The sequence below is a fragment of the Mytilus californianus genome, unplaced genomic scaffold, assembly GCF_021869535.1.
Source record: "Mytilus californianus isolate M0D057914Y unplaced genomic scaffold, xbMytCali1.0.p SCAF_4, whole genome shotgun sequence".
Classification (NCBI taxonomy): domain Eukaryota; kingdom Metazoa; phylum Mollusca; class Bivalvia; order Mytilida; family Mytilidae; genus Mytilus; species Mytilus californianus.
In genome coordinates, this window is record NW_026262690.1 from 90,732,580 (window position 1) to 90,841,935 (window position 109,356).

A 109,356-nucleotide genomic window follows, 5' to 3' on the forward strand; every position below is an offset into this window, starting at 1 on the left:
TTGTCAAAGAATTTAAGGAAACAACATAATTTAGATATATTCAAGATCAATTGTTTTAATTATTTAACCTTACAATATGAAAATACCGATAGACCAAACTCCTTTTATGTGATTTCCGTTCCCCATCAACCCAACACGGGATATACACATCAATAACATCGTAGGTAAAGCAAATAAATCATTAGGCTTCCTGGGAAGAAATAACAATAAATTCCCGGAAAAAAGGAAAATAAAGCATACCAAGTTATTGCAAGACCAAATGTAGTAAATGCCAGAAGTGTTTCGGATCCATAATACCAAAGCAGGAAAATCTCATAAAAAAAGATAGAAATAGTGCAAAGACGATAAGCATTAATTCAGTACAGAACCTGTATGATGTATCAATCACTGCCATACTTTAGGAAATAAAAAGTCTGTTTCATAAAGCACTATGTTATAAATACTATAACATCATGAAATAACCATAAATATGCCAGATAATGTAGAACATCAAAACTGGGCAACCAATGTATCAATTCAGAAATCTAGCATCAACCAACTCGCACAAATACAGATTGTTTCCTGTATCGTCAAAGGATTGGAACAGCTTACCAACAAAACTTTTAAATATCGATGATGCAGAAGCATTCGAGAATAGCCTCACAATGCGTCACATTTTATCTATTAGAGTAGTCTACAAAAAAAAAAACCAATCATAATTTAAATCTACACATGTACATCACTTTATTGAATGGTTGATTTGGTACCTGCGTGATGGATACTACTCTGTATATTTCATCAATGTAGTAGTAGACCAGAATTAAATGTATTTATCAAATGTAAAATTGAATTGTTCTGTCTAAGCCGTAAGCGGTTACGTGGATAAACTTCCAATTGATTAACCTGTTAATACGTCAACAAATTTCACACAGACACAATACGTGAAAAAAGATTTCGGGGGGGGGGGGGGGGGGGGGGGCATGGTCGCAATACTTCCGATGAATAAGAAGTGTGGAACTGTAGTTCATTGAAAGGATGCCCAATCTATAAATAAAACCCAATAGTCAAATAAATTAACTTAGTAAAAAACTTAGAGAAATGATTTTTCCATGTGGTCGCCATGTGCTTCTGTATTTCAGTCAGCATACGTTAAAAAATAATTCATAATTGACGTCCATTTAAGACGAAACACCTCACTTGCGTTAGTAAAACCACCAAATATAATTTCGAAGGTTTAAATAATTCTAAATACTTCCTGACAATATTAAAAATTTTCAATTTCTTTTGGTTTTATATTTTAGCTGAATTGTCTTCTGCCTTCCTATTTGGATCCAAATTGAAAAAGGCTCGTGACGTCAGATTTTAAGGTTCAGTAACCACCAATGAGATTCGTTATACCTAAACTCACTAATAACCAAACAAATATATATGGTACAGCGCACCGTGATAACTGAATTTACGTACAGGACTTAAATTCTATTAAATACACGAAAGGAACACTTAATTAAACAGGCGAGAAATCTAAAATAGAAGTATCATGGTATTGCCGTTGTGGTCAATATGGTTAAAATGGCAAATCTTTTGTAGTTTGTTGCGTGAACCCCTAAGGGTTCACGCATATTAATTAGTTAGAAATATAGTCTATGGAGGAATATTCGGAAGCTAAATTATTCTTCATTCGGAACACTTATTCATCTTATCTGTATCAGCCTCCTGCAATTAAGAGCACTTTCATACGGGGGTGTCTGAGATATTTAAAACGTCGCAATAAAGAAATTGTTACAAATCGCTTATTCTCTTATCTGATATTTAAGGAATTACTGTAATATTTTTTCTGTCTATGAAGAAATAACATCAAAAATGTGGTGCACACTGAATAACCCGCGTAGCGGATTATTTTAAAGTGTGCACCACATTTTTTTTGTTATTTCGAATAGACAGAAAAAAATATTACAGTCATCACTTATAATTTAATTCTTAATTCCATTTTAAACCGGAGTAAATCATGAAAAAACGTTGATGACATCAAGATCACATGACAAAATTATGTCTATGAGCTGATAAACAAAACAACGTCAGCCAATCGGAAGACGCATTACATCCAAAATTAAATTATATGATAATAAACTAAATGTATCTATAGATCACTTTCAAACATGTATGTTAAAGCTATATTTATGCATCGTAAGTGTTACTTGAGCAAAGTTGACAGTTGCAACGTTTGATAAACAAGTCACGGAAAGTTAAATGGTCAAGATTTAACGACATATGGGATCGAACATCAGTGCCAGATATTAATGGTAAAATAAATGTGGTTTCTACATAATGAGTTCTAGTAGGCATTGGGATTTGTTGATTTGTAACAATAAATTTTATGCACATGTCATTTTGACAAATCAGATAAACAAAAATGTCCTTTTCAAAAACTGAAAATAAAACAAATAAAATAAAGACTGTTTGTTAATATTCCCAGGAAATAATCATATTCTTAATAATAAAGAATATATTATATACTTTTTTAAATAAGGAAATAGATTTAACAATTGTATGTTAATCTTTCATGAGGTCTTTAAAAAATATGTTATGCAAAAGAAAAAAATACAAATACACAAAACAATTAACTCTAGATTTTTACACTGAATAAGCATACAATGGATTCTGTAAACATGGAAAGTTAGAAAAAGAGTGTATTTGATCTTGCGTTCGGGTATTTGTTTAAGCAATTATATATCAATATAAGAATTAAGATTGAAAATACATAATATACTAAGACCAACATTCTTTTCATAAATATATCTGAATTTATGAAATTGTGTTTTAAAATTAAAATTATTATGAAATGCGGTTCCTTCAACCAACATACGTAATAAATCTCAAGACTTTAAACTGTTTTTGCTAACTAAATAAATGTTTGTTGCCTATAATTCATAATTTTATCAGTGTTTCGGTATTTTTTGCTTAAAATTGTTTAAGCATGGGTCCCTTTTCAAAAGTCTCCCAACTACTACCTCGCAAGGTATTCTTGTTGGCATGCGTTTATATGCTTTTTTGATCTCGTGTGACTCAATTTTATTAATGAAATCTTTTGTATCTCGAATGTAAAAGTTAAGCCTCTTCAATAATGGTTTTATAATTAGATCAAGAAATCTCTCAATGCGTCCCGTGGGAGAGTTACACTTATTGATAATTGGTCGATAAGGAACATTTAATGTCTCCTACTATCTGACCAGTTCGCAATGCCTCATTAATTATGTCTAGATTTATTTTATGAATTTTTGAAAGAAGGTACATGTGTCCATGTTTTGAATCATTATCATTCTATAAGAAAGTATACGTCTGGGAATCCATTTCCTTTTATGCCCCCTACGTAGCGGTGGGGGCATTACGTTTTACCCTTAACTGAGTTGGTTTCCGTTCTCTAACTTAAGTTTGCCTCAAACAAATGTTATGAAACTTATACACAATGCTTATTACCACAAAATACAGATCAAGTTCGAAATTGGTGGCGTCACTTCAACCGTTCTAGAGTTATGCCCCTTTTCAAATGAAAATTGCTGAATTTTTCATTTCCGTTCTCTAACTTTAGTTTTCCTCACCCAAATGGTATGAGACTTATACACAATGCTTATTACCACAAAACACAGATCAAGTAAGAACTTTGGTTGTGTAACGTTTACTGTTCTAGAGTTATGCCCCTTACAAACATAAAAGTTTCCGTTCTCTTACTTAAGTTTGCCTCAACCATATATTATGAAACTTATACACAATACCTATTACCACAAAAGTCAGATCAACTACAAATTTGGGTAGTGTCACTTTTACCGTTCTTCAGTTATGTCCCTTTAAAACTTTATATGATATGCAAGCAGGGGCATCATGTGTGTCCCATGGACACATTCCCTTTTTATTTTCATCTCACTTTATAATTAACACCACTCTCATATTGTCAAGATTTACAATAATTTAAAAAGAAAATATCATCCTCCACACACATGGCCATGAAAGCACTGAGATATAATTTTTAATTTAGTTAAATAGCATAAAAAAGTTCTAAGGTTCACGTATTGTCTTTTTTTTTTTAAAAAGCAACTTGTTAAGTTTATTCGATAATTTTCTAGACAATGGGCGATTTAGAATTGACATATTGAATTTGAATAGACTCCTTCTCATGTTGCTTTCTTAAGGTTCCAACTTCTTCAGGCAAAATTGACCTAATAAGTATGATTGATTTGGCTATTGTTTTATGTTCCTTTGTTCATATAATTTCTCATGTATTCAAGTATGTAAATATGCTTGGCGCTCACATTTTTAGGTTGAACGTTCCTGATAAAGATGCACCAAATTTATAAAGCGTTATTTTTATTGATCATTTGATGTTGTTTTTTTTTGTGTTGTTGGTTGCTGTCACATTGACACATACGCTACTTTGCAATATAGAATCACATGCCAAACACATCCGTTCAAGTTTTTTTTTTATGGTTATATCTTTAACTAAGCATTAAAGTATCAAAGTTGCCTTTTGATGAACTTATTAATCTAGTGTTACTACAATCTTGTTTTTATTGCTGTTATACCCTAAACAGTTTGGGAATTTTGAAGGATTTATAAAGAAAAGATAATTTCTACTTGAAACAGGACTATGTTTGAGCATTGCAAAGAAAAAAAACAGATGAAAGACAAACAGTCCATTGAACACTTTTGAATAACATGAACTCAAAATGTGGTTACTGTCTATGGTTTAAATGGGGGTATATAAATACGGTCATCCTTACATTGAACTCTTCGATAACAGACAATAAAACTAGTCAGTTTGGATTGTGAAGGATGTATAAAGACGCACCCGCGTTCCGTCTTTATGGGGACATTGAATCTCACCTTCATGCCTTGCAGGTCCTACATATTGGATTACATCTAAATGTGTTAGTGTCCTGAATAAGCATGACATATTATCCACTGTAAGCAAACAGCAACCAATCGTCCAATCAATGTGGTTGACGTTACAAATCCAGGCTTATTGTTTATTTCTATGAAGAGTCCCAAAGGTTTGTCAATATCGTCCGTACTTTGATATGTTCTTAAAAAGAAATTAAAACGTAATTTCCTATATATTTCCAATGTAAATTTTGCCCTCTGCTGGAAGCCTTTTCCAATTATAAAGGTAACTACACTTCTTTCAGACCTTCACAGGAACAGCCCTGTCAAGTTATCTTTCAATACAATGGTTTATTGGTTCTTCAGAAGAAGCTATATATATAAACATGGGATAAATGAACTCTCTGTTTGACCCTTTATGGCAATAATGGACTTTTCTTCAAGACCAAAGTAGCAACACCTGTTAGTAACTTCTAAAGAATACTTCTGCATTGTTTGTTTTTATTGCGGTTCATATGTTCTACAGAAGAAAAGCAAAGTGTATGTTCTTATAGTGTTTCAATGTAACAATTGACAAACGTTTGCAGCCATTATGAAATTCTGATTTTAATCAAAGAAGTTAGAACACTTTATAGCCTGAAGAGAAACGCATCTGACAAATTTGAATTATATTGGTTCTATAGATCTTGAGAAGAAGACCTTTGAAAAACGGACAGATTGGATCCCCCTTTTTACCTCTTAAAGCTATATTTGACTTTAATCAGGACCAAAGTAACAGCTCTTAGTGATTACGTTCTAAAACGTTTTTGCCAGTTTTATTTTCATTTCACTACATTTGTTTATTGAAAAACATAGCAAAATGTAATAATCCATAGAGTTTCAATACAAACTTTGACCTCCGCTGGAAGCAGTTTTGAATTTTCAATCCACACCAAAATCACAACACTGGTTAAGAACCTTCAGACGTTCATATTTGCTTAGGTTTGTTTCCATTAGTTTAGCCGAGAAGTTTCCACGGTTTTTTCAGCACAACAAATATTAGAAAGACAAAGGCGGCCATTTTTGTTGACGAATCGGCTCCAAACAAGCAATACTTGGAAAGAACTTTGCTCTTCAACTTCGTACTTTATTTGGCCTTTTTAACTTTTTTTATTCGAGGGTCACAGAATAATCCTTAGTAGACAAAACGCTCGTCTGGCGTACAAAATTTCAATCCTGGTATCTATAATGAGTTTATTTATTAGGAATATCTCAACCAGGTTTGGTTTATTCTGTTCATTATTCTCAAGAAGAAGATCACACTGTAAGGGCTAATAGAATTTGTTAAATCTCAAACTATACGTAAATTAAAGTACAAAAAAAATGTACATTTTAAAGTCCAATATGGATATAGGCCTTAAGGGAACTTTATAATTATTTACACCCCAGTTCTATTGTTATACTTCATAGTTTCTATTTCTGAAACATGTGTAAATTGAATAGATCTATTGTTATGAATAACAATGGATTTTGACCACAGGGTGTGACGAGCGGGGTTTCTGGAAACCCCTGCTTCTACACCCCGCAAACAAAGTCCATTGTTATTCGTAACAATAGAAATTGATTATTTTTTAAATAGCATGAACATAAGAAATTACTAATAGTGTTCACTACAAATTGTTTCATGATATTAAAAAAAAAAACATTTTAGGAAATTCCAATAAGCATCTATATATATTCCAATAAGCATCTTATACATGGAATACAAAAGTAATCCTTTAAATACTCTTTTGCTTGAAGGTAATTTTTTTTATCCCAGTCATATGTCTCTATTCTAAAGCATTGATCTTTAAAAAAAAATAGGGATTCTCACCCCCGGATCCCCCCCCCCCCCCCCCCAGTTACCCAGTGGCCGATCCGGGGTTGTGGGTTCCGCGGGTTGGACCCGACTTTTATTTAAAATATCAATGCATTTGAATGGGTGGACCCCACCCCCCCCCCCCCCCTTTTTCTCTTGAGTTGGGAACCCCCGGGATCAGCCCCTGATTGCCCCCAAAAAGGGAGTTCCTCTATATTAAATAGTGTATGTTGAGCGTGTCTGATAGTCGGGTTTTTAATGCAGACACACCTATCCCTTAGTATGTTCGAATATGAATATTTGTTTATTCTCGAGAAGAGGGGAAGGGGGCTTTCGTTTTTGATAAAATCGTAAGATATAAAATACAGTTATGATTACCTTAATTAAACTGATACAGGTAAGTACTTTCGGTTATAATATTGTCTTTGTCTTTAGTCTCTTATATCAAATCCAACGCTTTCCACAAAATGTCGTCCGTCTTATACCCGTCCATATTGACAACTGTATATTACATATGTAAGCGTACTTTCATTCCGACGTGTATTCATTCCGGGTAACTGTTTTTCACTAGAGAATATTGGATGTAAATAGTTTGAAAGCGTCGATCTTGATATCGTTGTTTTGTTGATATTAGACCGGTTTATTGTTTACATAAATAAATGGGTTAAAATTAAAATGATTTTCAAGGAACCAGTTTAATTAATCTGAGTCAATCTAATAAATAATATTGATGATAATGGGGAGGATGTTTTTATAACTCAAAATACTTTATCAATGATCAGGACATTTAACATGATATAAACCAAATTTAAAGAGCAGATTTGTTCTTACATAAAGTTTCAATTATAGAAGCATCCTTTGATATTGACAGAAGATATGATTTTATATCCAAGTCGACCGAAACGCAAATATACAGAAAAACTTCGGCAATCCAGTAAAAATAAATATTACAATTAGTGACAATTTAAAAGCATATGATTTGATAGATTTGCATAGAAAAATTATTTAAATCTTATTCGTTAATAAGCATTATTGTGTTTATATTGTGCGTTCAAAATGAGTACTAATCACTTCATCAATGAATGGATCTAAAGCACTGGTGTAATTAATCCCGGTATAAAATAACTAGTGCAATCATTCCGGTACAAAATCACTAGTGTAATCATTCCTTGTTTAAAAACACTAGTGTGAACATTCCTTGGATGAAAACTCTCCACTTTTTACATAAATCAACTATGCAAGTTTCAAATACACTAAAAACTATAAAGCCACATTTTATATATATTTCCCCTTCAAAAAAAACCTTTTTAGAACCTTATAATGACTGGTGGATGATTTATACTGGACCCGGATAGAAAAACCTAGTGATTTTTCGTTGGTGGATAAAAATCACTGGGGATTTTCTTCCGCCGGATAAAGTACACTGGCGGAATCAAACCACTGTTACATGCCAGGAGTATGATGTATTTTTTGTTTGTAATAAAAATACACGAAACAGTCAACCTTGACCTGCTGATCCATATTAGCTTATGGATTTAACGGGAATATGCAAAACAGCTTGACATTTGTAAAATATACTCACTTGTCAAATTTTGAATGAAGATAGCCAAAGAAAGGTTACTAGTGGGGTTTTATGTAATAAAAAAAAATATTTTTATAAATCATTGTTTGATATTGTCAATAAATATGCTATCGTTTTTTTTTCATTTGATAATCAATGTTAACAAATATAAGGTTTAGAATGGGGTGTAAGTTAGTTATACACCTCGGGATACGGCGTGTCTGGATAAGAAACCCCTCCGGCCTCCGGCCGACGGGGTTTCTTATCCAGACACACCTATCCCTCGGTGTATAACTATTACGTAAATCTGATATAACTAACAATTAGAATGAATTCCACAGTAGCATTATAATTTAAAATGAAAATCTTAATAGGCAATATTTCTTCACTGGCTTATAAGCATTGAAAAAGACTATATATACAATACTGATTGACACTTAATAATTAGTCTCACTGTCCGAAATTCGTTCATAATATTAAATATATCAATAAATATACACACAAGTCACGTTATGCACACAAGTGTATTTTTTTTATCAGATCAAGTGGTTAAAACAGTTTCTGTAAATCCTGTTTCCGTCATTTTTAGCTTACGATATTCCAAAATAGCGTTTGTAAACTTGTAACAGTTCAGCACTATGTAACATCAAGTCCTTTGTTTCTTTTGAAATAATTTTGTCAGTGTTCGATGTATCAAAGATCGGCCAATAAGCTGCTCTATCCCAAAACTGGGACATGAAAAATGGTGTAAGCGGTATTAGTTCTTTGTATTCTTCTGGAGCTGTTTTTAGCTTCTCTCTCCAGTCATTAAGAGGCAACGGTATTACGTTCATACCTTTGAAAATGTCACGAAAAGGAAATGTTTTAGAGTTAAACAAATGGTAGGCTTTGGGAAATCCATTTGTTTCGTTACAGATTCTGACGGCAATTTCTACCATTGCTTTCGCACAAAAGTCGACCGGTGTAAGGTCAAATGGAAAATCCATGTCGGGATAGTAACCTAATTTTCTCATGCCAATCAAAGTAGATGCAAAAAGATCGTTCTTGGGTCCTGAACCGGTAACTGAACATCCGGATATTCTTGCTGGTCTAAATATTGCTCCGCCAGGTAAATGATCTATTGCTTCCATTACAATTTTTTCGCTAGCCCATTTACTTTGACCATAGCCACCTTCAACTGTACAAGGATCGTCGAAAAATTCAGATTCGTAGCACATACGATGTTGGGAGTCTCCCGTTTTTGGTTCTGGAGGGAACAGAAATACGCTTAGTGAGGATGTCTGAAATATATATTTCTGAACTCCGGTCATGGCAAATTTAACAAATTCTTTGGTGCTGTCGACATTTGCAATTCTGTGATCTTCGTAATTAGTATTAAAATTCATCATTGCAGCATTCATGAATACTACGTCAATAGCATTGCAAAGTGCGTTGTATATATCAGGTGCAATTCCAAGCTTCTCCTGGGAAAGATCAGATATTACTACTGCCACTCTTGTAGAGTAACTGAATTTCCATAAATTATACCGCCGCAAATTTTCTATGATCCTTCCAAGACCACGAGCTTCTGTCGTTTCTCTAACCATGCAGCATATATGTGCATTTGTCTGCTCCAGAAGCTGAGACAGTAAGTAAGCCCCGAGAAACCCTGTAACGCCAGATATTAGTATGTTTCTTGGATATTTGAAATTACATTTAGCTGTACACGGAGAAAAATACTGGAATTGAACGGACCCTTTTTTACCAACACGTGCTAGATCATCCAAAGCTATCTGGGCATCTTTTAAAATCAAATCCCTCAGGTCGTGTTTATCTTTAGTAGGACACTGTGACGACTTTCTTAGAACATCTTTCTTGCGTTTAATAACTTCTGCAAACTCCTCAACTGTATCGGCAGTACCTAGATCGGTGAACGATAATTTCACGCTGAGTTTTTCTTCCAGTATCCTTTGCAGAAGAACCAGTTGTAGAGAGTTGCCACCAAGTTCTGTGAACGAACTTTGTCGATGAAGAGTGTAAGCAAACGACTCTTCAAACTTAAGAAGATTACACCACAGCTTAGAAATAGCAAGCTGTGTTTCATTTAAGTGGCTTGATCCAACATACTGTTGCTGTTCATGCACGGACTCGTCCTTTTCTAAGAGTTTTCGGTCAATTTTTCCGTTAAGCGTCATTGGATAATCTATTACCTCTAACTTTTTAATATACGTTGGAATCATATATTTTGGCAGGACTTTTGTAAGATACTCTTTTAGTTCTGACGTGTAAACAAAAGTTGGTGAAACATAAGCCGCAATGCTCATTTCTTTGAGTTTTTGACATCTATGTACTACAACAACTGCAATGTCTATTTTAGGATGTTGAATAAGAACCTGCTCTATTTCACTGAGGTCTACTCTTTGGCCTCGAATTTTTACCATATCATCTAGACGACCTATATATGTTAATGTGCCGTCAGGATCCTGAAAGGCATGATCTCCGGTTTTGTACAGAAGCATCTCATCTAACAACGGATTCCTAATAAATTTATCTGTGTTGTAATGACTTGCATGTCCTATGTATCCTTTTGATAAGCCTAAACCACCAACGTATATTTCTCCTACAACATCAGGTGGGACAGGTTGTAGAAATTCGTCAAATAGATAGACACATGCGCCAGGAATTCCCTTTCCTATTGGAATGTCTCTGTTGACATCTTCATGTCCAAGCCCTTTGTTGAATTTGTAGTTTGTTGCACAAACTGTTGTTTCGGTTGGACCATATGCATTGAAGAATTGTATATCTTTACCAGATGACGTCCACTTGACTGCAGTATTTAAAGTGCAAGGCTCTCCAGCTGTTATGACTTTTTCCAAATACGGGAGGTCTGATGGTTTATAAACATTAAGAGCTGATGGTGGTAAAGTAATGGTATTGACTTTCAGTTTGTTCATAGAAACGACAAATTCTTGTCCTAATCGTTCGTTCTCCCGCAGAACTGCTAAAGTTGCACCGGAAAACAACGCCGTAAATATTTCCGATATAGTAGCATCGAATCCTATCGATGCAAACTGGGCTATAATATCGTTTTCTTTTAAACTCCACAGTTCTATTTGGGCCCTTGAAAGATTGAGAACTCCTGTTTTTGTAACTTGCACACCTTTTGGTCGGCCAGTGGAACCTGATGTATACATAATGTAACAAATGTCATCATCCAACGGTGCAAAAGATGATCTTCTCTTAGGTTCACGTTGGTTTCTTGCAACGGATTTGTCTTCTGCTTTGAATTCCACTATGACTATGTCTTCATCGCCAACAATACCTACTCTTGTTTCAATGTTTTTGATTTTTGTGAAGTCGGATCTTTCATATGTCTCGGTTGTCATAATTAGAATGTTAACATCTGCATCTTTCATTGTAAAACCCAATCGTTCAGGTGGGTAGTCTAAAGGCAATGGTAAAAATGCTTTGTCTGCGTGAACGGCGGCCATGACTGATATGACGTACGCCAAAGAGTTTGGTAGGTGCAATGCCACAATTTTGTTCCCGAATTGAGGAGAAAGGTCACGATCACTTATGAGTTTAGCTAACCTCTTTACCTCGTTGTAACATTGTTTGTACGTCATGCTGCATTGCGTAGATGTTAACGCGATGTTTCTTGGTGTAACCCTACATTGGGTTTCAAAAGCTGTAAAGGGTGATTCTGCTTTGGTTTCTGGATAAGTATAAACTGGATAAAGCTTTCGCATTTCTTCTGTAGAAACCATGGATACTTCTGACAGTTTTGCATCATTTCCAATTTCTACCATAGATTTCAAAAATGTAGGGAAATGCTTTAAGACGTCTTTAATGTGTTCAAAGTCTTGCGAAGGTCTTTCATTATAAAGCAAATGCATCTCGGTTCCAAAATTTTCGAAAAGGAGCAGGATGTTGCAGTCATGCAGAACTTTTTCTACGAATGCTCTCTCTGATGATTTTTTAATTAGACTTCCAAGTACAATATTATGATGCGGGACTTGTTTCCGACCTCTTAATTCTGGATATCGATAGAACATGTCCATCAAGAATGAGTGGGACGAGTGATGTTTCTGTAGTGATTCATGGCAAGAATGCAAAATAGAGGACAATTCATCGCGGATGTTGATTTTAAATAAACCAGGACAGATGTCGGAATACAAAGGAAGAACCGCATCTGGAATTTTATCCTTATCTGCTAAAATACCGACACATACAGTTTTGAGGCAACATATTCGGGCCATAAATGCCAGAAAAGCAGCTGAGAGGTAATCGTTAACATCCTCAAACGCAACTGGTAGTGGGATGTTGGGTAATTGCAGAACAGCTGTTTTGACGTTGATTTCAGTTGATACATCTATGATACCGGCAACTACATTCATACGTTGACGGAAAAAAGTTGTGGGTTCATAAACAGCCATTTTATTTCTCCAAAACTGTTCTTTCTTCTTAATGTGTACTAGTGCATCAGTATTTAAATTGACAGTTGTCAATTTTGCTCCTGTATATAGACTGTGGTCTTTGTAAGTGTTCTGAAGTGGATGAGTGCCATCTAAATATGCAAATGAAACGAAAAGTGGTTTATCAGATGTGCTAACGACTAGAGTATCGTCAACAATATCTAAAATACAACCAGGATCTCCAGATTTATAGATGTCACCACGAGCTGGTTCAACGTTGGTAACTAAAAGAAATTCCCCAGATGCTGTAACAATTTTTGGGCTAGAAAGCGCGTTATCATGGTTACCAAATTCAAGTGATCTCGCTATATTGTATATTTCTTGTGATTTAGAGTCAAATGATAGCACTCCTGCGTTTGGAGGAATAGCATATAGACCAAAATATGATCTCCCTACTTGTGGTTGTGTCTGTCGTTCGACCGTATCATTTCTTATATCTGAAAGCAGATTTATAAATGCCTGTTTAGCAGCTTCTTGGCATTTAAGGTTAAGGGTCAAAGCTGAATCGTTGTCAGCAACAGTAACTTCCTTAAACTGTAAAATGTCACCCGTATCTATTCCTACTTCGATCAAGTGCCAACTGATTCCATGTTTCAATTCACCGTTCATAATTGCCCAGCTTGTAGAGTGGACACCAGCATACGCTGGTAGTGGGGAATCGTGATAATTGATTGACATAACCCTTGGCAGTCCGAGAACATTTTCTTTTATTATCCGTGGATTTGAAATACTAAACAAATAATCAAATTCCGCATCCTTTAAAACTTCTTCCATGTTAGATCCTCTTTCCCAGTGACAAATGTTTCCATCTTCGCAGTATTTCCGAACGGCTGGAGTATTTGTAAATACGGTGATAACATTAAATCTTAGTTCAGCCAGGTTTTTCAAACAACATAGCAGGAGATTTCCTTCCCCAATGCAAACACAAGGAATAGGCTCAATTACACTGGAAGGTGGCATCATGAACTGAAAAGCAACAAAAAATATTGATTAAAAAAAAAACAAACACAAAAAATTTTTTTTTAAGTCTTATGCAAACAAAACTTGTTCATTTATTATGTACTATAGAACAATTTATACAACTTTTTTTTTAAACTTTTTGTCTTCATAACTGTTCGCCATCAGAATTGTGACATCATGATGATAAAATCTAGAGTTAAGAATATATCTGTTCCGAAAATCATGTTTGAGTAATATATCCAATTTTTTTTATTTTGGAAACTGTGTAGGGATTTCCCGATTTAGTTCTCATTAATTTGCAAATGATAAACATCGTTTTCGACAAGTCCAATCCGTAAACAATTCAGAGAAGAGCTATTTTTTTTCATTTTAAAGTTTATATTTATATAGATGAAAAGGGATACAGAAAACTGAAAATCCCAACTTCACTTACAAGTTTAGTAACTAAAATCGCCCTCTTCTAAGAATATGTACACATTCTTCATACAATCTGAAAAGTTGAAAATAGAAGATAAGTATTCATTATCACAATGATCCTGGTGGATTTTTTTTTGGTTGACCCTTACCTGAAGAAAAGTCTAAGATTATAAGAAAATTATAACGTGCTGTAAATCCAATGATTACCTATAGGCTAAAAAAGGGACGAAAAGTAAAAAAATAACTGTAAGCGTACACTGTAAAACGTACATTAACGTCCAACTGACCTTCACCCTTTTAAATGTCATCTATATGATTTGTTAGGTAGTTTCGTCTAGGGAAAACAATATATTTTAGAATAAAAAAGTATGTCAACAGGCCCTAATCTATTGAATGTATGGTCATTTGTTCTCGTCATGAATATGCTAGAAATATTTGCCACTGGACGTAGCTTTCAATCAATCAATCCTTTTAGTTATACATACTTGCAGTTATCATTTATATGAAAAATAATAGTTCATAGTTAGATGGATTCATTTGTGACTAAAAACCAAATTCGGGTGTCTTACAGTGACATTGTTACAGATTTCTTCCCAAAGTATCTGACTGGTGCAGGCAGAATATAGTATGAACATAACTGTACAAATTGGACATTTTCACATGTATTTACATTATGAATGCAAGAGTCCTCCGCTTTACGCAAAATTTATAACTTCAGTTGGGAAAATATTTAAGGTTTGCAAAGTCAGAATGTTTCATAACACTTGCTTTTTGAAAGATATCCGATAACAAAACAAATAAAAGAGACCGCTACCAACGACAACCACCGAATTATAGTCGTCCCAAGCAAATACAGAATGTGTAGTGGTAAAACATTTTCGGAGGCGCTCAACCCTCCCTGCACCTGGGACAGTGGTGCAACAGTAAAACAAACTGTGAAAATCAGTTTGAGATGAATTGACTCATCACAATGGTACGAAGCACAAACAACAACTAACATAAAGACAAAAGATACACAGTTAGTTTATTTACACAAGTATGCCATTCATATAATAAAGAGTCAAAAGCGAACAGAAATCTGCACTTAAATGGATTTATAAATTCTAGAATCAGCAATATTTTAGTTCAGCGATAAATCATACGACAGCTGTGTTAGAAAGTCAGTCACTATGCCAGTGTGAGAATATAGGTCAGTTAGAAGCAATAATGAAAGACCTACATTGGTATTTTTAAATATGTCCGATAACAGTAGTTTCTCGGTAAATTAGTACGGCATATTTCTCATCAATGTTTTTCACTTAGTCACAAGGTCCAGATCAGAATGTTTCCCTCTAGATTTCATTTTGGTTATATTTGTTGTTGAATTACTGTTTTCTGGACAAAAACCATACATCTTCATTTGTTCATGATACATATCTGTTCTTTCGATAGAAATATGGTTTTGGTTAAGAATTTCTTTCAGTCTTTTAAAAAAGATAATAATCAATTATTTGCCAAAAATCTTTGAAAATTGCAGTTACTGGCAATCTCTGATTATCAGCACGGTATTACCCGACGAGTAATACTACCATAGCAGGCGAGACTTACCCTGCATGGACACAGACCAAATAGATCTAAAGAACATTGCGATCTTCAATTAACAAATTGTCTCCCTTCTTCAGCGTTTCACATTTTGACCTCAAGCAGTACCGACAACTTGATTGAAACACAGAGACAGATATGGATTAAACGCTGATGAGATAAGCACTACCAGTATAGAAAATGAAATTCAGAGGTCAGCTTATAACCGAAAATGAAAAGGCACTCAAGCACTATCGTAAGCTTAAGGTCGTTCCGATTAAAGACTAGCACTCTCATTTTGTTGTCAGGCAAGATGGCCGTAGTGCCATAGAAACTAAAATTGAAAGAAAATTACTTTTATATTTTCTCAAGAGCTGCTTAATGCAGTAACATGACTGCAAGATTTTTCTTTCCTTTACTTGGAACAACTTTGTTTGCTAGTAAAAAAATCATAAACATTTTTCTAGAGAACCGCTTTGGCATTCAAGTCAAATTGTGATCGAAGATTCCTAAAGACTACTCGGTCCATCAAAATGTCAACCAGCAAGCCGCGTACTGACTGTTCGTTATGTAATGTGGTTTACACAAACTTATATCTAAGAAACAATAGTCTTTTTGGTTTGTTTTTTTTCTTTTTTGTTGTTTTTTGTTATTTCATCTATATATTATCTTCAGGATTAATTTTTTTGTTGCTTTTTCCTTCTTTAATTACATCGTCACATTATCTGTTACGTTTCAAATGAAGTCGGAAAGTACACCATCGTTTCTAGTTTGAATCGACCAAACTAGTTTGAAACCGGTTCAAACTTGTGAAAAGTATCATTTATTTATATTTGTCTTTGTCACAATTATTCAACAGTTATCAAATTAATAAATGTGTAAATAAAATAGAGGCGGAACCTCAAAAGGGATATTCAAACTCATAAGTCGATGACAGACTGACAACGACATGGCTATAACCATAAAAAAAAATCGTATAAAACAGAAAACGTGTCTCATTTGAAGTAATATTGAAAACAGAATCCAGTGTTTATTCTCAGGTTCTCTTGTGCTCAAATATGGCCATGAATTTCAACTTTATCAAATAATAGATAAAAGGCCACACTTTGGTTCTTCAATAGATCTATTTCAAAAGCCTTAATGCTGGGTAAAACAAATAATCTCATTGGAGTACATTATGTGCTCCCAAGTCGTGAGCACATTTTGGAGGGAAAAAACACGATGATTTTGTGGATTTTTGGGACCTAAAAGCTTTAGAACACCTTGGCCGCAACTTACAATCTACAGTGCTCTGTAGCAAAAATGTGCTTATGTGTATTTAAATTCTGCATCAGGGGGTTAGTGGCAAAATATATTTGTGCTAAAAATTTTGCATCATTTAGAAGTGATAATTTCATAACTATAATGTGTTGTACCAAAAATTTGTATTTATAGTTATATCACAACTATTTCTATGTAAATTTTGGAGAATTTTGGCCAGTTTAAAAGAAAAAAACCTTATTTTAGCCCTTCGTGAACATTCTAATTTCACACTAAGTTTGTGATTTTGTTGTAAGTTTTATTTTTACCATGCCTCACTTTCCTTAATATTAATTGTACTTTTTAAAAACAAAATTGTAAACGGGCTAAATATCTGTGTGTCTGATATGACCTTTCTTAAAATGTCCTTAATTTTTATGTGATTTGTAGGTATTCCTATACATTTCTGCTTTTTATGCTTTGGTTACCATTTGGTTTTTACGGTGTAAGTGATCTTAGATTCTCGATTTTTTACAACATCTTTAAATATTTTATATACTTTGTTGTTCGGTCTTTGGTTTTCTATGTTGTGTTTTGTGTACTATTGTTTGTCTAATGGTCTTTTTCTTTTTTAGCCATGGCGTTGTCAGTTTATTTTCGACTAATGAGTTTGAATGTCCCTTTGGTATCTTTCGCCTCTCTTTAAGACTGTCATTCTTTTTATGAAGCTTTATTTATATTTTTATATAACTTAAATTAGTCTGTAGTTTTGCGTTTGTCTGTGAGCTTACTGTTTTTTTTTTATTTTGCATCCTAACATGGTTTTTCCTTTTTTTCAGATAATAAATTTTTTTTTCCAATTTCTTTCCTTGTTCACCATAAAATCAATTAGTCGCTCATAAGCAGCGTGAGCAGGATCTGCTAACCCTTCCTTAGTACCTGAGATCACCTTCGGTTTTTTGGTGGGGATTATGTCTTTTCGTCGTTTTTCGTTTTTGCCATGATTTGTTGGTATCTCTTCGACTTCAGACTTCTGATTCTCCCTTTCGTATCTTCCGCCTCTTTTGTGTGTGTGTGTGCGTTTTTTTTTTTTTTTTTTTTTCTAACAAAAGCACACTTGCTCATCTTAACCTTTAATCCTCACGTTTAAAAAAATTAAAACTAAGAAAATTAAAAAGTCATATTATAGGAAGCTTAACTGAAAGTGATTATCGGCACACTCTTCATTGTTAAGGATAATTCAGCGAGTATCAAGATAAAGAACTGCAATTTTTGTCGAGCCTTCGACTTTTGTCGAAAAAGCGAGACATAGCGATCCTACATTCCGTCGGCGTCGTCGTCGTCGTCGTCGTAGTCGCTGGCGGCGTCCACAAATATTCACTCTGTGGTTAAAGTTTTTGAAATTTTAATAACTTTCTTAAACTATCCTGGATTTCTACTAAACTTGGACAGAAGCTTGTTTATGATCATAAGATAATATTCAAAAGTAAATTTTGTAAAAAAAAATTCCATTTTTTCTGTATTTTACTTATAAATGGACTTAGTTTTTCTGCCAGAAACATTACATTCACTCTGTGGTTAAAGTTTTTGAAATTTTAATAACTTTCTTAAACTATCCTGGATTTCTACCAAACTTGGAAAGAAGCTTGTTTATGATTAAAAGATAGTATCCAAAAGTAAATTTTGTAAAAAAAAAATTTCATTTTTTCCGTATTTTACTTATAAATGGACTTAGTTTTTCTGCCAGTTAACATTACATTCACTCTGTGGTTAAAGTTTTTAAAATTTTAGCAGCTTTCTTAAACTATCCTGGATTTGTACCAAACTTGGACAGAAGCTTGTTTATGATTAAAAGCTAGTATCTAGAAGGAAATTTTGTTAAAATTTTGTTCAATTTTTTCTGTATTTTACTTATAAATGGACTTAGTTTTTCTTCCAGTTAACATTACATACAGTCTGCAGTTTAAGTTTTTAAAACATTTATTAGATTCATAAACTATCCTGGATTTGTACCAAACTTGGACAGAAGCTACTTACAATCAAAAGATGGTATAGAAAGGAATATTTTTATTAATTTTTTTCCTCATTTTTGTTGAGCCTGCGATCAACAGCAAAAGAAGGCGAGACACTGGGTTCCGCGGAACCCTTACGAATTTTTAAGGGAAAAAATCAGTTGTTAAGGCAGAGAACGACAATTACAAATTAGCACAATTAATATTCTTTTTGAATGCTGAACTAAAAGTCACGTGGTCATCAGCACACTCTTCATTCTTAAGGACAAATCAGCAAATACCAAGATAAATAACTGCAATTTAAAACGAAAAAAAATCTTCAATTGTAATGACAGAGAACAACAATAAAAAGCACCTTTGATATATATGGTAATTTTCGAGTATTTCATTGGATAATTATCGGTAATAAATCCATTTGTATCCCTTTTTAATTGATTCTTTAATTCCATGAACATATTTTTCAATTATGTTGCTTTTTAGGAACTGTGAGCTTTAGCTATCACTTGGCGTCCGTCGTCGTCCGTCGTCGTCGTCGTCCGTCTGGTCTTAACTATTTCAAACATCTTCTCTTCGAAACTACTGAACCAATTCCAACCAAACTTAAGCTGAATGATTCTTAGGGTATTTAGAATAAAGTTTGTGTTTTGTTTTCTGTTTCGTCAAAAAACATGGCCACCATGGCTAAAAATAGAACATAGGGATAAAATGCAGTTTTTGACTTATATCTAAAAAAACAAAGGAGTTAGAACAAATCTGACAAGGGTAAAAGTGTTCATTAGGTGAAGTTCTATCGGCCCAGAAATTTTCAGATGAATCTGATAACCCATTGTTGGGTTGCTGCCACTGAATTGGTAATTTTAAGGAAATTTTGCAGTTTTTGGTTATTATCTTGAATAGTATTAATGATGAAGATAAACTGTAAACAGCAAATATGTTCAGCAAAGTAAGATCTACAAATAAGTTTATATGACCAAAATTGTCAATTGACCCCTTAAAGAGTTATTGCCCTTTAAGGACAATTTTACACAATTTGTTTTATCATGTTTTCAAACTTTAAAAAATCTTCTCCTCTGAAACCACTGAACAAATTCCAACCAAACTTAAGATGAATGATCCTTAGGGTATCTTAAATAAGGTTTGTGTTTTATTTTCTGTTCCGTCAAAAAACATGGCCACCATGGCTAAAAATAGAACCTAGGGGTAAAATGCAGTTTTGGCTTATATCTAAAAACCAAAGTAGTTAGAACAAATCTGACATGGGGTAAAAGTGTTCATTAGGTGAAGTTCTATCAGCCCTGAAATTTTCAGATGAATCTAATAACCCATTGTTGGGTTACTGCCACTAAATTGGTAATTTTAAGGACAGTTTGCAGTTTTTGGTTACTATCCTGAATAGTATTAATGATAAATATAAACTGTAAACAACAAATATGTTCAGCAAAGTAAGATCTACTAATAAGTTTATATGACCAAAATTGTCAATTAACCCCTTAAGGACTATTGCCCTTTGAGGACAATTTTACACAATTTGTTTATCATGTTTTCTAACTTTAAAAAATCTTCTCCTTTGAAACTGCTGAATCAATTTCAGCCAAACTTGGGCTGAATGAGTTTCAGAGTATCTAGTATAAATTTTGTATTTTAGTTTCTTGTACGTCAAGAAACATAGCCACTATGGGTAAAATGTATTTCTTTGCTTTTGGTTAAAATATGACAGATACAAAGAACATCTCAATGGAATTTTTAAGCCACTCATTAATATATATATTAAAAAGCAGAAATAATCGTTGATGAAAGATTTAAGCAAAAAATTACAGGTGAGCGATTCAGGCTCTTGAGAGCCTCTTGTTTAAAATAATTTGAAAGCTGCAAAAAACCTACCTACCCTGGCCTTCTAAATCATAGAACAAACCGGTGGTGGCTCTCTGGAAAATTTCGTCTTTCTGCCGACTTATCTCTGTCGAGTCCATTTAGGTTATTTGGTACACTGTGGTCAGATATTATCAAAAGATTACACTCGCAAACTTCTGACCCTAGATTAAAGACATGGTGACCAATTGGTTCAATAATAATAATAATATCCTTTTACGTTGTATTTGTCCAGAAAGAGAATCCGTGATCACTCAGATGCATCACTTATTTTGGTCTTTACTGTTCATCAGGCTTATTATGTAATTCTAGATTGTGAAATCTTTTCCGTGTATGATTGCACTTTAATGTTTCAATTGTTTTCATTCACTGATATGATATATATGTACACGAACGTATTTGATTGTACTTTTATTTTTTTCAAAACTTTGTTATTCACTGATATAATATATATGCACATCAACTTATTTGATTGTACTTTTAATTTTTCACAACTTTGTAATTCACTGATATTATATATATGCACATCAACGTATTTGATTGTACTTTTAATCGTTCAAAACGTTTGAAATTTCACTGAAATGATACTTGTTCACGAAAAACAATCATTCGACGTGTATTTAATATTAAGGGGGAAATGAGTTTTAAAACAAATATATCAGATTACAAAAAAAGACAGAATCAGAAGATTCCACGGGGGTATTCAAAAATTATAGGTCGAAAAAATGACAACGCTATATATATGGCAAACAAAAAGAAAGACGACGAAAGAAGAAACATGTCCACAAAATTTCGTGTGCGTTGGAAGTGTAATCGGACCCTGCTCCACTTGTGACACACGTCATGCTGCTTATGTTAATTATGAATTCGGTGATCAGTCTAGATCCAAACTCGGTAATGTCACAAAGAGGGCGGGGTTGTGATTACGATAGTTGGATTATATCCGCGGTCATAAGTGTCCCAGTTATACCATAGCGGTCAATCAGCTCGTGATGATGTCATTTCGAAGGGATGGCTTCAACTTTACCACTTGGAACCCTTGTTCCAATAGCTTCATTGTTAGCAGAACTTGAACCATCTATCAAGGAATTCATGATGGGAAGGGTAAGCTCGGGAATATCGTATCAACTGTGAGATATATACTCCAGGTGCTACAGGAATGTTGCTGCATAGGAATGGAAAGTTAACAATTGGAAGCTGAAATCATTACTTTTGTAGTAAGGTTTTGTTCTCAGTCGACCCTTATTGTCAATTTTTAAATTTTTGTTAAGATATGAGGCAGAAATAACTGTTTCGGGGTATCCTCTATTTCAAGTTTATTTTGGATATTGTTTGACACCATGAAGATGAAAAATATAAACAAAACATCCTAGTCAATACTTTAAAATGTTGTGATTCATTTATTATTAGATTTTTGAAAATCATATGTTATCATTGTTTCTACTGTACCACGACATGTGTTTAAGGAATTGTCATAAAAGTCATCAATCTTTAAAATATGCGGAGAACTCAGTTGGAGTGAAAAAGCTGTCATATCTATACTACTAAAATAACGAGGTCCAATTTGTTATCCGTCATGACGTAAAACCTACGTATCAAAGAATTCAACTTTATATATTATAACTAATATCGGACATTGCTGTAGATTAAAAATTACACCATTCCAGGCCTTTTTGTTTTCCACATAATTATAAACATTACCAATAATTAACAAGTTCCGGGTCGAATCCGATACCGATATCACTAGTATATGGAGTTTCCGGTTGTAATATGTATGTATGTTATGTATCTTCCTGCTTGAATAGTAGCACCATAATGGGTTATGGTGTTAAAATAGGACATTTAACACACTGACTCGGTACAGATTTAATGTGAGCATTTACCTACCCAGTTTCCCAGCCTGGCTATGACGAGTCTTACTACCAGAAAGTTAACCTTCCCCCAAAACAATAAGTACAATGCAATAAAACATACGAAATTACACTCACCTGATTCTCTCATCCTCAAAATATAAAAAATGCAAAATATAAGAAATGTGAGCATTTGCCTACCTAGTTTCCCAGCCTGGCCGTGACGGGTCTTACTACCAGAAAGTTAACCTTCCAACAAAACAATAAGTACAATGCAATAAAACATACGAACATACACTCACCTGATTCGCTCATCCTCAAAATATAAAAAAATGCGAAATATAAAAACAAGTAAGAAAAATGGGACGGGTTCAATCAAAAAGATTTTGAAAGCAGAGAAAACTGTGCATCTTATAATCAGCATGACTTTTATCAGATGACAATACGAATACTAAACATGCGTGCTAAAAATTAGGCGTAGATACTTTAATTCAGTCACGGACCCGCGATATCGAGGGTGTGTTCTAGTTGAGTTAATTTTTTCAAGGACTACAGATATTTTAAATTAAATTTCTCTCTTCGCTTATAATTCAAATTTCTAGCCCTTTGTTGATCTTTTTAATAAAGATAAATAAAGAAAGGGGGGATTGAGTATTAAAAATATTTTAATCACACAACGTGTAAATTTGCCAGTCCATGCCTAACTAAGATGTCCCTTCAGTTGCTGTTTTAAAGCATCGTCTTAACCCATCGGTGATCTCGTTTGCTTTCTGTAGATTCCGATCCATTAATATATTTTGTACGTGACTGCATGGGAAAATGGTTAGATGACCGACTGAAATATGTTTTCCTTTTCCTTTTTATTCGTTTATCTTCCAGTGATAATTTTCTATAAAAAAAGATTTTAATTGATTTATATATTTTTTCATATTAGTATAAAACATATCTCAGAACCATTATAAGCAACAAATATAAAATCGTCAACCAAATTCCAACAATGAAACGGTTTCCTGGCACACAATTTGTTGCATTTTGTGTGTTCTAGATATTTTAAGCCAAACAACTGAGTTTTAAATGCAGTTTATTTGATATTTTCAGGTTATTTTGCTTGACTTCAGTTGTAAATGCGAAACAGTGTAATACTAGACTTATTATTTTTTGTTAACCTGTTAAAACAGTTGTAAACAAACGCAGGTAATCCGTACTAAAATAGTTAAAAAATACGGATTTAATTCAGAAATGAGCTGTGTGACATGAGAGATGACTTCAAATTTCCATTTGTTAACTTTCCATTCTTATAAGATGCGGATGTCCCTTTCCACGTTTATGACTTTCACAAAATGCGACTTATCACATGATAATTTGAGTTCCACCGGTTTGACCTTGGGTTCTTGTCGCTGAGTATTAAGTTTTCTGTTTTGTGTTTTGTTGACTGTTTTTTTATCTTTTGGCGGGGCCTCGGTGGCCGAGTGGTCTAAGTAGTCGAACTACTGTACCACTAGCCAGTCAACACTGAGGTTGTAAGTTCGAATCCCGCACGTGGCAGGTGCACTCGACTCCTATCTTAATTGACTAGGATAGTCAGTTTTCCTACCGAAGGTCGGTGGTTCTCTCCGGACTCCGGTTTCCTCCACCAATAAAAACTGACCGCCACGAAATTGCACAAAAGTGTAGAATTTGGTGTTAAACACCAATCAATCAATCAATCAATTTATCTTTTGGTCATGATGTTCTTGGTCTTTCTAACACTATGGCATTTGATTTCTACCTGGTTCTCATTTTTTATACTGTAAATTCTATTTTAGTTGCATCCAATTTAAGAGAGGTGATAAAATAATATACAAAAGTACAAATGTATGCAAAGCCGGTCCTGTGAGTTTTCTGACCTTGTCTGATGTCCTGCGTGTTTCACCACATATATATATATACATTTCGCAAGTCATATTTTTATCATTAAGTATGGATGTATACGTGAAATCAGCTGGATTACACTTTAAAGAATTAACTGTTTCATCTATGTAATTAGTCATATAACCTATGTCGTGTTTAACACACATATATATAAAACGTCTGAATAATAGTCAACGATTTTTCCCACGAGGGCGCTGGATCGTTACGAGTCATTGAACGATACATGTACACAATAAATAAATTATATAAACGCCTAAAAAGTGTACACAACAACACCAATAACAAAAAAAGGAACTATAAATGTAATTTTTTATAAATATTTCGGATAACAGATATCCTTCATCAGTAAATATGATTGTGATGTTGAATGAATCATATATCAGTCTACTTGAATTAAACTATAACAATCTTGAAATTTATACAATAAAAAAGTCAAACCGAACATCAAGTAAGACGCTTGCACAATTCTAAATGTGTGTTAAACACGACATAGGTTATATGACTAATTACATAGATGAAACAGTTAATTCTTTAAAGTGTAATCCAGCTGATTTCACGTATACATCCATACTTAATGATAAAAATATGACTTGCGAAATGTATACATATATTCTGCATATAAAATAATTTAGAATGGAATGGAACACCAAAGTGGATGTCAGACATAAAAAAATAACCGCATGTATAAACCTGATAGTTGTTGTATTTCTAATGTTGCTATATCTTATTTCATATAGGGGCCTCGGTGGCCGAGTGGTCTAAGTAGTTACTACTGTAATCACTAGCCAGTCAACACTGAGGTTGTGAGTTCGAACCCCGCTCGTGCGGGTGCACTCGACTCCAATCTTAATTGACTAGGATTGTCAGTTTTCCTATCGAAGGTCGGTGGTTTTCTCCGGGCACTCCGGCTTCCTCCACCAATAAAAACTGGCCGCCACGAAATAGCCCAAAAGCGGTGCTTAAAAGTGGCGTTAAAACACCAAAAATCAATCAAATCAATCAAATCAATCTTATTTCATAACACCATTATCATGACGTAACTAATATGAATTCATATGCAGGCGAAATAGTTCTTTACTTGTTAATTAAATTTTAGATCTGGAAAAAATGTTTAGTGCATTTCGATGAAATTTTAAGTAGTTCTATTGAGTTTATTCCACTCACAAACTTAACATTCAGTTTAAGATCAGTACATCAATAAATTCTTTCAAAATAGCATTTATTACTAAAACGATAAATCATGGGCAGTATGGGTTTGATGATCTAACTCCCATTGACAATAGAATACCAGAATATAGTATATTCATGAACTTTGTAGGACTTTTTAGTTTACACAATAACCATTATCTAATTTGCACAAATATTCTTCTGGCAATTTCTTCAAACCAAGAACGTACCTAATACACTTTACTTAGGACCTTGGAGCACGTTTTATAATACTACGGAATTGAGATTCTTACTAAATTCGTCATTATCTCTATATTAAGGAACCATATGGCAGTTTCAGACCCATTCATTAAATAAGCGGACCAACTGAAAACACGTGACCAGCTATCAAAGTGGATTACAGTACATGGGAATGTAACATTACGATGGGATATAGTCCATCATTTTGACTATAGGTAAACTAGATCACTGATAAAAGTACTAAGTTAACTTTTTGGGTTCATAGATAAATTGTATAATTTTAAAAATTTAAAGCCAACAAATTTTGCAACTAGCGACATTATTTATTGATTTTATGTCCCCTTTTAATTTTGATAAATTCCTTTGTTAAAATTCCAAAAGACAACCAAAGACAAATTTTAGCGGTTGTATACCCTTATTTATATCGTAAAACGTGCAGATAATTAACATACTCAAACATATTTTACTACCGTCTTTTGGTGTGTATAAAATGCATTCATGCATAGTACTTATGCAGATTCTAGCTTTTGCACAATAAGTCACACAATTTATTGCACGTCTCAATGGATCCGAAATTTTAACTTTTTTATTTAATGAGAAATCTAATAAATCACATCAAATTAAAAAATCATAGGCAATACTAGCGGGTTATCTTACGTAATTTATATTGAAACATATGTTGTAATATTTCAACAGGATCATATTACAAAATATAAGTTACATAACTTCCGATGATATTTGATTAGTCAACTGCGCTAGGGTTATCGAATGTGCTCTAAAATACTAACTCGTTGCAATACGTGTAATCTTTGATAGCAAAGAAAGGATATGGGGTATCCATCCATGACACAAAATCAGTATGTGTACAGCAAAAAACACACAAAAAGCAAAGGACAGCGCTTTTATTGCTGTTCTCCATCTCGAAATCACAGTGAGGCCTTCAACACAGAGCAAACAAACTCTCACCTCACTGCAAGTTTAAGACGGCCCCTAACAGCGGTTGAGTTTGAATTTAGTTTGCAATTGCTTTCTAGGCGATTTTGTCCTATAAGCATTCACCTGGAACGCTTATGAATAGAAACAAAATTTACGAAAAATCAAAGACTTATAAATACGTGGGGACAGTCCACTTGAGTGGGACAAAAAGAGACGAAAAACAAAGAAAGGGAGACAGAGAAACAGAAAGAAAGAGAAGGAGAAAGAGAGAAAATTATATAAGTTCAATTTTGCCTTCGCGAGCTGGAACCTTAGTTTCGACAAATTTACAAACTAGCTGAAAGCGAATTTCAATAATTGGTGTATAAATATCTTACGGTGACTTTTTTTGTGAAAGCCTTTTTACGCTGTGTGGTTGTTTCGTCGTCGTTTTACTCTATATCCCATTCACATACATACACTTGTTCGAGCCTTAATACTTTAGAAACCAATGAGATTCAAGGCAACGAGAATAATTCGATTCATACCTAGTACTTTTAACCAAGTTCGCAATTCTTGTCTTACGATTATATTATAAAAATTCAGGAACCAGTAGACGTGGGATTAATGGTCCAAATATATTTTTCAATCATGAAAATGTTCATTCTTAAGAGGTTTTTAGTAAGTTATAATAAACAACAACATCAAATGCACCATTTATGTCAGAGTGGGGCTACTTTTATAAATGATCTCGATGCTGGTTGGTTCAATTGGTGGTGATACACCTATTTACTTTATGAGCAGTTGTTTTTTTTTTTGCTGTTTTTATTGTAGCGGAAATTTATATTTGTAGTAAGAGGATATGTAAGGTCCACTCTTTGCGGAAAGTTGGAAAATCCTGCAACTGTTAACTCTATATACTTCAAATTAGTTATTTCCGATGTGATTTATTTTCGCTTTCTATTGTATCAACCCTCCATTGTTGAACCATCTGTCTTGTTAAAAAGTAAAACCTAAAAAAAAGCCAATCTCTATGAACATCAGTGTAACAATAATACTGTAGTACAAACTATTTCCGAGAGAGTAAAATTGTTAACAATGAAAAATAAAAATGATAGAAGCAGGGTCAATATCCCCTCTATAATGTGTTTCACTCACAGGGTAAAAATCGGAAAATTAAAACTTATCGGAATTAGAATATTAAAGAGTCTATATAATTCATAAATAATTTTGAACAATTTTACAATCTCCATAAAATCATATATTTTTTTTCGCGCTGCATATTGCTTTTGAAGACCATTTTAATACAATATTGCAAATTTGACATGTTTTCTGGTAAAATTTTGAATCGGAGAACATCTTTCGTCAAAATAAATTAATTTGTGACTAAATGAAAGAACCTTAGTGAGCGCGCTCACATACCCCACATCCCCACATTGTCATTGGAGAAATAAAATAAGTGTAAGAAAAAAAAATTGTATCAGAAAAAAAAATTGAATCATAATTTCCTGTCAATGTGCACATCTACATAGTATGTCCTTATTATCTACACAGTTTCATGAAATTCTGTTGTGTGGTTTGAGAAGAGTTGCGATGACAAAAGGTTGCAGTAGTATATTGGGCAAATAAGTTCAAAGGGGCGCAACTCCTGGAAAAAAATTGAATCGTAATTTCCTGTCGATATGCACATCTACGTAGTATGTCCTTATTATCTGAAAAGGTTTCATGAAATTCTTTTGTGTGGTTTGAGAGGAGTTGCGATGACAAACTGTTGCAGTAGTACATTAAAGTAAATAAGTTCAAAGGGGCGTAACTCCTAGAAAAAGAATTGAATTCTAATTTCCTGTCGATATGCACAACTACATAGTATGTCCTTATTATCTAAAAAGTTTTCGTGAAATTCTGTTGTGTGGTTTGAGAGGAGTTGCGATGACAAGAAACAGGACTGACGGACTGACGGACGGACAGACGGACGGACTCGTTGCGTGGGGTATAAATACAATACAAAGCTTTATACTGCCAACAGAATTTTGGTTTTAAAGGTGTTTTGTTTGGCCTGGCTTGGGATCAAACCTACAACGGTTCGTGGTCGCGATGTGCATTCTACCATGAGATCAAATATAAGTTTCATCTGATTATTATGAAAGTTTGTCTCTTCCACTATGTTGTTGTGGTAAAATGTGTTTTGCGGGAATTTGAATTTTGGCAAGTTTTGGATTTGCAGGCGACCTATATTTGCGCGAATTGGTATATCGTTTGCGCGCGAATTTACCTGTAATTTACTTGGGTTTCTACCTGGAGTGTGTTTTAATCCTGAGAATAACATAAACTTAACGGATTGTTTTGTTAAAAATGACAATAACATTGGTTACTGTATATATCGTATAAGCCTTCGCTCTCACCCCATATGGAATTTACTGACCCCATATAAATCGTATTTGGTCACTTTCACACTATGTAACTAATAATATGCATAACTGTGGCTATATGTATTTCTCCTGTGGCGTCAGTTAAGCTTTGCTACCTGGTCACGTCAAGCTTAATATTAGAAGCGATGTCTTTGAAATAATATCAATGAGCAGTAAAATTTGTCTTCTGGCCACTTACAGCACAATCAGTCATCTAATTCAGGATTCCCCTGTTTATTACAGCTATTAAGCCAAAACTATTTTTCTTTAAATTACCGTCATGGAGACCAATAGGTCAAACAATTATTAGAAAAAGAAATTTAATCAATTTGAGCTGCATTTCTTAGTCGTGAATTACGTTATCCGCGGTCTCACATTGGAATAAAAAAATATTAATATACAATTTACCCATTGGTAAGCTGGGATATAAATATATATGCATAACTATGGCTATTTGTATTTCTCCTGTGGCGACCGTTAATCTTAGCTACCCAGTCACGTCAAGCTTAATTTTAGAAGCGAGTTGGGTTATGCCATGCTTTATGCGCGCTCAAGAATTTAGCGCGAGCACAATTTTTTTGAATTGGTGGTATGTAAAGTGCTGCAAGGCGATATGCATGACCCTATTTAAAAAAAAAATAATTGTCGTGTCCTTTCCTTCCCAAAACCTATCTTCTTTTCCAAAACTACAAATGGATCTTTGCAAAAATGCAATTTCTTAGTCGTGAATTACGTTATTCTCAATGTCGTCTTCAAAGATGTTGCCATTAATCAGAAGTGAACCTCCAAAACAGCAACATTCCCATAATGCATCGTACTAATTTCTAGATATGCTAACTGTAACGTCAAGATTTTAAAAAAGTATACCAAGTTTAATTTAATGCAACACATGTTCAACATAATGAAGCATACATAAATGCACTTAGTCTAGTGTAATAATGACAATACTTTGAAGTTGCAAAACAGCTTTGGTCACAGGATTGAATGAAAAATGGATTTGACTGACGGCTTAACTTTATCGTGATTGGCATTGGTTATCGATAAAAAAAAAAGAATCGTGTTATCGTCCAGGATATGCACGAAATATTTGCCACTGGACGTTCAAGAAACATAATTATCAAAACACGTATAAAACGTGAATTGGGAGTTCAAAAGGTTGGCGAGAATTTTATGATTTCACTATCCGCCTAAATAATTTTTTTTATAAAAAGTTTATTAATTTATCAAAATTTATTTTAAACAATAAATAATGGAGTCTCACAGGAAAATATGATATACTATTAGTATTTTGATTTGTTTCTATCGTATATCAGTAGGAGGGTGGGACGCCTAGAAAAAAGAAAAATCTTGTATATTTTAAATTAGTGCTTTATTATTATTTCAGAAATTTGTTTTCAATTTGTTTCACCTTTTTTCCAACGTTTTAAAGATTGTGCGGCATGTTTCGATTGAGTCGTAAATATAGCCCAATCGATGACTGTTACGGGACAGTTGTTACCCGCTGTTCTGAAATGCACCCTTTTAAGAATTCAAAAGACTATTAAACATTCTGTAAAGTAAACATCATATCTTTATCTGGATGCACAACAGCATGAGCCCAGTCAACCACAAACTTTAGGTCTGGGGTGGATAGGTTTTTTGAAAATGTGAATGTATGAAGTAAGATTGCAATAGCTAATCGCAGTTCCAACACCGCCAGATGTTGACCTATACACACTCGAGATCCTGCTCCAAATGGTATATACATGTTGGATTGTAAAGCTTCCTCTCCAAGAAAGCGGAATGGTTTAAATACTTTTGAATCATGCCACAGGTACGGAGATCTGTGAATTCCCCAGGTAAAAATAACGACATCACTCTGAAATGAAAGTTATTGTCAACTTGAGCATTTACTAAAAGTATCATAATTATATTCTAACGTAATCTAAATCAGGAATGGACCATTATTGTGTTATGCAACAAGTGTGGACACAGATCAGTGTGGGTAGTAATTGTTCATGCAATAAATCCTTTGTTATTATATCGCAAAGAAATATTCCGTGAATACTGTCATTCTATTTCATTCGGTATCGACCGCTTGCTGCATGCTGCTTCGAATTCATCGTAATGATTAAGAAAAGTAATAACAACAGTCTTTTATGTACATTTCGAAAGTTTTACTAGTATATAGTTTTCATTCTTATATGACTTTACATATCTACAATTACATGATTGTGATTAGTCCGTTGGATTTCTTTCCCTTGGTTTACACTTCGATACTACTTTCGTAACCTATGTAAACACTCTGTCGATTTCACTTTGGTATGTGCATGCAAGATATACATGAATTAAATCCTGGGGTTCCAAGAAAGATGAAATTTAAAGAACAAAAAATTGAGAATTAAAAAGATAAAAAACATTTTTTTCAAGAGTTAATTGATGTGTAAACTTGACCAGCATTTTTTCATTAATGTCGTTCGGACTTAATCGGCACACACAGTTTTCACATCAATAACTTCTAGAAAAATTGTTTAATCTTATTGTAAAAGGCTTATTACACATACATGTACGTTCTCCGTTGGATTCGGCATTATTTGTAAAATAACCAAATAATAGAATCATGTGCATAACAGTGTAGCCGAGACCACTGATTGGCGCGCAAAAATATCCCATTGACTGGGTCAGATTAGGTGAACGTTCGTCTGTAACGCCCAAAACTCACGACGTATTTATTATAGACATTTAAACTGTGAGGTCACCAAAGGGTCTCAACGCCTAAATAAAATAATTCGAAAAACTAATCAGGAATAACCTTTGTGTTTTGATTTATATTGAATACTTACACTGAACTGCGGTCAAGCTTAGCGAAAGGTCGTGCAACATAATCAGTCAAACAAACTTTATTAGATTAACTCGTTAAGGAACGATCGTTTTCATTGGTCAATTCAAACCTTCGACCTCACACCTGCGAAAATAGAACACGCGTACTATAAAGCTGAATGGACTGATCAGTATTCACGTAGCCGGTCAAGGTCGTTAAAAACTTCCATCGTCGTATTCCCGAACATGATTGTGTTCTTGATTATCGGATGGCAATTCTAGCTTTTATACATGTGCATGTAAAATTTTAAACTTTAATCTTAACAGTCACGTCGAAATATTTAATTCAACTGTCTCCTCTCAATTGGTCCTGGATTAAGGGAGCTACCATTTTATTTTGATTGGGGGTGAAGGACTTGGATGAAACATTTTGTCCTTCATTTTTTTTAGTTGTTATCTCTGTCCTGTCTTTCTATTTTTCAGTCTGTTAGGTCCTGACTATATTTATTCGTTTATCCTGATTTTTTACATAAATCGTCATCCTGCCTTTTTTTTGTCAAGTTGCTCACCCTGCCTTATCTTTTATTCAATGGACTTGATGATTTAACGTTGTACTTTAAATGAAACCGTACTTAACTACAAAAATAACCAAATTACATACTAAAGATATTGCTCGATTTTTATAGTAAATGGGTTTGTGTTATAAACTGTCATGTTCATTATTCATATTCTTTCATAAGTTTTAGGATAGTGTGATTTTTTTTCTGATTTAGTTTACTTGATTTTGAAAAAAAAATAGCGAAATTCTAAGTAAATTCAGAACATGTAACCAGCCATGCTTTGTTTAGAGAAAAAATGGAGATGGCAAACCATGGCACAGTGGAAGGAAATGTACTTTATAAACTCCAGCGATATACTTTCTTAATTTATAATTAACTGTTTTGCTATCCTCGGTTGAAAATTATATATTGTAAATATTTAAATAGTTGCATAGAAAACAATCAGTTTTAAACAGTGTGGTTATTCACTAAATGTATTGATAAAAGGTGACTCCATTTTTGTACATACTTTTACAGTAGTCATCCTTAATTTCTTAATATTTCGTTTATAAGTTTATCATACATGTATGATTTTGAATTTAATTTTAATACGCACGCATGCCACACGTTACTTTGGCGGATTGTTCAACAATGTTATGCAAAGCTCTATTCTTACGGTATGAAATTAAAGGATAAATTTTCAACCAATCAAAATCGAAAACAGTACATTTATATAGTTCCTTATAAACTACGACATTTCTCACAAGTATTTATTTATTTTTTAGTTCCACACATGCAAAAATAAAATCTTCGCCGATGAAACATTTCAAACCTTTTTACACCAACATGCCTTCACTGAATACATTTGAATTTCGTGGTGACCATGATAGTACATTGCATAGTACATCTATATTCACGTGCACACATGGTACGATCTTTCGGGGACAATTTGCTCGTTTATGACACGTCATTTCTGAAGAACAAACGCTTAGCTTCTTTATTTTCGTTTTATAGCACGAAAACAATAAAAGAGGAATGTGCAACCCATCATAAATTTGAAATGGATCAGTATTAAGAGATCCTTATTATAAGTAACTACGACATTGTCTGGATAATAACCTAGCGTCAATATGAAAGAAATTAAAGTGGTTCATACATTCATCCGTATAGAGCGGCACATGTATTTTATTTTATCCTTATATTTTTCATAGTGCGGTACAAGTGCTGCATGCATAAAGACTATTACTTAACACAAATTATTAGTATAATATTTCGACCCCACTATTTGAAATTCACAAAATACTTATTTAATTATTTCGACCAAAAATCATTGTTTTTTACGTTCGTAGTAACGTAGTACATTCCATTGTCGGTCACCTGTGTCAATTCACGTGCACACAACAATTGTTGTTGTATTTAAATCTTCGGCCAATGAAGTGAGACGTTACAAGTTGTTTGTTTGTGATACGCCAGAATGTTATCAATGAATTATCAATCGCTAAACTTGACTGCATTTCAGTGTAAACGTTCTTTACTTGTGTTTTCGTTATGATTTGATAATCAATTTTTATGACATCGCACGTTCTTTCAACAAAAAAAAAGGATTTAACTGGCTTTAAAAGTTACAATGCATGTGTTGATTATTATCTTTTTTTTCTGACGTCAAAGCGATTTAACAATTGCGGTTGCATGTCCAATTATGTCATCTTTTAACTTTTATCTGGTCAAAATTTTATTTTAGAACGAATGCATGATCAACTTTAAAAAGTGTGCGTACACAAAACATATAGACAAAATATACTTCTGTCCTGTCTTTTTCGTACTTGCAAGTTATTAGACAATAAAAAGGCTGTTTGGATCAAGCCTTGTGGAATTTGCATTTACGTTTTTGAATAGGTAAAATGTATAGTTTGGTGAACTTTTCTGCTAACTACTATACTTGTGAAAAACCCTTGGCAACAGAAACATTTTCAGCTTTTTTTTTAATCGACCCAATTTACATAGTAATGGACGACTTCGTACATTTTATGATCGCAAATAAAATATGTATATAATATACTGTGCACTGTAGTTCGTATATATACTGAAACCCTTTGGCAACCCCACAGTTTAAATGTTTATAATAAATACGTCGTGAGTTGTGGGCGTTACAGACGAACGTTCACCTAATCTGACCCAGTCAATGGGATATTTTAGCGCGCCAATCAATGGTCTCGCCTACACTGTTTTGCACATGATTCTATAAGTAGCTAGCATTACAGAAACTGTATTATCTGTTGAACCTTATAACATGTTGATCTAAGTGAATGTAGCTAAGGTTTACAAATACACTACATCATGTGTTAAAACTTACATGTTGATCTAAGTGAATGTTGCCCAGATTTACCGGAACATTGTTTTGTCTGCTAATAAAAGGTGCTATTGGATAAAGCCTTAGGATCTCTTTGATCATACTTTCTATTTTTGGTAGAGATGTGGTAGGGTCCGCAATCATTTCAGACCATCGATCTATTGCTTCATCTCTGAGTTCTTCCTTAAAAAACAATGTTTCAGTGATGACGAATCGTGGTAATTTTTTGGCGAATCTTATAACATTATCACTTTGCTGTATGTTGAACTGTTTTCTTTTGTTTCATCAATTTGTGTGAAAACTTTAAAAATTAATGATCAGATTTAGAATAGTAATAAGCTAAAAATGAACAGATATGATTATACAATTTATATTTTTTGCCATAATGTTATTCAGTAAAGACAAAGGAGATATAGGGTATAAGTCAAAGAAACATCACAGCAAACCCCCGACACAGAAAAGCAAAAGACATCTAGAGGTCAATAAACTTCAGGTGTACTATACGGAAAGACTACTCTTACAAGGTTAGACGGAAATGTGACATTCTCGATCTTCAAAGATTTACAATCCCAGTATAAGATTCAAAAGATCACACTTACCTGTATGTGAGGGTAATCAGTTAACAAGGAGAACACAACAGGAATAGACGAAGCTGTTGTTTCTGTTCCAGCCATCAGAAACAACTTCATATTGTCCTTCGCCTGAAATTATACGAAGAGAACGGCTATTTGTTACAGTATAGGGAAAGAGGCTAATATTAATAAAATGTTCTAATATGAAAGTGCAAAAGGAATGTGTCGTTTTTACTTGCAATCGCAAATATACATTTTTTTTCAATGATAGACTCATGTTTATGTTTTACCGTCTACATCTCCGTTAAATTAAAATATAGCACAACAAGGTATTACTGATAGTAATATTTGAATCTCTCTCTCCATGACATAATTGTCAAACACCTTCTTATTTGCAGGGGCCGATCCAGGATTTTGGAAAGGGGCGCGAAATTTTTTTAAGTTCGCCGAGCGGAGCGATGCGAAAAATTTTTTTGAACCTTTTATTGGCTAAAACAAAAAAATAAGTGTAAAATGCACTTTTTTAACGGTTCCTGACGTGGGGCATGTATATTTTATGGTTAAAGTGAAAGGGTTGGACATTTTTGATGCCGTATTCTCCCCATAAATTGTCTATTATAAAATGATTGGAGGGATCCAAAGCTAAGTACTAATATATTTGATGTGGGACTTGTCAGTAAAAAATGGACATGGAAAATTCTCGTTTGTTGTATGTGTAGTTAGCATATCCTCACAGATTTCTTGTTGTAAACAAGATATACGCCGGGCTATTCAATGAAATTTACGATACGACCGACACGAGTTAAGAAAGACAAACAAGCAATTTTTATCCAAATGTTTGGTTGAAATGTTTAACCCAACAAGGGAAGTGAGGGGTTTCAAATCAACCAAAGGCTACGAATGAGTCTGAAATGACAACGAATTTATGAATGACGGTCGACAAATGGAGACATAAAGGCCACACCCAGCAGGCAGGTTGCAGTTGGGCTTTGAAAAAAGTATTCAATATATCAGTTCGGTGAAACAGACATTCCGGTCAGATATGGGATTTACATGCAAACCCCAGGCCCCAAAAAAATTACGCCCGTTTTTTATTCATCATGTTCATTTAATGCTAAATAATTCTGTTGGAAATTTTTGTTTCTAATAGCAAAAAAGTGGACAAGATTATTGTTTCAGTCCAGATACGGCCAGAATTTTTATTTAAGGCAAAACTCAGGGTCAGAATTTTTTTCTCAAATATCTCAAACTGCCCCCTCAAATCAAATGGTCGTTACCTTAGACTTTAAACTATCTAGTCTAAGAGCTCACTGACTGGGGATCATTATTCAGCTGTTATCAATAGGCTGGGGCGTGTGGGGTTAAACATGTTTTCGTAGGTAAATACTATTGCTGTGGAACTTTTTTTTCATGAGAGTGTAATAGAGTATTACTTTCTGTTTGGTGGAATTGTGAAATAAAAGTCAATACGTTCTTGCCCAATCCTTTGTCGCTTTGAAGGTGTCATGCTTGTCATCCTTAGCCTAGGCAATGTGTTACTGTAATTTGAATTTAAAAATGACTGAGTGACGTTTTTTCGACGCACTGGTCAACTCCACCGTAGCGAATCACATGACTTTGACAAAATCATATTACAGTAAATACGAGCAAAATATATCTTTATAAGAAAAGAATTGTCGCATAAAAATTAAATACACGGGACATGGCAAAGTTCACGAAGTCTAGTTTGAATAATCATTTTACAAAAAAAAAGTGCAAGCAAAAGGGGGGCGTACGCCCTCTACGCCCCCCTTTGGATCCGCCACTGATTTGTTAAAACTATACAAAAGCTACCTCAATTTGTTGTTACTCAGTGGGTATCTTATTGGTGTACTTTCCGATTTTCTTAGTCACCAGAATCACAAAAAGACAAGAAAAAACTTACTTCCTCAAATCCACAGGCCTCGTGTAATTGGACAACCAGCCGTTTCTGTATTGTAGTATCATCTTTCTCTAAAGCATCTTTTAGTATGTTTGAAGTGATCCGGTCAAGGTCCTCGTTTGCTCGTTTAAATTCGTCAGATTCTGTTGAAATTTCATTAAGAGCATAACATTTATGGAGAATTGTCACCATACACTCCAACAATTCATCTTGTTCACCGTCCAAAGCATTCAGATCTAGCTGAAGAAGCACGTGTCCGACGATATCTAAAGCCAAACGCAGTGACCAATGAGTAATATTGACAGATCTTAGTGATTGCTGTTTTATTTTTAGACACATCTTTTTAATATCTTCAGTCATCAAAGATGCTCTTTCCTCTATAGATGTCTTTCTAAACAAGGATGCGATAGCACGCCTCGTTTCGGGACTTTTCTGAGATGAACCTAAAAATGTATCTTTAAGTGGTGAATTGTCTAGGTATTTTTCTGCACCTTTTTCCAATTTGTTGATTGCTGTTTGTGCTAGTTTCTGGTTAAAAATGTAGATTTTATCGTCAAAACGAAATAAACCTTGCTTGTGATAAAACTGTGTAAGAAGTTCTAACTTTTTCAACTTTTCATCTCCAAACGTTTTTTGTAACAGATATTGTATAATCAAGGACGGATTTGGAATTGAACCATCACTAAACCATGGCATCTAAAAGGAACAAATTTCAAATTTTTTATGAAAATAAATGAATTTTGTATTGTTTGTTTATGGTATATAAAATATGGAACATATAAATATATATTTCATATTCGACATTTATTAGAGTAACTTTTATATCCACTTATTTCATTTGATTCATCATTCCAATATTCTCTCTGTTTTCTATCATTTAATATTTCCTTGTGTGTCTAAATACTTAAACAATCAATTTCTTATCTTTGTCCTTTTTAAGTTTTTGTATTTTTATCGTTTCTAGCAAATTATGTAATATCTGGTAATATTCAAAGTGAGGTCGTAGGTTAGCGAGGAATCCTGTATTGGAAGTAATTGGTATTGGAATTCCAATCGTTTGTCTTATTGACAATGTTTAATCTATTTCCAAGATAGTTTGTTAAAACAGGGTCGGTCAATGTCCCTAAAAATACGAGCCTGAATTGTTTATTTTGAGAAAATACAAGACAAGACCGGCAATACTAAACTCACCTCAGACACAAGAGAGAAAAAAATAACACATGACAGACAGGTGAATCATCTCAATAAACATACTGACAATTAAAGAAACATACTGTCACTTCAATAAACATAATGACAATTTGATGAATTTACTTACAATTTAATAAATTCACTGACAATTGAATAAACATACAGACAATTTAAAAGAAATTCTGCCAATTGAAAAAAAAAATTGCTGACAATGTTACAAATTTACTGACAATTTAATAAACACTCTGACGACTTAATAAATTTACTGACTATTTAACAAATTTACTGACAATCACCCGTATACAGATTGATACACAAATTATAACTTTTCCGCTAATTTGTCAGTGGAGGACCTTGGGAGAGGAAGGGGAGGGATTCGGGGATCAGACCTTCTATCATTAGATTTTTCCTAAAACAACGAAAATCGGTGAAAATAAGGCTGAAATCCCCTACCCGCACACACTTTTTCTGCATGTTTAACAAGTATAACACACAGATCTCTCTTTATAAAAGTTCTACTGCAGAGGTAAGGGAGCTACCATTTAATTTTTATGGGGGGGGGGGGGGGCTAGGATGAAATTTGAAAAAAAATAATAAAAAGGCAGGACAGAGATTACAACTAAAAATCAAATGGTAGCTCCCTTACTCAGTGTTGAGCAAATTTACTTTTAACATAATTTATTTATAAAACTGTATGAACGTAATTTATTGGTAAGAGAAAATAAATTAAACAACAGGTGAAAAGAATCATTCATAGATAAAATCGTGTTAATCAGAAAAAAGGTTGGTTTGGCCTTATCTATATTATTTTAAAACCATCAAACCAAGGTATACGTAATTAAGTATTTCATATGTATGTGTGCTGTAGTTTAACGTTTAAATATGGAAATAACTTACCACATTTATGATATAACTAATCAGTTTTAAACAGAAAATACAACAGAAAGACAATATCTGGTGGAAATTAGCCATGTTTTACTGTTATCAGTTGTAAACAAAACGGACGAGTTGTGATAGACCATATTAAAGCTCCGCCCATTTATGGAAGAAAAGCGAGCGACATCTTTAAAACTTTAGATATACCCGTTCACTCTCAATAACTTTACTTTGTCAAAAAATGATTTTAAAGTTTTATAAAAAAAAATAAACATGCAATCATACAATTTTTTTGGCACATCTACAAATAAGGAGTGCAGTCATGCTGCAAAGGTTAAACTTTTTATTTTTCACCCGAATTTACACATCACGTATCTAAGTTAATATATTTCCGAAATAAACGAATATCGCATACTCGGGGCTCATATGTTTGAAAATAAAATTCATTGGATTAATTTTCTGTAGCTTTGTTGTGAAAATGACCACCCCAGACCAGTAGCTTATGGAGAAACCCGTTCGTTTTTGTTGTTGTTTTTTGTTTGTTTGGTTTTTTTTTTTAGTTTTCAAATGCCTTTTCAATAGTTGCCTCCCCTGCTTTTGTGTTCACCAGTAATTGCAAGCTAAAAACGATTTGAAAATTAGTATTTAATTGAAATAGATAAATAGTGAATGCTTATAGAATATTCCTTTCTTATACATGTATTTAGACAGAAATACAAGTGTGTGTAATTCCTTATTTTTTTACAGATGCTAGTTTCTTCAAATAGTAAAATAGTCAACTACGATGTCGCAAATCACAAAGCATATTAGCAGATGAATGAAGCTGGAATACCCGAGTTAGTCACACACGAATTTTTCATATAATATTCTATAATTTCTTATGGACTTAAAGAAGAAAAGCTAAGAAAATATATATCAATTATGATGATTTTCCAAACCACAACCGAATCGAAACTTGTTCACTAAATTAAAAGCAAACAATTGGACACTCTAAAAAATCAAGGGTCGGTAACTTCCTTGGAAAGACTCCTCAACTGTAAGCAATATGGACTACTAGTATATATTTAGTAAATGGTAGTTGCTAACCACTATCATTAAATGTCTCGAATAATGAACTAAGAACACTGTGTCTAAACTACCCCGGCAAAAAATGTTTGGACTCGATGGTATCTAATATCCGGCACGGTGACGGAACATCAATAGACATAGAAAATGTAGGTTTCTGTTTATCTATTTGTTATTTTTATGATATCGAAGAATATATATACATATATAACTATTTTCTATTGTGAGATGTAATATTTTCTTCAACCGTTCTAGATTAACGGAGAAATAAGTAAAAATGCACTTCAAAATGACGAATTGAGTGAACCTTGTCTCGAATTTGTTTAATTTCTCGTTAAATTGTTCACATTGTACGGAAAGAAAGGTACGGTAAGAAAGATATTGACATGGAGATTGCAAAACTAGTCACTTTGAGCATCTGAATACTTGTATTTCTGTGTATAAAACGAAAGAAATGGGTCATGTCAAAATGGAAGGACCCGGTTTTGTCAATGTGTACAACCCGGTTTTGTCCTAGATATCACAAGACAGAACCCGGTTTTGTCAAAGAAAAAAATGCATAATCGCATAACATAATTGAACTTCAGCGTTTAAAAGGAGTTTAGTGGCTCGTTGGAAAACGATTTCTTTCAGATGAAAACTTATCATTCATTTGAATCTGTAAACACTTAAATCCCTTCTTTATTGGAACAAAAATAATTATAATTTTGCTTTGCATTTAAAAAAAAAATACTGCGAAAAAGATAAAAATGAAGGTTAAGCTCTCTATACGTTTTTTATATGAATTGTGTAAATGTAAGTGTTTAAACATGAAATTAGAGTTTACGGTCTTGCAAATGGAGGCACGCACATTTGATATGTGATTTTCTTGTACAACAAGATGGTTATCTTTAAAAAGTAACCCAATCTACCTAGGGGTGTAATCTTTTCTATGATCGTTTAAAATAAACCGTCTTAAGGCTTAATTTTCATTATAAGGCATAATAATAAGAGAAATATATATGCATGCAGAATCGCCATAGAAAAAGAATGTTTATGGGGAGAAAAGGATTACAATAATCATGCATTAAAAAATCAAATCTATTTATCCCTAATTGTAACTATAATACTAAGCATAAATTAGTATAATAGTATCCGGCCATCGAAAAAATGCAATACCGATTATGTTATTTATAGTTCTATAAATGAACGGTTCTGTTATCTCTCCATTGTGTTATGATTATCGTACATTGACGTTATTATTGACAATATATAGGGACGGATTCAGCTTTTATCAAAGTGGGCGAATTCAAACAGTTTACATACCGCCGAGCGAAGCGAGGCAAACAATTTTTTGGACGATTTTATGCTAAAAAAAAAAATCGTAAAAAACATGATTTAGTAATTTTTGGGCCATCATTGGTGGGGGTGGGGGCATGCGATCTATATACACCGCCTGGATTCGCCACTGATGTTATATATCTAAATTGTATACCAACTAAAAATTTTATAAGAATTTAGAAAACAGGGACACCCGCGTATGTGAGTAGGATTATCATGTTTATTCTAAAAATTCACATTGATATTTTGGAATTGTCGGAATGCGAGACCATGGGATACAAATTCGTCGCGGCTTGAACTATTTGTATGAAGCTTCATATGTCAGAAGTTAGAAGGCCTGACTGCAACATACCTCGCACACAGATCTTTTATGTTACGATGTTTCTATCCGTCATATGTCCATTGCCCTTGACCTCATTTTCATAGTACAGCGATTTCCTAACAAAATGAATAGCTGTTTTTTTATCAAGTGAATTTCACACGGATAATGGTTGATATCTATGATCAAGGTTAACATTTCGTGTGCGTGTCCGTATCTCTAATACAATAAGTAATAGGTCAACTTTATTTGCTCGTATGGCCACATGACTATTTATGTGACCTTGAACTTTTTTCTTGATTAATTGGTAAATGTTAAGTTTTTTTTTCGGTTGGTTTTAATGATTGTAATTGTGTTCATGTCAGTCTGGGAGGTTTCATCAGACCTTGACTTTTTATGGTTCCATGAACAATGTTAAGTTTATGCGATACTTTTATTAAATTATTTATTTTACAGGTCTTCAAAATAAATTCAATTACGATCACTCGAGCAGTCGCGACATGTCAATGCGTGCACTCTTGTATAAATAATATGAAGAATTTATTTTTATTGAAAAAACGCAAGTGAAGTTGTTTTGCCATGTCTGATTAGTTTATCTTGTTCGTGTAAGCCTTAATTATGAATGGTCAGACATTTTTTTTAAATTCAAGAACAGTTCAATCTTGTTTGAAATTCTTGGTTGGTTTTAGCTCACCTGACCCAAAGGGAAATGTGAGCTTTTTTTAACATTTGGCCCCCGTCGTCCGTCGTTCGTCATCTTCCGTTAATTTTTTACATAAATCTTCTCCTCTGAAATTACTGGGCTACATTTAACAAACCTTATCAACAATCTTATGTCGGTTTTAAAAGGTCAAACGAACTTATGTTTTACTGTTTTTTAATCATCATTGGGATATCTATTTCTAAATGGTTTTCAATGACCCCACTTGTCAACAAAGTGGGCCGACATGGCTAAAAATAGAACATAGAATTTCTTTCGATGAACAATGTTCAGATCCGTCCTTACTCTCTATCTTATATTTGTATATTTAAAAAAAAATATGATTCCTTAGAAAGATGTATTGATTAGATAATATCAATAGATTTATATATTGTATATTGCTATCATATTTGTGTATATTATGTTGTAAATTGGAAGTTATAAATATTAAAAATCAAAAACAAAATGTTCAGATCCGTGTTAACGTTGCTTTTCATAAATTTGTGGTTTCAAAACCAAAAGACAAAACCGGGTCATTGTGTAGTCAACAACATTGACAAAACCGGGTCCTTCCATTTTGACATGACCCATTTCTTTCGTTCCATACACAGAAATACAAGTATTGAGGTACTCAAAATTACTAGTTTTGCAATTTCCATGTCAATATCTTTCTTTCCGTACCTTTCTTTTCGTACAATGTGAACAATTAAAGGAGAAATTAAACAAATTCGAGGCAAGGTTCACTCAATTCGTTATTTTGACGTGCATTTTTACTTATTTCGCCGTTAATCTAGAACGGTTGCAGAAAATATTACATCTCACAATAGAAAATAGTTATACATGTATATATATTCTTCGATATCATAAAAATAACAAATAGATAAACAGAAACCTACATTTTCTCTGTCTGTTGGTGTTCCGTCACCGTGCGGGATATTAGATACCATCGAGTCCAAACATTTTTTGCTGGGGTAGTTTAGACACAGTGAAGAAGCTCACTTAAAAGTGTGACAGATATATATAATGAAAAATTCTTGCTATTTAAAGGAAGGGTATCGAATTCTTAACATGACAATTACTAAAAGGTTTCAACTGAATATTGGATAACATATTCTATTATATAATCGATTGTTCACGGTCCACACTCCAACCATTTAAAAGTACAAGGATTTGTTTTCTTGTACCGCAATGTTATCTATATCAAACATGCTATCTATTATGTAGTGATAAAGGTTGAACTACTATCTGATCAAGGCTAAGGATTTTACGAACTGTCTACAAACGTCATCATATTTTCTTGTGAATTTTTTTTTGTTACCACAATATACATTTTGGAGGAAAAATAACAATGGCCGACAAGAATGCACCCGTTTTGACAGATGCTATTAAAAGCTACGATGGAATTTTCAAAGGAATGTACGATGATGACCTCCTAGAGAAATTTTTACGTATTCGGCGACATCTGGCGGAAGGTCAGTTGAAAAAGGCACAGGCATTGCTAGAAGAATCTTTATCCGAGTGTGGAGAACACCCATCAGACAGGAGTACCTTGGAGCTACTTAAATATGAACTAGATCGCTATATAACCTTCCACATTACAAACTCTTACAAAATTGTTGACGATGTTAACTGGACAGAAATCAATACTAGAAAGTTGGAGCGACTTACTGAGAAGCACTGGGCCCTTCCACAAAGTGTATTCTTCTTAACATTCAATATAGGTCCATCGAAGTATAGACTAGTAGGAAGAAAGATCCTTTCGGACTTATGGATACAAAATAGGATCCCTGAGATCCACTGCAGCCTCGTTACAGCGGGTATGATATTAGGGGTATTTTCCGACCAAAGGATAACGGAAACATTCGTCAATGTATTTTATCATCCGTTGACAAACGGTGAAAAGCTCAAGGTAATGAAAGAAATCACGGACCATAAGATAGATAATGTAGAGATAGTTTTTCCATTTTCTCTTCTGCGTGAATCGACACGGAAGGAGTTGTGCTCACCTTCCGAAGGTTGGGTTGTTGACGATGCGTTTGACGTTATGCTTGGCTGTGGGGAAGAAAGAATAAGGGCGTACACCATTAAATTTCTAAAAACTCTGAGTTCTCAAAAGTTGGTGCTGTTTGATCCGGCTTGCTCAACTGGCGTCTTCCTGTCAACTTTGAAAAAGTCATTTCCAGAGAGTTTTACCATTGGACAAGATCTGAGCAAGCAAATGGTAGGATTTTCCAAAACTCGCGTTGATGAGGTACACTGTGGTAACGCCATGGAACCAAAAATATCACCCGCAACAGCTGATGTAGTCTTTATTCGTTTTCTCAATTCTGAAGTAGTAACGTCAGCCGAAGCAGAACACCTCATTGGTGCTCTCTTGCCGACAGTGAAGAAGGGTGGATACATGGTAATATTTGGACATACACCTGTCTTGCTATCGTCTGCTAACTTTTCTTTGATGGGAAACTTCGTTGTTAAACACTGCATTGGCATTTCTGACGATACAAGTGGGGTATTCCAGTATTATACTCTTCAAAGGCAATGAAAGTTTATGTTTGTATATAATCATGCATTTAGACATTGAATAAATCTTTCGAAAAGTACATATGTTATTTGGTGCTTTTAAACCGTTTTGAGACGTTCTCTATTCAGTATACCTATCAAGGTTCAAATTTTATCAAACTTTTTTAAGCCTTTTTTAAACGTTTACTAATATAATATAAAAAAAGAGGGGGCGAAAGATACCAAATGGACATTCAACATTTATATAACATTAACATACTGGACCCCTATTACATACATAATATATTTGAAGCTAACTGAAGTATTCAGTGTATGTGTTTGGTATGTGCCCATGTGTACATGTTAAACATTTATAACATCATTTCGTGAGTGTCTATGCTGCAAATTATTAATATACATTTCTATACAGTCCATTAATTAAAAATTTTCAATTTATAACAAAAACACAAAACATAATAAAAGGAGTAAAAAAATATCCCAAAAAGCAGGATCAAAAACCATCAGTTGAACAAAGATTGAGCAGCATAGAACCCCCCCCCCCCCCCCCCCTTACACACACACACACACACACACACATCCGCAATTAGATCAAACACAAAAATGAGTAAACAAAATAGAATGACATAAGGTGCTTTGTGGTATTTTTGCTCACATGACGCCTTCTTTCTCGTATATTGTGATAATTTAAAGTCTAACGACAAGATGCATAAAAACGAGAGAAAGAGGACGGTATTGTTGTTGTGACGTCAAATGTTGTATACATATATGTGGTCATCTTTGACAATAATTTTCCTTTTCATGAAAGACGGTCAAGCAAATCATGATGACGTCCGTAAAACCCTTTGACGAGATTTCTTCTTAAACATCATTCTCGATATCCAGCAGCAGCCCTACAAAGGGCCGCAAGCATTACGTTGTTATGTCAACTGTGACATGCGTACATGAATGTGCTGCTGGGATGTTGCAAAAATGAAAATGAAATGCATAAAAGATTATAAATAAGATATTATCAGTCATAAGTATCAAATTGTTTTTTCCTGCATTCAATTTACATTTGTCTATGTTTTAAAGTTGAAAACAACGCCGGTGCATAAATATATTCTGAATATGAATAAAAGGAGGAGTGGGTAACTTCATTGAAACAACAACGTAACGACACAAAAACACAAGAACACAAATATACATTTTAAAGTTTTACAGTCATAGAGATTTTTAGTCCGTCCATCTGTCTTTGTATGTGTACCTTTCTCAAACGAATCAATTCTGCAACTTATTTTAGTATTTCTAGGAATTTTTGCAAAACATGAAGAATAAGACAAAAACAAATTTTGTGAATATGAATAAAAATGAATACGAAAAATTCAGTAACAGCGATATTGTTGGACAAACTTCGTTTGCTAACCAATAAGACAACTATCATCTAGAGACAAAATGACAATGATGTAAACAGCTATAGTCATTTAGGTCCTTCAACAATGAGCAAAACCCATACCGTATAGTTAGCTTTAAAATGCTCTGAATTTAACAAAACAACAACGGCCTGATTTATATACCAAACAATAAACAAAAACGTTTATGATATACAGCCACTGAATAACAGGCTCTTGACTTGGAAAGACTTGTAACAGGCACATACATAATGTTTTCGGGACTAAACATGTTAGCGAGCGCTCAACTCTTCTCCTAACCTGGGAACATATATGAACAAACTATAAAAAAAATAGTAAAAGGTATGAGTCATCAGTTCGACACAAAGCACAAGAAAACTCTTAAAAAAAACTAAAGACACAAAGCAAAAATAAACTATAAAAAAAGACTAAAAACACAAAGCACAAAGAAACTATAAAAAAGACCAAAGACACGCAGTACCGATCAAAGAGTAGTCGACGTTACTGAAAGCTAGTTCAAAGCATATTACAACTAATAAAATCATGTTTCCTAGACTAAAATTCATCAGTAGATATCCAATGGATTTAGTGTAAAGACGTCATGGTCATTTACTGTATCAATTTTTATACGACCGCAAAAAACGACATTTGGTTTCCAGACAATAACTTTAGTATAAGTGAATGGATCTCTATGAAATTAAACACAAGGTTCAATAGCACTAAAGGAAGGTTGGGATTGATTTTGGGTTATGGTCCCAACTGTTTAGGAATTAGGGGTCAAAAAAGGGCCAAAAAGGCATTATTCTAGTTTCCGGACAATAACTTGTGTATTAGTCTATGGATCTCTATGAAATTGAAATACAAGAATCCATACCACAAAGGGATGGTTGGGTTTGACTTTGGGGGTTATGGCTCAAACCGTTCAGAATAAGAAGCAAAAAGGGGCGGGGAGGAGGAACAAGTTTTTCTGGTTTCCGGACACAAATACTTAAGTATAAGTAAATGGATCTCTGTGAAATTGTACCACAGGGTTCCATACCACACACAGAAGGTTGGGGTCGATTTTGTATGTTGTGGCTTCAATCGTTAAGAAACTAGAGGCCAAATAGGGGCCAAAAACAAGACTTTTTTAATACTGGCTAAGCTGGTTCTAACATAAATTATTTCTGATCTATATAAAAAAAACAACAAATACTGATATGGCAGGAGATACACACCAAACAGGGTGTTTAAATTATTATATTTAGTTTGTAAACAGATTTACTAAGTATTGCGCAACAGCAAGAAATCTTCAATTGAAAATAAATACAAATCTTTTAACCAATTTCAATGAGGATTAATTTAAAGTCTTGAATTGTTTGAGGTTTTTACCATGTATTACTATATTGGATATTTAGACATTTTTAAATAGGTCTACATTGAGGTCCAAAGGGTCCAAAATAAGACTTTGTTTGATTTGATCAAAAACTGAATTCTTGTAGTTCTATGATATAATGAATCTAACTGTGCATTCAGATTTTTAATTTTGGGCCCTGTTTTCAAATTAGTCCACATTAAGGTCCAAAGGGTCCAAAATTAAACTTTGTTTGAATTTATGTTTTTTTTATATGCTGAATCTAACCATGGAATTAGATTTAGGACATTGGACCATTAAGTAGATTAAATGTCCCATTTCAAAATTTTAAGTTATCTGACCACATTTATTCTGTGTCAGAAATCTATAATGTGTCAAATATTTAATCACTATCCAAATTCACAGCTGAATCAAGCTTGAATAATGTGTACATACTTGCCCCAACTGTCCAGAGTTCGACCTCTGCAGTCGTATCCAGCTGCTTCAGGCGGCGCGCATTTTTGTTAATGCTTTACCTTATTCTTACATAGTAAAATTCTGACCTATTCGTGTTACTGTGGATGCCACAGATCAAACTTATTACTCAACTATGAGACTTTAGAGCTATAGCTTCTGACAAATTTCCTGAAGTTCCTGAATTTGCTGTGTGAGATGAGACACTCATGATTAATGGCATTAAATACAGACTTATGTATGATTAGCCCTTAATCATACATGAGTGTGTATCAACTCATCTCACACAGCATAACATATTTCTATTCATTGAGACTCGTTGAAAAAATTGTTTTATATAAGTGGATAAACTGATATACGACCAATTATGTATTGTTCTGGTTTGTTTTTCTTTTTTTGCCTCCTAATAAGGCCAGGTTAGCTTGTGTGTTTATATATCAAAAATGCCGAAATACCCTCGTTCCTTCCTCGTTCTTTTTGGTAAGCATAAAATTTCAATTTTCTTTATTTGCGATGATTCCACATGGTGGTCTTAAAGGTCTTTATTTAGTCAAAATGCACGACGTTGTTTGGTAGATTTTTCCAGGGTGTGTAAGTATCCACAAAATGAGTATTTATATTGCGGTGTTTGTCAAGTTTTTTTTATATGTATACACATTATACAATGAATGTATAAGTATACTGTATTTTAATTGGTTAATAGCAAGTGTATTTTTAATGAAGATTCTTTTATAGATGAATTTGTTCATATTTCACTATCGCCGGTGTATATGCACAAACATGTGCCTTCTTTTCCCTCTCTGTTGTGTTATATTTACGATTTTCCCTCTTCACGGAGATGCTAGATAATTTGTGCACTTTATCAAATGCAGTTGTTTTTGCTAACGCGTCTTGTAAAAAAGGATAACAAAAATATCGAATACAATTAAAAAAGAGGAAGTCCATAAAAACTTATACTGTGGTATAAAGAACATTAAATTTCAAATGTCGAACTTAACCATATGTATTGATATTCGATGTAATAAAACAGATATAACATGTTCAGGAGTTTTTTTTCTCAAAAAATAGCATACTTACGGAAACTTAACCATCTCTTAACTGATATTTTTTGCGAGTACCCTCTTTGAACATGAAATATCTGTTCCTTCTTGTAACCCACATTTTTGGAAGTTATTTTCCTATCTAATCTTTTTACAGACATTTTTATATACCATTCCATTTATTCATTCTTTGTAAATAGATTTTCTGTATAATCAAGAATATAATGGATTTTTCAATATAGGCACACACATTTTTTTAAGGATTATTATACTGGTTATATCTGGTCATAAACTTTAGTCACTCAACTAAAGAGCGGGAGAAGACAATAATATTGTCATTCTTTTTTTATCTTACAGAAATGAACTCCAACAAAAGCAGAAACGCATAACGGTCAAGTGAAAACGAGGACTGAATAATCCGAGCTTAGAAACTCCCAAACCCGTGATAGTTCCCAAATGGATGTGTTCAAATCTCATTTTCAACACTGTAAACTTTTAACATTTATTCAGATCAGGCACCCCTTATTATATCTGACATAATATTTCATATGTTAATCATTTGACTTATGAAACATCTTATCAAAATCGTTATAAACTTGGTGTGAACATACAGATGGCTGTGAATACCTAGAGGAGAGAAGAACAAGGTATGTAGACAAGTTATGTTCAGTTCAAATTGTCTGCCCATTTTGGAAAGAGGCATTTGTCAGAAAGATTCTTAGTTAACGCCTTTAATGCACCCACCTAACGGCTAAACTATATACCATTCGAAAGCTTATGATGTGTACTTTCTGATTTTCTCGATCGTCAAAAATTCTTATTCTGCAACTTCCGTTAAAAGATAAACATTCTTAAATTTTGCCAGAATTAAACAAAATACCATTTTTTTGGTTCTTTCATGATATCTAAAAAACACACATGAATCTTATAGAACAGAACATAAATATTTCTTTGTGAGTAAATATCTATTTGCCGAAAATGGAAAAATTGTTTCGTTACTAGGCCAAGGAAAGTTTCTTCATTTTTGTTCTGGAAACAACATTCTTATGGAGCGTTGCGTTGCCCACACTACTGCCATCTGCAAATTAGATCATTTTGCTTTTCTATGTTTAGATAACACCAGATAGAAATGATTTCCCATTATCAAAAAAGGAATAAAAGAAATGCAAAAGGAATATGCTAGCTACATACACACAGTAAAGATACGTTCTTTCGAAGTGAACTTATTTACGAGCTTTTAAGTCATGTTGAAATGCTAACAGGACTTTGCTCCTTAATCGGTTTCAACATTGAAATATTATATTTTGCATGATATCAACGAATTAGATGCAATAAATGCTACTGATGTTTTTTGTTTAAAAGCATAGTTCGACGTGTTAAATAAGAACTTGAGAAGGGTTCCTTTTTGCATTTCGATGTATAGTCTTTTTGGACTGTTGTTTGTCTGTTCGTCATTTATGCTTTTGATCATGGTGATATCTGTGTTTCTTCGAATTATGATGTGAGATTGTACGAATGATCTTGTCCCTACGCCCGTCTGTCTCTATTCTTTCCATCGATATTTTCATCCGTTTGGCTATGTCTTTGTAATTAGCAATACACCACCGCAGCACATGCGCATGTTCTTTTGTATTTTATTTAACACACAAGTAGTTGAATAGTAAGCAACTCTGTAACTGAACTTTTAAGTTATTTCAATTTTAAGCTTATTTTCATAAATTTATACATACTTTTATTTTATTTCTTTTATGTAAATTTATATCAGACACTTTTTGCAGTCATGGATTCTTTGCACCATTAGGAAATCAAAAGAATAAATTATAGCATGTAAAGCATTATAATTTAAGTTTACTCATGCTTTGGTTAAAGGTTTAGGGGATTCCTTTTGTGAATAGAAAAAATAATGTGAATATGATAAACTTCGATATTCTCTACTATGAAAAAAAAAAAAAAAAAAAAAAAAAAAAGTGAGAAAATCGCCGCAAGTCAAATAGAGAGGTCTCAATGCCAAAAAATATCCAGGAGCCATTCAATATGCCATTCTTTTATCAATGTGTGACACCTACTTCTAAAATAGCGCTCTTTAATTTTAATTTGATTATAATGCAAAATGACGGTCAAGTAAAATTGCACAAAACATTGTCCAAAAAAGAGGCAGAAGACACCAAGTAGAAATTAAAACTCATGAGTCAAGGAAAAATTGACTACGCCATAATGATTACAAAAAAAAACACAGAAAAACGCCTAAAATACGTCCAATAACACTAAAATTGAAAACTAAAGACTAAGCAACACGAAACCCATAAAAAACGGGGATTAACCCAGTTGCTGTGAAAGGGTGAGCAGTTTCTTTCAGCAAAAGTTTCAATCATGCAAATATCTAGTTAGTTTAAGAAAACAACAATACCAAAAGGGGGGCCCGCTGACTGACCTAAGGGGGGCCCGCTCCAGTCATGCTTCGGTGATTCCCTATATAATCAACCAAATTTTTCCCACGAAAGGGGGGGGGGGCGGATCCCCCAGCCCCCCCCCCCCCCCCCCCCCCTTGATCTGCCTATGATACTTTTACAATATGTTCTTAATGCTGATTTTAATTTGTGATTTGATATCTACACAATATTTTCGTCTTATACTACAAATAGTTTAATCATTCAGAATGTCTAATTGTAACTTGACTTAATGCAAATTGCTAGATTTGTTAAAATCAGATATCTTGAAGGTCAATGTAACTCAATAATCTATTTCTAGAAAATTATTTATCTCTATATTGTTTCTTACTTCGGACAAGCACAGAAAGCATAAGTGTCTAGTAAAAAATACGTTTAACTTGCGCATTTGTACAATGAACAATTAACTAAGCAGATAAAGCAATCTTGAAAAAAAATCCACTTAAAAAAGCATGAATTCTGCGTAAATTCTCAACTTTTTCACAATTTTAAGTATTATGTTTATATAAGCAATACATTGTACGTGTGATTATTGCAAATTGCTGATATCGAAAAACTTCCTTAGCACTAAATAAAGGATTTATTTGGTTTTAGGAGAATACCAGTTGAATCAAAAACAAAAATGGTGGCTTTCAGACATATTTACCTTTTTCACTGTAGAACCTGGAAAAAGGCGCTGTTCATGAAAAAAACGTCATTTACATTTGATTTTTCCTTGTTTTAATCCATTATTTAGTTATTCAGACGACAAAATATGCAATTATGCTGACATCTTTGGAAAATTAAATATGTCTGTCCTTGACCTTTGACATTGATTTGACAGAAAATGCAACATACATACATTTTACGCCTGGGCAAATATGAAATTTTATAGTAAAATGTCACTCCACTGAATGTTTTTGTTGAATTCCATAAATAATCACAGGAGAGAGAGAGAGAGAGAGAGAGTTTTGTTTTTGTTTTGAAGATGAGTATAATTGAGCGTTAGGCCATGTCCGTATTTATGTTTCAAATCAATTGTTAACAATTTACCAGCCAGCATGGAAAAAAACAACACAGCCACACATATAAAAATCTTTTTTTTTTGTAAATAAAAGCAAATAAATACATCTTTTAACGACACATGTGGTACAATTTGACGTCTTTTGGTTACCTCATAATATTGTTATATAATTCTTGCTCAATCGTTTTATTTTTAGCAAATTGCACATCACCATAGAATGATTTTATTTTGACCGGGCTGAAGTACGTTCGTTCATTAGCCCGGTATTAGTTTAAACAATTTGATGATTGAGGTTATATATATATAAGTTCAAATGTCCTCTTAAAATCTTAATATATTGATTTCCTAAAGTTTTAAAAAATATTTTTTGTTTTGTTATTGATTTTAGACCATCAAAAACATACCAGCAAAGGACGCAAAAAACAACAACATTACCCTACAAATACCGAAGTTTCAAGTGTTTAAATGAATAGAACTTTTCTGATATCTTGAATCCTGCACTAATCCCACAAAAACTTCAAACGGAACAGCAAATTGTAAGATTCCCAAAAGACTACTAAAAAGACACCTGAATACAAACGCATATTGCATATTGTATTTGGGAAATTTCATATTATTTATTATCCTCTTTGCAGATGACCAAACGGGTATGCGTAGTAGGCGCAGGGGTAGCAGGGCTTACGTCCATAAAAAACAGTTTGGAGGAAGATTTTGATGTCGTCTGCTATGAGAAAGATACTGACATTGGAGGTCTTTGGAACTATCATACAACAGCGAAAGAGGGCGACACAAGTTTATACAATTCTTGCAGTATCAATACCAGCAAAGAAATTTCATGTTACAGCGATTTTCCTATTCCTAAAGAATTCCCAAATTTTATGGATCATAAACATTTTAAGAAGTATTTAAAACTCTATGCTGATCATTTTGATCTGATGAGGTGTATACGATTTGAAACATTAGTAGAAAAAATTGAAAAAACTGACGACAACAGATGGAAAGTCAGAACACAGAACACGAAATCCGGAAAGAACTGTACAGAACTATTTGACTTTGTAATGGTATGCAATGGTCATTTGCATGAACCTAACAAACCAACATTTCCTGGCTTGAACAGGTTCAAGGGTAAAGTGATGCATACACGTGACTACAAGACTTTCCATGGATACGAAGACAAACGCATACTGGTTATTGGGATTGGGAATTCTGGAGCAGACGTTGCCTGTGAACTTAGTAGACATGCTGAGCATGTAAGTTTCCATTTATGACAGTTTCTTTAATTGTAGAATATCTACAATATCTTAAAGGTAGAGTGTAGAAAAAGGCTTCAACAGCAATCATACAAACGGAAAGAGGTATGAAACATATGGGTTTGCTCTCGAAAACTGGTCCTCAACATGTGCGAGTAAAAACAAACAGCAATTTACAAAAAATATAGCAGAAAAAAATCAATTAATGACACAAACTACGTTAAAAACCAAGGGTTCTGTAGTGTATCAGAAAAGTCCAGAATTGGTAATCTGTACTCTTTTACGGTCAACTAACTTAATATGATCGATGGTTAATCTCAATTGGAACAAAGCGACTCACAAGTACCACAAAAAAAAACAAATATTTTCTCGGCACAGCATATCTTATGCTGCTCAATAAATAGGTGTTTAATTTAGAAATGGTTTTCACTCGTTCTTTTCTATATTAAGCGCACACAAATAAATCATTGAACAAAACTAAAAATTTAATTTATGTTGCATAACACATTTTTTTAAAGTAACATGAAAATAACAGACAACTTCCCAAGTTAAATATGAAATGAAAAGTTTGTATATGTTTTTGTGTATGATTATTTATTGAATTGGTTGATAATGCTTTTTCAAGGTATATGTCAGCACCAGAAGAGGTTCTTACATTCAACAAAGAGCTGGCGAGTATGGAGTTCCGTTTGATCACATAGCATTAAACAGATATGTCCAGAGTCTACCATGGGATATCATGAGACCTATTCATTACAACAAAATCAACTACAAATACAAACATTCTAACTATGGACTGGCCCCTAACTTTCGGTTTGATGGTGGAGTTGTCACAGTAAGCGACGATCTACCCAACCGTATACTGTATGGCGCTATCAGCATTAAGTCGAACGTGGAGAAGTTCACAGAGAACGGAGTAATTTTTGATGATGGTTCTATGGTTGAAAATATCGATGTCGTTGTCTTGGCAACCGGGTTTACATACAGTTTTCCTTTTCTCGATAATTCCATCATTGAAGTAGATAATCATTTTTCGTACTTATATGAACTTGTATTTCCTGTAGACATGGAACCGAGCACTTTAGCAGTAGTGGGTCTTGTTCAACCGTTTGGTAGTCTCGCGCCAATTCTTGAAATTCAAGCGCGCTGGGCGAGTATGGTATTCTCTGGTAAATGCAGTTTACCAAGTCCAACTGAACGACGTAGAGTTGTTGAGGAAAGGCGACAGTTTTTAAAGAAAAAGTATGTCGATTCCCCTCGGTACAGTCTTCAAGTATATTTCATTGCCTACTTAGATACTATCGCATCAAAAATAGGTTGCAAACCGAACCTTCTGAAGTACTTTTGCACTGATCCAAAGCTTTGGTATAAATTATACTTCGGACCAGCTACCCCACCACAATGGAGACTAGATGGTCCGGGAAAATGGGATGGAGCACGAAAGGCAATCGAGAATGTTGAGGAGAATACTTACTATCCAATGAAAACGAGGCAATCTGGAGCAGGAGAACTAGAAGGATTATATGACGGATGGATCAAATGGTTCAAGAGATTTATAATGTTTATACTCGTACTTTTTCTTCTTCGTTTTGTGTTCTCTAACGGATATAATGTACATTCATTGAAAGTTTAAAATAAATTCTCTCCCTTTCAACTGGTAAAGACTGGGACTATACCCTTGATAATTTCTTATTATTTTCTTATTTTTGATGTTTCTCTTTTGTAATATATAATTCTAAATTAATGTACACTAGCAATGGTTTTAGCTTGATATTAGAATTTTATTTTTTTTTTTCATTAAAAAAAAAAGACTTTCTTTTTCATTAAAAAAAAGAGGGAGTTTCTCGCTGCATTGAAGACCCATTGGTGGCCTTCGGCTGTTGTCTGCTCTATGGTCGGGTTGTTGTCTCTTTGATACATCCCCCATTTCCATTCTCAATTTTATTTCTAATATACGATATGAATTTTGCTCACTGTTTATGGCCATTCGGTGACTTATAGTTGCTTACATCCATGTCGGTTGGCAATAAGGGGCATTCGAGGACAAAACTGCATATAAATATTTAGAAGGGCAAAGCTAAAGATAACAAACGGGAAAATCATGAAACAGTTGACGACATGTAATTACCCAGAAATCTAACGAAAAGTCTCATTTTGTTTACTTTTTCAAATAAGTGAATTAATTATTCTCTTACAAATAACAAAGTTGATGCCAGTTACGTCAGTAAAACTAGTTATTATGTCAATCACCCTATTGCAGTTTCTTTATTGTTGCAAAAACCTCACTTGAAATCAAAACAAATCGTGTAATACAAATATGCAGCTTGCATGAAAAAGTGCATGGTATCAGATGAAAAAAATCAACCTACTGGCACATAATAAGGCTTTAAATACTGCATGCCAGGAGCAGTACACAATTATCACGGTACTGTACATCATAATAGAATTGGCTATAGGTGAATGAGAAAAAAATGTGATGAAAATCTGATTAAGGTTCATAATAACCTTTTGGCTAATATGGCCGTATTTACACCACAAGTTTTAATCGGAGTACAGACAAACCTGTGCACCTGAAAAAGTTTTAAAGCATGGCAGGAACTAGATAACTAAATTTCAAATTAATTTTATGTTTCAGAAAATTATAAACTTTTCTGGATTTTGCTATTCATTTTTGTTCGTTCCAGTAGAAGGTGCCAAAATAAACTAAGTTGGGAAAGAGGTTTTAGAAGCCCCCTCATATAATAAATGTTGTGAGTAGTATTGATTTAAATGGACAATAGACATCTGCGAAACAAAGGTGATTTAAACTGTGTAATTGAGTGGACCGTATCAAATGCAACTCGTATATGTAAGAGAATGATAATCCCTTTCTTCATGATTAAGTACGAGCGTTAGCGAGTACTTATCATGAAGTAAGGGATTATAATTCTCTTACAAACTTAGAATATTGTAAAGTGCTCAAGGCTCAAATGATCTCTTGATTGGTTGTATTCAAGAATTAGTTTCATTGTCAGTACAATGTTTATAATTTATGCAGGACTTTCTTTTTAGGATATCATGTCTAGGTTAGTCTATGGAAAGGTATATACTATGAAATTTAGAGCGAGGGGCTTGCCCCGAGCTCTTAATTTCATAGTATATACCTTTTCATAGACTATCCAATTTAGCACATATTTACAACTCGAGTAATCTTTTAATTGGTCTATTGATAGTTTATTTTGGCTGACTACTTGTATCACAGGTGTTTGTAAAAAGGAGCTCATTAACGAAGTTTTGTAAATCTACTCACTAGTATTATTGTAAAATATGTGATTTTAAAAGGCCCTTCACTCCAGAATGAAAAGATGGTAGCGACTGGTGTAAGTATGTATACTGATATAAAGCGGTGTTTTACTATACATTTCTTCTTACATGGTAAGATGACAAAATAAATTGACCAAAAGCAGGCAATAATTAAATTGCAGTGGAAGCTTTACATGTTTTGAAAACATTTTTTAATTTCACAGTAAAACTAAAGCTATAATAAAATTTGAAACTTAGAGATAGTTTGTCCCCATAGATATAGTCTAGCAGATAGGCATTAAAAAGCAACTACCAATAGATCAGAGATTATAGGTTTTGTGTTTTGTGTTTTTTTTTTATTATTTCAAAGTAAAAACTAAAAGATTTATCAGAATATGTTTATATGTATATATAGGTGGCACATTATCTTCAGACATAATCACAGTTTTTCAATTCATGACATCGTCCTGAACATGCATGAAATTTTGCCACTGGACATTAAGCAACCAATAATCATCAAATCAATCAATTCATGACGAAATAGATCACCTTCCTTAAGAAAGTTTAAAAAATTATCACCAAGTTGCTTTAATTTTCCTGCACAAGGTTTCATAGTACACACTTTTCTGTGTACAAAGTAATTGCATGGATGATACATTATCATAATTTTAAGATATCGTTGTACTCTAATCAAGGTATAAAGAACCATATGTATTACCCTTTATTTAAATAATAAAATTTGCAATTGTCAAAAACAATTTTTAGATCCAAAGATTTTAATAGCAGAATATTTAAAATTCAACGTGAAAACTAATTACAAACTATTTAATTTAATTTGGAACACAGCATTTTATTTCAAAATAGCCAGTGGCAATTTTTGTTTTAAATATCTTGATTACGATACAATGAAATCTTACCCTTGTGGTCATTCATGCGTAGTTACTTAGTACACAGGAAAAGTATGTACTATGAAAATTAGAAGGCAAATATAAGCAATTTGATTGGACGAGAAGTTGTAAGTATGTGCTAATTATGGATTAGTTTTAGTGATGTAAGGACTTTCTTATCATGTGGGAAATATTTAACAAAAAATGCGTTATAAATATTAGGTGACACAGCAGTACAAAGAAATGGTAGGAATTGTATATGTTTCCTGATTGTGAGTATGAATGTAAATCATGTAATATTTTAGTGAGGAATTATCCTTTTTATTTACAGTTTAAATCAATTAATACATTTGAGTTACAACTTACTTTTATTTCACAGCCAATATTTTGGTCCTGCTTTTTACATGAAATACTATTTCATTATGTCAGGGAAATGTTCAAATAAAATGCATTTAAAAGTTTTTAATATGTTCAAAACCTAAGTTAAAATCCTGTTTTATTTTTATTTTATCGGAATATTGGAATTAACTATTCTTCCCAACCGCTGATCCAGTAATAAAAGTTTTGGAAAGCTAAAGATTTAGGTTATTTTTTTATTTTAAAGCTTTTTTTTTCTTTTTTGCATTGCTTTGATATTGTTTAATTTTTTAGTAATTTGAAGTTATTGATATTTTCATAATAACATTCACGGTACCAATTTTACTGCACCAGTAAACTTCAACTGATTTTGAGTTTTTTGTTTGTTTCACAATTCAACTTTTAGTCAGTTTCAATCACTGTGTGGTAAATCCTTTCAATCCGATAAATGTGCTTCGGGGCAGTTGTAACTCATTTATAGAAACCCTTTGTTTTGAACTGTAAATAGACCCAAATAATAAGATAATCCCTTACTAAGAACATAATTTACATTCATTCTTCACAATTAAGAGGCATCAAATCCTACAATTTCATTGGTCGAGAGCACTTTGCTATATTCTAAATGTGTTTGTTTTTGCTATCTTCTGTAGACTGGAGAAAAAATGCACAACAAAATCCAGGTAAGTTTTTAATTTTCCGAAACATATAATCATTTACACGGTAGTTATAGTGTCCGGCTAGGATCGTGGTTTTTCGAGTGAATCTGTCCATTTTTTTCGAGTGTAGATCGGGCTTTTTCGAGTGATAAAACATGCGATCAGGTCAATTAACTACTAATTCGTAATTATAATAGTTTTTACGTGACTACCCATCTTATTTTGAATACTATACATGTTTTGAGTAACAAAGAAGTACAATTTCCTTGTATTTAACCATTAAATTCAGTGTTTGTTATTGTCCGGGCTTTTTCGAGAGGAAATGTGAAACCGTCCGGGTTTTTAAACAAATGGTTCGGGTTTTTTAACGAAAATTTTAATAAGAAAAAAGTTATTTCTGACTTTAAAAAATGACTTTTCTAGTATATAAATGTAATTTAATGAATGAAAATATCATATATTCTCAATAAATCACCAAAACATATTACTACGTTGATCAAAATTAACCTTTATCAAATTTAATGCAAGTTTTCTGTTCGGAAAACGTTCTACCACAACTTTCCAGTATTAAATTAGAAATTATTGGATCCTTTATAAAAAGGTCTTAAGAACATAGTGCAGTAGACTCATAATCTTTTCAACTTCATTTCATGGTATTTTTGTTGTCACAGTTAATATTTTTCGTGGTGAACCCCAGAGTTTTTATACGATATGTACTATGGTATACCGTTGTCCGTCCGTCGTCAGCATGTCGGACAAAACTCAAAAACGCTGTAACCAATTTACATGAAACTTCGTTGAATTTTTTTTTATCTATTGAGGTATCCTTCCGTTCGAATTTTAAATTTTTTTAGATTTTACGTTGTCGAGTTATAGGATTTTATTAAACAAACTAGAGGCTCTAAAGAGCCTGTGTCGCTCACCTTGGTCTATGTGCTGCAGTGCATATTAAACAATGGACACTTCTACATTAAAGACAAGAATATAATTCATGACAAAATTCTCTGTTTTGGTGATGGTGACTTGTTTGTAGATCTTACTTTACTGAACATTCTTGCTGTTTACAGTTATCTCTATCTATAATGAACTTGTTCCATAAGTATTAGAGGAGAAGATTTCTGTAAAAAATGTTTTCGTTGCACATGATCCGCTATCCTTAACATTAAAATATAGTTATTAAGCTGCTCAGATTGTGATCTGTTCAACAGCAATTAAAACTCAAGACGTATACATCTGAGCAACACTGGACGACACAATGTAAAAGTTAACGGACGACGACGGACAACGACGGACGCCAAGTGATAAGAAAAGTTCACTTGACCCTTTAGGGCCAGGTGAGCTAAAAAGGGGTGATTTTACAGTTTTCGGACAATATTTTTTAAAGTGCTTTGAGGAGTTTTCATGAAGCTTTGGTGACTGCTTTGTGTAGATTAAGGTTACCTCCCTTTTAGTTTTTTTTATAAATTTTTGATATGACATTGAGAAATTATTTATAGGTTTCATAACGAGTGATATTGGATATCGCTTGATATCAACTCGAGTTATTTAATTTCAATATAATATGAAACGATGCTCCGGCGAGTTTGATATCAAGCGTATCATGCGCCCATGGCGCAGCCGTTTATTAAAAAACGGAGTAAGAAACCTACTGGACAGCAGAGAAGAATCGGAAAAATGCGTTTGTTTTTGTTAGATGTATTTCTATTTGTATCCATCTGATGAGTTAAGCCTTTTTCAATTGATTTTTATAGTTCGTTCTTATGTTGTACTGTTACACCACTGTCCCAGGTTATGGGAGGGTTGGGATCCCGCTAACATGTTTAACCCCGCCACATTCTGTATGTATGTGCCTGTTCCAAGTCAGGAGCCTGTTATTCAGTGGTTGTCGTTTGTTGATATGTACATATTTGTTTTTCGTTTATTTTTTTTTTTACATAAATTAGGCTGTTAGCTTTCTCGTTTGAATTGTTTTACATTTGTCATTTCGAGGCAAAAATACGTCCAATAACACTAAAATTGAAAACTAAAGACTAAGCAACACGAAACCCATAAAAAACGGGGATTAACCCAGTTGCTGTGAAAGGGTGAGCAGTTTCTTTCAGCAAAAGTTTCAATCATGCAAATATCTAGTTAGTTTAAGAAAACAACAATACCAAAAGGGGGGCCCGCTGACTGACCTAAGGGGGGCCCGCTCCAGTCATGCTTCGGTGATTCCCTATATAATCAACCAAATTTTTCCCACGAAAGGGGGGGGGCGGATCCCCCAGCCCCCCCCCCCCCCCCCCTTGATCTGCCTATGATACTTTTACAATATGTTCTTAATGCTGATTTTAATTTGTGATTTGATATCTACACAATATTTTCGTCTTATACTACAAATAGTTTAATCATTCAGAATGTCTAATTGTAACTTGACTTAATGCAAATTGCTAGATTTGTTAAAATCAGATATCTTGAAGGTCAATGTAACTCAATAATCTATTTCTAGAAAATTATTTATCTCTATATTGTTTCTTACTTCGGACAAGCACAGAAAGCATAAGTGTCTAGTAAAAAATACGTTTAACTTGCGCATTTGTACAATGAACAATTAACTAAGCAGATAAAGCAATCTTGAAAAAAAATCCACTTAAAAAAGCATGAATTCTGCGTAAATTCTCAACTTTTTCACAATTTTAAGTATTATGTTTATATAAGCAATACATTGTACGTGTGATTATTGCAAATTGCTGATATCGAAAAACTTCCTTAGCACTAAATAAAGGATTTATTTGGTTTTAGGAGAATACCAGTTGAATCAAAAACAAAAATGGTGGCTTTCAGACATATTTACCTTTTTCACTGTAGAACCTGGAAAAAGGCGCTGTTCATGAAAAAAACGTCATTTACATTTGATTTTTCCTTGTTTTAATCCATTATTTAGTTATTCAGACGACAAAATATGCAATTATGCTGACATCTTTGGAAAATTAAATATGTCTGTCCTTGACCTTTGACATTGATTTGACAGAAAATGCAACATACATACATTTTACGCCTGGGCAAATATGAAATTTTATAGTAAAATGTCACTCCACTGAATGTTTTTGTTGAATTCCATAAATAATCACAGGAGAGAGAGAGAGAGAGAGAGTTTTGTTTTTGTTTTGAAGATGAGTATAATTGAGCGTTAGGCCATGTCCGTATTTATGTTTCAAATCAATTGTTAACAATTTACCAGCCAGCATGGAAAAAAACAACACAGCCACACATATAAAAATCTTTTTTTTTTGTAAATAAAAGCAAATAAATACATCTTTTAACGACACATGTGGTACAATTTGACGTCTTTTGATTACCTCATAATATTGTTATATAATTCTTGCTCAATCGTTTTATTTTTAGCAAATTGCACATCACCATAGAATGATTTTATTTTGACCGGGCTGAAGTACGTTCGTTCATTAGCCCGGTATTAGTTTAAACAATTTGATGATTGAGGTTATATATATATAAGTTCAAATGTCCTCTTAAAATCTTAATATATTGATTTCCTAAAGTTTTAAAAAATATTTTTTGTTTTGTTATTGATTTTAGACCATCAAAAACATACCAGCAAAGGACGCAAAAAACAACAACATTACCCTACAAATACCGAAGTTTCAAGTGTTTAAATGAATAGAACTTTTCTGATATCTTGAATCCTGCACTAATCCCACAAAAACTTCAAACGGAACAGCAAATTGTAAGATTCCCAAAAGACTACTAAAAAGACACCTGAATACAAACGCATATTGCATATTGTATTTGGGAAATTTTATGGAACGCCATGACTGTCTTCTAATATTGATTGTTTAATATGTTCGGTGCTTTATGCATTATTTTCAGTTGTATTTATATTAGGTTCAGTAGTTTTCATATTCTGTTCAGTAGTTTTGACATTATGTTCAGTAGTTTTGACATTACGTTCGGTGCTTTGGTTATTATGTTCAGTAGTTTCATTATTATATGCAGTGGTATTTAAATTATGTTCGGTACTTCTGACGTTATATTCAGTGCATTTTGCATTATGTTCAGTACTTTCGACATTATGTTCAGTAGATTCAATATAATTTGCAGTACATTATGTATTACATTCAGTGGTCCCGGTTTCTTTTTATTCGGTGGATTATTCATTATGTTCAGTAAAAGCATCAGTATTGTACTCGGTTCAATGAACTATATGTTCAGTAGTTGTATCATTATGATGATGCAGTAAAAATTGGGAAATTAATAACGGAAATTGTTGGAAACAAAAACGAACGCGGACATTTTTGACGGACGTTTTCTTCATGGACACTTTTACGGGATGGAATGAAAATGGAAGAAATGGAATCAGTATTAAATTGGTTTGTTTTACGTGGAACGTTGGCAATTTTCACAAGGAAAAAAATACTCCTGACTTAATTTGTAAGATTCATGATTGATTGATTGTTGTTTTCTGAACGTATAGTGGCAAATATTTCACGCATATTTATGACGGAGAGAAGAATTTTTAAACAAAAAATAAGAAGTTGCATGCATTGTCGTTGATACACCATGACCTTAGAGAGACAACAAAAAGACAAACAGCAAAAAAAAATTATATAAAAACATATTCTATAGCTTTTGTATTCCTAGAGGGTAGCCCTGTTTGTTGGTTGGTTGTAGCATACTAATCTCATGCACCGACTTTTAAGAGACCACCAAAAATCTCCTTCTGAGTATTCTTATTGTATTCTGCATCCTACCCCGCTAATAGGCGCTTAAATATCAGATATTTATTTGAAATAACCCAAGATAAATGAGGTCGTGGATGAGGTTTACAGAATAGAGAATAATGCCCCTACCCCCAAAAAAGAGAAGGTGGGCAAAACATAAAGAATAGAGAATAAAGGGGTGCTTCAAAAAAAAATGTTTAAAACTTTGGAAAAAGGTAAAAAAAAAAAAAAAAGTGATTACAGACTTTTTCTGCATACCGAATTTATTATTGATATGGAATGAAATGTTGAACTGGTCGTAATCAGAACTGGTTAATTGATGTTACCATGCAAATTATGTACATTCGATATTTTCCTCGAAAATCACGATCTTGCACGAGTTAACAAATCTTGACGTACTATTTCGTCTACTATTGCAGACAAAGATAATCATACATTCTTCTCCTGCATTGTGTCAGAAATTATTACAACAAAGATAAATTACTACAACAAAGATAAAACAGTTCGTGATAGAGTTCAGACAAAAATGACAGCAAAAAGCTCTGCAATAGCAGACAAGAGTGCACACGCTGAAATGTCTCGCCTTCTTTTCTAATCATTGATATTATGTTGATAGTCCTAAATATAAAGCTTTCTTACAACTGTCACATAAACTTAACATTAACCAAGAAAACTAAACATTGACCAATGAACCATGAAAATGAGGTCAAGGTCAGATGAACCATGCCAGGCAGGCATGTACAGCTAACAATTCTTCCATACAACAAATATAGCTGACCTATTGCTTATAGTTTAAGAAAAACAGACCAAAACACAAAAACTTAACACTGAGCAATGAACTGTGAAAATGAGGTCAAGGTCAAATAAAAACTGCGCGACTGACATAAAGATCATAAAATATTTCCATACACCAAATATAGTTGACCTATTGAATATAGTATTAGAAAAAAAGACCAAAACTCAAAATCTTAACTTTGACCACTTAACCATGAAAATGAGGCCAAGGTCAAATGACACCTGCCAGACTGACATGTACATCGTAAAATATTTCCATACACCAAATATAGTTGACCTACTGCATACAGTATTAGAAAAACAAACCAAAACACAAAAACTTAACATTGAGCAATGAACCGTAAAAATGAGGTCAAGGTCAAATAAAACTTGCCAGACAGACATGAACATCGTACAATATTTCCATACACCAAATACAGTTGACCTATTGCAAACAGTATTAGAAAAACAGACCAAAACACAAAAACTAAACTATGACCACTGAACCATGAAAATGAGGTCAAGGACAGATGACACCTGCCAGTTTGACATGTACCCCTTACTATCATAACATACACCAAATATAGTAGACCTATTGCTTATAGTATCTCAGATATGGACTTGACCACGAAAACTTAACCTTGTTCACTGATCCATTTTTGTCGTCTCTCTAAGGTCATGGTGTATCAACGACAACGCATGCAACTTCTTATTTCTTGTTTGAAAATTCTTCTCTCCTCATAAATATGCGTGAAATATTTGCCACTGTACGTTCAGAAAACAACAAACAATCAATCAATCATGACATCTTACAAATTAAGTCAGGAGTATTTTTTTTCCTTGTGAAAATTGCCAACGTGTCAACGTAAACCAAACCAATTTAATACTGCTTCCATTTTTTCCATTTTCATTCCTGATCCCGTTAAAGTGTCCATGAAGAAAACGTCCGTCGAAAATATCCGCATTCGTTTTTTTCTGAAAACTTCCGTTATTGATTTCCCGACTTTCATTGCATCATCATAATGATACAACTACTAAACATATAGTTCATTGGACCGATTATAATACTGATGCTTTTACTGAACATAATGAATAATCTACCAAATATAAAGAAACCGGGACCACTGAATGTAATACATAACGTACTGCAAATAATATTGAATCTACTGAACATAATGTCGATGGTACTGAACATTATGAAAAATGCACTGAATATAACGTCAGAAGTACCGAACATAATTTAAATACCACTGCATATAATAATGAAACTACTGAACATAATAACCAAAGCACCGAACATAATGTCAAAACTACTGAACATAATGTCAAAACTACTGAACATAATATGAAAACTACTGAACAAAATATAAATACTACTGAACGTAATGCATAAAGCACCGAACATAGTTAACAATCAACATCAGAAGACTGTCATGGCGTTCCATAAAATTTCATATTATTTATTATCCTCTTTGCAGATGACCAAACGGGTATGCGTAGTAGGCGCAGGCGTAGCAGTTTTGAGGAAGATTTTGATGTCGTCTGCTATGAGAAAGATACTGACATTGGAGGTCTTTGGAACTATCATACAACAGCGAAAGAGGGCGACACAAGTTTATACAATTCTTGCAGTATCAATACCAGCAAAGAAATTTCATGTTACAGCGATTTTCCTATTCCTAAAGAATTCCCAAATTTTATGGATCATAAACATTTTAAGAAGTATTTAAAACTCTATGCTGATCATTTTGATCTGATGAGGTGTATACGATTTGAAACATTAGTAGAAAAAATTGAAAAAACTGACGACAACAGATGGAAAGTCAGAACACAGAACACGAAATCCGGAAAGAACTGTACAGAACTATTTGACTTTGTAATGGTATGCAATGGTCATTTGCATGAACCTAACAAACCAACATTTCCTGGCTTGAACAGGTTCAAGGGTAAAGTGATGCATACACGTGACTACAAGACTTTCCATGGATACGAAGACAAACGCATACTGGTTATTGGGATTGGGAATTCTGGAGCAGACGTTGCCTGTGAACTTAGTAGACATGCTGAGCATGTAAGTTTCCATTTATGACAGTTTCTTTAATTGTAGAATATCTACAATATCTTAAAGGTAGAGTGTAGAAAAAGGCTTCAACAGCAATCATACAAACGGAAAGAGGTATGAAACATATGGGTTTGCTCTCGAAAACTGGTCCTCAACATGTGCGAGTAAAAACAAACAGCAATTTACAAAAAATATAGCAGAAAAAAATCAATTAATGACACAAACTACGTTAAAAACCAAGGGTTCTGTAGTGTATCAGAAAAGTCCAGAATTGGTAATCTGTACTCTTTTACGGTCAACTAACTTAATATGATCGATGGTTAATCTCAATTGGAACAAAGCGACTCACAAGTACCACAAAAAAAAACAAATATTTTCTCGGCACAGCATATCTTATGCTGCTCAATAAATAGGTGTTTAATTTAGAAATGGTTTTCACTCGTTCTTTTCTATATTAAGCGCACACAAATAAATCATTGAACAAAACTAAAAATTTAATTTATGTTGCATAACACATTTTTTTAAAGTAACATGAAAATAACAGACAACTTCCCAAGTTAAATATGAAATGAAAAGTTTGTATATGTTTTTGTGTATGATTATTTATTGAATTGGTTGATAATGCTTTTTCAAGGTATATGTCAGCACCAGAAGAGGTTCTTACATTCAACAAAGAGCTGGCGAGTATGGAGTTCCGTTTGATCACATAGCATTAAACAGATATGTCCAGAGTCTACCATGGGATATCATGAGACCTATTCATTACAACAAAATCAACTACAAATACAAACATTCTAACTATGGACTGGCCCCTAACTTTCGGTTTGATGGTGGAGTTGTCACAGTAAGCGACGATCTACCCAACCGTATACTGTATGGCGCTATCAGCATTAAGTCGAACGTGGAGAAGTTCACAGAGAACGGAGTAATTTTTGATGATGGTTCTATGGTTGAAAATATCGATGTCGTTGTCTTGGCAACCGGGTTTACATACAGTTTTCCTTTTCTCGATAATTCCATCATTGAAGTAGATAATCATTTTTCGTACTTATATGAACTTGTATTTCCTGTAGACATGGAACCGAGCACTTTAGCAGTAGTGGGTCTTGTTCAACCGTTTGGTAGTCTCGCGCCAATTCTTGAAATTCAAGCGCGCTGGGCGAGTATGGTATTCTCTGGTAAATGCAGTTTACCAAGTCCAACTGAACGACGTAGAGTTGTTGAGGAAAGGCGACAGTTTTTAAAGAAAAAGTATGTCGATTCCCCTCGGTACAGTCTTCAAGTATATTTCATTGCCTACTTAGATACTATCGCATCAAAAATAGGTTGCAAACCGAACCTTCTGAAGTACTTTTGCACTGATCCAAAGCTTTGGTATAAATTATACTTCGGACCAGCTACCCCACCACAATGGAGACTAGATGGTCCGGGAAAATGGGATGGAGCACGAAAGGCAATCGAGAATGTTGAGGAGAATACTTACTATCCAATGAAAACGAGGCAATCTGGAGCAGGAGAACTAGAAGGATTATATGACGGATGGATCAAATGGTTCAAGAGATTTATAATGTTTATACTCGTACTTTTTCTTCTTCGTTTTGTGTTCTCTAACGGATATAATGTACATTCATTGAAAGTTTAAAATAAATTCTCTCCCTTTCAACTGGTAAAGACTGGGACTATACCCTTGATAATTTCTTATTATTTTCTTATTTTTGATGTTTCTCTTTTGTAATATATAATTCTAAATTAATGTACACTAGCAATGGTTTTAGCTTGATATTAGAATTTTATTTTTTTTTTTCATTAAAAAAAAAAGACTTTCTTTTTCATTAAAAAAAAGAGGGAGTTTCTCGCTGCATTGAAGACCCATTGGTGGCCTTCGGCTGTTGTCTGCTCTATGGTCGGGTTGTTGTCTCTTTGATACATCCCCCATTTCCATTCTCAATTTTATTTCTAATATACGATATGAATTTTGCTCACTGTTTATGGCCATTCGGTGACTTATAGTTGCTTACATCCATGTCGGTTGGCAATAAGGGGCATTCGAGGACAAAACTGCATATAAATATTTAGAAGGGCAAAGCTAAAGATAACAAACGGGAAAATCATGAAACAGTTGACGACATGTAATTACCCAGAAATCTAACGAAAAGTCTCATTTTGTTTACTTTTTCAAATAAGTGAATTAATTATTCTCTTACAAATAACAAAGTTGATGCCAGTTACGTCAGTAAAACTAGTTATTATGTCAATCACCCTATTGCAGTTTCTTTATTGTTGCAAAAACCTCACTTGAAATCAAAACAAATCGTGTAATACAAATATGCAGCTTGCATGAAAAAGTGCATGGTATCAGATGAAAAAAATCAACCTACTGGCACATAATAAGGCTTTAAATACTGCATGCCAGGAGCAGTACACAATTATCACGGTACTGTACATCATAATAGAATTGGCTATAGGTGAATGAGAAAAAAATGTGATGAAAATCTGATTAAGGTTCATAATAACCTTTTGGCTAATATGGCCGTATTTACACCACAAGTTTTAATCGGAGTACAGACAAACCTGTGCACCTGAAAAAGTTTTAAAGCATGGCAGGAACTAGATAACTAAATTTCAAATTAATTTTATGTTTCAGAAAATTATAAACTTTTCTGGATTTTGCTATTCATTTTTGTTCGTTCCAGTAGAAGGTGCCAAAATAAACTAAGTTGGGAAAGAGGTTTTAGAAGCCCCCTCATATAATAAATGTTGTGAGTAGTATTGATTTAAATGGACAATAGACATCTGCGAAACAAAGGTGATTTAAACTGTGTAATTGAGTGGACCGTATCAAATGCAACTCGTATATGTAAGAGAATGATAATCCCTTTCTTCATGATTAAGTACGAGCGTTAGCGAGTACTTATCATGAAGTAAGGGATTATAATTCTCTTACAAACTTAGAATATTGTAAAGTGCTCAAGGCTCAAATGATCTCTTGATTGGTTGTATTCAAGAATTAGTTTCATTGTCAGTACAATGTTTATAATTTATGCAGGACTTTCTTTTTAGGATATCATGTCTAGGTTAGTCTATGGAAAGGTATATACTATGAAATTTAGAGCGAGGGGCTTGCCCCGAGCTCTTAATTTCATAGTATATACCTTTTCATAGACTATCCAATTTAGCACATATTTACAACTCGAGTAATCTTTTAATTGGTCTATTGATAGTTTATTTTGGCTGACTACTTGTATCACAGGTGTTTGTAAAAAGGAGCTCATTAACGAAGTTTTGTAAATCTACTCACTAGTATTATTGTAAAATATGTGATTTTAAAAGGCCCTTCACTCCAGAATGAAAAGATGGTAGCGACTGGTGTAAGTATGTATACTGATATAAAGCGGTGTTTTACTATACATTTCTTCTTACATGGTAAGATGACAAAATAAATTGACCAAAAGCAGGCAATAATTAAATTGCAGTGGAAGCTTTACATGTTTTGAAAACATTTTTTAATTTCACAGTAAAACTAAAGCTATAATAAAATTTGAAACTTAGAGATAGTTTGTCCCCATAGATATAGTCTAGCAGATAGGCATTAAAAAGCAACTACCAATAGATCAGAGATTATAGGTTTTGTGTTTTGTGTTTTTTTTTTTATTATTTCAAAGTAAAAACTAAAAGATTTATCAGAATATGTTTATATGTATATATAGGTGGCACATTATCTTCAGACATAATCACAGTTTTTCAATTCATGACATCGTCCTGAACATGCATGAAATTTTGCCACTGGACATTAAGCAACCAATAATCATCAAATCAATCAATTCATGACGAAATAGATCACCTTCCTTAAGAAAATTTAAAAAATTATCACCAAGTTGCTTTAATTTTCCTGCACAAGGTTTCATAGTACACACTTTTCTGTGTACAAAGTAATTGCATGGATGATACATTATCATAATTTTAAGATATCGTTGTACTCTAATCAAGGTATAAAGAACCATATGTATTACCCTTTATTTAAATAATAAAATTTGCAATTGTCAAAAACAATTTTTAGATCCAAAGATTTTAATAGCAGAATATTTAAAATTCAACGTGAAAACTAATTACAAACTATTTAATTTAATTTGGAACACAGCATTTTATTTCAAAATAGCCAGTGGCAATTTTTGTTTTAAATATCTTGATTACGATACAATGAAATCTTACCCTTGTGGTCATTCATGCGTAGTTACTTAGTACACAGGAAAAGTATGTACTATGAAAATTAGAAGGCAAATATAAGCAATTTGATTGGACGAGAAGTTGTAAGTATGTGCTAATTATGGATTAGTTTTAGTGATGTAAGGACTTTCTTATCATGTGGGAAATATTTAACAAAAAATGCGTTATAAATATTAGGTGACACAGCAGTACAAAGAAATGGTAGGAATTGTATATGTTTCCTGATTGTGAGTATGAATGTAAATCATGTAATATTTTAGTGAGGAATTATCCTTTTTATTTACAGTTTAAATCAATTAATACATTTGAGTTACAACTTACTTTTATTTCACAGCCAATATTTTGGTCCTGCTTTTTACATGAAATACTATTTCATTATGTCAGGGAAATGTTCAAATAAAATGCATTTAAAAGTTTTTAATATGTTCAAAACCTAAGTTAAAATCCTGTTTTATTTTTATTTTATCGGAATATTGGAATTAACTATTCTTCCCAACCGCTGATCCAGTAATAAAAGTTTTGGAAAGCTAAAGATTTAGGTTATTTTTTTATTTTAAAGCTTTTTTTTTCTTTTTTGCATTGCTTTGATATTGTTTAATTTTTTAGTAATTTGAAGTTATTGATATTTTCATAATAACATTCACGGTACCAATTTTACTGCACCAGTAAACTTCAACTGATTTTGAGTTTTTTGTTTGTTTCACAATTCAACTTTTAGTCAGTTTCAATCACTGTGTGGTAAATCCTTTCAATCCGATAAATGTGCTTCGGGGCAGTTGTAACTCATTTATAGAAACCCTTTGTTTTGAACTGTAAATAGACCCAAATAATAAGATAATCCCTTACTAAGAACATAATTTACATTCATTCTTCACAATTAAGAGGCATCAAATCCTACAATTTCATTGGTCGAGAGCACTTTGCTATATTCTAAATGTGTTTGTTTTTGCTATCTTCTGTAGACTGGAGAAAAAATGCACAACAAAATCCAGGTAAGTTTTTAATTTTCCGAAACATAGACTACATATAATAATTTACACGGTAGTTATAGTGTCCGGCTAGGATCGTGGTTTTTCGAGTGAATCTGTCCATTTTTTTCGAGTGTAGATCGGGCTTTTTCGAGTGATAAAACATGCGATCAGGTCAATTAACTACTAATTCGTAATTATAATAGTTTTTACGTGACTACCCATCTTATTTTGAATACTGTACATGTTTTGAGTAACAAAGAAGTACAATTTCCTTGTATTTAACCATTAAATTCAGTGTTTGTTATTGTCCGGGCTTTTTCGAGAGGAAATGTGAAACCGTCCGGGTTTTTAAACAAATGGTTCGGGTTTTTTAACGAAAATTTTAATAAGAAAAAAGTTATTTCTGACTTTAAAAAATGACTTTTCTAGTATATAAATGTAATTTAATGAATGAAAATATCATATATTCTCAATAAATCACCAAAACATATTACTACGTTGATCAAAATTAACCTTTATCAAATTTAATGCAAGTTTTCTGTTCGGAAAACGTTCTACCACAACTTTCCAGTATTAAATTAGAAATTATTGGATCCTTTATAAAAAGGTCTTAAGAACATAGTGCAGTAGACTCATAATCTTTTCAACTTCATTTCATGGTATTTTTGTTGTCACAGTTAATATTTTTCGTGGTGAACCCCAGAGTTTTTATACGATATGTACTATGGTATACCGTTGTCCGTCCGTCGTCAGCATGTCGGACAAAACTCAAAAACGCTGTAACCAATTTACATGAAACTTCGTTGAATTTTTTTTTATCTATTGAGGTATCCTTCCGTTCGAATTTTAAATTTTTTTAGATTTTACGTTGTCGAGTTATAGGATTTTATTAAACAAACTAGAGGCTCTAAAGAGCCTGTGTCGCTCACCTTGGTCTATGTGCTGCAGTGCATATTAAACAATGGACACTTCTACATTAAAGACAAGAATATAATTCATGACAAAATTCTCTGTTTTGGTGATGGTGACTTGTTTGTAGATCTTACTTTACTGAACATTCTTGCTGTTTACAGTTATCTCTATCTATAATGAACTTGTTCCATAAGTATTAGAGGAGAAGATTTCTGTAAAAAATGTTTTCGTTGCACATGATCCGCTATCCTTAACATTAAAATATAGTTATTAAGCTGCTCAGATTGTGATCTGTTCAACAGCAATTAAAACTCAAGACGTATACATCTGAGCAACACTGGACGACACAATGTAAAAGTTAACGGACGACGACGGACAACGACGGACGCCAAGTGATAAGAAAAGTTCACTTGACCCTTTAGGGCCAGGTGAGCTAAAAAGGGGTGATTTTACAGTTTTCGGACAATATTTTTTAAAGTGCTTTGAGGAGTTTTCATGAAGCTTTGGTGACTGCTTTGTGTAGATTAAGGTTACCTCCCTTTTAGTTTTTTTTATAAATTTTTGATATGACATTGAGAAATTATTTATAGGTTTCATAACGAGTGATATTGGATATCGCTTGATATCAACTCGAGTTATTTAATTTCAATATAATATGAAACGATGCTCCGGCGAGTTTGATATCAAGCGTATCATGCGCCCATGGCGCAGCCGTTTATTAAAAAACGGAGTAAGAAACCTACTGGACAGCAGAGAAGAATCGGAAAAATGCGTTTGTTTTTGTTAGATGTATTTCTATTTGTATCCATCTGATGAGTTAAGCCTTTTTCAATTGATTTTTATAGTTCGTTCTTATGTTGTACTGTTACACCACTGTCCCAGGTTAGGGGAGGGTTGGGATCCCGCTAACATGTTTAACCCCGCCACATTCTGTATGTATGTGCCTGTTCCAAGTCAGGAGCCTGTTATTCAGTGGTTGTCGTTTGTTGATATGTACATATTTGTTTTTCGTTTATTTTTTTTTTACATAAATTAGGCTGTTAGCTTTCTCGTTTGAATTGTTTTACATTTGTCATTTCGAGGCCTTTTATAGCTGACTATGCGGTATGGGCTTTGCTCATTGTTGAAGGCCATACGGTGAGCTATAGTTGTTAATTTTTGTGTCATTTGGTCTCTTGTGGAGAGTTGTCTCATTATCTTCTTTTTTTATATATAATAAAAAATATTCTACTAAAAGACACTTTATCCGACCAGTTTTTATTCCCATTCTTTGTACGTACGTCTCAATCCAAATTGTCTATGCTTACATTAGATTGTTGACATCATGAATATATACTGTACATGTAATTTATAAGATGTGACAAACAACAATATATACAGATGGCTGATACTTGTTTATAAAGTCTAAGTGTTGGTACACCTAGTTTATTAAACTGATGAATGCATTGGTTTCGTGCCTTAAAAAGTACATAATTTGAACCCTTTTTTTATTGTTTTTAAACGTAAATACACTGACACACAACATTCTAGGCTATAGAAAATTTGTATAATCACTCGATAAAACACGGACGCACTCGAAAAAGCCCGGACTGCTCTCGAAAAAACCCAACACATAGAAATGAATTTAGTCTCAAAATATCGTTTTTCAATGCAACAACAAGAATTTTTGTAAAGTGTCTGTATATCTAAGGATATATGGATTCCATGTATGCATTTTCATCGACGTTTGCATTGGTATGTGTATAAAAATGGCTTTATTCTGTTTTTTGGAATAAAAGCATTGTAAGGCTTAATTCAACTTTTTGAACGAAAAGTATATCCTTGTATATTAAACTCAAGCTTCTATATCACGTCTTTTCAGAAAGTTAGTCTGTTTGTTTACATTTTTGATCATATTCACTCGAAAAAAAGTGGTCACACTCGAAAAAACCCGATCAAATCACTCAAAAAACCACGATCCTAGCCGGACACTATACCTACCGTGATTTAACTTTTATATATCTAGGTCCAGCCATGCCTTAAAACTTTCCTAGATGCATCAGTTTGTCGGTACTCATAGTAGATTTTGTGGTATAAACACGGCCATATTTTTCAATTCCATTTGATGAACCTTAAAGGGGCATTAGCTACTACGAGATGTACAAAAAAATGAAACATGATTTTTTTTCAATCATTAATGAAAGTTATTTAATGAAATACTAATTTGCAGCCAATTTAGTTCACGCAAAATAAGATAAATAACATCCATGACTGGTGAATTTTTCACTTGCAAGTAAATAATTCGACCTCTTTGAATCCGTATTCATGAGACCTTTAATTTAACCCCTTTGTTGGAGATTGGTTAGGAATGTATTCAGCTATTAAAAGAAAAAGAATGTCAACTTTGAAAGTGAAACGAGGATGAATCATTTGGTTGACTGATTCGATCCACAAAAAAATCATTCTTACACAGGTAAAAACGATGATAAACATACTTTTTAACCTACAATATGAAATCTAACAGACCTAGAAAAATCCAATTTAGCGTAGTCTCTATCAGTTTATATTTATATTTATGTTTATATTGGGTTGTATGACCGTCGGCAGTCTTTGGAATTCATCATCTTGGTTGATTAGATGACGTCTAGACAAAAATACACACGAAATGTTGATACATTTTATCAAGCCCATGAATTGTTAATTGTTTATTTTAGACTTTTTGTAATTTTTATATACGTTTCAGTAAGTTATAAATCAATTATGAGAATTTGAGTCAAATCGGTGAAAATGAATTTGACAGCTAATGCCCTTTAAATAACTAAACACATTTAATGTAACTTTACGCTGTGATACAACCAATTTACCGTAACTAAGCATCAACCATTTATGAACCACTCAAACGCAAAAAAAAACCAGGGCCAATCGCATGACAATCCAGTCAATAAATGTAAACTAAAATCACCGTAAGCAGGGGTATTTCAATTCGAAAATAATAGGGTTAACAATAGCTTGTGGCAAGTGTGCATAAGAACGGAAGTGGTATTTTTTTCCATGCGCAGAACACGTTTTTTATTCTGGAATAGTCTTTATCGGGTACACTCGAGACAAATAGTTTGGATAGCCAAGAGTAAAAAACGATTACAAAGGTGAAACCAACATAAAGTAAGCATTTCTTAAAGTAGTATTGGGGTCTATTTATTTGCTTATGAGAATTTACAGAGTGCACAGTCACGCTGAAACAGGTCAGGAATAACCATTAATTGGTACCATTTGACATATAGTGAGGTAGACCAATTGAGGTGCTGCGTTTTGTGAAAATGTGGATTAATTGAGGTATAATCCACTAGTTGATGGATATTCACGAATGGTTTCCTTAAGTCTGCATCAGTTCCAACTTTAAGATTTGTTAGTCGAAATGGACAGGAATAGACTACGGAACAAAAATAAGATTCAATATAGATGAAAAATCAGAATTTATAAGTAGGAAAAGGAGGGTTATATTAGTTTGTAGGTTTCTATAACAAAATGCAGTACAAAGTGTCAGAATCAATTACATGTCATCACTAAGTGGTCATCAAAGCATGTTATGGTAAATGCAAAAAGATGCTCCAATATCTCTTAAAAAAATTTTGGAATAAAAACTGCATTACACCTGAATTGGTGTATCTCATTATATGTCAAATGGTGAATTATACCTGAATTGAGGTATAATCCACCAATTAATGGTTATTCCTGACCTATGAAATGTCTAGCTTGCTTTACTAATTGTTGAATTTATGTTTTTAATATAGATGTTTTACTACAAGTATGATATAAGCAGGTCTTTGACATTATCAGTCATCTATGAAAATGAGGTCACGGTTAGATGAACCACGCCAGACAGACATGTACACCTTACAAGTATTCAGTACACCAAATATAGTAGCCCTATCAATAATAGTACACGAGAAACAAATCAAACCACAAAATTTTAAAATTGACCAATGAACCATGAAAATGAGGTCAAGGTCGAATGAAACCTGCAAGAAACACATGTACGCCTTACAATCATTCCATACAATAAATACAATCGATACATTGCTTATAGTATTTGATTACCTTAAAAAACATGACTTGAAACCTTTTGAGAAAGATACTAAAACATTTGTCAAAAATCTAACAGAATTGTATTTTTAAGTATGATATGAGGGTTTCTGATTTGACTTAATATTCAGAAGCTCAAATACACATGCGGCTATAATTCTGTGTATGTTATAAACTATTCGAGGACGTTTTGGAAATAACCCTGCTTGTGAAACAAACATATGGTGAATTACCCTTCCTTTTTTCGAAACTCTTTTCTTCCAATCCAGTACATGCTGGCATTATTAACTCTTAATTGATTTTATAATAATTTAATTTTGGATGTAACGCGTCTTCTGATTGGCTGACGTTGTTTTGTTTATCAGCTCATAGACATAATTTTGTCATGTGACCGTGACGTCATCAACGTTTTTTCATGGTTTACTCCGGTTTCAAATGGAATTTAGAATTAAATTATAAGAAATGACTGTAATATTTTTTCTGTCTATTCGAAATAACATAAAAAATGTGGTGCACACTTTAAAATAACCCGCTACGCGAGTTATTCAGTGTGCACCACATTTTTTTATGTTATTTCTTCATAGACAGAAAAAATATTACAGTCATTCCTTAAATAATAAATGAGATTGTTCTTAGAAAAACATGAACTTTGTATTCTTCGTTAAAAGGATGTCATTCCCAATTCACAACTACCACGAAACCGGTAAATGAACAGGTTTAACCCCGCCGCATTCTGTCTGTGCCTGTCCCATGGCATGAGCCTGTAATTCAGTGGTTGTCGTTTGTTGCTATATATCATACTTGTTTTTCGTTCATTGTTTTGTACATTGATCAGGCCATTAGTTTTCTCGTTTGAATTGTTTAACATTTTTCAAGGCCGGACGGTGACCTATAGTTGTTAACTTCTATGTCATTTGGTGGAGAGTTATCTCATTAGCATTCATACTACATTTTCTTATTTTTATAACATAACAGTCTTCAATTTTAATTTTTGCCAACAATCAATCAATCAATCATTCTTATTTCTGTAAGTTTATGCATCTCAAATACCCCAGATAACTTGAAGTTAAAAATTCAACAGATATTAGAAGTTTACTGTTCTTCTTCATAGCTATATATCTCTTTCTTGAATCTATTAATACTTTATGAATTGGGTAGTACGTCCGAAGTGCTTTTCTTGATTTGCCTTCATCATGAATGCTTAAAACCAAAAATTTGAAAGAGAAGCTTTAAAATCAAATGACATCAGATCTAAAACATATAGGAAAACAGTCTAGGGTGAATATTAGACATTTGCGGAAACTGTCATACACCTACGATTAGGATTACAATTACACTTACAGGTAGCATTTAAATCTTGGGTCGTTTCAAAGTGTAAATAAAAACCGTCGGTTCAAAACAAAGACTAACTCCTATGATGTTTTTCTAACGAGATCAATTAGAAAAATAAAACGACAATTATCTTTCAATGCAATGAAAATATAAAACAGATATATATTCGTCTTTACATATACTGGCCCGTGTTTTAATAAGTGATCATAGAAATCTTTCAAGATGGTTGAAATGCCTTTAACCGTCAAATTTTCGACTATCATTAACGACAACTTGATTCAATTTATATTGTGGTTTGTCAAATTATCCTTATTTGTCAGAGGTCTCAATTACTTAAACTTTACCGTTATAATTGGAAAACATATACCATGATTCGTCAAAATCAGTTGATTCTTTTTTATCGTCATAATGAACTCTATGTTTCTTTGTAGAGTTTTTGTGGACTTTGTATTTTCGTCGTTTTTCTTTTGACCATGGTGGAGTCTTTTTTCTTTGACTTATGGGTTCTAAATGCCCCTTTGCATCGTTTCCTTGTTTAAAAAAAATAAAATTAACTTAAGTTGCATTAAACATAATTTTTGTACATGCATTACATTTTTCAATTAAATCAAGAATTTCCAACAAGCATAGACCCCCCCCCCCTCCCCCCATCTTAAAGCACTCAGGTTGTCTTTTAAAGTACACGGATTTCTGTTAACCGAATTTTAGATTGAATGTAAGTCAAACAAGTTTTTTAAACGATGACTTTTTTTTTTTATTTCTTTAGAAATAAAGTAGTTAATATATGTTATCAAATAAAACTATATTACATCATTTTTGACCTATATGCTCTTTGCTTGTAAAGATATTTGAATGCACACGAATATTTAATGGATCCGATTCTTAATCAAACACATGACACATCAATTAAAACGAGATATTTTTATATTTCATTAAGAATAGATTATAAGCTGATATTTTGAAAAAATCGCCAACGTGATATTTAATTACATGTATCATTAACGTCAAGATCTAAACGTTATTGTTAAAAGAAATCACGCACTATTTAAGTCGGTTAGGGAGCATTTGCGGATACAAAAGTGTAATCGTATAAAAGATATACGACTCCCAATTACTATATACCGCCCGCTTTTGTAAAGCGAGTAGAACTATTAATACAGAAAAATAAATAAATTATAAGTGTATTTCGTGCATTTATTTTATTTTCCCCCGTTATGGATGAAGAACACAGGTTAACCATGTCAGCATTACCTGCCCTGATGCAGACTCCACCAGATGTAAGGTACACATGTCATTCGTCATCTGATTATAACCCTGGTAGTCCTAGCTTGACCACCGACAAACCAATCTTTTACAATCAGGGAAATATTATAGGCAATGATGTATACTTTTGGAATTGGAGAAATGTGTTCACTTGTTTTGCAATCAAACGATATTCCTTTTACCGGTCAAACTCCTGAAACGTTACTTTAAATTGTAGCCGATGTTAATGGTCTCTTCAGACAGATAACCGGTTGGGATCATAAGCTTTCCCCGGGAGACACAATTCTTCTTTTATGTTATGGTTACGATCGTACCTGTCTTTTCATATGATTTCTGAAATAGTTTGACGTTTTGACTACCAAAGATGAAACACATACATGTATACATATTTCAAGAAACATATAACCGCCTTCTTTGGGTGATTGGCAGAACTTACAAGGTGGGTGGCCAAAACTTCCGTTTGCAGTAGAGCTATAGACGGAAAGTTTGTGGCCGATAACGGAACCACAGGAGCAGTATTCTCCAGGACACAGACATTGTCACTGCATTCACGCTCAAGTTGTAATATTGAACGAAGACAGGATATGTTATTTTGAGTGCGGATTTCTGTGGCATCAGCAATATATGTTGATGCGAAATTTAGGACAAGAATTACCTTTTCCGACTGAACTGTTTTTGCTAGGCGACAAAACATATCCGAACTGATATCCAGTATTGACTCCTTACATAAGACAAACCCCAGAATATGCAGAGGAAGTGTAGAAAATTAAATAGACATATTACACACTAAAGAGTAGAGGTTGAACACGCCATCGGAGATCGAATTAAAAAAAAACACAAAGTTATGGGGCCTTTGTGGCAATTCACATCTGTTGTGACCATAAGTTTCTGTATTTGTGTGTCGTCGAAAAGACTTATTTACATGAGAAAGAATATCATTTCATTTGACTATGTATCTCAATTGGGTTTATTATTTTTATTTTGAGAGGACCCCTTGTTTTTCATCAACTGTAATCGTAAGTCTAAGTGTAATCCTAGGTATAGATCTAGTTTCCGCAAATGTCCATTACTAGCTTACGTAGAAATGAATAACATTTCATAACACAGAATTGTTAAATACTCCGTGTTGAAGGCCGTACCTTGACCTACAATGGTTTACTTTTATAAATTGTAACTTGGATGGAGAGTTGTCTCATTGGCACTCATACCACATCTTCCTATATCTATTAAGAAGTAAAATAACAAAAATACCGAACTCCAAGGAAAATTCAAATCGGAAAGTCCCTTATCAAATGGCAAAATCAAAAATTTAAAGCTCAAACAGATCAAACGAATGGAAAACAACTGTCATATTCCTGACTTGGTACAGGCATTTCCTTTATGTAGAAAATGGTGGATTAAACCTGGTTTTATAGCTAGATAAACCTCTCGCATAAAATTCCATTATATTGACAACAATGTGTGAACAAAACAAACAGATATAATAGGTAAAAATGTCAAAAATAGGGATACAGCAGTCAACATTGTGTTATAATCTTAATCACTATAAAAAAAACAAACAAATATGTCAACAAAGAAAAACAAAATGGCATATTTGACACCCGTCCAGTTGTGTAAGTCATACGCCTTAATTATCTATATTCTTAATTCCTAACCTTTACCTTTATAAATACATTAAAGCTGTAGATAACTTTATTGGGTTTTCAAACAGGGACGAACGTGAGTATTTACAGATTTTTATTTGCTTTATCAACTTAAGATGTTCATTTCATAACATTTGATTTTAAGACGAAACATAATGTTATCATATGTGCAGCATATTCAAATTTAAAGAAAAACTATCTTAAAAGAGTTAATTGATTCGAACCGACCATGAACTGTCTATCTAGATCAAGCTGTGTTATATCACAGGTGATATGACCACAACATAAGTCGGGGGTAGCGCACATACACATATAGAAACACGTGTAAACCGAGGTATTCTGGATGAAAAAAATTTAGTTTCGATGTTCTTTAAAACTTAGAAATATATGAAGGAAATAAAAAACACTTCACAAAATCTAAAAAAAAAGCATACATGATAGGTGATAGTTCCAACTTCTGAAATATGGCAAGATGTTAAAGATGACAAAATAAGCTGTTATAGTGTATGCAAAAGATAATGTTTGCTTTGGAACTCTTCTACTTTTCCTATATGTCTATCTTAGTAATATTTAAAAGTATAGTATTTACCAAACCTGAGTTTGGAAAATACACTATTAAAAAAACTTCAGAAACATGACAGTATACATGCTTTCTTATTGATTGATTAGGTGGGATGGTTGCTTAACGTCTAATGGCAAATATTACATGCATAGTCAGGACAAAAGCAGTTTTTGACTGACTCTGAAACACTTGGTCCCTGAAGCTAACATTATTTTTTTCAGATGACAAAAAAGAAGGTATGTGTGATTGGTGCTGGTGTAGCAGGTCTTGCTGGTATCAAGAATTCCCTGGATGAAGGCATGGAACCAGTTTGTTTTGAGAAAGACGATGAAGTTGGCGGGCTTTGGAATTACAAGGATGAATCTAAGGAAGGCGATCCCAGTATATACAACTCTTGTAGTATTAACACTAGCAAAGAAATGACGTGTTATAGCGATTTTCCAATTCCAAAAGAATTTCCAAACTTCATGGCACACAGACATTTTAAAAGATACTTAAAACTGTATGCCGAACATTTTAAGCTAAGGAATTATATTAGATTTAGACATGTAATTGTGCGCGTAGAACAAGCGGAAGACTTTGAAGAAAGCGGAAGATGGGTGGTAACATACAAAAACATCGCCACTAATTCTACAAAGAAAGACACATTTGACTGTGTAATGGTTTGTAATGGACACCTTCACGAACCGTTCATACCAACTTTTAAAGGACTTTCGAACTTTACAGGGCGCGTTTTGCACACCCATGACTACAAAGATTTTCGAGGTTTCGAGGGAAAGAGGGTCCTTGTGATTGGGATTGGGAACTCTGCATCAGATGTTGCTTCAGAATTAAGTCGTCATGCCGAACATGTAAGTTTTAAGGTTGCATTCATGAAAAAGATAGTATTGCTCTCTTTCTAATTTGTTGCAAACTAAATAAAATAACCCAATTCAATTGAGAGACAATCTAACTTTTAGGGCTAATAAACGGATAATAATTCAATGAAAATTACAAATAAGTAAAATGAAATGAGAATGGAGATACAAGTACACCTGTTATCGCAAACTGGATGAAATAACTCAATTCAATTGAGAACCAGTCTAACTTTTAGACGTTAAACGAATAATAATTCAATGAACATTACAAATAAGTAAAATTAAAATGAAATTAGAGATACTAGTACATTTTTATTCCTTATATTTAAGAAGAGACCAGTAGAAATTTTCAAATAATCATTTCGTACAATTTATATTTATTGTATGTTGCATTACAGTAGGCCACATACCGATACGAGGTATTTAACGCCCACCATAAGACATAAAATCGTAAACATAATAGTGGAAAAGGCTATTTCTTTATTTTTAAATGTTAGATGAAACGGTATAAACATCAAAGTGACAGCAATCTAATCAGACTATTAACTAAAATGTCCTCACGACTTTTTTACGCATTTTTGATTATCCTCGCAATACAAAATTACCAGAATCCACATGCACATATCGGGATTCAGCACGTACTTCTGTGTCACCTATGATGGAGATGACCCCAATTTTGTTTAAACAGTAAAAAAAACGGATTAGAATAACGCAATGTTTCTTCACTTTTTATTGACAATTTACTTATCTATAGAAACAGCATGATCTGATAATGAAAATATCGATTACTATTTAACAGGTTTACATGAGCACACGAACTGGTACCTATGTGATACAAAGGACAACAGACCATGGTGTTCCCTTTGACCATAAGGCAATGACACGCTACGGCTTAACAGTACCATTTTGGTTGATGAAACCGTTTGCTTTTAAAAGGCTGAATAGTCGATTTGATCATACAAAATACAGCTTGGCACCCAATGGTAAATTTGGCCTTAGTGTTGTCACAATCAGCGATGACCTGCCAACGCGCATACTATATGGAACAATTACAGTAAAACCAAACGTGAAAGAATTCGCAGCGAATAATGTTACATTTGAAGATGGCACAATAGCTGACAATTTAGACGTTGTCATCTTAGCAACAGGGTTTAAATTTAGCTTTCCGTTTCTGGATGACTCAGTTGTAAGAATAGAGAATCATTTCCCTTATCTTCATGAATTAGTTTTCCCGGTAGATCTGAGTCGGTCAACCTTGGCAATCATTGGTCTAGTTCAGCCTTTTGGAGCATTACCGCCAATTTTAGAGATGCAGACAAGATGGGCTGCGCGAGTGTTCTCTGGAAATTGTAAACTTCCGCCTGCGTCAGTCATGAAATCAATGGCTACTAAAAAGCACGAATTTATGAAAAGGCATTTTCCGGAGTCTCCAAAGTATTGTCTACAGATCCACGCAGTTACGTATGTCGACAAAATAGCTGGGTTAATTGGATGCAAACCCAATCTTACGAAATATTTCTTCACCTCCCCTATGTTTTGGTTCAAACTTTTTTTTGGCCCTGCTGCACCTCCTCAATGGAGGTTAGACGGACCAGGGAAATGGGATGGAGCTCGTCAAGCCATTGAACACGTTGACGAAAAGACGTGGTTTCCATTAGAAACTAGAAGAGCGGGAGAAGGAACCACGAAAGGACTATATGACGGATGGATTTGGCTGATATCTAGATCTGTTCTTTTCTCGAGTGTCATTTTTGGTGTGTATTGGCTTAAAACACACAAAGACATAAATACTGAGAGCATTCGATCTCTCCCTGTTCAAGCGATCTCTCTATTGAAACAATGGGCGCCGTAATACTAGAAACTAATGAACATGTCTGGAACAAAATATGTCATTTTATTTTTAGTGTTGATATCTGGGAATATTTTCAACGGATTCATTCGGTTACTGGAATTACCTTATACAAAACCTGCCATACATATACTAGTATTTAATGCAAAAAAGTCCGTCTGCAAACAGTTGCTAACTGGATTTCCTTATTTACAAACTTCAAGGATGAATTAATACTTCAAATGATCAACCTTATATTAAATGTATTTAATACAAGAACATGGTTTGAATATTACCTGGTGGGATAAAATCAAAATATCGCCTCTAGATATCCTCTCTCGGATAAATATCCTCCTCCCTTCCATAAATAAAGGTCTATATAATAAAAACTTGTAGCTTAGTACCGTTGCCGCTAGTTATTAGTTTTTTTTCCTTCTGAAACTACTGGACTGGCTTGACTCTAATTCGAGATAGGACCGTTTTCTATGTTATGTATAATCTTTCCGCTTATGGATTCAAGGATTGTTGTCTTTTTATGTAATTGAGAGGTTTATTTTTTATACTTGAACTTCAATTTCCGATACAACTTCCAAGCGTCGTACGATCAATGGTCATATGATACCAACCGTCCAGTCACCAGTGCTTCAATACTGGCGAAATTAAATGATGCAAATGAACTTCAACTAATATGACAACTCGTTCAGCCACAACTGACATACGGTTTTGGCAGTTCCAATTCTGTTCTTTTTGTTCATGATGCTTGGTTTTTATCTATTTGGCATTCCAAATTTTAGGTCACCATTTTACCTGATAGAAGTGAGTGTTGTGTTCATAATCCTCTTGCAATTGTCCTGTTTGAAAAGGTGTAATTTAGCGGATTCTTTTTAAAAGTCTTACTATTAAAAGACGACTAATATGTTAGAAATATAAAATGTCCATGAAGTTAATAGGTATTATCTTTTACCCTTAGAAGATTCAACAAAAGTATGGAAATATGGTTACCTTGACTTCTCCCATCCGGCAGTAAAACTCGTTCAGTTCGTTTGGCTGTGTTGGATGTGCAAGTACGCAGTCACGTACGGACGGATTGGGAAGATTATTGCGACATCACGGTCTCTGCTCACACGTATTTTATAACCCTTGTAAGACCTCTTTGAATAGTACGTAGGTGGCCTTTTGCATAGCAAAATTACTGTCCCTATCCAGCATGATCTCATTTACCAGTGGATATTCAAATGGGTGACCCTTAATCATATATTTACCCCTATGCAATGCCTAGCTGCTTACCGAATTATGTGTATTCTTTTGAATTACACAAAATGTTACCCAATGGACGTTATTTGATCACTCAACATATTTTTTCTAACAGACCCATAAAACAAACTATTCTTTCTTACGTTATACATTTTTGTTTTATGACAATTCAAATATAAATTTAATTTCATTTTTACTAATTAGAAACAAACACGACGTGTGGCAAATGTTTTACACATATTCAGAACAAAAAATTAAAAAAAGTAATCAAGTAGGTAGATTTTGCATTATTAGTCGACCGGGTTGAAAGTTTACAAAAGATTTCCGACTGTTAGTTAATACAGAAATACAGACATATTCAATTTCAAGTGGTAAATCGTCTACATTTAATTACATTTTATTCAGCCGAATATAACGATACATGCCGAAATTGAACATTTGATATTGATTCTATAGCACATATCTCGTGAAAAAATTGTGCAGATTTTGTGATAATTAAATGATCATCATTAAACAGTCGCGGTCATGCAAGAATGCAGCCGGCTCTGGCTATTTTATAAACTACATAATACAATATTAAACGCAAAGCCGTTATCGTTTTCCCATAATACTAAAATAAATATTTCAAGTGATAGTCGAGTTCAATTTAAATGGGACACTGATAAGTAGTGATCTCAATATTAGCCGTGTTACAATCAGTTACAAAACTGACCAATATTCACATGTATTAAATTTAGTACATACGAACACAAGTACGTGACTTTGTTACTTAGATCTTAGTTCACATAGGTGAAGACCTTTATATAGATATACTAATATTAATAGAATAGTAGATAAAATATTCATCAGGTAATTGCATTACCTTTAGTTTGATTAAGGAATGTTTATATGAAATTAACTCTGTAGTCAGCTTTTCTAATTGTTAGCATTGTTGATCTAATGATTTTGATTGAAGTGAAATGGCATGATGTTTTGTCTTTTGTTATTTCCCTCCTTTAGATTTTTTTGGTTTGTTCGTTTCTTGTTGTTTTCTGTTTTGTTTTTTTATTTCCCTTTTATATGCTTGTTTGTGGGTTTTTTTTTCATTTCACTTTTATATTTTTGTTTGTTAGTTTTTAAATTTCCCTTTTGTTTGTATGATTATTTGGTTTTTTTTATTTCCCTTTTTATATATTATTTTGTTTGTTTGTTTGTTTGTTTGTTTGTTTGTATTTTGTTTGCTTGTTGTTTTTATTTCTCTTTTGTATTTTATTTTCAAATTATTTTCTCTGAAACTAACCTGAACTGGGGATGTTTAAAATAATTTCACTACTTTGAAATTGACCTGAAAGTTTTTTTATTTTTTTTTATTGGCTGTTTTTTTTTAAAGCTGTCTTGAAAAAAGACCTGATTTTCTTTATAGGAGAGTTGATTACCCATTATGAATTACAAATGCAGTTAGACTCTTTATTACCTCAATCCAATGAGTATCGTCAATGTACAAAGAGGAGGAAGCTCAATAACTATTTATAAAGGTGTTTCTAACGTATTTCCCCTAAACTGTTGAGTTTTTGTTAGAAGATATTATACCGTGAATTACTGTCTTTTAATGAGATAAATATGTGGTTTTATTGACTTTTGAAAAACCAATATTCATTGAGGCCATCGGTCAGTGTTAGTGATTAAAATGTACAATGTTTTCTACACCGTAATGGACCCCAACTGAACAACTTTTTAAGGTAAAGGTCTGCTGCAAGGCAAAGTTAGGAACACTTGTACAAATACACTGTTTTCCAGTGGAAGTCTCCATTTCCATCGAATTACTATGTAGACCCTTTTTATTTGATTACTTTGTACTGAAAATGCACGAAAAGTAAGCTTCTGGACGATAAATAAACAATTTAAACACAAATCATCCGCTAAACTTAATATGAAAAGGTCAGATAAACAAGCTTTATCTGGCAGCACGGAAGAAATGGGTTCACAAAGTGAACACACGACGTACTTTATCAAGTTAGTGAGTTCATGATGATGCATTCAGCGTACTTATAACATTGAAAAAATAGAGATCGAGGTGAAACTGTGAAAGATATCCTCATGTCAAAATAACATGTATATGACCGTATGGCGCTCGATGTCCGATTGTACCTTTACTGTTTGTGTTTGTACAAAGAATAGGAATTAGAAAAAAAGAGTTTTAAGTCTTCATTTAGGTTTATTTTTAATATTTTCACATCAATGCAAAAAAAGAAAACCTTCCAATATATATTCGTTTAATTTATAAAATTTTATTAAGATTGGAGATAACACACATTCCTGTTTAGAAACACCAAAGTTTGATAAGTTATACCATTATCCAAGATCAGAGGGGTAGAGAACTAACAAGTATGCTTAACCCCCACAATACTCATGGGACTCAGCCTGTTCCAATTCAGTGGTTGCCGTTGGTTCCTGTCTGCCATATTTGTTCATCATTTCTTGTTTTCAACAGAAATCAGGCCGTTGAATTTCTTTGTTTAAATGTCTCGCATGTTTTCATACCGTGATCTTTTATAGGTTACTAGTATATATTCGGTGTTGGTACCGTATTACCATCCGAATTAGAACTTAAAAGTTGTGTTTGTCGAACAATTTCCTTAAGTATAGATTTTACTCAATGTTGAAGGGTATACGGTGACCTCTAGTTGTTTACATCTACGTGCTAATTGGCAATCATACAACAATTTTGTATATTTATATTACTTGTAATTTCATGATGCATATTCACGTCGTTTTTCGTTTGTTTTTGTTTTTTCACATTATTTTTTTTCAGTCGCAGTTTTGATCCATCTTTTAGTATCTCTCGCCTATTTTTTTCAGACTCGGGCTTCACCAGATATTCTGATACTTGCCAGTCAAATGGTCTATCATAATATATGCATACACATATTCGACCCTATTGGTTTTTATTTTTGTTTTTATAGGGGATGTTTGTTTTTTTGTACTTTTATATATACCTACTGCTATCTATCAGTATCCACCTTTAATCAGACGACATCATGTTCATATCTACTGGTAATTGATAAAGATGATAACGGTATTTGCCAATTTATCTATTTGATCCCTTCAAGTGTATGACTACGTAAGAATAATATTGATAAGATTATAAATTTCTCTTATGTCTGTTTTCGAAAAGAAAAGTAATTATTTGATAATAAGAATTTTATCTTTAATTATTTTTTTTAAATATATGGGTAGGATGTTCATCTTCAAACATTTTGAACATATAAAGGAAGCTAGATTGCCTATTCAGGGGAGGGGGTGTCGCCCCGATATTCTGACATCCCACTAGTCTGACACCCAATTGGTCCGACACCCCATAGTCCGACATCCCAATAGCTCGACAAAGGAAATCTATTTCATAAAATCGTTGTTGGCGTGGTATTTGAATATTCTTATAAGTATGACAAGTATGTCAAAGAACCAGAAGCAGATAATACCATACCACCCATCTGGTACCCATCTGGTATTTAAGAAATACCATGACCATATGCATATAAAGCAATCGAGAACCTTGCAAGTTTTGGTTAACTAATATACGATGTGTTCTATGGGAACAAACTCCACTAAAAATAAAATGTAAAGAACAGTCCCCAGTAGTGCAGTCTTTCATCGTTCACGTAATGTAGTCTCGGAAACTGTCATTACCGAAAAAGTTTCATTTCAATATGCACAGGTAATATTTTTTTTCAAGCATGATGATTTCTGTTCATCTACACTGTACACGAACTTATAGATCGAAAACTTTCAAAACTGAAAGTTGTCGAGTTGTTTATTGATAATATAATCGAAAATAAGTGAGTAAAATTGTTCAATCGAATGATAATTGGTTCTATGTATGGAGACTTTATTGAGATTGAAACTTCGATAAAACGGATGAAATTTGCTGTCAGAATGAACTTGTATTAAAAATAAATGAAATATTTGCCACTGGACATTAAACACCAAAAACAAATCAATCATGTACGAATAGCCATGGAAATGTACTTTTGATATCAGCGATTAGATTTTTAATTGCATATTCATAAAACAATACTCTTTTTCTGTACATTGTTATTTCCATTCGTGTTTTATTTTTCCTCTTTAAAAATTAATCGTATGTGTTTTCTTTCCGCTTTACAAATAATCGATCACCGGTCGACATTTTAATCGATTGCACAGCACAAGTTGCGTGAAAATAACTAGCAACCCATTACACTTCTCTGACATTAACACATGAACGCAATGAGAGTTAGCTGGGACGCAAAAACGCAAAGGAATAACAAGTTTTAACAAAAAACAAGACTTTACATGTACCAATCTATTACGTATCTTTAAAAAACAGTGAGAAAACATGAACTCTTCCTTGCCCACCTATACGACCAGATTATCATGTCTCCATGCTTCGCTTTATCACAAAGTAAAATCTAAAAAGCTTCGTATAAGGAAAATTGTGTTTCATTTCTTGACAAAAAGATTGTTTCTGTGTTAGAGCTGTTTGTGTCTATTCCCGATATAGCCTTATATATATGTTTTTAAAACAGTCCTGTTGATTAAATTTATTTTTCATTTTTCTTTTTCCAAAAATGTCTATTAACAGTCATTATCCATATTATCGTTTAGTTGATGTGTTTTTCTAAATTAGAAAGTGACTTAATTTCTTACTGATTCTCTCCAAATAATCACAGGTTTCGTTAGAATTGATATTAGTGAAAGAACCATTTCTTCGTAAACGATTTTGATATTATAAAAAAATATATGAAATTTTTTTAGTGACGGTTTACATCAAACATCAAATATTTCACTTATATTTTGGGCAACAGCATACTGACACGAAGACACATAGTCTTTCACTTATATCTAGGGCAACAGTAACACTGACACGAAGACACCTAATCCGAGATTGGTCTGACGGCCCAACAAATCCTAAAAAGGTCGCCAAAGCAATCTTGGCCTAGATGATTTTTCTGCGTTATACGGGCCGACACGCTGAGTCGGATATTAAGATGCATTGCACTTTGTATTTCCGGCTTTGTTGTGAGTCTTTCCTCTTACTTATAAATATACTTGGCTTTTAAATATTCGGCTTTGAGTGTTCCTGGTGAAGGTAAATCCAGAAAAGCATTTAAAAAGTGTTATTAAATGTCACTTGATAGTCGGAAGTTTTTTCAGAGACAAGTGCCTGTGGATATCGATGTATAGCCTTTTACTCTCGACATTACAACATATTTTTTTGTGAGAAGATTGTCCGATCTTAAATTCCTTGATTTATTTGCATTGTACATCATCAAAATAAAATTTCTTTGAATTTGCCTTAGTGTGCTAATTACAAAAGAGTTAGCCTTTGCGGCTTCATACGTTTATTTTTTCTATTAGTTTATTTCTAAACTTGTCTGCTCTAGCTTTATAAATATGGCGTTGCTTTGACATATACACAGTCACTAGAGAAATACATACGAGGTTGGTCTGCTAGGATCAGAAGTGGTTTATTGCATAGCAACATACGGATTTCATACAAAACCCCTTAACCATCTGATCTCCCCATTTGTTAGTTATTTAGATTATTAGAAAATGATGAAATTATTAGTTTGATTATAGTTATCAAAGGTACCAGCGACTCTTTTCACAAAAAATCTTACGACTTAAAATTGATCGTAAGTTATACTGAAATATGTATGACTTACGAGTATTTTTACTCTTAAGATATTTTGTGAAAAGAACCGCTGGCTTATAATTTGATACGCCAGACGCGCGTTTCGTCTACATAAGACTCATCAGTGACGCTCAGATCAAAATAGTTAGAAAGCCAAACAAGTATAAAGTTGAAGAGCATTACCCAGTTTAATTGTTTCATTGTAATACTATTTGCAAGCTCATATATTGGTGTTGTGAACTCGTATAGTCAAAGCAGATTCCTTACAGAGAACGCGTCAAACTTTACAGAGTTCTATTTGGAAGACATTAGAGCCTTAACGTTCTTAATTCTCTGCTTTGGGAAAGATACACAGTTACGAATCTGCATGCAAGTAATTCGACAAAACTTAACAAATTATATTCTAGTTTGACAAAATGTTCACTGTGTAATTAGGAGATTGATAGTACTACTTTTTTAGTCACGCAAGACAACGAGGTCAGCGTCTCGATCATTCTTATAGATGTTGTATTGGTGAATATTTTCCAATATCTTAACAAATACATGTCTACCAACCTACCTTGGTAACTTGGATCAGTCGATGGACAAGGCGTTCGGTTCTAAACACAGTTGTAGTATTAAATAAACGCGTCATCAGGCTTTCTAATATAAAAAAGATATTAACTATTATTCAATTATTCGGTGTCGGACTATTGGGGCGTCGGACCAATGGGGTGTCGGACCATTGGGGTTGTCGGATCAATGGGGTGTCGTACTAATGGGATGTCGGATTAATTGGGTGTTGGAATATCGGGGCTGCCCATTTATCATGTAAACCCCCACCCAGCCGATAGACACCACAAATGTATGGGAATGGGTTCCCGAGAAACAAACACCAGTTTATCTAAATCGCTACTGATAATTTAGAATGTTGCAATTTTATATTTGGTAATTGGGATCTACTTTTATAAAACAAATAGTGGTTCAGCAGAGAAAATGATTTATAATTTTGAGTGACTATCTGTCAACATATTGTACATGTTGTACATCTTCATTTTCACAACGTTAAACAACGGACTTCCTAAGTATGATTTATTTTACTTGTGTTCAGTCCATTTTACTTTACAAAATAAAATATGTAGAAACTAAACTTGGCCGACCTCTCCGGTCTATATCGTCGATATATGGAATAAAGAAATATCTTAAACCTACTTCAGACCTGTTTGTACAGGCTGACAAAAAGCCAGTGCGTCTATCTTTAATAGTTTGCTTATTTTTTCGGTTCTTGTTGTAAACAATGCCGTACAAACTGATCTGAAGTTTATTCATTTGAGTCTATTAAGGCATTTTGAAAAACATAAACGTAAACAGTACATTATATTTATTAAAATTGTACAAGCTCAAGTTTATGATAAGATCTACACTTTTATATTTTTTGTTCCATTCTTCTCTCGGCTTGATCATGAAGTTTACATGCAGTTACCCAGTATATAATTGACGCTCTAGTCTGAACCAAGAACTATATTGGTGTCACTTTAAGATACAAGCCATTCTTGCTCCTTAATATCAACATACTCTCGGGTTCTGCTGGTCGCTCAGGGTCCAAATCCAAGTGGAAATTGCGAACAATCATTGGGATAATTACTTTTATCTGAGTCAATGCGAACTGCATTCCAATACAGTTTCTAAAAATAAAACATGAAATGTGAATAAAAGGGGTGTGTGGAGTGAACTTCAATGAGACAACAACCCAACAACACAAAAAGGACATCTAGAGGTCAATGTTTATCTAAAATTCCGATCATACTGTTAAGTTTGTTGTTTTTATTGGGTTTTTTTTTTGTTTGTTTTGTTATGATGTTGCAGTCGTGTGTAAAATACTTTGTTTTTGTCTGAACTAAACCAAAACATCCTAGCAATATCTTACATTACCAATTAAATATAGTTTCGTCTTGCTTAACGTCCAACAGCGAATATTCCATGCATTTTAACAAGACAAGAAACAAAGAATTTCTTTATTGAATCATATACTAATTTCACAAACTATAAATGGTTTTTAATGAATGGCTTTTCATACCTTTGAACACAATGTCTAATAGACCAGAAATCCATTTCAATGATCCAGCAATGGCTTTTGGTCTGATTTATTTGAAAGTTTATGCCATATGTTTCAAATGCTACATACTCTAAATTAAGCAACAAACAATTAATTGTCTCTACTGAACCGCTGTGAGTCATTAGTGGCAATATCATAGAATCTGTTCTAATTGTCAATCTCTATATTTTCTTTTTTTGAAAGAGAACCTTTTTAAGTCAAGAATGCATGAGGTATAAGCCCGTCATGGCCTAATACAGACAATAGACCATGTTAACTGATTCTTACCTAGGCCCCATTGAAAATGCCATGAATTGTAAAGCTGAAACTTTATTTTCTGATGAAAATCTCGAAGGGTCATATATCTGAAAAGAAATATAACTGGTTATATCATCAATGGTAATTTTGCGTGTGCGTGACTCTAGAAAGTGAATATTTGGAAAAAAGCTGCAATATACAAAATTTATATTATTAAAATTTTGTGAAATCTATTGCGTTATACAAATCGTACCTCTGGGTCTTTCCAAACATCCGGGTTTCTTTGAAGAGCATATATGGATACTCCTATCCGAACCCCTACAAAGAAAATAAGGAAGGTTACATTTCAAGGCTACTGATTGTGAATCAGATGAGTGTAGATATACCAACAGAAAGATACGAGACGGTAATACATGTGACAGGAGAACTATTTCAGGAAAGTATACATATGGTAACACAACTTTGTAAGATGATAAAATTGAAAATGGAAATGGGGAATGTGTCAAAGAGACAACAACCCGACCAAAGAGCAGAAAACAGCCCAAGACCACCAATGGGTCTTCAACACAGCGAGAAAATCCCGCACCCGGAGGCGGGCTTCAGCTGACCCCTAAACAAAAATGTGTGCTAGTTCAGTGAAAATGGACATCACTGCACTAAACTCCGAAACATATAAATGAACTAAAATTAAAAAAACATACAAGACTAACTAAGGCCAGAGGCTCCTGACATGGGACAGGCGCAAAAATGCGGCGGGGTTAAACATGTTTTGTGAGATCTCAACCCTCCCCTATACCTCTAGCCAATGTAGAATAAACAAACACACACGATATGCACAATAAAACTCAGTTTAAATGAAGTCCAAGTCCGATGACAGAATATGTAACAGAAGAAACTAACCATATGTGACAACAGCACGAGATCAGGGGATGATACATATAGGAATAGAACGACATTTTTCATATTCTTATAAAATAATTGATGATGAAGAACATTTTTTATTGTCATGCTTATGCAATGAAAACCTCATGTACCAATTTAAAGTAAGATGGGGAAAAATATTATATTTTTTAGGGATTTTCACAGGGGATATGGGCTCATATTCCTTGTCATTGTTTTAAATCTCCTGGGCCTTAAAGCGAAGGGGATATAGGGCACAGACAGGGAATATATGAGCCCATATCCTCTGTAAAGCCCGAATAACAATTATATTATACTGGAGTATCCTGCTTTCATCATTAGTTACCATTTTTACATCGGATGACCGTGAGGGCATTCCGGTGTATTGCTGTCGCCTAGATTTCCATTACGTAACTTTTGTGTTGGGATTGTAACCAATCTATAAACATGATTAATACGCGGACATTATCGAGTGCAAAATAACATTCCTTATCGCTTGTTATAAACTAATTTTTTCAATGGATACTCCTAAAAATATTTTTTTTAGAACATAAATTAATGATATGAAAATGTTTTGTCGTTAGAAATAAATATATAAGTAAAAAATCTTTAATATCTTTCACACGTACAGAAAATGTGTGTTACCGCATGCGGAAGAATATCTCAAGAACGTTTGCAATCTCCCATGCAGAGTTATCGGTCCTCGCTCTCTCTCTCAAGGACCGATAACTCTGCATGGGAGATTGAAAGTTTAGCGGGAAAATATGAAAGCCTACTCAAATCCAATCTATTAGAAAACTCGAATTATTACAGAAGAGTGTCCGCCATGCACTTGCACTGCACTATTATTAATATAGTAGAATAGAATGATATACAAATGGATGAAAATTATATATACATGTAACTGTAATATACAAATATTAATATAATATATAACAACAAACCAGAGTATACTGATTTGTATCACTTCAATATCATATTTATTATGGTGAGGTTAAATTCCCTGTCATTTATTTATCATCCACGCACGAACTTGTCTAGGAAAAAAAATTATATCTGTACATTAACCTCACTTTCAGGTATAGAGATGTGATTTTTTTTCTGAGACAAGTGCTTGTGACCATCCACAAGAACTTGCAGTCATCCGATGTTCAGTACTTCAGTACTTTGATTTTCTCTATTTTCCTTCAAAGGGGATAGGGGATATGGTCTTGTTTAGGTAACCAATCAAATTGCAGGATTAACCGGGATATTTCACTCCAATATAATATATTTAAATATTGATGGTATAAACTTATAATATGTTCATATTACTATACAGTTCTCAGGGTCCAAATTGATTTTATTGACTTATTCTGAATATACAAAGAGAAATGTCAGATTATTATAATAAAACATACATGACAGGATAATTTATTGTAGTCAACAGTTTGTCAATTGCTTGGTGATGAAAAGTGATTAAACCAGAAGAAAGGATGAATAATTGTGACTTCCACTAAAAAAACAAGGGTACGAAATTTAATCTCACGACAAGTCTATTATGTATCCTAATACTACAGTAGTTCTTTCTAACATACTAAGAGAATGGCGTTCTTCAAAATAGTGATTTGAATTTAGTGTCCTTTTTAACGAATTCATATATCTCACCCAGTCAAAACGACTAACTATTCCCCCTGTCTAAGTATTTTACTGTCAAACAGAATCTGTCAAAGCAGCTTTACTTTTATACCATAGTTACATTACTACTACCCTACTTATAATTAGATGTATTTGATCATGCTTTATTTTTTTATCCAGTATACATGATGACATACTGACAAGTCAAAGTACGACAACAAAGTACCAAGTAGGGAAATGAATCTAGAGTTTAATCTCTTATGGAAGACTAAATAATGAGTTTACCTGCTGGGATCAGTCGACCATCGGGTAACAGTATATCTTTCTCTGTACAGCGAGATATATTTGGTACTGGTGCAAACATTCTCATACTTTCTTTCACACACATCAATGTGTACTCCAGTTTGTTTATGTCTTCCCTATATTAAAAAAAGTTAACTTTACTGGTTATTGTCATGTTATTTAAATAGTATCTATCTTTGTACAGATGTGCATGTTGTAATTTTTTGTATCTCGAATTGATACGCCATAACCTTTCTTTTCAACTAAGTAAAATCAGAGACATTGTATTATATGTCTCTGGTAAAATCAAGAAGCTAAAATTAAAATAAAACTGACTAGTTGTAAGAAAACACGTGGTTGATTTGGGTTGTGATGTCGTGAAGCATTATTCCTAAGTCATTATATATAGGACAGAAGTCCTGTTTTAATATATAGACCTACTTAAATAAAAAAAAGAAACAGTTACTATATAATGACCCTTGATAATATCTAACCAAACTAACGAGTGATTTCAGTAAAATGTTTGTCAATTTCAGCTGTTCAGTGATGTAGGCATTGAAAACAAGTTACCATGTAATTTCATCCTTATTTCCCCATTTTTCTTTTATTTCTTCTCTACATCTCTCTTGGTATTCTGGATGTTTAGCAAGGTTGTAAAGACACCATGCCAAAGTACTGGCGGTTGAGTCGTGACCCTCAAACATAAATGTATCTACTTCATCTTGTATCTCTGTAATAGACATTCCATTTCCATCCTCGTCCTGTACAAAAAATATATTGCTAGCTCTTCCTCTTTATGACAGTGTCAACATTACAATTAACGTTCAATCATGCATCTTTTTTTGTCAATTCGTTTGATACTAAAAATAGAATCCCGAAACGTGTAAAATGTATTAAATTGATCAAAGCATACATTCATGGAAAAACTACGGTATACCACAATATGTCCCATCTAAGACAGGCTTGAAATACCACACTTATGAGTATATGTGTAACAAAAAATTTGTTCCGGCGTGACATTTGTTCCTCCGGAACAAATTTCATAGGTAATATGTTCCACCGGACTTTATATCACAGTAAATATGTTCCAGCACTGTAAAATTTGTTCCGTAACTAATTTTATGACCAAATGTGAAATAAGTTCCGGAGCAAAAATCATAGCTCCATGAATTTTGTTCCAATTAATATTAAGAGTTTTAAAAAGTAAAAATAAGTTCCTGTGATATTTGTTTTAAATGAACTTGTACATATTTCATAGAAATCAATGAATAAGTTCCGCTCAAACCTATTTTCACAGAAAATAAGTACCTTTGCAACAAATTGCAAGCGAAATATTTTCTTGTTACATTTAAATTATAATGCAAGCTGAGTGCTGTACTGAATGTGCTTGCATGGAATACATTTGCAATTGAAGGTATGACTGTAACTAAAGGATGAAGATAAGAAATAAAAGCGATGGTAATGTATCATTATTTGTATTTATGTTTTATGTGGTATTCCTCCTTGGTTTTTGTTTACTGTCATGGCCGCGTGTTCTAGTCATACATGTACTTAGGTCATAGCAGTTTCAAAAGAGTGTGTCTTTTGTTTCTACATGTCTTTTGATATAACTGATCAGTCACTTTGTCCTTTTCAAATAAGTACATATGTTCATCTTTAACTATACTTTTTTTCTGAATGATTGATTTTTCTTATTTTACTCTTTTCTGGATGAAAAGTGTAATTTTGATATTTTTTACGGAGTATATAATTAAACATTTGCTATACTAACTCCACAGGATCCGAATTGGATGATTTACACTTTTCACTTTTTTTATTATTGATATAATACTTATTTTCATAATGCACTTGAATGATAACTTTAAACTCACTGATGACAAATGCTCAGTATATAAGATAACTTGTTTAACCAGTGGAACATATTTCACAGACAAGGAACTTATTTCACCAGGTGAGGAACAAATCTCACAAACCCAGAACTTATTTCACCAGATAAGGAACAAATCTCATAAACCCGGAACTTATTTCACCAGGTAAGGAACAAATTTCACCAACCCGGTACTTATTTCACCAGGTAAAGTGTGGAATTTATTTTATAGAGATGGAACAAATTATATAGAAATCATCTGTGAAAAAAGTTCTCCCAGAACATATTTCCTATGATATTAGTTCCACTGGAACTTTTTTCACAGGAACAAATTTTGGCTCACATATGCACAAAGGAGATATATAACACCTTTCCCATACTTAAAGACCCAAATAGACCACAACTTACTTAAAAGTATGGTAAGCGAATCACTTTAAAGTTTTTTAGAAAGCTAAATCTTGTTTACTATTATATGGTTATAAAGATGTGACAACGTGAATACATCTATTTTGTGTAACATATATTCAGTGACAAATGTTCGTATATGATCTACATCACAATCATCTGCGATAACATACAAACAGGTTTTTGAACTTTTTTAGGGTAATGCAATCAAATAAACAAACATACGAGGAAAAAAAACCCAAACGTACAAATATAACCTTAAGCTATGAAAGACACCAAAATTAATTTGATGCACTGTATTTTATTTCTCCGTTTGATTTTTTTCCCTGTTCGAAATAAAAAATTGGAAATCTTAAAGCATAAAACGATGAAGAGTCAATCATCAATCTTTAAAGGACGACGAAAATCTCTGAATTAGCATAGCTAACTATAAGGCCATTTTATTGTATTTTCCAAAATGATTAAATATTCGAATAAAGTTTGCAAAATTAAAAACGAATTAACTTAAAGACGCATCATTTTCGGTTTCCTCATCGTTTTGATTTCCCCATTTTAGCAGTTCTTCTTCAAACAACTTAACTCAGAAATATACATATGATATCTGACGCTAGCGTTCATAATTAATCCTTACCCTCGAATTTATTAGAATATCCAAGAAATCTGTGTTTCTGCTGCCTTTTTTCTCCGTTTGTAACAGTTGTTTTCTGTCAGATATTATTTTAGACGAATGTTCATGAATAACTTCACAAGCTTTGTAAAATTTCTTTCTGAAAAAAAGATGCTTCAATATTAACATACTGACTAAAGATAAACAGGACAAAAACCCTTTCATAACAGATGGTAGCATAAAAATAATAAACTGTGGTATAATTCTCTTCTTTACCAAAGAAAAAAAAATTGTTTGGACTAACTATCCCGACAAGAAAACTTCAATATAGTCCTCACCCTACGATAATAAACACAATAACACCTTACAGTTTATTCCGCGGGAATGCCATATATACAACTCTTTCCACGAGTTTAAAGTCAAAATTATAAAAAATGGCATTGCCGTAATGAATAGACTCTAACGCAGCCTTGGGTAAACAGGAAAGTTGGGCAAGTTGGGGAAGTTTTTTTCATGCAGACGGGAGATTAGAAGTACGGGAGATGATTTATGCAAATATACTACAGTTGTTAAAAAACGGTCAGGACAAAGTATCATGCATTCAAGTAAGCTTCTTTTTTAAAAAAAAACGTTACTCACCCATTTTCTGTAAATTTGTAGATAAATGGGTTGTGGTGAAATGGATTCGTTATCCGTTTTACTATTAGCTCTGACACATCATACACGCCTTGTATATATGGATGTCTTGTTCTGGAAATAAAGGTAATCTATCGTTATGATCAATGCTCTACGCATATACCAAAATAATGACATCTCCGTAATGTTAGAATTACTTTTGCAGGAATTTTGTTAAAAGTTCTTTATCGATAAAAAACAAAGGGTTACAATATATTGGAACATCTATCCTGCAACTTTTGAACGGAGGATTATTGGTTCATAAATTAATATAACATGCGCTTTATAAATGTCGTTCGCTTTCCTACCTTCGCCAGGAACGCTCAAACTTAACCATTTGAAAACCAAGCAACGTTTGGGCAATATGACCAAAAAGAAAATAAAAAGAATAGCCATATTCGTCTAGGGTCAAGTTTACATGAGGGAGTTGGAACCTTAGTTACTGGAAAATTTCTTAATTTATCAAAGGTGAATTTTAGAAAAATACATTATAAATCATGTCAGTACCCAAGTACTAACTACTAGGCTGATGAAACTGTCCGGGACTAACAGCTCTCCAGCAGTGGTTTCGACCAAGTACTAGTAAATGAAGATAGCATTTTATAAATGTAGTGCATCTGAAGTACTTTCGTGGATTTACCTTCATCGGGAACACCCAAAACATAAACATATAATTACATTACATGTATGTTTCACGAGAATTCGTTAGTTTGATTGGCTAACAACAATCGCGCGTCATTCAAAAAATAACTTTCATAACAAAATGAAATGTTACATTCGTGATGACACGTGCTCCTACATAAAAGTGCATAGGTAAATACATTCTGTAAAAGAAAAACTTGATAAAACTTTTTTCATGGTCTTGTTAGCATAAAAATGTAGTTATAAGAAATGAAAGCTTCTTTTTGTAATTTTATTGGGGTGTAAAAGTGTTGATCGGGCACACATTTTTGGAATGAAGCGCTTCCGCCGCGCTTCATACAAAATGTGCTTCGGTCAACAATTTTACACCCCAATAAAATTACAAAAAGAAGCATTCATTTCTTTTAAAATTGAAAACCAAAGATTTATAAATACGAAGCAACATTAGGAGCTATATGGCTAATAAAACCTAATTTTAAATTTAAAAATAGGGGCAATTTCAGGACCTTATCGAACCTACTCATATGGCGTTCAAGTGTTTAGGTTTGAGTTCCTGTTGAAGGGAAATCTAAAAGAGCGATTCAACCGCCAAAGATGTTTAAATACATAGCAACGTTAGTGATATTAATAGTAAAAGGGACTTCGGGTTCGAACCTTGCTTTCGCCAATCTGCACATGATTTTTACTTTTCTGGAGAAACGGGTATTTATTGTCGTACCTTTCGTTTTGACAGTCACTGTTGTAGTCAAACAGACATTTCATCATACTGTCCAAGGTCAGTAAACTTATGTGATGGAAAGTTTCTACTGGTTCTGTAGTTTCCCTCCATTTTTCCTGAAATTTATATATTGATCCATGTGTGTATAAAATAAGAAGATGTGGTATGCTTGCCAATGGCACAACTACCAAACAAGAGTCCAAATGTTGTTTGCAACTATAGGTTACCGTACTGCATTCAACAATGGGCAAAACCCATATCGCATTACAAGTATGCATGTATACCTGTATACATAAGTCTTTGTTTTTTTTCTGTGTTGCTGGTGTGCTGTATTGTTCATGTATCCCATATCATGATGATTGTCAATGAGGCAACTATCAAACAGAGTCAAAATGATTTTAGCCACTATAGGTCACCGTACGGTATTCAGCAATGAGCAAAAGCCATCCCGCATAGCAAGTATGAATGAATACCTGTATACATAAGGCTTTTGTTTTCCTGTGTTGCTGGGGTGCTGCCTTATTCTTGTAAACTCAAATATCTTTTTTATCAATATCAAACTAAATGGTTTCCCCCGAAGCACAATTCACTAATGAATGACGCGGTTCGGTGACCTTCTTTCTGTATAGGAATGAATGACAAACTGGTGTTTAATTAACGTCCAGCAGAAAACATTTCATACATAACAAGTACAGATTAAAGAAATGGACCAATACTATAGTCTCTGAAGAGTGGCTGGAACAAAAGGATAGTCGGGATCAACAGTTTGATTTCCAATGGGGAAAAGGTTATCTTGTACGTATAATGTAAGAAATTTTTAATTTGCATTAGACTTCTTTACACGTATGACGTATGCAATCAAACGGATTGATTTCGTGTGTGCTGTGTGATGTATGCTATCTTAAACGAAGACAACGAAATAAAAATAAAAATAAGCATAGCTATGGCTATATGAGGAAACATTCTCATACTCATAAAAAGGGCTCAACTGTCGTTGAAACCACTTTTTTGTTGAATGGCGGCATACTCACTATCAATATTTTAGATGAATCGTAAAATGTCTTAACATAATTCTTGAGAATATCCTGATGGAATGCTGGTGTCATAAGTCGTCTATTTCTGTCCCATTTCTTTCCACCACTCAGTAAAAGACCATCACCTTATGAAAAAAAGAAAACGGCTCTCCTTTAATTCTTTCAATACAAACGTATAAGCCTAAAAAGATGAAAATGCTGAATTAATTTTAAAAGGTCTCTGCGTAATACTTGTTACTGGCGAAAGATCATAATTTTAGGCAGAAGGTAATAAGGCAACCTTTTTTTGCCAGGAAAGTAGTATCATTAATAACAATAGATATATAAATGAAAACGCCACTGGTCTCAATAAAAGTAAATGTATGTCATTAGGATAAAGGTGAATTTTAATTTTTAATGCCTGTATACAATACCATTATTTTTAATCATGAACTTTTACAAACTTGGATCGAAAAAGCGTGATATACAGACTAAAACTTGTCCTTCCCTCCCGCTAATCGTTCAGTCAGCATAAGCACAATAACTTACCGATCCATGGCCTCATCAGTGCATAAGAAAACTCATCTTTAGGATCTATAACATAATAAAGACACGATTATTTTCCTTGTTGCAAATTACATTTCGTGAATGAAAAGAAAAAGCAAAATGTCAACAATCATAATGACAATGCACGTTCAAACCCTCCCAAAAAGTAGAGAAATGAGGCAAAGATCAGCATACTGTTAATAACACAGAAATGCATACATGTAAAATTGAAAACTTAGATTTTGCGAATACGAACTCCAATAAAGCCGATCAAGTTCTCTGCAAAGGTAAGCATGGTATGAATGACAAGTGGTTAGTGAAATGGCAAATAACATAACCTGTTAAATTCTTCAGTACATACAACCGTACCATATTACTTTAAAAAATAAAATGACAAAAACAGAATAAAAATAAACAAACACATAATAAAAATAAACAAACACAAATAACAAAGAAACCAAAAACATAGCCAAACACGAAACAAAATTGAGAATAAAAACAAAGTTCAAAGTAAAAAAAACAAGACAAGAACAAAAACAAGCGGCGAAAAAAAACACTAACAAACAAAAATTTGTTGATTTTGCACAGTACCTGTTCCTGATAAGACGTACTTAACAGTGGAAGGATGGACAGTCATTAATAAGGCATCTGTTGGTCCCATCCATACAGGAAATGCTCCATTGTATTTCTTCCCATACTCTACAGTCCGAAGCATCCCTTGGTAATCTCCGGTAATCTAAAACATATTGTCAAACATTGCTACTAATAAGATTTTTGCTTCCCTTAGTAGAGATTTTACCTACAGACACTATTGTTGGTAGAATATAGCCTATTTTATGCTTTTTATTCATTATTAATATCACTGGGCGTGGTCAAGTTTTTCTACACTTCGTAATATGTTGCTTTACAGCCGTCACTATTGAAGTGAAAGAAGGCATGATTATAGACGGACTTCAGTATTTGCAATGTTTATTAGAAGCGTCTTTATCTCCTTTTTTGTTTTTGTAATTCCAATATCATTGACTAATTAAAAGTTGTTCCCCTATACCTTTCATATTATATAGAAGTATCTGGGGAGAAGAGTTGAGTACCCACAATATCCCTTCACGTGTTAATGTGTTCGTCCAAGTCATGAATGAATAATTAACGTCCAGTGGAATATATTTCATGCATATTCGGAGCGAGACAAAATTCACAAATCAAATTGGTAGGTTCTACAAAAATGGGTAGACCAAGATGAAAGAAAGGAATTAAGAGAATTAAGGTACGAAGTAATAGTATAGGAACATAAAAATTGTCTTGCAACAGGCCACCAACGAAAAGTCAAAGACGTTTTGCAAATGTTCCATAACGTGCAGAGAGCGTTGCAATCTCCTTACACGAGTCATGTGATATAATGTTCCCATTAATTCCAATTTTACGTGACTACATTTTTATACATCCCGCACAGCCAAACAGACTCCTCTCTTTATCGTGGGTTTCACATGCTGGGTGGAAAAAATCCAGGGATGACCATATTTCTATACCCCAATTAATATTTGTGGTGATCAAGACCAAAATCCTCCCTACACGAGTCATGTGATATGTTCCCATTCCAATTTAACGTGTCTAAATTTTTACACATCCCGCACAGCCAAACAGACTCCTCTCTTTATCATGGGTTTCAAATGCTGGGTGGAAATAACCAGGGATGACCATATTTCTATACCCCAATTAACATTTGTCATTGCTTTCTTGGTATGAATAAAGGGAGATTTTGAGTATCAGACAATAAGACAACAACGGAATGAACTCCATGTTGATGAAAGAGCTTGTTGGTTTCTGTTGAATTTCTCCGTGAGGTGTCACGGTCTAGGCTCGGGGAAAATTAACGCTTGACGAGTGGTATGGACAATGAAAAATCATAGTTTGACTTCCAAAATGTCTTCCTTGGTTTGCTGTTCTTCGGTTATTGTCTCAATCTTTTAATTTTATTTGAAAAATGCAGTTTATGATTGATTAACTGTTGTTCGGTGGTAAAAATTTATGAATATAAAGAGGAAAACATCGTTATCTGTTATGAAAAGAGATATATCGGCGAGGTCATCCTCGTGGTATTGAAAATCAGGCATTGTTCTTACAAAGAGTTTTTGGATTCCCGTCCGAATCGTCGAATCAAACCAAAGAAATTAAAATTGGTATTTATTGCTTTTCCGCTAGACATGGATCATTCAGGAATAAGAGCAAAGACTGGTACGCCCGGAGTCCGAATAATGGGTAGGATGACATGTCTGTCTGTGGATTGTTGTCTTGCAAAAATCCTCAGCGTGTCTGTTTAGTACAAAGCAGGGTTCTTATTCATATCACATTTACATATTCTTGGCCAAAATACGCATATATAATTTGCCGCTGGACGTTAAGCATCTACCATCTTCATCCACGGACACTTACCAAATTTACACATGAATGGTGCAAACAGCATGTGCATAGTTGCATCATGCATGATACGTTTATAGTTAGTATTATAATATGTTATAATGTATCTAAATGAAACTTTGTCATGAATATGCATGAAATATTTGTCACTGGCCGTTCAGTATACAATCAGTAATCAATCCAAATATGAGTGACAATTCGGTGTACATTGCACGAGGTTTTGCAGTTAGCAATGCACAAATTAAATGTACTCACTGTTACACCAATGTCTCAGGATAGGGGAGGTTTGATCGTTTAAAAACATGTAAATCTCGCCACGTTTTTTATGTGCCGTCCCAAGTCAGGAGCCTGTAGTTCAGTGGTTGTCGTCGGTTTATGTCTGTTATATTTGTTTATCGTAAATTGTTGTAAGTTAGGCCATTATTTTAATTTCTCATTTGAATTGTTTCACATTTTTCATGTAAGGGCCTTTTATAGCCGACTATATATACAGTCTGTTTTTTTTCTCATTGTTGAAAGCCGTACGGTTGCCTATAATTACTTACATCCACTTCATTTGAACTTTGGTGGATAGTTGTCTCATTGGCAATTATACCACATCTTGTTTTCATATGGATAATGTCATATTTTGCACGATAATCTAACTATAAAACGAATGATTATAAATAAATTCAAATTTTGACTTACCTCCTTCATGTTGCCCCATAACCAATGTGGGATCGGACCAGGGAAATCCTTCAATGCTCTCTGTAGTTCTTTCTTCTTTTGGTATAATCCATACAGTTTCTTTATTATGAATAGTATTATGAAGACCGGTATAAATTTCAACAAAGTCAGTGTTAAGGTAGCCATTTTAACCTTTATCTTTTTATTATCTTTAAGTTCGTTAATGCGACGATAAAGTCATTTTGATAAACTTGTGGCCATCGTAGATATTTAGACATCTTTCGAAGGCTAGTTTATGAATACTTTTAAAAATACTGTTATATAACTATGATTTGGTCTGGTGAACTTACTTTACCTGTACACCAATATAGCTTGCGAGAAACAAAAGGCAAATATAGGTATTTTTTTCATGAACTGCATGATTGAAGGTGCAAAGCCGGTTACGGTCAGTTTGAATGCGTTTAGTTTTTAAGAGATGGGGTAGGAGGGATTGATTGAGGGTAAGGTAATCACGTTACCGGTACTAACAAGGGCCCACGAAGGACAAGAAGTTTATTACAATGATTTATATTATGGAAGACAAATATGACTTCGGGCACTGTTTTGGCCTCCAGGCTTTGAAGTGTCAGACCACCAATTCACCCACTCATATTTCGAACATCATGAAAAAGTAGCCCTACTCTGACAAAAAAATAATGTTTTGATGTAATTATTTACTTAAACTAACAAACACATTTGAAGAAATGAAGCTTTTGGTGAAAGAGAAATATATTTAAACCAAAATATTCTATTGCATCATAGCCACGCAGACTAAGAAATATTACTTCTTCAGAGAACGAAATATTCCGAGAGACAATACAATCCAATACGGGTTCCCGTAAAACAGAAAATTAATACATAATTAAATGATAAAAGTGTGATTCCAAACAAAGTCAGATGTACAATTACTGTTGTCCCGGGCTTTGAAGATACAATTCTACATACCCCATTCTACATAGCCTGAAAGATCAAATGAAAAATAAACAGACTAGCGATAATTTTACTGATTTTATCTTTATTTTTTTTTATTGATAATTAAGTATTAAGGCTTCCTAATTCCAACTGTGACTATTTTGGTAATTCTTTTAAGGCAAGACTTTCCTATCCTTGAGACATAGTCAATTCAATCGTACAAATAAACTCAGGGTTACAATTTTGTACGCCAGTCGCGCGTTTCGTCTACAAGACTCTTCATTAACGCTCGAATAAAAAAAGTTAAAAAGGAAGAAGAAACTACGAATTTGAAGAACATCGATGACCCAAAATTCCGAAGTGTTTTGTCAAATACAGCTAAGGTAATCTATTCATGGGTTAGAAAATCCTTAGTAAACCTCAGCTGGAAATGTGACACTGGACCAAAGAAGAACCATGGCCGATGTCACCCTCGTGTGTAAAGTAGTCAACAAACTAATAGCTATATCAGTACTCTATATTCCAATACCAGCTACGCTAATACGAACTAGAAACAGAAACATGTGCAATTTGAAATTCCTATTATACCACTGCAAAATTAACATATACCAACATTCGTTTTTCCTATCTAGAACAATTACCATCTGGAAAACACTGTCAGAATCGGTTGTGCTCGCACCATCACTGCATGATGTAGGCCTTCAAATCATCCCTCCAGGAGCACCATCCAAGGAGAATCAACATCAATTAACTATCCTGAACTTTTGTACACTGTATATACATATTATATTTTTAATCACAGGAGCTAACTTCTTAATGGTTTGTTAGTGCACATCACGCACAAAACTCACATGCACACAACTCCTCATTAGTAGATGTCCAGCATGGATTTTGACGAATAATGAAGTTGAAGTGTTCTGCGCGAGTCTACAAATTTATATCGTCTTTCTTATCTCACTGAACACTGCATGATGTGTGTTTCTTTGACAATCAATACCTCATGCTTAAATTTCCCACTGATTTTGAGATATTCGGACTTGAGTTTGTGTATTTCAAAAATCGAATGTTGTTTTGAATCTGTCTTTTTTAGTGAATGTGAATAATGGCATAAGGAATCGAAATTCAAAGCACAAATAAGGTTTCAATTTGATCGTTTTGAATCTAATAATGAGAAGTTGAGAAACTAATCGCCGTGCACTTAAATTAAATTTTCAATGATACTCAAGTTCTTGTGATAATGTTCTGTTCAAAATTGTACACACAGTCAGGTCTATAATAAAATAAAAACTATATGATGTATATTTATCACAAACCTTGCATGGTAATTATTTGATATTGAATAAATAGGTATTGACGGAACAAACCTGAACAAACCATCTTGATTAAGCTAAAGCACTTAACAACCAGTTTTACCAAGCATTTACTACACCCAAACTTTAAAATTACAGTCACACATTTGTTAAAAAAATCATTAAAATGCATAGAACACAATTTTGAAATGAAGCAAACCAAAATCACTTCAGAAGGAATACCCAAATTACTTAAAAAGATAAAACCCAACTAAAGCAATTGTTTCAGACAAGATATCACCGCGTTTCTTAAAAGAAGTACATCATGAAATTTCACCTGTGATATATCTGACTAATGTATAAATCATCAGTCAATACAGTCACAGTACCAAACGACCGGAGAGATGCCATTGTTACACCTGTATTCAAAAAGGAGGTAAAATCTAAATCCGAAGACTATAATATATGCCAATCTCTCTGACCTGTATTCTTCGTTTTGTGCGGGTTCAAGAATTAAAGATAAATATTTTTATAAAGTAGGTTATCTGTTAAAAGATTTTTACTATTTTTGTAGTCGTCTCGATTTCTGTACATGTAGTTACGGTCTTCTCGATCTATTCACATTCAATGTTTACATTGGGATACGATATGTTTGAGTTTCGGCTTAGTAACTCAATTTCAAAAGTGTAATCTTTGCTGCAAATCAATCGATTCTTTGGAATTTTTCCCTGAACTTCTAGTATCTCTAATCTAGCTACATACATATACGGATAATTGGC

The 109,356-nt window shown here is 33.4% G+C and overlaps 5 protein-coding genes and 1 pseudogene across 11 annotated transcripts; 3 read left to right on the forward strand and 3 right to left on the reverse strand.

Moving 5' to 3' along the window:
- Window positions 1-8,577: 8,577 nt before the first annotated feature.
- LOC127698786 (uncharacterized) lies at window positions 8,578-21,051 on the reverse strand. 2 transcript variants are annotated; one of them, XM_052202450.1, is made up of 3 exons: window positions 20,777-21,051; window positions 14,097-14,153; window positions 8,578-13,669 (listed from the first exon to the last, which is right to left on the reverse strand). In XM_052202450.1, the coding sequence occupies exon 3, from the start codon at window positions 13,664-13,666 to the stop codon at window positions 8,840-8,842; it is 4,827 nt and encodes a 1,608-aa protein (XP_052058410.1). In that variant the 5' UTR covers window positions 13,667-13,669; window positions 14,097-14,153; window positions 20,777-21,051; the 3' UTR covers window positions 8,578-8,839. The 2 variants fall into 2 exon arrangements, with proteins under 2 accessions (XP_052058410.1, XP_052058409.1); XM_052202449.1 differs by having other exon boundaries at window positions 20,773-21,051.
- Window positions 21,052-30,157: 9,106 nt separating this feature from the next.
- On the reverse strand, window positions 30,158-43,950 carry LOC127698811 (cytochrome P450 4Z1-like). 4 transcript variants are annotated; one of them, XM_052202496.1, is made up of 5 exons: window positions 43,800-43,950; window positions 37,436-38,128; window positions 35,539-35,640; window positions 34,943-35,122; window positions 30,158-31,109 (listed from the first exon to the last, which is right to left on the reverse strand). In XM_052202496.1, exons 1-5 carry the CDS (start codon window positions 43,848-43,850, stop codon window positions 30,792-30,794), a joined length of 1,344 nt encoding a protein of 447 aa, XP_052058456.1. In that variant the 5' UTR covers window positions 43,851-43,950; the 3' UTR covers window positions 30,158-30,791. The 4 variants fall into 4 exon arrangements, with proteins under 4 accessions (XP_052058456.1, XP_052058455.1, XP_052058457.1 ...); XM_052202495.1 differs by lacking the exon at window positions 43,800-43,950 and adding an exon at window positions 39,521-39,694 and having other exon boundaries at window positions 34,943-35,118; window positions 35,535-35,640; XM_052202497.1 differs by lacking the exon at window positions 43,800-43,950 and adding an exon at window positions 40,586-40,682 and having other exon boundaries at window positions 30,159-31,109.
- Window positions 43,951-50,229: 6,279 nt separating this feature from the next.
- Window positions 50,230-56,250, forward strand: LOC127698807 (dimethylaniline monooxygenase [N-oxide-forming] 2-like). The gene is made up of 3 exons (XM_052202489.1): window positions 50,230-50,305; window positions 53,744-54,358; window positions 54,984-56,250. The coding sequence occupies exons 2-3, from the start codon at window positions 53,744-53,746 to the stop codon at window positions 55,989-55,991; spliced, it is 1,623 nt and encodes a 540-aa protein (XP_052058449.1). The 5' UTR covers window positions 50,230-50,305; the 3' UTR covers window positions 55,992-56,250.
- Window positions 56,251-58,676: 2,426 nt separating this feature from the next.
- LOC127698802 (dimethylaniline monooxygenase [N-oxide-forming] 2-like) lies at window positions 58,677-86,970 on the forward strand. 3 transcript variants are annotated; one of them, XM_052202486.1, is made up of 4 exons: window positions 58,677-58,799; window positions 72,281-72,310; window positions 82,285-82,914; window positions 83,720-86,970. In XM_052202486.1, the coding sequence occupies exons 2-4, from the start codon at window positions 72,293-72,295 to the stop codon at window positions 84,770-84,772; spliced, it is 1,701 nt and encodes a 566-aa protein (XP_052058446.1). In that variant the 5' UTR covers window positions 58,677-58,799; window positions 72,281-72,292; the 3' UTR covers window positions 84,773-86,970. The 3 variants fall into 3 exon arrangements, with proteins under 3 accessions (XP_052058446.1, XP_052058445.1, XP_052058444.1); XM_052202485.1 differs by lacking the exon at window positions 58,677-58,799 and adding an exon at window positions 71,237-71,545; XM_052202484.1 differs by lacking the exon at window positions 58,677-58,799 and adding an exon at window positions 71,237-71,519.
- On the forward strand, window positions 58,737-68,919 carry LOC127698806 (dimethylaniline monooxygenase [N-oxide-forming] 2-like; annotated as a pseudogene).
- A 6,027-nt stretch (window positions 86,971-92,997) lies between the features above and the next one.
- On the reverse strand, window positions 92,998-106,693 carry LOC127698809 (cytochrome P450 4A4-like). Its single transcript, XM_052202492.1, has 12 exons — window positions 106,359-106,693; window positions 103,848-103,992; window positions 103,260-103,304; window positions 102,729-102,856; window positions 101,698-101,813; window positions 100,302-100,412; window positions 99,687-99,822; window positions 97,354-97,544; window positions 96,787-96,920; window positions 94,238-94,302; window positions 94,015-94,091; window positions 92,998-93,316 (listed from the first exon to the last, which is right to left on the reverse strand). Exons 1-12 carry the CDS (start codon window positions 106,521-106,523, stop codon window positions 93,151-93,153), a joined length of 1,479 nt encoding a protein of 492 aa, XP_052058452.1. The 5' UTR covers window positions 106,524-106,693; the 3' UTR covers window positions 92,998-93,150.
- Between the last annotated feature and the right edge of the window lie 2,663 nt (window positions 106,694-109,356).

What these genes read in the sequence shown, in the direction of transcription:
- LOC127698786 (XM_052202450.1), bottom strand. Translation starts at nt 13,666, where the DNA reads ATGATGCCACCTTCCAGTGTAATTGAGCCTATTCCTTGTGTTTGCATT.
- LOC127698811 (XM_052202495.1), bottom strand. Translation starts at nt 39,595, where the DNA reads ATGGCTAATTTCCACCAGATATTGTCTTTCTGTTGTATTTTCTGTTTA. An exon ending in AGGCCTGTGGATTTGAGGAA is followed by an intron (nt 35,641 to 37,435) that starts GTAAGTTTTTTC and finishes GTATAATTTCAG; the next exon opens with GCGAAGGACAATATGAAGTT. An exon ending in ACATTCACTTAGATCAACAT is followed by an intron (nt 31,110 to 34,942) that starts GTAAGTTTTAAC and finishes CTTTCATTTCAG; the next exon opens with AGTGATGTCGTTATTTTTAC.
- LOC127698807 (XM_052202489.1), top strand. Translation starts at nt 53,744, where the DNA reads ATGACCAAACGGGTATGCGTAGTAGGCGCAGGGGTAGCAGGGCTTACG. An exon ending in TTAGTAGACATGCTGAGCAT is followed by an intron (nt 54,359 to 54,983) that starts GTAAGTTTCCAT and finishes TGCTTTTTCAAG; the next exon opens with GTATATGTCAGCACCAGAAG.
- LOC127698802 (XM_052202484.1), top strand. An exon ending in AAATGCACAACAAAATCCAG is followed by an intron (nt 72,311 to 82,284) that starts GTAAGTTTTTAA and finishes TATTTTTTTCAG; the next exon opens with ATGACAAAAAAGAAGGTATG. An exon ending in TAAGTCGTCATGCCGAACAT is followed by an intron (nt 82,915 to 83,719) that starts GTAAGTTTTAAG and finishes ACTATTTAACAG; the next exon opens with GTTTACATGAGCACACGAAC.
- LOC127698809 (XM_052202492.1), bottom strand. Translation starts at nt 106,523, where the DNA reads ATGGCTACCTTAACACTGACTTTGTTGAAATTTATACCGGTCTTCATA. An exon ending in AGTGACTGTCAAAACGAAAG is followed by an intron (nt 100,413 to 101,697) that starts GTACGACAATAA and finishes CTTTATTTCCAG; the next exon opens with AACAAGACATCCATATATAC. An exon ending in ATGTTTGGAAAGACCCAGAG is followed by an intron (nt 94,092 to 94,237) that starts GTACGATTTGTA and finishes ATTTCTTTTCAG; the next exon opens with ATATATGACCCTTCGAGATT.